The sequence below is a fragment of the Taudactylus pleione genome, unplaced genomic scaffold (assembly GCF_031769625.1).
Source record: "Taudactylus pleione unplaced genomic scaffold, aTauple2 ptg000414l, whole genome shotgun sequence".
Taxonomy (NCBI): Eukaryota; Metazoa; Chordata; class Amphibia; order Anura; family Myobatrachidae; genus Taudactylus; species Taudactylus pleione.
In genome coordinates this window covers 283,914-428,092 of record NW_028284816.1, presented here as the reverse complement: position 1 = coordinate 428,092, position 144,179 = coordinate 283,914, and the positions used below count along the sequence as shown (strand labels likewise).

Below are 144,179 nucleotides of genomic sequence, written 5' to 3'. Positions count from 1 at the left end.
ATTCTTGTCCCTAAAAATTCCCTTTCTAGAACAAAGTGCACCTGACTGAGGCAGACGACATCCCATTAACCTAACTAATCCCATTAGCCTGACGCTCCATGTTTGAAAACTCCAAGCATGTGTCTCTTGTTCTATGGGTATATGGGGAGTGGTCCCGCAGATATGCTTGCCCCTAAACGCGCCACCTCCACCCCTTGAAGCTCATGTAAATACATTGTCCTGAAACACAAAATCTGCATTTACATGTGGGTGCCGGGCATTCTTACCAACTTCCCAGGATTCCCGGGATTGAGTTAGTCAATGAAAATATTATTTATTCCACAGTCACAGTCAAAGGGTTTGGTGTGGGGCTGGGCTGGGTGCCTGGGCGTTGTGCCAGCAGCAGGACTCAGAGTCCTCCTCCCTTCATTCAGAGCCAGTGCCAGAAGATCCTTTAAATCAGCCTGAGGGCTGCCTAATCCATGCAGCCACCGCTCACACTGGCTGCGTCCTCCTCCGCTTAGGAAGATGGCTGCAGGCGCGGCAAGGGGGTAGGGATGGCTATCGACCATCGATGATTCAAAATCATTGATGGTTTATGGCCGATGTCAAATGCTTTTGCCATTGATGGGGGAGAACCAGATGGTTTCCCTCCATCGATGTCTAAGCATAACCGAATGTTGTTGTTTTTTAACAAGGTGCCAGGATTCGGAGCATAGCTCCATCACAGCACCCGCAAAGCCCCTCCCCCAGGTTCTGATTGGTCCGCCGGCCAGTCAGTCACAAGACAGGGATGGCCATCAGTTGGTGAAACCACTGATGGGCATCTATTGAATAGTTTGTAGCCATCGATAGTAACACCACTGATGGCCATCCCTACAAGGGGGACGGGCGGCGAGGGGCTGCGCTGCGTGGCCTCTGACATCACGCGGCGCCGGACAGTGTCTGAGGCGAGTGCTCAGGTGCTCAGCGCTGCCCGACAGACAAAACACATGGCGCGCATGCTCGTCCAATCCCAGGATTCAAATACTAGTAATTTTAAGGCCAAATCCTGGGATCCCGCTGATCCTAGGATTGGCCACCCTAGTGTTCCGTGCTAGATTAAATCTGCTTTATTGGGATTAGATTGTTTCGTGGGTAGTGCAAAGCCTCTTCCTCACACATAATGGCTTTAGCGGAGGTGGTGGCGATCAGGCGTTAGACTATACTCCCAGTCGGATGCCTTTTGCACCAACCAGGCACAGTTTATATGGGAAAGCTCATTTACAGGCATGATCTACCAATGTCTTAATAATATTTAAAGTACAAATGTGATACATGAAATAAAGTTGTCATGTCCCTTTTCTTTCATATTATTATTTTATGAGAAAATACTTTGGACTACTTAAGGGGTTATCCTCCAAAAGTGATGGTAGATGGGACTTTTTAAGTGACTTCTTAATAAGTGGCTTTTTGGAGTGTGCACATTTCTATCCGGGACCACAGTACTGCACAAAGTCACGCCAAGCATCTACACTTACGCATCTAAAAGTGCACTAACTTTACGGTTATTAAAGTACCCTGTATGTATGGGATGTAGTTAATTTACCGGCAGCCAGGATGCCGGCCGTCAGAATCCCGACCCGGGACTAAAGATAGGCGTCAAGTGTTAGTTTTAGTGGCCCCGGGGGAGGTTAGGCACACCCGGGGGAGGTTAGGCACCCCTGGGAGGAGGTTAGGGTTAGGCACCTCCCAGGAAGAGTTAGCGATAGGCTATGGGGAGGGAGGTTAGGCTTAAGCACCCCCAGAGGGAGGTTAGAGTTAAGCACCCCCGGGGGGAGGTTGGGGTTAGGCACCCCCGGGGGGAGGTTAGGGTAAGGCACACCCCGGGGAGGGGGGAGTTTAGGGTGCGGGAAGGGGGGGTTAGTGTTAGGCACCCACGGGGGGGAGGTTAGGGTTAGGTACCCACGGGGGGGAGGTTAGGGTTAGGCACCCACGGGGGGGAGGTTAGGGTTAGGCACCCTCGGGAGGAGGTTAGGTACTTACCTCCCCTATCGACATCTTCAGCCTTCGGGCTTCCAGCATCGGGACTTAATACTCATTCCGTATGTATAGCTTACATTTACTGCAAAGTTTCAGTTTTAATTTGTTAGTGGAATACACGTTGTTAGAGTTGATGTCAGTAATTTCATGTAAGCCTTTCAGTGGTCTTACTGGCAGGAAGCACAGTGCACATTGAAAAATAAATTACCCTTTAAAGTGAAACGGTCAGTAGCATTTCATATGTATAGCTACTAGCTCTTTAGGTTAGTGGATTTTGGGGGCAATTCAAATCATCCTGATGGCCGCGATGCGCTGTTCCAGAACAGCACATCGCGCCCACATCACAAGTTTTCACTCACTCTCTCTATAGAGTTGGAAAACTTGCGATGTTCGGACGATGGCCGATAACTGCGCAGCCAAGCATCAGCAGCACGGAGCTAAATAACAGCTGACTTCCAGTGTTTGTACTTAGCACTATCTATAGCTGTCCAGCATTTTTCCTGTCCCATCCCTATGCTAGAAGCGGACATGTTTTTGATGAAAGGGAGATAAAACTCGATTAACAGGGATAAATCATGTATCCTACCCTTCAGGGGGACTTGTCCCATTGATCCTATTATTAATCTTCCTCTAAAATGGGTGAACTCATTTAAATATTTAGGAATATGGATCTCCAATATCGCTCAACAATATCTGCCACTGAATTTGTTGCCGCAAATTGAATATCTTAAGTCTCGTGTCCCAATTTGGAGTAAACGGCCACTAACTTTAACGGGAAGAGTAAATCTTGTTAAAATGGTTCTCCAACCTAAAGTCCTGTACACTCTCTATCATTCCCCAGTGTACATCCCTCAGAAATTTTTTAAACAGATTGATGGCCTTTTATCTTCACTAATCTGGGCCAACAAAAGAGTCAGGATCAAATTGGATACTTTAACTAGACCTCGTGATGTTGGAGGCTTGGCATTGCCCCTTTTGAAATTTTATTATTTCGCTGCACAATTAACACATATATGGGAGTGGATTAATGATCAAACGGATAATTCCTTGCCTGCCCTGGTCATGGCTCATTCCAAGACAGGTTTATCACCATTGCGGCTAATATTGAGTGACAATATACGTATAGATAATATGCCCATAATTAGGCAGATCATCACGATTTGGAGACTGGTCTCACGTCTATTACAAGCGGAGGGCATAGATCCAGATACTCCTCTTGCTCATGCTAATTGCTTTAGGGAGCTCTCTGCCCTTCAGGTCGGAGAAGCCTGGGGTCAGTGGGGTGTAGTGTCTATTGGACAGATAATTCAGGCAGAAACTCTAAAATCCTTCCATCAACTGCGGCTAGAGTCTAACATCCCCAACCATTTCTTCTATAGATACCTCCAGCTTAGACATGCTATCAATGCTCAGTTCTCTGATGTTCCTCTGTCTTTACAGGAGTCTCCCATTAAAACCTTATTGCAGTCTGCTAGTTCTAGTCGTTTAATATCTACGATATACTCTAATTTATTGAACAAGCATCATAAGTCTGATTTATTATCGTTGATACAGCAATGGGAAAATTATATTGAGGTAATAGAGGAAGATGAGTGGAGAGTTGCTCTTGCCAGACCTCGTATTGCCACCACGTCTGTTAGATATCAGCAGATACACTATTTCATAATACATAGAGTATATATGACACCCGTTTGTTTACTGAGAATAGGGGGTAGGACTGACTCAAAGTGTCCTAAATGTAATTGAGCCGAGGGGAACTTTTGGCATTTATTATGGTCATGTCCTTTTGGCAAGGGGTATCCCGTGTTATTGTCTCTACGAGTATTCCTCAGGATATTATTACCCCTAGGGCATGCATTCTGGCGGTGATAGATGCAGACCTAATCGACAAACATGCCATACGTTACACTACTAATCTCTGTACGCTTGCCAAAGTCTGCATAGCAAGGGATTGGATGGCGACCACTGGGCCAAATATGGAAACCTGGTTATCCTTGGTTGGAGCGGTTGCTGCACATGAAAAGTATGTATATACCGCTAGAGGCTCAGGGCCTGATTCAGAGCCGGACGCTTTTTTTGTGCGGCCTCCTGGCCGCTCGCATAGCTGTGGGTGACCACCCACAGCTATTGCGAGCGGCCAGGATGATGGTCCCGAGCGAGAGAATTTCTCTCTCGCTCCGGGGCTTGCGCACGCGCAGTGCGGCCGCTGCGCGTGCACAGAGCCCACCATCGACCCGCTTGCAAGCAGGTCTGAATCAGACCCTCAGTGCGGAAGTATTATGATACCTGGGAAAGATGGCTCGATTCTCCATATAGCTGTTCAAGGTTGTTGGCACCCAGCCCGCTCATTGTCTAGTCCCAAGTGTTTATATTTAATTAATAATAATAATTATATTTGAATATTGCTGTGCAAAATGTCTTTACCATGTATGTTTATGCCCAGATAAGGTATTTGTTGTTTGACATGTATGCGGTGGAAGATATACAGTATACATGATATTTGCATAGGAAGAAGTGAAACCACATACACAAATTTTTTGTTTTATGTATTATTATTTTTATTGTACTGTTTATATTGTTGTTTAATGTAAAATTATTGTATATTTAAAAACTCAATAAAAAATTATTGGATTAAAAAAAAAAGGAAGTTAAAACTCCACACTTCATTATGTAAATACAGTTTTCTTTTTATTGTAATCCAAAAGTTCAACAAACCATCCAGTACGCCAGGAATGACATAGTCCAGCCTAATTTTACTTCTGACAATGATATCTCCAACCTATAGTAACCCAATACGCACTAAAACTGGCCACACACAGCCCAGTCCTATTGTTTGGCATGAAGATGTCACTTTTGGGGTAATGATCTTCTCTGCTTTGTGCCCTTTCTAGGCATGAACCTTACATAGACGAGGAACTGGCTCAGATCTGTAGGAAGAGGGTCAGGTAAGTGACCATACCTCCGTTCCCTACATCCCCTTACAGATAAGCGTGGAGTAATGATGGCAATACACTGTAATAATGGACAGGTGGCCCCATAGTGCAGTGTGTGGCCACTGGATTTGCTTAATAATATAATACTATAGAAATGGATCATTACTGGTCATGTTGGTAAATGTGGTCAGGAGATGACTGTTATGGGCCTGTATGTATCTTATAGGCCCCAATTATGTCTGCACTCTGCAGTGATGTCCAATTATGTCTTCGGTGCAATCACCGGTGTCCACCACTCGGTGTGTATATAGCAAGAATGCACTAAGATTTGGATATTTGTATCTAATCATGTACTTACAAATGAAGGGACATGCATTCAAATAATGTACATTTTGGATTGAACCATCATGCATTGAGACCTACCCCATTCCTCGGCAACCTACAGTGTAGCTCTACTGGACTCTACCAATGAAGTTCTGCAGAGAGGGGAGGGCAAATAACATTATCATCCTCATGCCAGGGTGCAGAGGAAGAGCTTTCACAAGACATAAATATGCAGTTAAATCGAATTTCAATTGTTGCTTCTACTTGCGTTTTATTGGATCGAGTAGTGGGAGATTCCTGATCCTAATAAAGACACAGCGGCTATGCTAAAATATGCTAGTGCCGCAGGAGGTGTCTTTAACTAAAAGACGTCCACTGCCGGCTTCTGTGATCTGCTGCAGCATCTGAAGATGCAGATTCGGATCAACTGTGTGACGGTGACCATCATACATCTGAGTAACCCTCCGGATACTCAGGATCTCCGGCAAGGTCAGGCTGCCGGGGCCAGTGAAGCTGCACCCAAGGACGCAACCACTGACTTCGACATGCCCCAGATAACGGGACCGACACACCACTGTTTTCTGTAGCACTTCCCGGCACTGCCACCAAATGCCAGCAGCATGTTAGTCAAGCGGAGGCTTTTGGGGCACAGCGACCGACGTCGCAGGACCTGATCGAGACTCACACAGCACATGCGCAGATCAAAAACCATCAGAGATGTACGTAAATATCGTCCGACTGGCAGTATAAAAATATTACGCAAATATCTGCATAACGTCCACCTCTGTATCAGGCCCACAATGCTGTGTCTGCAGGGTACTGTGCTGAGAATCAGAAATAGAATATGGGGCTTAGAGATTTGCATGCTAGTTATTATTGAATGGAAGCATCACCAAACAGTATTGATTATGGCCCTCATTCAGAGCCACTCGCTAGCGGCAGTACGCTCGTTCCGAGCGATGTTCGCACATCTGCGCATGCGTACGGTTTTTAGTACGCATGCGCGAACCAGTCAGTGCGGCCGAAAATCATTTGTACGCAATATAGCGAGTGCCTGCTATTTTGAGTGACAGAATGAGGCGTATGTGGGTGGTAACAGGGGAAGGTGCTTGAAAATGGGGAGTGGAGATCCGATCGCAGGCGTGCTTAAAGGTCAAAACGGGCGTTTTAAGGGTGTGCATAATTAATACAGCAGCGTCATTGACCACGTCACTTGGTTTTTTTTAACTCAGAACTGCTCGCAAAATAGCGGTTGAAAAAACCAACCACAAGAATAGCGAGCTGTTCATATCCTGTTCGATGTACTCGATTAATCTAATAAATAGCGGACATGACGTATGGTGCGAGCGGCCAGGGGGCGTTTTTATCAAATAAACGAGCGTATGTTTTGCTCGCTCGTTCAGACTTAGAGGTGTGAACAGACTGCAATGTGCGAACGGATCATTTGCATAGCCGCCCCTTGTTTTTGAACGAACGAACGCAAATAGCGAACGGCTCTGAATGAGGGCCTATGTGTCTTGTGACAAACATGACTTGCTGCTTGTAGTGTTCTTTTTTTATCAGTGGGTAGTACCTACTATTTACCATAAGAGGGCACTGTTGCTTTGTATTTCAACTGTTTTATTGTAACCCTTCCTAACATGATGCCTCTCTTGTTCTGATAGTTGGAAAAGGGAAATTTACAGTTTGATACTGTAGAGGACTACATCAAAGGTTTTACTTAATAACGGTACACTGACCTTATATTCCCATGGTTCCTCGTAACCATACACTTTATTAAGTGATTAAAGTCTGCGGCTTTGATACAAAAGACAGTCACGGAAACATGACAATAACTGGTTAAAAAGATCTTTAATGGGTATTTTTTGGCAATAATGATCTGTTCTGAAAGGTAAGGCAGAGATAGCCAGTGTAACATATCCCATTTCATTTTTCCTGGCTTACTTTCACTTGTCACAGTTATTGTAAGAAGCTAAAGATTACTCTTTAGGTGTGTTTTATATGTGCATACATTTCTTCTGGTCTCGTCTGATCCAGTAATCTGCCCATGTCTTATACATGATTCAGGGAAGCAAAGAAAAACACTTCTATGTACGAATTTAGTGTAACTTCTTCCTCTGCGTATATTAATATATATCTTTCACATACTTATAGCAGTACTACAGCGCTGACCATTATTGCTATAATCTGTCTTCCAGCGGTTGATACAGTACAGAGGTCCTGGCCTCTTGTCTCCCCTATCACTGAGTATAAGGTGCTTATGGTCTTGCATTATAATATGACCTATACTGTAATGTGCTATCACAAACAGCTATAAATGGCTTAGATACTAGAACCCCAGAACTGAGCTGTGAGAATGGCATCTGGGGGGCGGGTTGCAGTGCAGTTATAATTATACCGATTGCCAGTAAGCTGCACTAGTAAGGGGGCAGAATAAAAACTAATACCTGCGGGTCCCCTATAAAGTGTAATGGTGTTTACCTGCACCAATCTGAATACTGTCTCGTGATACAATCAGCTGTCTGTGCCCTCTCTGTCCACACAGCCAGGCAGTAACGTGTATATGGCTCCATGTGACAGGTATCTGTGTTCTCTACAGGAAGTCCACACCGCAGGAGCTGCTTATGTGTGAATTTGATGATTGCGGAAAGATCTTTTCTAAAAGGCAGTATCTGAACGTGAGTACGATTGGGCCAGACCAAGTGTTTGTCAGAAACATGGGCGCTGTGCGATAAAGTGCGCAGAGTAACCATTTCTAGTGCCAAATGTTTTGGAAATCAGTGATACTAAGAGGAGAATTCAATTGTTCTGCCGGCAGCTTTTTTTTTTTCCACGCCCGATAGAGCAATTCAATTGTTGCTCTGTCAGGGCACGATAGCCGCCGGCATTTCTGCACGCACCCAGGAAGGCGGCAGCAGATATATTGACCGATCAATTGATCGGTCAGTGTGTACCCAGTATTACTGACCCTGCACAGCTTACTGTCCTCCTCAGCCACCTTACTTTCTAGGTATCTAAAGGCCTTTAATAAAGAGATTAGATTTAGTTAGTAGATGTAAATGAATCCCTGACATGATGTTGCGCTAATGATATCAAAATATAAAAATATATATACCCTTATCATGGCAGAAATAATCAAGGCGCCTTTCTTAAATTCATTGATCATTGTTTATATATTAAAATGTATCAGCAAAAGTACCAATAAAGTAAAGCAGAGGTTCCCAATCGCGGTCCTCAAGGCTCCCCAACAGTTCAGGTGTTAGAGATATCCATGGCTGAGCACAGGTGGTTACATCAAATTGACCGAGGTACTAATTAAGTCACCCGTGGTCAACCATGGATCTCTCTATAACCTGAACTGTTGGGAGCCTTGAGGACTGTGATTGGGAACCTCTGGAGTACAGTATATACTAAGCATGTATCATGATAATTAAGGCAAATATTCAGCCCACATAAAATGTATTAAAAACCCCCAATATATAGAGAAATAATGCCAGTTTATGAAGCCTTCACTAATACTGCGGTGAACTAGTTTGCACCAGTTATCACTGAGTACACAAGATGCTTCGGGGGTTAATTGAGTGGTATCCCGGCTTTTCATTCACACCTCCTCAGTGTATAATATATAGTATTGAGTCTCACCGTAGGTGAGTAGAAGCTGGAGAACCGTGTAGCTCTTGCCTCATGGTGATATCTGAGCTCACACCACCTTACACCATGCCCACCAGGGGATCCGTGTGGCTCCTTTCACCAAGCCATCCGTGAGCTCACAGCACCTTACACCATGCCCACCAGATGGCTGCTTTCACCAAGCCATCCGTGAGCTCACACCACCTTACACCATGCCCACCAGGGGATCCGTGTGGCTCCTTTCCCCAAGCCATCCGTGAGCTCACACCACCTTACACCATGCCCACCAGGGGCTCCGTGTGGCTCCTTTCACCAAGCCATCCGTGAGCTCACAGCGTTACTCTCCAAATGCAGCCACACTGCTCTCATCCGGCAACTCCAGTGTTCATACGGGTGGTCACCGATGTTACAGGTCGCACTCAGCATCCACCGCAGTGTAAATATCCGGCATGTAGCACAATAGCAGGTACAGGTGATGGGCGGTGACTGGGAGGTGGTAGTGCCAGCAGAAATGGTCCGTTCATGGGCATGTGAATGCAACGGCTACGTTCCCAGATGCACAGCCGCAGGCATAGGAGTAGGAGACACTGTACCTGCCATAGGGTCGCCCTTCTGCATAAACTCGCAGATGGCGACCACCAATAGAGGCTGCTGCCAGCGCTTCTGTGTGCGACTCAGAATGAGGACCCTCTGTGTGCAAGAAAAGTACAACACTGTGATCTGGAGCTAAGTCCTGTTGTTATTTTCCCTTTCAGTATCACCAGAAGTATCAGCATATGAACCAGCGCATGTTCCGCTGCTCCGTCCCTGATTGCGGGAAGTCATTCAACTTTAAGAAGCATCTTAAGGAGCACGAGAAGAGACACAGTGGTAACATGATGCACACTTACCATTGCTGCAATTCCACCATCCCTGCTAAGGGACTGATTCCAGTAACTTTGCTCCTCACACTCAGGCCTAAGCACCGTAATAATCTTCCCTCTCTGTTCTCTGCTGCCCCAACGCTGCATGGGGGCTCTAAGCTGCCAGCCGATCAGCCCAGTTGTTTTCCCAGGTCCCTGGTCCTGTACGTCTCTGTGATCCCCTCCATCGCGTGCATGAGGGTCAGACCAGCCATGGGGAAGTGGAAGAACAGAGACCGGTTCCTTGTACAGGATATAGAGTGATTTGCTGTGTTATATAGAGAGAAATAAAAGCTATGCCTAGTATGTGCATTCCCATGTGTAAGGTGCATTTAGATACAAAGCCTTTTGAAGTCACTGTAATTTGTCTTCTCTTATCAGATAGAAGGGACTTCATCTGTGAGTACTGCGCGCGGGCGTTCCGCAGCAGCAGTAACCTCATCATACACCGCCGTATTCACACAGGGGAGAAGCCGCTGCAGTGAGTGTTTGGCGTCCTTACCCACTGTACATTTACTGCACGCTCTTTACTCATCTCTCTATGATATTTTTCTCCAGTTTCTGCCCCCCACCCCCTCCTCCTCTGTTATCCTTATAATTACAGATTAGGAATAACTATAATTTATATATACTAGTAAAGTCCGCCTCCCGCTCTCTTACCTGTTTCTGACGCAGTCAGAGGTCCTCCACCTGGCGAGGTGGTCTGTCCTGACCCTTTCCTGCAGTGAGAGCTGTGCATCGCATTATTATATACTAGTTTTAACCTCAGTCTCCACCCCCGCTCAGCCCCGCCCCTCTCCAACTGATCCTGCCCCCCTCTCTGCTGACCTTGCACCCTCGTTTGAAATACTACGAGTAAGGGGGTGCAGGGCTGAGGTCAGAGGTGAGTAATTTAATAGAGACCAGTGCCTCTTGGTAGAGGGGTATTTGGCAGGGGGAACGTATGGAGAGACACTTATGGACCATCTCTCTTCCCTCATTTTCATGGCCAATGGTGGCATTGACCAAAGCTACCCAACTCAATAAACAGGGAGCCTCAGGCCGCACCCTTCCTGTACCAGGCCCCACCCTTCCTGTACCAGGCCCCACTCTGACTGTACCAGGCACTACCACAGTCGGGAAATTAAGATATATTTATATATGGATCTGTTTAGAGCTTTTCTCCGGACCAAATTCCCCTTATTCCCAAGGTTTGGGAGAGGTGAACACATTACCCCGTAGCACCCCTACATATCCTCTTGTCCCTCTCTTTTACTATCCAATTTCTTTTTATTTGTCCGATGAAATTATGTCAACCATGACAAAAACATATTAGAGTGCTTATGTCTCCTTCCTTTCCTGTAGGTGCGAGTTCTGTGGATTCACCTGCAGGCAGAAGGCCTCGCTCAACTGGCACATGAAGAAACACAATGCCGACTCCCACTACATGTTCCCCTGTGATATCTGCGGCCAGAGGTTTGAGAAGAGAGACAACCTTGCTGCCCACAGGAGTCGCAAGCACCAAGTCACCCAGGCGACAGTGACGGCAGACACGGTGGTCTGTATCGCTTCCTCCCCTGACAATGTGCATGACACTGATCCCAGCTGTAATGCTGAATGCTCAGACAGTCAGGAGATGGCACAGACCTCTCAGCAAAGTGTAAAAGAGACTCTCTACACCGAGTACATAGACTTGACAGAGAGCATGCAAGGAACACCCTTACAGCCAGCTGAGGCTGCAGGGAACACCGAGATCTCACTAGTGATTGTCCTGTAATGTATGTACATTACAGGACAGCCTACTCCCCGGCAATATTCGGGCCCAAATGTAATTGGTTGGTCCAGGCATGATTTCGGCAATATAGCCACTAGATTTAAAGCAGCAATTAGGCTTAAGAGAGCGAGTAGGAGCTCGGCCAATCCATTGTGGCTGAAAAACGGTTCCTTATCCAAATATGATATAAAGACCTGTGCTTGTAGGTCAGCTGTTTAATGAACTGCCATTAGATTGAGCCAATAAAAAATGTGACATAAGTTTTAAAGTCTTCATCAGTATGCAGATTCTTACTTATCTATATAATAATTGCTAAGGTCTGTCCCATCTGTAGTGCATTGGAGGGGGGGAGAGAGTCGGGATATAGTGGGACAAGACAAGCGGGCAACATAAGCCAGGTCACTTTATTAGTTCATAATATTCTCCTAACCGATGCCAAACGTGCTCCTGCCCTTATTAAGACAATGCAAAAGGTAAAAAGGAGTTGGGTAAGGGATGCCGGAGCTTTCAATCCCGGCGGTCAGACTCTCGACAGCTTTAGGATATCGAAACCTGTCGGTAAGTATCCTAACCCTCCCTCCCCGCACCCTAAACCTAACCACCCCCTAGTGCCTAACCCTCCCCCTATCCCCAATAATTAAGTCGGTATTCCAGCGCTGGTATCCCGAATGTCTGTATTATAACTAAATCCTGGTAAAAAATATAGCAAGCTAGATAATTGCTCCGTCCAACAGTTTTGTTCCACCTTCCCGGAGTAACCCTTTTACACTAATGGAATGCTCTTCACTAAGACGTCTGGTGTTCTGCAGAACATTTGCCAAGTTCTAACTGGGACCATAAATGTAATCAGTCCCTATGCATTCTTACAGAAATTCTTTTGATTGAAAGCTCCCAATGTAGGTCTGCACTAGCAGTGGGGTCCTCTGTTCCTTCTCAGCAGCTGTAGAATAACATTAGACAAAGTTATACCCCTTTCACACCAAACTTTAACCCCGGTTATTGCAGGGGCAACTCGGGTCCAGGTTTGGTGTGAAAGGATCAACCTGGGTTGTGTTAACTGGGAATCCTAATCTGGTAGCTACCAGGATAGAACACGGCAAAGATCCAGGTAACAGTGCGGTGTGAACGGTGCGAACCGGGTTATCCGAACCGGATCATGGTAAAAAGATATGATTGGAGCCTCTGGTATGCTCAGAACTGATGTCATCACCCAGCATTCCACACATCACACGTTATGGCTAACTGATTGGATGCAGAAGCAAGGGAGCTGCTATTAATAAGGGGAGAGGAGGAGATCTGGAAACATGTCACCACCTACTTTTATGACCTCATCTTTGTGAGCCTGAAAAACGTCCATTTGTAATGACCTAAAACAAGGTTTGCAGGGCTGACACTGTTTCAGTGTGAATGGGGTCTCAGAGCCGGCCCTAGCCAAATTAGTACCCTAACAGAAGGGGCATGGTTTCACTGTGCTGTGGCCCCTTTCCCCAGCACAGATCACAGCACAGCACCCTTCTCCCAGCACAGACCACAGCACAGATCACAGCACAGCACCCTTCTCCCAGCACAGACCACAGCACAGCACCCTTCTCCCAGCACAGATCACAGCACAGCACCCTTCTCCCAGCACAGATCACAGCACAGCACCCTTCTCCCAGCACAGATCACAGCACAGCACCCTTCTCCCAGCACAGATCACAGCACAGCACCCTTCTCCCAGCACAGATCACAGCACAGCACCCTTCTCCCAGCACAGACCACAGCACAGCACCCTTCTCCCAGCACAGATCACAGCACAGCACCCTTCTCCCAGCACAGACCACAGCACAGCACCCTTCTCCCAGCACAGACCACAGCACAGCACCCTTCTCCCAGCACAGATCACAGCACAGCACCCTTCTCCCAGCACAGACCACAGCACAGCACCCTTCTCCCAGCACAGACCACAGCACAGATCACAGCACAGCACCCTTCTCCCAGCACAGACCACAGCACAGATCACAGCACAGCACCCTTCTCCCAGCACAGATCACAGCACCCTTGTCCCAGCACAGATCACAGCACAGCTCCGAGCACAGATCACAGCACCCTTCACCCCTCTCCCAGCACAGCACCTGCGTTAACCACTAGCCATCATCCAGGTGCCCCGTCCCCGCAAACCGCCACTGGCTGTTCTGCTGCTGCCCGCTCACTGCTTGCTGCTGCCAGGCCCGATCGGAGCTGTCAGCTGAGCTCCGATCATGGACGCTGCACAGTGACAGTAGCAGCTGCCATAGTCTCTGCCCAGCCAGCAGCAGGTGCCCCCGCCGTACCTGCCTCAAACCTCTGCCAGCCGTAGGTGGGCTTGGGTGCCCTAGGCATTTGCTTAGTTTGTCTATGCCTAGGGTTGGCTTTGTGAGGTCTACCCGGTAATAACCCGGGTCCAAGGTGCGGTGTGAAAGGGGTTTGACCTGCTTGTGACATGGGTTGGAACTAGAGATGAGCGGTTCGGTTTTGGCATGGATCTTTCCGCCAAGTTCGGATCTCAGAACAAGGCAAAACGTCATCTTTCACATGTGTCTGTTCAGAGCTGTCCATGAAAGATGACGTTTTGCCTCGTTCATCCAAACTTGAGGTCAAGATCCGAGCCAAAACCGAACCGCTCATCTCTAGTTGGAACCATGTTCAAATACCCGGGTCGGACGTGGCATTTTGATGTGAAAGGGGCATTAGTCTCACTGAAACAATAAGTGAAGAGTTAGGTAGACCTGTAAACTAACAACCTTAGACAAAACGCAGATCAGCCACCGGAGAATAGACTACTGAGTAATCCACAGGGCAAAGCACAGGTTTGTGCCCAAACAAAATTCTTTTAAGATGTAACTCAGTGGTGGCAATTCCGCCCTAGCAACAGATATACATCTGCACAGCTGGGGTTTGGAAGAAATAAAGCTTGTGCACATATGAGGGTCTATTGGCTTCATACTAAATAAACATAGAGCGATCTTACAGACTTCTACTTTATACTGTGCTCATTCCTCTTCCGTCATCGCATTTAGCTGTATATATACAACTTTCATTTAAATACCACTAAACCGCTTTAGGCCATGTAATACAATGTTCACTTTCAACATATGCACCAAACTTGTAAACAACCGCTAAGAGTCCTGATGGCAGACTATAGACGGACACCACACTGGGACAGCAGAGTGACCTGTACACCCGACCGCAATCCTGTGACATAAACACACACAGGAAGAAAGGGATACCCAGAAACAGCTGGTAGGGATAATGTGTTTGTTTCCTCTGAGGAAGAAAGTGTACAGCCCGGACCTGCCAGAGCAGAAGCCTCTGCTTATAAGTCTCCATTCTCATTGGGCTTAGGATGTTTCTGAACTTTAATTTTCATTTTTTACTTTTAAAACTGCATTCAATTGAGATAATGAAACATTTACAGACCAACAGGCAAGTGTACATCACTACACAATAAGGGTTACATTGACGTGGATTGCAGTTTCTTCATTTTTTACTATTTGACCACAATGGGGCAGATGTGGAATCAGTGTATCTTGCGTGAAATTGACATTTGCATGTTACCGTGCACACGCCCATGCAGATTTGCCTGATATATCCACATACACCTGTATAAGTGTGACCGGGGTGTGTTCTAACTTAGGCCAAGTACATAACTGTGGGCAGATGCACATGTGTCTGAGATGAGAAGGCCGTATTATCTGTCCACCTGACAGATGCAGATGCAGATAGCGGATCAACATTTTAGTGCCATGGGTCTCGTCAACACTTCCACAATTCCTCCACAACACTCAATTGCACTTTTATAGAACTACTCCCACCCACCATCCCAGTTCTCACTGGCATTTGTAGAACCCTCCCTAACTAGGGATGTGCAGGCTCGGATTAGTTCGGATTTTCCCGCCAAAAATCGGGTTTCAAAAGGGGCAAAATGTCATCTTTCATGGACAAACATCATCATTCCTGGACAAAAGTCCATGAAGGATGACGTTTTGCCTCTTTCTGAGACCCGATTTTTGGCGGGAAAAATCTGAACTAATCCGAGCCTGCACATCCCTATTCCTAACGTTCTCTCCGGCCTCAGCCCGAATTGTACTGTGGAGCTTAAAAACCTTTTCGGAGACAAATGCACTTAGTGCAAGTAACGGGGAGCCATTTCACCCCCTTGACCCTATACCCTGGGTTGTCGCACCGTCCTTAGGACTGCCCTGAATGACAATAGGCCCCATTGCTGCCGCATCCACTGTAATGGCTAAAGTTTAAACAATTGGCAGTAAACCATCAATGGTTGAGCCATTGATGTCTGGCTGGAGCCCATGCACAGATCCACAACATCAGGTTGGTGCTGATGATGTTCCGCAATTTTGGGCTACCGCCGCCTTTGAGCCACCATCGATGGCCATCCTTAGGAAGCAGAGAAATGCGAGCTGTAGAAGTGAGTGGGTGGTTACGAGGCAGAGCAGGTCCTTTAATGGGATATAAGGATTTGTGCTCAAATACATGACATTTTATTTCTGTCACTGGCTTCATTACTGCTTTCCCCCTTGTTGAGAGACTTAGGGTATTGATTCAGGCGTAGTGTCGATGTTTGCGCAATTTAGCGCTTATTTGCTACTGCACATGTGTGAAATGTCCTGAAAGCCCCAACGTCGCATTCGTCACCCTGAGTGTATGGCTCGAACGAAACAGAGGGCATTAGAGCTGGCGGCACAGGACCATGGCGCTTCTGTCTGTAACTGGGAGGTGGCCTGAAGTGAACACAATAAAAGTCTGTCTGATGGGCGTGTTACAGGAGTGTCACGTGCGTGTCTGTGAACACGGGCTGTGTTCTCAAATGCAGATCTACAACCACAGAGGCCATGTTTAGAGGATATTCAGAAGGAGACACTGCGCCAACCATAGGCTGTCGTAAGTGATGATTATAAAAGTGATGGTGGAACGTTTACAACCTCCGGCAGTGTTGCCCTGTCCATGAGCTTTGAAAGTGGGCATCTCAGCGCTTGCACAGTCCGTCGTATGCTAGTGCACAAGGAGTTGGCTGAAACTAGCATCTGCATATTACCGCTGCTGCGACTGCAGAAAATAGCAGCCGCGCATGCATTACCGTCTACCTCTAAATCAGTGATTCCCAACCTCGGTCCTCAAGGCACACTAACAGTCCTGGTTTTAGTGACATCCATGATTGTGAACAGATGGTTAAATAAAAATAACTGAGGCACTAATTAAGTCACTTGTGCTCAAGTATGGCTATCCCTAAAAGCTGGACTGTTAGTGTGCCTTGAGGACCGTGGTTGGGAACCCCTGTTCTAGAGGAGGAGATGCTGTAAATAGAAAGGTGGGTGTCTCAATACATTTTTCCGATGCTGTGTCATTTGCATAATTTAGCATAGCAGCTGCGTACAGATTCGCCATTAGCCTAAAACTCTGAGTCACTGTACACTTCATTTACGGTAGCGAAAATGTTTGTGTGGTAAAATACCAAAATGAATAGAAAAGGGATGATGACTAAAATAAAAAAATATATACAAGGATGTCTATTTGTCAGGAAAGCACAGCAAAGTTGAATTAACACAGCTTGTCATTATGTGGAAGCTTAGCTCAGATTCCTTGCTTTTCCTTCAGGTTGCAGGAGCTCATTGTGACCAATCAAAACATTGTTAATGCTACGATGATCGTAATTATTGCGCCCATGAAGACATGCTCCCTTTCCATATAATAAATACTCACCTTTCCTTCCAACATATTGAGTATTTATCCTTCACAAACATCCGTCCAACCTTAATTTTACATGACGACAGGTCACTATATGAGGGATGTCCACTCTGTGTTCTCCTGCTAGTAACCTCTCACAAGCAGGGCCCTCATGTACTCCTTTCCTTACCTGCCATCTCCTCCACATGGTATCCTTTCTGTCATCATTGGCTCAGAACCTGCCCGCTGCGTCTACCTGAATGGCCGGGAGGCTCCCAAAAATCTTGTGGTGCCCCTTCGTATCGAATCACATCATAGGGCTGCGATGATGTCATGCTCTCAGACCCACCCACATCTGCCGATTCCCATCCCCCGCAGTGCCGACCTGGCTGCCTCCTCCCGGAGGAAGCAGACAAAAGGTCGGCAGGTATGTATATATATATTAGGTAGACATATATATTTTTACTACTATGGCCCTCATTCAGAGCCGTACACTCTGAGCAGAGCGCACGCTCTGAATGAGGGCCGGCCTCCATGAAAATGGAGCGTCCTTCTGGACGCTCGTATAGCTGTGGGTCACCACCCACAGGCTATACGAGCGTGCATTTTGATGGCCGCGATGGTCGAGACCATCGCGACCATCGAAATTGCGAGCCGGAGCCTGCGGTTGAGGTTTTCAACCGCAAGCTCCGGAGTGATTTTGGCTCTATCAGAGCCAAAATCACTCCCACTGACATCACTAGTGATGTCAGTGGGCCGGCTTTTGACGGGAGGCGTTCCCGTGGGAACGCCCCCGTCAGGGAGGCACGCCCCCGGCACGCCTACCAACATTGACAGCACGCCCCCATTGATCGGACACAACGAGCGAAGGACTTTCCTTCGCTCGTCGCGTCTGGCGCATGCGCACGACGGAGCTCCCTCCGTCGTGCGCATGCTCAGACCAGAACATCGACCCACTTGCGAGCGGACAGCCGCTCGCGAGTGGGTCTGAATCAGGCCCTATGTCAGTATAGTACCTCTGCATGTACTTTCTGACCTGCACTTTTTCTTGGATGGTGCTGTTGGCCCATTATAGCGCCCTCTAGGCTACAATATAGCTATCCCTTTAATTCGGTATGTATATGAATTACACAGATTCTGGGGCTGGCTGACTTCAAGTCTCCAGGTCACCTGGTTTTGATCAGCCACAGAACCTGCGTAATTCATATGTGTCTCGCATTAAAGGCATTCTATGGCAAGCCTACCTATGAACAAAAGATAATAACTCAGCATAGGGCATCATACTACAGACTGTACCCATGGCTAGTATTCAGCTAGTGTCTGTGTGGTCAGTGTGTGCGACGTGTGTCACTGTGTGTGTGTGGGGTGAAATGTTATCTTGTTTGGATACAAAACAGACTTGTCCTCCTCAATCTTTTGCTAGACAGCTCTCCTGCTGGGATGGTAATTTCTTTCACACATCCTAAAAACACCAACTTCCTCCTTTCTGCTACATTTAATCCTATCCAACAAGCATGAACCTAACCATCTTGCAGCCTGTTGTGACAACTACAGTAAGATGACACCTTTCTCATTCTTTGATTAAAAGCCACAGATTTTTTTTGTGGGTTATCAAACAAAGGAGATGACTGTTGTCCCTTTAATCATGAATAATGATTTAGAGCAGTGATTCCCAACCTCGGTCCTCAAGGCACACTGACAGTCCTGGTTTTAGTGATATCCATGCCTAAGTTCAGATGGTTAAATCAAAACTCAATGGGTTGGTCTGGGTTCCCAAACTTACATTAAAATGAACTGCTCAGTCAGCCGCCAATCTCTGCTTTTGGTAAGACAGCCTTTGTGGCAGCTGCTGAGCACTTTGCCCACAGTACTGTAATGGCGTGGTCCAATCAGGAGTTACCCAGTGATTGATGAAACCCGGTTCTGTGATATCATTTGACTGATGTAAATTTTTGAGCCAGCGACACAAAAATGGAGCTGGTGTGCTTTGTATTCAGTACCTCTGAGGAAATCATTACAGCACATTGCCCCGTAGTCTATCTATAGCACCACTGGAGTCCTAAGTCTCATTTAGAATTTAGAAGTCCAGATATTAGGTGCAATTTGGCACCTAGACAAGTCCTGGTTTACTAACTCTAAATGGCAGAGTAAAAATAAAGCTTTTCAGTATTTGTGAGCTACTGTACATACAAGAGCATGTAATATGTTCTTTACATGTAAAACAAACAATGCATATGATGTGCCCTCATTGGATCAGGACTTGGCTTCTGTAGTTGCAAATTTGCACCCTTTAACTGGATTCAATCTTAGGTGTATATTTACTAAAGTGCGGGTTTAAAGAAGTAACCAATAGCAACCAATCAGATTCTAGCTATTATCATTTAGAAGGTGCTAGACAAATTATAAATAGAATCTGATTGGTTGCTATGGGCAACATCTCCACTTCTATAAACTCGCACCTTAGTAAATATACCCCTTAGGGACTTATTGACTAAAGATGAATGAGACCGTTACACACACGGAAACAGTAGTTTCTGTATATTTTATATCTCATGTAACAGGCACATTTACTAGTGCTCTGATGTAGGCGCTCTCTATTTATTAAGCTCTGAAAACTGAAAGTATTACACATTGTAGATTATTAAGTGATGTAAGAGCCTGACATTTTTGTTTAGCAGCTAACCAGGTGTACATAACAAACACAAGAGGGACAGAGGGAGAATGTGAAGAGGGGCTGTCACTAAAGCTGGCTAGACACCTTTTGATGGTACGACCCTGCGGTACGATGTAACAATACATCGAGTAGCCGTACACACTACCAGGGGTGTATCTAGGGATCCGAGCGTCCCTGGCAAAGTAATGGACTGGCGCCCCTTCCCCCCCATAATTTCTGACCAATTACACTATGTATTTATAACGTCTGCACAGCCAGCCCTCCTTCTGTCTCCCCAGCCAGCTCCCCTTCTGTCTCCCCAGCCAGCTCCCCTTCTGTATCCCCAGCCAGCTCCCCTTCTGTGTCCCCAGCCATCCCTCTTCTGTATCCCCAGCCACCCTCCTTCTGTCTCCCCAGCCAGCTCCCCTTCTGTCTCCCCAGCCAGCCCTCCTTCTGTATCCCCAGCCACCCTCCTTCTGTCTCCCCAGCCAGCTCCCCTTCTGTCTCCCCAGCCAACCCTCCTTCTGTATCCCCAGCCACCCTCCTTCTGTCTCCCCAGCCAGCTCCCCTTCTGTCTCCCCAGCCATCCCTCTTCTGTTTTGGCATTGATGGCAGAGTTCTGATCGTGACTCAACAACATTTTTTTTTCCCCTGTTGCACATCGCTTAGCTTACACTCACATCGGGCCTCCATAGCCTCACCCTACCCTGATTGGCCCACCGCAGTCACAGGTACACACGTGTGTCACCCACCAATGGTTCAAAGAATTAATGGTTTTCTGCCATTGATGGAAGATACTGATTGCTGCTTCAATGGAGACCATCAAAAGAAAGCTCTTTGATGTCCATCCGTACTGCATGCTCCTCCTAGGTTGCTTAGACAGGAAGTGCAATGCATATTGGTACTGTAGCTGCTCAATCACTTTAGAAATAACACTCAGGTGCATGAAAGAAACAACAAAAGGTATCCCCCAGCACATTGAATGATATCAGCAATAATATTTGAAAAACTACATGGTGGTAGATAATTCAGAGATCTTAGTTGCATATACTTGCAAAAATATGGCTAAGCCTCCAGGCCACGTCATGGTTTCTCTAATTACTGGAGGTTCCTGCTTGTACACACCTCCTCTGAGCACAGTGTTGCTGTCAGGTTACTTGATGTCTCCTCAAGTCGCTCAGACAGTAATTTGAGGAGTCACATTAGCTAAAAACTTCCTGCCTCTTCAGCACCCCTACTGGCACAGGGGTTCTCTGCTGTGTATGTACCCCCATTGTAGCTGGCTACGAACACAGTGAACATTGGAGGCTAAATTGGAAGAGATCCAACCACTTGCACTCTATCTGAGCAACCGGATCTCTTCTGGTATCAGTTTGGCTTGTTATTGTAGTGCACATTATAGCTACTTCACCAGGGGAAGGAAGCAGGAGCCGTGGCGGAAGGGGCTTCTTCCTCATATACCAGATAGAATAAATGTCACTGCTTTTCCTTCTTAAGTCTAAAAGCCAAGGTTACTCATCTTAATGACCTTGTCACACAATACAGAATATGTTGTGCCTCTTCCCTCTGACAGTGTGTGTGGGCACAGAGGCTTCTTTGCTATTAGTATTAACCCCTTTGCTGGTGAGGCCTTCTCACCCCCTGTGCTGAGCCCAATTTTTCTCTTTTGCGCCAACAACATTACAATATCCACATAAGTCATTTTTAGGCAATATCCACACAGATTATACCTTGTTTGTTTTGTCTTTTTGTTTTAGAATTTTCAGGAGAAAAAAAAAAACATCGGTCTTTTTGTTACTTCTAACATGTTGAAAATATGTATCAAAAATAGTTTTTTTTTGTTTACTGAAAGTTTAAGAAACTGAACAATGCACCGTTCCCCTAATCTAAGGAAAATATAATTTTTTGCAGTGCAGGTTTATAGTATCTGGTGATCATAAGACTCCCCTCTTTCAAATGTGGGTGCCTGCACATGTAACTATGGACATAGGCCCTCATTCAGAGCCGTTCGTTAGCATCAGTACGCTCGTTGCGTTCCGATGTTGTTAAACCACGCATGTGCCGGTGTTACACTGCGCATGTGCGTACGGCATATTGCAAGCTTTTTTTCTCTCGCTCATCAAATAGCGAACAGGAAGTGACATGTGAAATGTGATTGACAGAAAAGGCCGTTTTTGGGCGTTGATGGGGGTGGAGATGGAAAAACGCAGGCGTGGCGAGGCGTTTTTGTAGCGTACATAAAGTTTCAGATGCGTACGGCAAATGTGTCCGTACCAAGTCATACGTCACTGGCTGATCCTCTTTCCGTTCAACTTGCTCGCACAGCTTGGGGTGTGGATTACTCGACCACAATGGCGATGGCCTTGTCCTCTGGTCCGGGCCTCCTCGATGTTTCATCGATTTATCACGGCTTGTCAGAAAAACAATCAACTTTGAATGTGTTTTGAAAAGAGTTTTTTGGGTTAGCACAAAACCGTACGCAGGTGAAAATCTCAGCTGCTAATTTCAGGAGTACACAATCAATTAGCATACATTTGTTTGAATGTTTTTATTTTTGGAATTTGGTTTTGTGCTATTGTAACAATAATGTCATCATGTTTGTGTGTATTTTACCATTTTGCTTAGGAAAGGAGATTTGGCATCCTTTTCTTCATTTTACAGTGTTCCTTAAAGAACCCTTTTTTTAAAAACACATTTTTTTTTTTATTTGGAGGACGCTTTTGGCTTGTGGGCCAGGATTAACTCTCAAACAATTTTTAAATAATGTCACAATACAATGGAGAACATTTGTAAATTTTTTATTTTCTGAGACAATTTTTTCAAGTTTTGGGGTGCATTTTGCAAATACACTTTTTGGGCAGTGTTAGGCAATAATAACGTAAATAAATCTGTAAAACATATTACCAGTGTTGGCCAACTTAAACAAACACATTAAAAACAATTCACAAGAAAGGAGAGGGAAGTTTTGGCCCAAAAGGAATATGGGGCAAGCACAGAAGGAGTGTGGGAAAAGTAGCCAGTGCTGTCATCGTTTTTTTCCACGTTTGGCTGGGGTAGGGTGGGTGCCAGACCGGGTCCGGGATGTCCTCTGGCTGGCCTGTCCAGAGGCAGATGTTGGGGCCTCTGGACTAGGCACAGGGCTAGGCACATTTGGAGGAATGACTGTTGTTGTGCTAGAGGTGGAGGATCCTGATGTTCCGGCAGGAAAGGAGGTCGGCTCCACCATGTGCTGGCGAACGAGCTGCTCCAGGGCATTGGCTATTCTGATGTTGGCCCTGGTATTTTTAGCCAGGGCCTGACCAATGGTCACGTTGGCCGCAGCATTTTGCTCCAGGGCCTCAGCCACCCGTAGCAGACTGGCGTCCATCCTCTGCAGAATCTCCGTATGGTAATCCGATTTAAAATTGAGTTCTGTGAGGAGTGCCACTGCCTGCGAGGGGGATTGCCCTGGACTGGCTTCTGCAGGGTCCTCAGCCGGATGTACTGGTTCCTCCCCTGCAGAGCCAGCAGAAATTCTGCGGCCAAGGCTCCCCTCTGGAGCAGACTCATCCGCCTGTGTCTCTGTGAGAGAAAAGAGGAACATTACAATCTACATATTGTCACAATAACATTTCAGAGTTGGTTACATCACAACATTTACCTGGGACAACATGAGGAGCCGCAAAGTCTGGCATGTCCGTATCCATGTTGGACACGCCAAACACCTCCACATCCTGCACACACCCCTGTGCCAGCTCTTCCAAATCATTCAACTCCAATGACACAGGGGTGGAACCCCCACCTGTCCCCCTTGCATGCCTAGCCCTGTCAGCCATTTTTTGCTTCAGGCGATATTTGAAGTCTTGCCATCTCTGGGTGAAAAAGTAGGCATTATTCCTGCATTATTTTTCCCTGTTTTTATTTTCTAATTTAAGTTTTTACTTACCGGCGTTTGCGTTTGACATCCCGGGCTAGACGGACATAATCACCCACCCTATTGACAGCACTGGCTATCTCCTCCCACATTCTCCACTTCTGGCTTACACCCATATTCCTGTCTGCCTGTGGCAGGATGTCCACACACTTCTGAACCAAAACCTCCATCTCCTTTCTTGTGAATTGTGGCTGCCTTTTCTTTTTGCCAGCTTTGGCCGGAATACTGGGCCTAGCAGCCTCTTCCATGTCATCCTCAACACCTATTTACATTAAATTAATTTGAATTTAAATATCAATCTTTCACTATATTCTGTTTCAAAATCAGCCTTGATTAGAAATGTGAGAAATACTTACCAGCCACCTCTTGGCCATTGTTTGGCTGGTCTGTAGCCATTTTTCAAGCAAGAACTACACCAGACCGTTTGTTTTTTCCCGTGACGTATTTATACATGCGTCCTTATTATTCGGCCGCATCATTGATTGTGCGTTCCTATGATCCGTCCTTAATTTGAGCGGGAAAAGAAACACTATTTATGGCTTTTGGCGACTCGAGTCGAGGTGGCGGTTGTTGTTTGTTGGAGGTTACGTTGTTCGGAGTGGTTTGTTGGAGGGAGTTGTGTTTGGCGGATTTTTGGATTGTGTTAGAGGCGTTTTTTTTTTTATAACTTTCCGTTCGCATTTTTTGGTGTGGTTTTTTTTAGTTGTGGTGTTTTTTCTGTGTACGTTTTTTCCCGTCATCCTTTTGTAAAATATGGTTCTCCTTTTTTTTTGGTTTGGCCAAAATTTTTTTTATTTTTTTTGTTTTATTTTTGTAGGTTTATTTTGGCTGTGCCCCAACAACGTTTTTGTTCTGTGACTTCTTTATCGTGTATTGGTAAGTTTTGATTTTAACTTGTTTGTTAAATGTTCATGTCTTGTTCTTCGCATATTTTGGGGTCTTTACGTTTTTTTTCCGGGTTTTTGGGGATGTGAAAAATGCTAACCATTTAGCGCACTTTTGTAGGCTTGATTCCCCTTGTAAAAATGCGAACCATTTAGCGCACTTTTGTAGGCTTGATTCCCCTTGTAAAAATGTGAACCATTTAGCGCACTTTTGTAGGCTTGATTCCCCTTGTAAAAATGTAAACCATTTAGCGTTCAAATTCTGGTTTTTTTTGTTTGTGCCAAATTGTGGAAGTCCTCTCAATGTCGGTTTCCTATTTTTCGAAATGTATGTTTACCCCCTTTATTTTTGTGCATTTTCAAAAAACAAGATTACAAAATGGCCACCACAAAATCTTAACTTTTTATGGTCTTTCGAAATGTAGGTTTTTGAAATCATGACAATACCCCGGCATGTAAGCATCTTTGGATTGTATCGTAAAGATAAGTATTTTTTTTTTTTGGGGGGGGGGCAACATACCTTAACTACAATTCTTACCATTTCAGGTTGATGTTGGTCGTATTATTGTGGCCATGCTGCCGGAAGCCGACCAACCTCAATCTCGTCCCAATCGTAGGCATCGTAGGCGTGCTCGGCCCCAGATATATAGAACACGTGTCACCCTTTTTGGAATGCCCGATGATGAGGTGTTAAGGCGCTACCGTCTTCCGCCCTAAATCATCATAGACACTCTCTCATTAATAGAGAGTGATCTTGAGCGGCAAATTGACAGCCCTACAGCAATACCACCACTTACGCAATTTATGGCAGTGTTACATTTCTGTGCCTCAGGATCCTTTCAAACCATGGTGGGAATAGTTGCGGAAATCTCCCAATCCTCCTTTTCCCGGATCCTGAGGGCAGTGATGGAGGCCCTTTTCAAGCTTCTCCATCATTTTATTCAAATGCCTTTGGATATGGGTTCCCTTAGTGTGGCGAAGGCCAATTTTTACCAAATTGCTGGCTTCCCACACATCATAGGGGTTGTGGATGGTACTCACATACCACTTCAGCCTCCAGCACAGCTGGAGGCCATTTTTTCGGAACAGAAAACACTATCACTCACTGAATGTAATGGTGGTATGTGATGCCTCCCTCCAGATCCTGTCCCTGAATGCAAAATTACCCGGGAGCGCACATGACTCATTCGTCATCCGTCAATCAGGGATTTGGCATAAATTAAACAACCTACAAGCTGGTGATGCGTGGCTTCTGGGTAAGTGTAGACCTTTTTAAGAAAGCAATGCAAAGCTTGATACACAGTGATCCTGATTTTGTAATTTCTTGTTCACAGGAGACAGTGGCTACCCTTGCACGCCCTGGCTGCTCACTCCTTATTTGGCGCCAACACCAGGGCCACAAAGTGAGTATAATTCCACACTTACAGCCACCAGGCAAGTGGTGGAGCGCTGTATCGGCCTTTTAAAAGGCCGATTCAGATGCCTCCACCGCTCTGGTGGCGAGCTCATGTATTTGCCGGATATGGTTTCGAAAATTGTGGTCCTGTGTGGGATATTTCACAACATCGCCATAAGGAGTGGTGTCCCAATGCAGCCAGAGGATGCCTTGCCTGAGGATGGCCCCCCCGAGGTTGGTCGGAGGTCTGTATGTGGGGGGGCCATACGTGATGATGTTGTGGCCCGTTTTTTCAGGTAATTATTGTCCAAAATGAAGTGAGATGACACAATGTAGACATGTAATAAGGTAATTAACAATTTTATTTTTTGTTTTGTTTGTGTGTTTTATTCCATAATATTTATCGTGAAAACCATCACTACTACCTGTTCTTAAAAAATTACTTCATGTGGACACATTGGATTTAACTTCTGGACCAAAATTGTCGTCAACTCATTTGTGGAATCATGTTGGCATGCTACTTCGTCAAACAGTTCTTGATTGTTTTGTTTTTGTATATTTTTGGTGTAGGCTGTTTTTTGACGAGTGTTTTCACTGTGTGTATTGTTTGTCCTTAATCACTTTGTGTTTCTAATTTTTTACTTAATAAATTTTTGTTACGTTATAACAAGCATTTCCATTCGAAATTACATGCAAGTGTAACGTGGTTCCCAAATTGGAAACTTGATTAAGGGCTAATCCATTTATGATTTAAATTGTGCAATATTTTACCATGCTTAGTGGCTCAAATCAAACACCCCAAGGTATTATGGTGAATCAGTATGTTTTGGATTCTCGGCCTAAACAGGTTTCATTTAATATTTACCTTACCCCCCCCAAAAATAAAAATATTTATAACAAACAAAAAATAAACCTATTGGTATTGTTAGGTGTTGAATGTGCCAGCTGACCGAATTCAGCTTTCTCGAATCCAAGTTACATTACTTTTAAAAACTTGCTGCAATAGTCGACTTAGGTAATATAATATTTACAGAGAAGGAATGAGACTTCAAACAAAACTTTTTTTTTTATTATTTGAAAAAGTGACAAAATTTTGGTAAAGGAAAAAAATTAATGCCGCAGGATCCCTGCCATGTGATCGTGGACCACCAGCATGCCTATCACATGGCCCCTCAGCCTCTCCACACACGCTGCTACCTCCGTCAGCCACCTCTGCTCCTCTGTGGGTTTAAAAATTGAGGTTCTTAATCAAAAAAAACATAATTTTGTTTGAGAAACAACTGCCAAAGGAAGTGCAACTTTCAAACCAAAAAAAAATTGGACAAACATTACAATTCAAAGCCAACATTCTTTGCCCAAGTAAATTCGAAATAAACACAACAAAAACAAGAAATTGTAAAAAAAAGAGAAAAACTACTTTGGTGGGTACCGTAAACAAGAGATACAAGTATGAGTGTTTGGACATGTGTGATATGTGTAAGGGCCAAACATCATAGACATTTATAAAACCAGATATATCTAACAAACATTTAAAAAAAATGTAAAAATAAAAATGCACAGGCAAAGGAGAACATCCCCCCCAAAATTTTGTAAAAACAAGGTAAAAGGGAAACATACCGTTGACAATGCCGCCGGGACCTGAAGCATCACCATCGTCCTCCTCGGAGGTGGGCCAATGCAGGTCTGTAGGAGGAGGGATTTCTGAAGGGGGGGAGGGGGGGGAAAAGAGAGGGGTGGTTGGAGGGGAGGGTGATGAAAAGAGAGAGGGGGGTTGAGGGGAGGGGGAATTTTGAGGGATGGGAAGTATACTAGAGGGAGGGGCGTCCAGGTCTGGCCATGCTGGGTTGGAGGGTGAATTAGGGGTAGGGTGGGGAGAGGAGGATTGGCTGGGAGTTGGGGATAGGGGACGTGGCCGACGGCGTCGCTGCCGATGTCGGCGTATTCTGCGCTCTGCCCCTAAATGATGGATAACAATTTAAGGTTGGATTAATTTTTAAACTTGAAAACATCCTCAATAAATATTTAGAGACGAAAAAAAAAAAAAAACCATGCACACGCAGATATGTATTAAATAAACAAACAGGGCAAGAAGGAAAACATGCACACGCAGATATGTATTAAATAAACAAACAGGGCAAGAAGAAAAACATGCACACGCAGATATGTATTAAATAAACAAACAGGGCAAGAAGGAAAACATGCACACGCACATATGTAGTAAATAAACAAACAGGGCAAGAAGGAAAACATGCACACGCAGATATGTAGTAAATAAACAAACAGGGCAAGAAGAAAAACATGTACACGCAAACAGGGCCACAAAATAAAAAATGAAAGCGAAAAAAAAAACTTACTTTCAGCTATCCGCTGTCTGAAACATGCCAGCAAGCGTGGCGTGCGTTGTTGAAGATCCGACCACCTGCGCTCCAGCTGGCCAATCTGTCGGCGTGAGCCGAAGGAGCGCAGGCGGCGGCGAACCTCCGCATAGGCGGATTGCTTCTCTCTGTTGGTGATGGGGGGAGGCTGGCTGGTTATCCGCCGGTCCATTACCTCCGTCAGGACTAGCAGCTCCCGCCTGGTGAACGCAGAGGCTCTCATGATGGCAATGGTGGAATTCGGAACAAACAGTTTTAATAAAGCCAAGAAAATAACTTTGATTGGCTAATGTATTTGGAAAATTAACAGGAACCATTCTATTGGTTAGTGTATGAGTCATGTGTTCGACAGGCTTAAAAATCTAATGTGAGTTATGATTGGCTTAATGCAGTGACATGCGTTAGCTAATTTAAATCAAAAAATGAAACAAGTAAAATATGCGTCAGACAAAACACGGAAAACAATATGAAAAATTACACAAACATGTATTTTGGATAAAGGAAACCATTGTTTAATCCGTACGTATTCTGCGTGAAAAAACAAACACGGACAAGAGTAAAAGTTTATTGCAAATGGAAAAAAAAAAAAATGTGAAGAGCAATTAAGCTAATTGATCTGTTGATTGGCATGATACGATTAAAGGATGTATGCAGAATGAACGAGCAGGTAATCGAAATCTGACAGGCCCACTTCCGGTTTGGACTGGTGCGAGCGTTCCCTGCATGCAAAATTGGAGATGTACGGTCGCAATTTGGCTCGCTCGTTAGCTAGAGGAGGGGTTGGTAGACTATGGGGTGGAAGATTAGCTGCGTACGAAATTACGAGCGAGCGCTTGAATTTGCATTTTTCGGCTCGTACGCCGTACGTGCGTCCGGCCACTTGCGTCCGGGTCTGAATCAGGGCCATAGTGCCCTCCAATTCATATATATTTAAAACATATGTAATACGGTAATATTGTCTGGGAGGCCACAACATTTGAAATTGGGGACTCCTCTCTTTCAAAGGTTGGTGCCCCTTACTTATTAGAAGTCAGGGTGGGGACTGTAATATTTTTCTTTCAAATAAGGTCCCATCTCTCTAGGGGTCATTATGGGGGAGATATAGGGACTTAATAAATCCCACCCCACCATTCTCCACTTTAAGTGAGTCTAAGATGGACTGCACAAGCGTTAAGGTACATTACCGTCATCACTCGCAGCAACTGTTTACCAGCAATGTGATTGACAGTCAGGGAGCATTTGAGGGAGGTAAAGGGGAGTGGCAGCAAAAATGCGGACATGTCGCAACCGTTGTTGGGGCATGTTGTAGCCTGCATCTGCGATCCCGTTTGCAATAAAAATATTCTGTACACGCGGCTATTCTGCGTGACCATAGGGTCACTAAGAAGGCCAATTATCGAAGGATACTCAACCGATGCTGATTCTTTGTACACAGACACTTGGATTTGCAAAGGCGTACAGAGGTCAGATATTAATTGTTGGTGCACCATACCGTCGCAGTCGATATGCGCACTCTGATTTACGTATATCCTGGTGAGAGTTTTTAGAAATGGAGATGTTGCCCATAGCAACCAATCAGATTCTACTTAACATTTAACTAGCACCTTCTAGAAGATAATAGCTAGAATCTGATTGGTTGCTATGGGCAACATCTCCAATTCTAAACACTCTCACATTAGTAAATTTACCCCTAATTTACTGCTTCCTAGGGGAAAGAAGACTTCCTCAGAGGGAACACTCTTCTTGCGGTGTTCCTCTTTAGCTGCTAGAGTGCCTGCAAATCTATTCCCTCAGTTAAATTTACATAGAGACTAAGGTATATTTACTAAAGTGTGGATTTTTAGAAGTGGAAATGTTGCCCATAGCAACCAATGTAAGTTAATGGGACCCATGCACACACATTTTCTAACAATTGTTCAACTCAGTTTTAGTACTGCCGCAATATTCAACAACACTGACACTAAATACAATGTGAAGTCTGTGGGAGCTATTATTAAGGGCACTGCATGTCACACAGCATGGAGGCTTAGAAAATAAACATTTAATGCACCGTTGAAAGTGAGTCTAATAATACACCTTAGCGTATTGTGCCCATAGTGGTGGAAGACCACAGCCTCTGCCCTGGGGAGGAGATCATTAGCGACTGCCGGGATTGGAGGATTAAATCTGGTCATATGGGGACTGATGTGCGGGTGTTTGCAGGAATGCTATGGAGTACTGTATAGACAGTGAAGATGCTCATGGCCACCCAGGCTCGGCGACAGGGGGGGACTACGGGGACACCCGTATCGGGCCCTGAGGACCGGACAGGCACTGGCACAAACGGGGCCGCGGACGGCGGTCTCTGTTCCAGCCGGCAGGCCACAGCCGCCAGGACCCATAGCAGCAGCCCAGCCCCTAGTCCCTTGTAGCCTGGCCCGGGCAGCGCTGGGCTCTTCCGGGTGGCTCACTGCGGCCCAGGCCAGGCCTGACCTTTAGGTGAGTAACGCGGCGGTGAGACGTCATAGGTCATGTCGCCGCATGTCAGGCAGGCAGCGGACATGATTATATTACCCCTCTATGCCCACTCGGATGGTAGGGAATGACGTTGGCTGATGACGTCAGGGTCAATCTCCGGAAGGGGAGCTAGCTGCTTCCAGCGCCGCTGCGGAGATAGAAGTGAAAGTGGATAGATCCCCAGCATCGTGAGCCTGAGGAATAGGTACTGGGGGCATAGGAAGCTGATAGAGGCTGGAGGCAGCGGAAGGTGATGGGAGCTGGGGATAGAGAAAGATGAAGAGGCATAGGAAGGTGATGGGGCTGGGGGCAGAAGTTGACATGGGCTTGGGGTAGAGGAAGGTGAGATGGGCTGGGGGCAGAGGAAGTTGAAGGGGGCTTGGGACAGAGGAGGTGATGGGAGCTGGGGATAGAGGAAGATGAAGGGGCAGTGGAAGGTGATGGGGGCAGAAGGTGACGGGCTGGGGGCAAAGGAAGGTGATGGGGCAGAAGGTGACGTTCTTGGGGCAGAGGAAGGTGATGGGGCTGGGAATGGAGGAAGATGAAGGGGCAGTGGAAGGTGATAGGGGCAGAAGGTGACGTGCTGGGGCAGAGGAAGGTGATGGGGATGGAGAAAGGTGAAGGGATAGAGGAAGTTTATGGGGGCAGAGAAAGGTGATAGGAGCTGGGGGCAGAGAAAGGTGATGCGGGCTAGGGACGGAGGCAGGTGAAGGGGCAGAGCAAGGTGATGGGGCTGAGACAATAGGTGATAAGGGCTGGGGATGGAGGAAGGTGATGGTGCTTCTGGGCTGAAGATGGTGATGAGAGGCTGAATTTGAGGAAGGTTATGAATACAGTGGATGGCTGGCTACAGACACCATTCCTCCTGAGACATCCACAGCACTGTCATCAAGAAGACCTTGCAAGAGACGGAGGACAAGAACTACAGCCTGTCAGTGACAGAGAGGCAGTATGGTAAGTCATAGTGTATTTTTACTTTATTTAAAGGCTGGCCTATCTTTCAGTTAACATTCTCATGCTTCACATATCACACATGCAGGGGAGGGATGTTTGGGATCGGGGGTCGTGGTGAGAATGTGGGGCCCCCAGAGACATCAACGTACTGGGTCCCGATATTTCTGTTGCCGGTTCTGTGGCCATCCCATGAGGTCCAGGAATGGTGAGTATCCATCCTTGCTGATGGAGTTAGTGATGGAAACATAGAGATAGCGTTAATCTTTTTTTTTGGAGTTGAATAAGTCAGAATTGTATGCATTTTTATGTCAAACTGCCTCTGAAAAACAGAAGCAACTACAGCATATACGCTTGGTTTATGCCCAAAGATGGGATTTAGTAGTAAATGCTAAAGTCACATTACCTAATCTCTGTACAATATAGTACTGTAAAGATGTGTTAGGAGAGCGTTATTTAGAAAAATAGCAATTAGCATGTAAGAAAACAATTTAAATACTAATACAGCTATAAAAGTACAAATTTATTTAATTAAATATAAACATCTGTTTGATCAATAACTCAACTTTAATGCTGGCCATACACTAGTACGACCAGCATAAGATAAGATTCATCTTATGATTTCCCTTGAACTCCCCGGCAGCTCCTTGGCAGTCCCGGCCACACGATGGACACACGATGTACATACGATCTCACGATACGATCCATCTGCAGTTTAGGAGGGAAGATCATTGAAAGAACACTCACTTCTTCAAAATGTCACTGAAATGACGTCGGTCGGACACACGATGCATCGCATGCACATATACACAGCACGATCTGCATACGATTACGATAGATAATATGGGCTGCATATCTCATCATACGATACATTTTAAGAGTGGCGGGAGCGCACATCGGATCGTATTCTACCTAAAAAATACACGATTTCCACATGATTCATGGTACGACGCGTTGAAAATTGGGCAATCGGCCCAAAATCGCACTAGTGTATGGCCAGCATAACAGTCACACTAAAGCTGGGTGCACACTAGGCCAACAGGTCAGCCATTTAGCTGCCACGCCGACCTAGCTGAAGATTGGTAATTGCACATACAATTACCAATCGTCCGTCACAAATGGGTGGCATTTAAGTTTGCCCGCCCAGTTGAGCTGTCACTCACCGCCAGGTCCCTGCAGCATGTGTACAGGCGATAGGCAGGTCGTCTGTACACATCAGCAGATGCACTATATATATATATATATATATATATATATATATGGCCTATTCAATATATCTATCAGTGTGTATCCTACTTAATGCTTTATATACTGTCAGAGGTGTCCAGACACAATGTACCATCAACCGCGGCTACTGATCGTCATCATCATGTCTGTATTTTGCACCAGGGAATGATCATCCTCAAGAGAAACACCTCCTGACAGACGGTATGCAGTCGGGATGCCGACGGTCTACATGTCGACCGTCGGCATCCCGACTGTCTAATCCCGGCAAGGGTCATTTTAACGCCGGGAGCCCGAAGCCCGGCATCCCAATCGAAAGTAAGTCGGGTGCGGACAGTTGCGGGGGGGGGGGGGGGGGGGGGTTAGGTTAGGGGCTCCCGGGAGGGTTAGGGTTAGGCTAGGGGAAGGGGGGTCAGGCACCCTCGGGAGGAGGTTAGGGGTGGGCATCCCCCGGGAGACTTAGGTTTAAGCTGCGGGGACGGGGAGTTCGGTTTAGGCACTTACAGGGGGAGTTAGGGTTAGGCACTTGTGGGGAGGTTAGGGTTAGGCACCCCTAAGGGAGGGTTAGAGTTTGGGGGGGTTAGGTTAGTTAGTACTTACCTTAGCTGCTGTCGGGATCTTCACTGGTGCCGGTCTTCCAGCGTCGGGATTTGAACCCTGACCGATCCCTGACAGACGCATATGTCCAGGTCAGTCTCCACTGCAATGACATAAACACGCAGCGCCCTTTCTGTACTGTGTCTATGCTTGCATGCCCCAACAATCTATCGTTCCTCGTAGCTTTCCAGAGCTTGACCCTGTTAGCTGCTCTGTCCCTATGGGGAGCAAATCACCGGAGCCATCACCGGAGCCCGATCGTCTGATCCCTCCCCGGCAGCCTTCATGCTTCTCCCCTTTCTGCTATCACAGTTTTCTTGTGCGCATACACAGCTTAATGGCAGTGTCCTAGCCGGCAGTAAAGTGATAGTGATAGCTGCTGTCACTTTGCTGCTAACCTCTTGGCTATGACAGAACCAGAGCCACTGTCCCAACAAGAGGTTTTTGATAAATACCCCAGAATAGTAAATTCTTATTGCTGCAATGTGCAGACATAATAAATTATATTTTTCGGGACAGCACTGCCACCAATAATAAATAAGACCCACCATATGCACGTCTGTGGCTGACAGAGGCCTTGGTCCAGAACAATATATATGAGTCTTCAGAGCACATAACTCAGTTAATGCCAAATCATCATTTGGAAAGGCTCTGTACATATTGTTATAGTACCAATGCATACCTCCCAACTGTCCCGCATCCAGCTGGACAGTCCCGTTTCTCTGGGACTGTCCCACTCGCGGGCCGCAGTGTCCCGTGGTGGGGGGAGCACAAACCGCGGAGCAGCAGGTGTGCAGGAGAACAGATGCCGTGTCATGTGTACGGACTGCCTGGGGGCTGCCCAGCATCTTGGAGAGTGCTGGGCACGCCCCCAAAGTGATGAAAATGGGGGAAGCCGTGGGGCCACGCCCCGTTTTCCATATGCCCCACCCTTTTTGCATAAGCCACACCCCTTTTTGGAGGCGCACGCGACCTGACCCTCCTTCAGATGTTTAAATGTTGGGAGGTATGCCAATGCACTGTTGAAAAGCTCATGACACAATTTATTGAAAAAGAAAACAGATTGAGGCCTCTGCCGCCAACCAGCAGCATTATGGTAATACAGTGCCCTGATAGCAACATTAAGAAAGAATGGACCACAAACCTTTTACACCTCTCCACATTACATCACCCTGTGACAACCGCGTTTAGTAGCCTGGGAAGGTATGGGATCTATTATTTGGAATTCCTGAATCTTAGGGTTTTCAACATAATTTGGAGTTGGTGTATTCAAATTGTCTAAAAGTGAAAAATTTAGGTGTTTTCCAAAGCAACCAATCAGTTCTAGCTATTATAGTCCAGTTGTGCTGAATTAATGGTTCTCAACCCCAGTCCCCAAGTACCACCAACACAACAGGCCATGTTTTGTGGGGGTCATTATTCATGCACAGGTGAGGTATTCTAATTTGCTGGGTCAGTAATTATTCCACCCGCTTCCACAGACAGAAATCCTTAAAACATGACCTGTTGGGAAAACTTGAGGGTCACTGTTGAGCTCACTGGGCTAGATAAGTGATAGCTATAATACAATTGACTACCATGGGCAACACCTCCACCATCCCGTTTTAGAAGTTTAAGTACACCTAACCCCAACCGGTTTTCCATAACCTGGTGAACCTTGCCTAAAATATATGTTCGATTTAAAGAAAACCACTCTATTTCCTTACAGTGCCCATAGCTGTGGTAGGCTGTTGTGGAACTACACATCCCTGCATGCCATGTCACGTTTTAGAATGCCCTGACAGCAAAACTGTAGCAAGGCATGCTGGGATGTGTAGTTCCTCAGCAGCTGGAGTGCCACACATTGCCCACCACTGGCTCATAGCATACCCTCCTCACCAGATAGTTTATCAGTGCTCCTCACAGTGAATGCATGAGCACATAACATTATTACCGAATATAAGCAAACAGCTGTAGTATACGGTAGCTGAAACCAAGTAAGCACACTGGAACGTCCGGCATTCGATTTTCGGGACAATTTTCTCATTAGCCCAGAACAAACGATATTGAACGCGCACAATGTGTAATCTTGCCAACGACTTAACGATATATCATATCGTTTAATCGCTTTTGATTTATACAAATGTATACGTCAGGACGTCCAGTTGGCCGTACACACTAGACGATGTGCACCATATTGCTAACATTATCGCTCGATTGTCAGTGCAGCAGGGACGGCAAAAGACCGTTGTTAGTGACCAGCGGGAGCACACAATCATTCATACACACTGAGCGCTATAGACAATTTATCGTTACAAAACGGCAAATAGTTCCGATATCGCTCCAGTGTGTACCCAGCTTAACTTAAGCTACGTACACCCTTGAAAGATCAGACGATCTTACAACAGCCTGATACGATACACCTATATATCATGTAATCCACATCGTACACAGGCCCTGATTCAGAGACGCTCGTAAGCGGCCGCTCGTTCGTTCTGACCGATGTTCGCACATCTGCACATGCGTACGGATTTTAATACGCATGCGCGAACCAGTCAGTGCGGCCGAAAATCGTTTGTTCGCTTTTAGCGAATGCCTGCTATTTTGAGTGACAGAAGGAGGCGTATGTGGGTGGTAACAGGGGAAGGTGCTTGAAAACGGGGGAGTGGAATTAGAACGCAGGCGTGCTTAAAGGTCAAAACAGGCGTTTTAAGGGAGTGCATAATTAATACAGCAGCGTCATTGACCACGTCACTTGTTTTTTTTTTACTCCGAACTGCTTGCAAAATAGCGGTTGAAAAAACCAGCCACAAGAATAGCGAGCAGTTCATACGCTGTTCGATGTACTCGATTAATCTATTAAATAGCGGACATGACGTATGGTGCGAGCGGCAAGGGGACGTATTTTTCAAGATTAAAACCGCACGTTTTGCTCACTCGTTCAGACTTAGAGGCGTGAACAGACCGCAATGAGCGAACGGTTCATTTGAATAGCCACCCCTTGTTTCAGAACGAACGACCGTAAATAGCGAGCGGCTCTGAATGAGGGCCACAGTGCATGATCCGGCATATGATGACACAATATCGTGTGCGGAGAATGCTACAGCAGGCCTGGCCACGCTGTGGCTCTCCAGCTGTTGTGAAGCTACAAGTCCCAACTTACACTCCCACCGATCAGCTGGTATAGCATGCTGGGACTTGTAGTTTCACAACAGCTAGAGAAACACAGGTTGGCTATACAATACATCACATAGTCCCATCTGATATACAAGGGAAGATGTGACCAGACAAATTTGCCAAATAATTAACAGTGTGTACACACTACACGATGGTCATACAGAGTGGTCTCAGGCAGGGTACACACCTAAACGACCGGCAATCGTGCCGATGTTCACGGTGATTTGCCTTCACCCTGGACATCGCATGATTGCCGGTACACACTTGAAAGATTTAATGAAAGACGGAACCATCACTGTTCCGTCCTTCATTAACTTGTACAGGCTCACATGTGATATCGTATGATTGACTGTGCAGCACAGCCAATCGCACGATATCGCTTGCGACCGCGGGTACGTGCAAATTGGGCATACACACAGCACGATATGCCCAATTTGTCGTTCCAATTTGGCTAAATCGGCCAAATCGGGCCGATATCGTACAGGTGTGTATGCACCCATAGGTACCATGATTGCACAACAAATTGTCTAGTAGTGTGTACTCAGCTTTATTCCAGTCTGATGAATGGTAATTGGTTGGTTGTTGATTACACCATATTACTAGCAGCCTGTTTGGTTGCAGAGTGCTAGATCCTTAGCATTATAATGTATCAGATGTTTTACAAAAACAAATATGCAGGTTTTGCAAGTGACATTACTATTGCTGGGCATCCACTGCCAGATAAAATGTCTGTCAGACCGACAGACATTTTATCTGGCTGGCTGCCAGCCGCAGATGTCCGCGGCATACACTGTGAGAGAAATCTCACAGTGTATAGCCCGACATCCGCGCTCCGCCCCGGGGGAGGAGACATTTCCCTGTTCCTTCCGTAGGAAGGAACACAGGAAATGTCTGTCTGTCGGCCGCGCTGGGCATACACTGCCCGATGCGGCCGACAGTTTCCCGGGTAAATATCGCATCGGATGGGCATGCTGGACAATCCAGCATGCCCGACCGAGCAATATTTAACCCTTGGTCGCCCGCATACACGCTGCAATTATCGCGGCGATCCGCCGATATCGGGCGGATCGTCCCGATAATTGCAGAGTGTATGGCCAGCATATGAAAGCGCTCTTCTGTGTTCTTATCCCTGCCATAACAAAACTGAACTTAAGCCGGGTACACACTAGAGGATTTCTGGGATGATCATGGCCATTTTTAGTGTGTATGCACTATGCGCGCTCCCGCGCGGCAGATTGAACAACCCAGCTGCCAACGCCAGAAAGGTGAATGGTGCAGGTGAACGATGTATCAGGCGGTCACACCGATTGTCTAGTGTGTACCGACCGTCGGATATATTGTGCTGTCACATCTGCCATCGCTGGGTACACATATTGTCTAGTCACGCAGGGGTGGGCAATAAGCGGCCCTCCAGCTGTTGTTGAACTACAAATCCCAGCATGTCTTGCACCAGTTTTAGCATGGCCAAATAGTAAAACAACAGCAGGGCATGCTGGGATGTGTAGTTCTACAACAGCAGGGGGACCGATTATTGCCCACCTTTAGTAGTGTGTACCCAGCCTAAGAACCATCACTTTGCATCTTTCATGGAAAACTAGACAGTTGCAATCATTTTGCAAAACACTTGCACTAGATAAACTAAATAAACCAAGTCCCTACCGTATACAATGGAGATACAGTATATCATTGGTCTTGTACGTTCCTTGTACTTTTTTTTTTACCTGGGGCTGATTCAGATTTGGGAGCAAAGCAAAACAAGCAAGCAACTTTGTACCTGGAACAAACCATATTGCAATGCAAGTACATTTTATTTTATTTTATTGCAGGCAGGGTAAATACTGGCTGATTTCCTATGTAGCCCACAAATGCTGGACAACGATATATGTACACTGCAATTTAGATTTCAATTGGGACACTCCCCTCTCACCTCTAAATCTCTCTGCACATTGTAAACCCCCGTTCCCCCCCCTCCATCCCATGCAGTGCAACATTGTTTTGCCAAGGTGCAAATTTACTTGTTTGGGTTTTATTTGCTTTTTGCCCCCAACTCAGAAGCAGCCTCATTATACTTGCCAGCTGGTTACATATATGAAACGTTAGTTAGGTATATAAAGACTTGCATTAATGGGAAAACAAAGGCAAAAAACATATACAGTACTGTATATGCTACATCCAGCACTATGCACCCCCTTACCTCTGCCTGCTATTACTCAATCTCATTTTATTACTGTTTTGTTCCCAATTGTAGAGCACGATGCTGTATAAATAAATGTTTAGAAATTATAATAAATAGATTGGATCAAAGCTGCAGTAATATCTGATTAGTTACTAATGGGTTGCATCACATTTGTGTTGTAATATCTTTTTAAATAAGCCATTGTTTATCTGGGTTACAGTCTAAAACCTTTTATTGTCATGTGAAGTTTTTTTTATATAGTTTTTTTTTTTTACATTTCAATTAAATCCTATAGCTTTACATGTTTTTTTTTTTTTTTTTTTAATATAACATAAAAAAATACAAAAACAGCATCCTCCCAAAAAACCCACAGTATATTAAGTGCTCTAGTCTTTGGGGAACATCTGAATCCAGGAATCCAACAAAGTTCTCTCTTCTGTGATAGGATTGTATAAAAGTCAACTGTCTTAATGTACAATGCAGGAACTGCTTATGAAGTCTATAAAAAACACCGGCACAAACGTTGATTTAACGGATATATGATAGTTCTATATTCGTCTTGTTTCTCACACCTAGTCCTTAATACCGGTCATCTCCTCCTCTTCTGTGGAGACTTTCACAGGCTTACCCCCTTCAGCAGAAGAACTGCCACCCCCTGCTTTCTGCTCCTTGTCCTCCTCTTGTTTATCATTACCTTGGAAGATACTTCCACATCCCAGCAATCTCCGGCAGTGTCCTCTGAATCTGGGATCCAAAAACGCATACAGGACAGGGTTCAGGCAGCTGTTGGCATATCCTAAACAGGTAACATAGGGGTGCAGGTTGTTGAGGAACACGTGCAAAGCACAGCTCAGAGGCAAAACCTCTGCATTCATCAGCACATAGATGCTCTTCACTAAATGAAAAGGAGCCCAGCATGCCCCAAAGGTGACCACCAGCCCAACCATAATGGCTAATAAACGCCGCTTTCGACTGGCAACCAGGGGCAGGCGGAAGTGGCCTGAGACTCTGCGGCCGATGCCCACGTAGCAGAAGAGGATGACACAAAATGGAGCTACAAAGGCCAACAGGGTGGATGAGAATCCCAGTCCAGCTTCCCACGAGTTAGTTTGACCACTGCTGTCCACAGTTGAGTAGTCCATGTAGCACAAGGTACGGTTGTCCCAAAGCTCATCCGTCTGTCCTGTGTTCCTGAAGATGAGGGCAGGAAGAGCAAGGAGTCCAGCACTCGCCCAAGTCACTATAGTTGCCAGTGGGCTGGAGAGTGGCGAGCGTGGGTGACCTGGCCCTGGGGAGAGCACTATTACTATGTACCGATCCAAACTCAGCCCAGTCAGGCAGAAAGCACTGGCATACATATTGAGCAGTACCAGGTAGCCACTGAGTTTGCAGGCTACTTTGCCAAAGGGCCAGTGGTAGCCCAGGGAAGCATAGACTGCCCACAGTGGCAGGGTCACCACAAAAGCCAGGTCAGCAAGTGCCAACTGCAGTATAAAGGAGTCCGCGGCCCGTGGCCTGTCCTTGCGCCGGCGACTAGCCCACAGCACTAGCCCATTGCCGGTGATGCCAAGGAAGAAAATAAGGAGATATGCAGTTGGAATCAGCCCAACGGATGGTTCCCATTCATCGTATTCACAGTCCGGCATCCCCAGAAAGATGGTCAAGTTGTCAGTCTCCTCTTCCATCTCCATAATGTCCGTCTCTGCTTTCTGTATGTCTCTGGTTTTTACTCCCTATCTGATTATACACTCTCCTTTATAGCTCTACCCACCCAGGACACCCCCACCCTCCTAGCAGGCTAGGTGTGTGGAGGGGACTTTTAACCCTTCCCTTCTCCAAGCCTTTTGCCTGTTTGTGCTGATCTCCAAGCTATATGGTAACTCAATTATCACACCCCCCTTATTATGTCCTGCAGGAGAGAGGGTGGTGAGGGGGAGACAGATGGGACTTCAGCAGACATCCTGTGTTTGAATCTCACAGGGTCACAGTTATCTGTGTACAATGACCTTCCCCTTTATAAACAGGATAAAATAACAGAATGACCTGTAGATCTTCTGCTTTGGCCATCCTGTATATTCCTTGAGTCTAGCAACTAAAGAAAACAGGGACACGCTAAGCTTCTGGGAATATGCACAATACACATACAAACATGCCCAATACAACACTGTAGGGACACAGGACATCAGGGTTTAACGGATGTTGTTCCAGAAGCCACATCTGCAATTGCCAATTATATAAAAAAAAATATATGATATATTTATGTAATATTTTCTTCTCTTTGTAATTGTATTAGCTACTTTCTATAGAGGGTTACAATTATTCCAGTGTCCCAGTTACACCATCTTATGAACATTAATCATATTAAATAACTCATCACTTTTATATATTTGGTTTGTTTCCAACAATAATACCAGATTTTTCTTACTTTATATTTCTCTTTTGCACTGCAAAGGTAGTTTTACTGTCTTACTATCTCTTGGGCACATTTTTGACTGTGAATAGCAGATAAATGAGTTTAATAAATAAATGACTTTGCAAAGCTGCAGAACCCTCCAAACCCTATTGTTTTATTATTACTTTTTTATTGTCTCACACTGACCAATCACTGAACTCTATGCAGCGGCCTGAGGAACAGGATAACTGCAAGAGTACCACGGGAGGGGGGATGCTGGGAGTCTGCAGTGATGTATCACGTTCCATGCACATGCAAGTAACTGGGCTTTTTGGTGGTACGATATATAAAAATACCCCCTCTGCCTGTCTATCACCCCTAAAATTGTGTGCATTGAAATTTAGTTCTCACCACATTCATGGCAGGAATGTTCCTGATCCGAATGCTTCAGAATTTGGTGAGCCCAAAAGAGTAGGCCAGCCCCCACCCCATATCCACTCACCCAGCATTGTGAGTGATCCGGGGGCTTGATGATGCTATTTGCTTAGCCCACCCACTGATCAATTCCTATTGCCACACCCAACCTCACCTTTCCTCCTGCACCTGCCATTGGTATGCCCGGAGGCCATATTTTTTTTTTATCATATATGGCAACTGTGATTATGGAATGTTGATTTGGACAGCATGGTACCACAGTTGTTCCAAATCAATAGCTATCTGTGTGGAGTTTGTATGTTCTCCATGTGTTTGCATGGGTTTCTTTTGGTTCCTCCCACAGACTAAAAACCATGGCTATAGTTAGGAGTGGGCAAGTGGCACTCTCGCTGCCCCATGACACCTGCATTTGGCTTGCAGGGGTGTCTGGAATGGCACCCTGCAAGACAAATGGAGCAGCACCCTTTCAGGCAGCAGCGCTGTTGCGGAGCGGCTCAGATCATCCTTTGAACACTTAAGACATACATGCCTACTCTCCCGGAAGTCGCGGGAGGCACATGATTTTTCGGGGGAACCCCCCGCACCCCTGGTAGAGAACGCACTTTTCCTGCATTCCTACCCCTCTCAACCATCCTGATTTTAGCGGGACAGTCACGTTTTTTTCGGGCACTGCCCCGCTGTTCCACCCATGAGCCGAATTGTTGGGCACCTCCACCGCCGCAGCTGGTCGGCGGTGCCGACCCCGGAGAATAGGAATGGATGCCGCGTGCCTCCATTGCTGGCCCTGTGTGTGTGGCGTACATCAGTTATGTGCGGTGAAGTGAGGCAGAGCCTTTCCTGTCATACTTCGGTATACTCCATAGTTTTGATTATAAAAATTTAAAGAAAAATGTAAAGAAAATTTCCAGGACTATATATACTGCTGCACCTTTGTATAATGCCCACATGAACCCTCGGGTTGATATGTGTATCTGTAAATCTGTATCTGTAAAACTGGTTCTGATACTAGCCCAGCCATTTACCTCACCGCACGTCACTGGTGTACATGTGATAGGGAACATAGGGCCTGATTCAGAGCTGAACGCTCTGACCAGAGCGCTCGCTCCGAATCAGGGCCGTCCCAGCTAATTTTGGAGCGGCCTCCTGGCCGCTCGCATAGCTGTGGGTGACCACCCACAGCTTATGCGAGTGGCCAAAAAGATGGTCGCGATGGTCCATCGCGACCATCGGGCTTGCGACGAGACCCTGCAGTAGGGTCTCGCTGCCGCAAGCCCAGGAGTGATTTTGGCTCTATCAGAGCCAAAATCACTCCCACTGACATCATTACTGATGTCAGTGGGGCCGGACTCAGACGGTAGGCGTTCCCATGGGAACGCCTCCGTCTGGCAGCCACGCCCCCCCCCCCGGCACGCCCACCAAAGGGGGCGTGCTGTCAATCAACATCGACAGCACGCCCCCTTTGGTGCGAGACCCGGAGCGACGGAGAGCCCGTCGCTATCCGGGTCTCGCGCATGCGCACGACGGAGCTCCCTTTGCTCGCGAGCGGGTCTGGATGACCCCCATAGATTGTAAGTTCTACTGGGACAGGGACTGACTGACTGAACGAAAGTTCACAATGCGTTTGCTCGCTGCGCGTAGACAGCACAGCAGAGTGAGTTACAGGGGAAGCTGTTTGTAGGTGGTGTTAATAGTGATAATGTAATAGCGCACCTGAAAATATGTAGCCGCTTCTATGCTTTCTATTAAAAATAGGAAGAGTATATGTATAGTATGAGAAGCGCTTATGAAACAAAAATGGTATGTATCTGTATGATGTCTTGTGGAAGTTTTTAATGAGTGGGAAATGCCTGCAGATCCACTTTGAAACAGTCAAAATAAAAAAAAAAAATATTAAAAGTAAAATTAAAATAAAAATGCAAGATGAAAATAAATCAAAATAAATAATAGAAAATAATATATAATGAATCAAAAGAACACAAATAAATCAAATTAATATATATAAATGAAACTGATAAACAAAAGGAAATTAAATAAATCAGTGCAATCAATGTTTATACTCTTTTTTGGGGATGATGGGTGCCCGCTGCTGAAGTGCAATGCATGCGGGTGACTGTCCCTAGCTTACCCTGAGACGTGGAGTTTAGCCTGGGTTGTCCTCCAATGCCGGTAAAGACTTCGGCGCTCGGTGCTGTGTGGACACTTGCACTGTGTCTTAAGTGCGGGGATGGTAGCTTGCTCCGGCTTGCTCCCGTTTTGAATGCGGGGATAGCGGCTTGGTCCTGGCCTGCTCCGGTCTCTGTTTTGCCTCCGGCATGCTTTCTGGCTGATAGCTCTATTCAAGAAAGGGCCGTCGGCTTGTCAGTAGTAAGGGCTCCAACGCGTTTCATCCACGTGACGGACTTTGTCAAGGAAGCCTGTAGGTGGAAACGGGTTGGCCATTAAAAACGGGGGAGTGGAGGTGCAAACGCAGGCGTGCCTGGGCATCTCAACGGTGTTTTAGCGGTGTGCAGTATTAAAAGACAGCATCATAGTACACGTCATCTGGCTTGTTTTTACCCTGAAGTGCTCGCAGTGCTTGCGGCAACCTTAAGCGCTACAATCGCATCCGATGTTACCCGATGTACCGATGGTTGCATACACTTTCGGGACATGACGTGCACAAGTGGGCATCTTAAAACAGGCTGGTGGATGTCTGCATACACTATGTGATCGCTCTGTAAGAAATGCTGGGCGTGCTAATGCATTGCTGTGCGATAGCACTGCCTGCGCAATTTGCATACACATCGTGCGAGCGATCGCATCTAGCGAGCGGCTCTGAATCAGCTCCTATATATTAATAAATAATTACTGCCAGGCAAAACATAAAGCCACGCTTCATGGAAAGTAGTATCAATCATGGTTTCACTCTACTACAGTCTTTCTCAAGCAAGAATACAATACACAAGTTGAGCAGAAGAGGCGATACATGTGTTGTTTAGAATACTGCGAGGAGCACACACGTGCCGTAACAGGAAGAAGGAAAAAACCTGAAATATCCTCCCACACACATACAAAGTTGTATCATATCCCCTGAAACAGTGTACTGTCATATCCTCATACACACTGCACAGCTTCCTACTGTCCCTCTAGGGAACACGGTTGCACTGTATTATCTATACACTGTATAGCCTCCTTAGGCTCTGATATCTGTATTTATATGAGGGGTCCATACACGGTGCGATTTCCAAACGTTCCAATCTCGTATACGATTTCCCTTGGGGTTCTTCCCTTGAAATTATTTACGATTTGTGCCAACAAAATGGAACGATTGTACAAACGAGCATACGATTAGATGTGTCGTAAAGCGATTGCAAATCCTTTACGATAAATCATATGCAGCAAAAAATCTCATGATGCATCTGCTGGAATCTTTTTGTCAAGGGAAGAGATTTATCAAGACGTCGTACATCCTACATCGGATCTTTCAACAAGCAAAACAACATACGATGTGTGTCACATCGTACATGATTGGTCGAAATCTGACGGAAGGTTCATCCGATCTACAATGCCGATTCACAATGCCGCATCGTCATCATAATCGTCTTGAAAACGCAATTTTTTACACGATTGGTCATTACAAATGATCAAAATCGTCCATATTGTGTAAAAAAATCACACCATGTATGGGCCCCTTAAGTCCTCCACTGGCTCCTGAATCCGTTACTGGCCAGTTTTTTTATATATTTTTTTTTATCTTAGTTGGTTATGGCTGCCCTAAAAAAAACATTTGCAAAAAAACTCGAAACAAAACATATTTTATATAAAAATCTATTCATATATGTCACATCTATAAATAGATACGTTACACTGACTATTTATCAGTTCAACAAAAGTGGGAAGTAATTTGTGGTGTATATACTGAAAACAAAACACTTCATCATGTTTTGTACTAATTGCTCTATTGTTTCAAAGTGTGACAGGAGGTAAAAATAAAAATCTGCTAAGTATACATTGCTGTAAACCAGGGCTGTCGGCTTATTTATTAAGTAAAACCAAACAAAAGGAATCTGAGGTGGACTTTGACATAAATATGTAATAGTGCACCAAGCAACAGGAATCGGAGATGGACTTTGACAGAAATATGTAATTGTGCACCAAGCAACTGCGTGATTTGCTTAATAAACAGATCCTGTTCTTAATTTAATATAAAGACTACATTCACTATGACCTGTATGATTTATATTTACAATGGCTTCAAACGAAGGCCAGTTTCGGGATGTGGTTAAAATACAGGCGGAGGGGAATTCGGCGGTCAGAATGTTGGCATCCCATAGGTACGTAGCGAGGTTAGTGGGCGGGTCAGGGCCGGCTCTACCATTAGGCAACTTTAGGCGGCTTCCTTGTGCGTAGGTATCTGGGGGGCTCAATAGAGTCTGTCTATCATAATATTAAGGATGTCTCTGAGAGAAATATTCATGTTGTACTAAATGCAGATGATGGCTGTGGAACTTTTAAGATGCCACCTCCTCACTTTCAGCTGAGGGGCTGGAACGTGGGTCTTGGGGGCAATGGGGGAGGGCGGGGTCGGTTCAGTAGGCTGATGTTTTGCCTAGGGTGCCCAGATTCCTTGCACCGGCCGTGGGGAGGGTTAGGGTTAAGCACTAAGGGGGGAGGGTTAGATTTAGCATGTGCCATTTTTTCAGGTCCGAACATTTGCACACGGCCCTCTCATGTGTTCAGACGTCCTTCTACAGGTCATCTGTACAAATATGCTGCTACAATGTGGAGCAATGATACTGAGATGCACATTATGCCGATATTAATGCAAATGGTTGCGCATGTGTCTAAGTCGCTAAAAAGTCGCTCTGGGCATGTGTTCTGCGGTGTGCGTACGTACAGAGTCGCAGTTGTGTTTGGGACGCACAATCTCTGGAATGTGTCAGAAATGTATTGGGCGTTCCCGGGCAGTGACTGGGAGGTGTCTATGCAGACGCACAGAGATGTACCGTCTTATGGGCGTGTTATGGGAGTGTTGCGGGTGTATTCCGGAACTGGTTGCAATTTTAGGCGCTGCTACAATCTATCTGTACACATGGCTGCTGCTATTTATCTCTATACAAGATTGCTACTGCTTTCCATTCATCTGTACATGTGGATGCTGTAACAATATATCTGGAAACGTGGCTGGTGATGCTACATTACATTACATCTTAACAAACCTGGCTGCTGTAACAATACATCTGTACACCTAGTTGCTGCTACAATACATCTGTACACGGAATGGGATTGTTTTACTGGCCGCCGGTTCAAATCCCAACAGGGAAAGCCCGGCAGAACAGAATGCCGACAGCGCAGGTAAGTCAGTCTAGCCCTCCCCTCTCCCCCCCACATCCAACCCTAACCCACCTTTAGGGGTGCCTTACCCTAACCTCCCCCCTTAATGCCTAACCGTAACCTCCCCCCTTAGTGCCTAACCCTAACCTCCCCCCTTAGAGCCTAACCCTAACCCCCCCTCGTTTCTTGCCTAAACCTTACTACCCTTCCCCCTCCCTAAACCTAACCCACCCGAGGGGGTGCCTAACCATAACCACCCCCCCTAGTGCCTAACCCCCCCCTTCCCCTAGCCTATCCCTAACCTTCCTGGGGGGGTGCCTAACCCTGCCCTAAACCTAACCCTCCCTTCGCCCCCTCACGGCTAAGTAGAACGGGCGAGCTGGACTTACCTCGATCGGGCCCGCATTGTTCTACTTTCTGGCGTCGGATTATGACAGGCGTCGGTCTCTCGACGCCTTTCATTAAGATATCTGTTATCTGTACACATGGCTGCAGCTACACTACATCTGTACACGAAACTGCATACACGTGGCTGCTTTTAACTTACACCTGTGCCATAGGTGGAAAAACATAATGAGAAGATTTAAGCAGTGTATTAGACTTGTTGAATGGAGGCTGTAACTATGACGGATTCCTTAAAATACCTCTGTATTCATTATTTAAGGTTCAATCATTGTCACTTTATAGATAGATAGATAGATAGATAGATAGATAGATAGATAGATAGATAGATAGATAGATAGATACCAGTACCCTGCATGGCAATCTCTCAGCCAGACAGGCCCGATCACTGACCTGCACATGTATGACATCTCCGTGCATTGTTCCTTTCTGATGTTCCATGAAAACGGACAGACCGAGAAGATTTACAGCTGCAGAGCCACACAGTGCCCATTCTTAACACTGAAAGTACACTGTATCACCACTGCTATAGTGGGAGGCAATAGTGCTACCATCCGCCTGGTACACTACAATGCCCAGCAGCACCCTAAGGCCCTGATTCAGAGCCGGACGCTCTGACCAGAGCTCTCGCTCTGAATCAGGGCCCACCTCCATTAATATGGAGCGTCCTCCTGGACGCTCGTATAGCTGTGGGTCACCACCCACAGCATATACGAGCGTGCAGGATGATGGTCGCGATGGTCTTGACCATCGCGACCATCGCCACAGCGAGCAACAGCCTGCGGTTGAGGTTTTCAACCGCAAGGCCAGGGGTGATTTTGGCTCTATCAGAGCCAAAATCACTCCCACTGACATCACTAGTGATGTCAGTGGGGCCGGCTTCAGACGGTAGGCGTTCCCTTGGGAACGCCTCCGTCTGGCAGGCACGCCCACCAAAGGGGGCGTGCTGTCAGTCACCATCGACAGCACGCCCCCTTTGAGGAGACTCTCCGGGCGAAGGAAAGTACTTCGCTCGGCGCGTCTCGCACATGCACACGACGGAGCTCCCTAGGTCGGGCACATGCGCAGTGCAGACCATCGACCCACTTGCGAGCGGACAGCCGCTCGCGAGTGGGTCTGAATGAGGGCCTAAGTTCCAGGCTGCTCTTACATATATATCTGCATGCCGTTGTTACACCCTTGACATCCCTGTGTCTTATGCTACTTGTTGTTCTACCTGATTCAATTAATCTAAGTACTGATTGAGCTGTACCACGTGTGCACTAACCACCGCTAGCACCAACAACTGGGTTACATATTCAACACCACATGTACCTTGTCCAAGTATGTCATATCCTGGCATAGCAATCTGTCTGGTGGACTACTGTAGCCAGCAGGTCCACTCGCACTTCACACTCCGCTGAGAAGTCACAGGTTTAGCACCCAGATCTCCAGTATTGTCTTAATTATATTCTCCGCCAATATGTTATGGGGTCAGAGTGTTGCCACAGATCTAATAAAATAGATAGATAGACAGGAGACCAGGGGGTATATTAAATAAAGGTCGATTTTAATTGATTTTGATCGATTGAACATCAATAAACATCAATGTTGTTTTTCTGGGGCTAAATCACACATTTACTAACAGAATTTTTTTAATATGTTTTTTAGGTGTTAGTAAATGTGTGATTTAGTCCCAGAAACACAACATCGATGTTGATCGATTTTAAATCGATCAAAATCGACCTTTAGTAAATATACCCCCTAGAATGCCCTAGATGTTGTAGTAAGACCATGAAATAGTGTCCCTGCTGTCTGTACATTGGCATGGACCAGACAGTGTCGGATGTTTGTTGCTTTGTACATGTGTTTTATTATTGTGTCAGGTCATTCTGTGTGGCAATGCGACAGACGCTCTCCAGATGTGTCCCTGGTGCCAGATTCCAGCTGTCTCTTCTATCTCACTCTATAGGAGGTTCTGACAAGAGCTGTCTCTTTTATCTACACCTCTGCAGAGCCTTCTGATAAGAGCAATTTCTTTTATCTGAATGTTTGTATTTCAATGTCTCTGAACTGCTGACAACTCCCAGCCTGTCTGAGTCCAGTACCAGTGCTCTGTAGTAATAGGGGATACACCGAAATAATGCAACACTAGGAAACAATATGTTTATATGGACTTGCCATATCATCTCTTTAATTCAGGACACGTGAATTATTCAGATTATGTGGCTGTCTGACTTCAAGGGGTAAATTTACTAAAGTGAGAGATTTTAGAAGTGAGTTTTAAAATTGATGTTGCCCATAGCAACCAATCAGATTCTAGCTATTATCTTCTAGAAGTTGCTAGTTAAATAGAATCTGACTGGTTGCTATGGGCAACATCACTTTTAAAACTCACATTTATTATCAGTTATTTATATAGCGCACACATATTCCGCAGCGCTTTACAGAGAATATTTGGCCATTCACATCAGTCCCTGCCGCAGTGGAGCTTACAATCTATATTCCTTACCACATGTACACACACTAGGGTTAATTTATGTTTGGAACCAATTAACCTACCACTGTATTTTTGGCGTGTGGGAGGTAACCAGAGCAGCTGGAGAAAACCCACACAAGCACAGGGAGAATATATAAACTCCACACAGGTAGGGCCATGGTGGGAATTGAACCCATGACCTCAGTGCTGTGAGGTAGTAATGCTAACCATTACACCATCTGTGCTGCCCAAGTCCCCATTTCACCTGGTGGTGGGGTGGGGGGGGAGGGGGGAGGGGGAGGGAGGAGAGAGAGAGAGAGAGAGAGAGAGAGAGAGAGAGAGAGAGAGAGAGAGAGAGAGAGAGAGAGAGAGAGAGAGAGAGAGAGAGAGAGAGAGAGAGAGAGAGAGAGAGAGAGAGAGAGAGAGAGAGAGAGAGAGAGAGAGAGAGAGAGAGAGAGAGAGAGAGAGAGAGAGAGAGAGAGAGAGAGAGAGAGAGAGAGAGAGAGAGAGAGAGAGAATATGATGGCGGCACTCTGAGACTGTGTAACTGGTATATCAAACGTGTGTTTTGAAGACGGGGACTAGGAACCTCATTCAGAGTCTCTCGCAAGCGCTGTGCGCTCGCAAGTGGCCCGATAGTTTGCGAACGCGCATGCTTTGTTCTGCGCGTGCGCAAACTACTCTGTGCTAATAACTGGGGGAGTGGAGGTGCGAAAGAAGAAGTGCCTGAATGTTTCAATGCCGTTTTTAAGGCGTGTATAATTAATAGGCAGCGTCATAGTACACGTCACATGCTTGTTTTTACACTGAAGTCCTCGCAGTGCTTGCGGCAGGGTAAGGCAACCACAAGCGCTGCGATCGCTACCGATGGTGCTCTATGTACCAATGTTTTAATACACTTCCTGGAGATGACGTGCGCAAGTGGGCGTCTCTACATAGGCTAATGGGTGTCTGCATACACAGAGCGATTGCTCACACAGCCAAAGTGGGTGTGCTTATGCCTTGGCGAGCGATCGCTTCCCATGGCATCACTTTGAAAAATTTGCATACGCTGGATGCGAGCGAGCGGGAGCTTGCGAGAGACTCTGAATGACGTCCTAGATCCCCAAAACTTTACAAAATAAACACTGTTTGATGTACCAGTTATATATAACATGATGCGTTACAAAGCGGGTGTTTGCAATATTATGATATTTATTTGTTATATAAAATAACCTTGATCACCTTTTATGATATGTAAAGCGGCAGACCATGTATAATACTACTATAAAATGCTCGCTATAGAATACACTTCTGCTAACAGGACTTCATAAGTGTTGACAAAATCCTCAATAATTCTCTAAATTAACAGCGCTCTGCTGATATTCACAGTAGATATAGTTATGTAGGGGCACAGTGAGCGCAATGCCAGTTTGCGTTCCATATCTCGCGTGGAATTGCTGTGTGCATGCCCAGAACAGTGGGCACAGCATATGTGCCCATGCAGATTTGTATTGTTCTGCCATTTACGGCTTCTGTCGCCTGGTTAGGATAGATGGGGGTACTGTAACGTAGGCAGAGTACAGCAAAGGTATGTGCACACATGCAGACCGGGCAAAGATGCTTATATGCCTTAGGAGGACGTATTATTTGCAGATGGTCAGGGTCCGGGGCAAATAGCAGTTGATCATGATGACTTTCCTGACACTAGAGAAACACAGGCAACTGGCTGTTTGTGAATGCTAGACTGGCACTGAATGGTGATTTATTTAGTACCTTGGGCACATACCATGCTTCTGTGTTTTTATGCTTTAGCAAATCTTTTTTCTTTTTCTATTCACAATGGGATTTTATCCTGCTGTATTTTATAGTGGTTTTAGCAGTTTTTTTTCTTTTAAACTATTTCTATATTGAAGCATCAAATCATTATTCAAATGTGTAGTGCGAACATGTAATGAAACTAACAGAATGTAGTAATAATAATAATTTATTAATATAGAGCTTTTTCTCCAATAGGACTCAAGAGTGTAGATACATACCAGAAGGAATAACATATTTAAACCGGAAAGTAGTTAATAGACCGGAAGACGCAATGCTGCCGTTCTAAATCACAACACTTCCTGCCCGACGCGGGACTTAAGATAGGCGTCAAAATGCTGACGACCTATCTTAATCCCGACGCCGGAAGACCAACCCCCACTGTCTCGATCGTCGTCTTCCAGGGGGTTAGATTAAGGGACCCCGGGGGGGACTTAGGGTTAGGCACCCCCGGGGAAGGTTAGGGTTAGGCTAGGGGAAGGGGGGTTAGGCGTCACTAGGGGAAGGTTAGGGATAGGCACCCCCCAGGAAGGTTAGGTTTAGGGTGCAGGGAGGGGGTTTAGGTTTATGCACCCCTGGGGGGTGGTTAGGGTTAGGCACTAGGGGGGGAGGTTAGGGTTAGGCACCCTTAAAGGAGGGTTAGGGTGGGAGAGGGGAGGGTCAGGATACTTACCACCAGCCGTCGGGATCTCCTACTGTTGGCTTACCAGCCGCCGGTATTTAAATCCTGTTCAATTTCAACCACCAAAAAGGTATAAGATGCAAAACGAAAAGATAAAGACCTGAATCCAAAACAAGACAAGATAGAGAGGGAGGAAAGAGGAGCCACTGAAACGTTATATAATTGGGAGTGGAGTGGTTGGAAGATGGATTCCCCCAATACTTTGGTCAAGTTTCCAAAGTATCTCCCGAAGCGGGGAGGGGATGGTGTCAAGGAAGCTCTCCCATGTCTCCAAAAAATGCTGAGTGAATCTCTCTTCGATCCTGGAGGCACTCTTTTTCCTTTCCAGGTATTGAAAGATAAATATGATTTACCAAATTCCCATTTTTTTCATATATTTGCAAGTAAGGCGCTATATAGCCTCTTTACTCCTTATGTTCGTCTTGTAAATGAGGATGATGTTTTGTTGTGCTTGCTGTAATTGGTTATCTCTGTTCCGTATAAGACAAACTACCTTTACTGGGACCTGCTTACTGTTGACCGGTCCAAACTCTGAGTACCATTATGTACTAGGTGGTCTAGTGATTTCCCCGAAATATTTACTTTGGTGGATTCATTAACCCAGATGGAGCTTCCGTTAAAATACCTTCCTTCTGTCACCCTCCAAGAAGTACATGTCCGCACTATACATAGGGCTTATATAGAGCAGGGGCAGCGTATGCACATGGTAGCGGAGGAGACGGGTCAGAGCCCTAAATGGGCAGCACAGACGGTGTAATAGTCAGCATTACTGCCTCACAGCACTGAGGTCGTTGGTTCAATACCCACTACGGCCCTAACTGTGTGGAGTTTGTATATTCTCCCTGTGCTTGCGTGGGTTTCCTCCGGGTGCTCCGGTTTCCTCCCACACTCCAAAAATATACTGGTAGGTTAATTGGCTCCTAACAAAAATTACCCCTAGAGTGTATGTGTGCACATGTGATAGGGATTATAGATTGTAAGCTCCACTGGGGCAGGGACTGATGTGAATGGCCGAATATTCTCTGTAAAAGCGCTGCGGAATATGTGTGCGCTATATAAATAACTGGTAATAATAATAATAAATGTCATGCACAGAAGGCACTTTTCTATCATCATTTCTACGGAGATTTTGGAACATTGGGCCTGATTCATTATGAATCACTATTACGATCGCAGCTGCGATTACGCACGCAGACCCGCTGCGAAAATATGCTAATGTTTGCAATCGCTATGCTGTCGCAGCATAACATAAGGACGCCCACTTCTCCTTACTCCATACTTGCCGACAATCAGCTCCAGCCTTCCGGGAGGGAGCTGATTGTCGGCTAATAGCAGGGGGCGGGGGCGGCCATTGGGGGCGGAGCCGGGGGTGGGTGCGGCCATTTGGTGGCACACTGGGGGCGGGGACGCACGATCGCGTCATCGTGACTCCGCCCCCTCTTCACAATGCTGTTATTTTCAGCATTGTGAAGCAGGGGGCGGGGCCACGATGACGCGATTCTGCGCGAATTGCGTCACCAGGCCCCCCGCTGCGGGGGTTTCCGTTTTTTTCAGGGGGGAGGTCGGGAGTGTCGCAAGCTTCCGGGAGGCTTGACTGCCTTTCCGGGGGGCCGGGAGCGGCACCCGAAAATCGGGAGGCTCCCGGCCAAATCGGAAGGGTAGGCAAGCATGCCTTAATCACATCCGAAATCCTTAGCGACTGCTAAACCATCGGTAACATCGAGTACCATCGCAGCCTCATGCACACTTGCACAAGGTCTGACCTTACTCAGAAATTGCTAATCTCATTGGACTCAGTGACAGCCCAAGCTGTGTATGGCTTCACAGTGGATAATTTATGCATGCCCCTGTATTGGCGATCAAACGCACTGGCACGCCTGCGTTTCGCCAACCTCCCCCTGTCACCAGCCCCAAACGTTCACTTCCTGTCAATCACTCTGCGATGGGTCTGCGTGGGCACTGCGATCACAGTACAATCGCAGTGATGCTTTCGTGCACGTCACTGCGATGCATGCTCAGAACGCAACAGTCGGCAGTCTGCATGCGTAATAGCAGTTACGATCCGTAATAAATCAGGCCCAAAGTTCTTAATTACATTAATGCTACCTTTCATCTCCATCTACATTTAGATCTGTTGGCACTACTTTGGGCAGACTTTAGAAACTGGCAATTTTTAGCCTCCTCCAAACATTTGATTCCAAACCTAACAGTTACTATAGCCAAGTGATTTTACTAAATTGGACATCCCAGATAATATCCTCTACTAGAGGCAGTTAAACTGCAACTAATAAAAACTTTATCTTTGGAGAGACAATGGGCCTGATTCAGAGCCGCTCGTAAGCGGCAGTACGCTTGTTCCGAGCGATGTTCGCCCATCTGCGCATGCGTACGGTTTTTAATACGCATGCGCGAACCAGTCAGTGCGGCTGAAAATCGTTTGTTCGCTATATAGCAAATGCCTGCTAATATGAGTGACAGAATGAGGCGTATGTGGGTGGTAACGGGAAGGTGCTTGAAAACGGGGAGTGGAGATCAGAACGCAGGCGTGCTTAAAGGTCAAAACGGGCGTTTTATGGGTGTGCATAATTAATACAGCAGCGTCATTGACCACGTCACTTGGTTGTTTTATAGTCAGAACTGCTCACAAAATATAGTGGTAGGAAAAACCAACCACAAGAATAGCGAGCAGTTCATACGCTGTTCGATGTTCTCGATTAATCTAATAAATAGCGGACATGACGTATGATGCGAGCGGCCAGGTGGCGTATTTTTCAAATAAACGTCCGCATGTTTTGTTCGCTCGTTCAGACATGGAGGCGTCAACAGACCGCAAGGAGCGAACGGTTCATTTGAATAGCCACCCCCTTTTTCTGTACGAGCGAGCGCTAATAGCGTCCGGCTCTGAATCAGGCCCAATGTACTCTCCCGGATGTAGGAAAGTGGGTTCTTACATTCCATAAAACATGGGCTCATTTTATTGAATCCTTGGACTCCTCTACTCAGCAACATGTTCTCAGTTTATTCGAAAATACAGATTGGTATCTCTATTGTAATCTCTCTTAATCTCCCCTCTTCCCTAGATTGTAAACTCCTAGGAGCAGGGTCCTCCTCCCCACTGTCTCACAGCCTTCTTCTCTAGCACTTCTATGACAGCCTTCACCTTCAGAGCTGTACTGTGTATGGAGAATTGTGTTGCTAACTGTTACTTATGTTCTGTTTATATTTTGGTTACTGTATTGTAATGTAATGTTCTGTGTACCCTTTACTGTATGTACGGCGCTGCGGACCACTTGTGGCGCCCTATAAATAATATGTAATAATAATAATAATAATACCTATTATTGTGCATAGCAATTGCTTTTGTATGTTACTGTAAACATTGTGATCTGCAAATATATCTGCAAACTGTGCAGAACATATGTTCTGCATACAGACGGCCCGATTCATCATGACTGACGTCACAACTAGTCAGGCATTTACATGCGCCCGCCCAGTTGAGCTGTCAATCATTGCTGGCCCGTGCAGCAAGTGTATGGGCCCGTACATGCAGCATAATGTCCCAATATAGCTGCAGATATATTGGGCATCGGCTCTGCACTACAGCCAATGTGATATGTCTGTGTAGTGTGGGCTTAATTCAGCAGGGAATCTGTGCGTGCGCAGGACCCATTCTGCAAGTGTGCACAATGGGTCCTGCGTAGTTGCACGCAGACCCTTCTATGTCTCCGCCCCGTTTTTTCCGGGAGTGGCAAGCCCAGGGACTGCATCGACTGATGCAGTGTCCTGGGATCGCAAGCCAGCCAGCCTGATGGTCGCAATGGTGGTACCAGCCTACGACCTCTGTCGCAGTGCTGGGATCGCAAATGCAGCAGGGGGGGTCATACAGGGGGTGTCATACAGGGGGGGTCATATACCTTCTGCTGTATTTGCATAATAGCAAGGACGTAATTGCAAAGCTGCCTCCTTTTGTTCCTTCTTTTCTGTTTCTTATATTTTCCAGTGTCCAAATCCACAGTATTTTCTTTCTCCCCCCCCACTCCATATCCCTTTTTTCCTGTTGTTTATCCTCCCTTGTCATGTACATTGTATGTTTATCATTTATTTGTATAGGATTTATAATATTCTTATTGCTCTCCTCATTTTCTTGTGCACCTGTATTGAGTGACATTTGTGTGTCAGTGATGTACTCCCCTTTTTTACGAGTTGTAGCTCACAATATTTGCCTGCAAGGGTCAAATTCTGGTTTACATAGAACACTTGCTATTATTTCATTGGTCAGTATGTTTATATTCTTATTGCGTACTCCTGCTGTTCTCTATTTGTATTTTTATTATTTGTTCTGACAATTTTATAAAATACAGGTTGAGTCTCTCATATCCAAATATTCCGAAATACGGAATAATTTTGGCATGACTGAGATAATGAAACCTTAGATTTTTATTGGTTCAATGTACACAGACTTTGTCTAAGGCACAAATTGTTAAAATATTGTATACAATTACCTTCAGGCTGTGGGTATAAGCTGTATATGACACATAAATGAATTTCATTTCTGTACACAAACTTTGTTTGAGCCACAAAATTCTTGAAAATATTGTATAAAGTTACCTGCAGGCTGTGTGTATAAGGTGTATATAATACATACATGCATTCTGTGTGTATATTTGGGTCCTATTCCCAAGATATCTCATTATGATATGCAAATATTCCAAACTACGGAATATTCCGTTATCCAAAATACCCCTGGTCCCAAACATTTTGGATATGGGAGACTCAACCTGTATATGTAAAAAATAAAATAAAAGAGAAACACTGATCTTGCTTCCACTTTCTCCTCTTCCCTGTCCTTCTTTTTTATGGATGCTATCACTACTATCACATTTGCAATAATTTTTTTAACTAACTTAAAAATGCATAAAATAAATTGATGTTTGTAAATACTGAACCATGTAAAAATTTACTGACACAGTTCCACAATCCGGGCCGGCTAGCCCAGCATACGGCCCCGTGCTCTGACTGTACGTAGTATAAATATTCACGTCTATTTGCTTTGTCTGACTATTACTGGCTTTATGTTATTGCCACTACTTTTGCTGCAGTATAAATGCTGTGCTTATTTGAGTGTCTGATAATGGGCCTGATTCAGACCCACTCGCGAGCGGCTGTCCGCTCGCAAGTGGGTCGATGTTATGGACTGAGCATGCGCACGACGGAGGGAGCTCCGTCGTGTGCATGCGCCAGACGCGACGAGCGAAGGAAAGTCCTTCGCTCGTTGTGTCCGATCAAAGGGGGCAGTGCTGTCAATGTTGATTGACAGCACGCCCCCTTTGGTGGGCGTGCCGGGGGCGTGCCTCCCTGACGGGGGCGTTCCCTCGGGAACGCCTCCCGTCAGAAGCCGGCCCACTGACATCACTAGTGATGTCAGTGGGAGTGATTTTGGCTCTGATAGAGCCAAAATCACTCCGGAGCTTGCGGTTGAAAACCTCAACCGCAGGCTCCGGCTCGCAAATTCGATGGTCGCGATGGTCGAGACCATCGCGACCATCACAATGCACGCTCGTATAGCCTGTGGGTGGTGACCCACAGCTATACGAGCGTCCAGGAGGACGCTCCATGAAAATGGAGCCCGGCCCTCATTCAGAGCGTGCGCTCTGCTCAGACCGTACGGCTCTGAATGAGGGCCCATGTGTATTATCTACCTGTCTGTAGACAGAAAAGCTTTTGATGATCTTTCTTGCGGAATGCTTAACAGCTGCTAATTACACTGCCAATGAGCCATTTGTCCTAATTATGCAGTGAAAGGCTTACATATTAATGACTTTGCTAATGGAGGAGATCTAAGCTGGTAAAGGAAAGTAGAGACCACCTATCAACAAACTCACAGGAACAGTTCCAGCAGTGATGTTATTGATGGGCGAGTTATTGCCATACTTACATGCTTATCTCTTTATTTATCCTTTTTCTCACGTCTATATAGGAGTTGTGAAACTGTGCGCAAATCGAGATTTGCAGCAAATAGGCCATTTCGGTGGGTGTCACACACTGCGTCTGCGATCCTGTACGCAAGTAGTATTAGCAATAAAGCACATTTCCATTTCATCCATTGATGAGGAAGATGACGGATGTGTGAATTGATTTGATCTTAATAAAAACCTTCATGTTGTCTTTGCATCTTGGAGTAATTTGCTTTGACCTGGCTAATCGATTCTATTAGTTATTAATAACCACTATCTGGACATGTACTGTATTGTATATGAATTGGGTATTGTATTTTTAGGATTTACTATTAGAACGAGAGCCGTAACTAAACTTTTTGGTGCCCTGTGCCAGAAAGAGCATTGGCGCACCCCTCATTTTTCAAAGGGACATAATGCACTAAAAAAAGGGGAATGGCCTCATGGGGAAGGGCCAGGGAAGAGATAGGAGAGGCCAGGAGATGCTGGGGATGAAATAAGAGGAATCTACAAGTGAGAATGATATTAAACAGAAATTTGACAGGCCCAAACAGTGCCCCCTGACCTGTGGTGCCCTGTGCGATGGCACCGGCCACACTACCCTAGCTACAGCTCTGACTAGAACTGTGAAGCCACATATCCGCGCATAAACAAGGTGCATATACTACTGCTGTCTCGGGTTCCGGTTAGAAGATTGACCATGAAAAGGTCAACAGTCATTTGGTCGACATGGAAGAAGGTCAGCATGACAAAAGGTCAACAGGTTCAAAAGGTTGACAAGGAAATGGTCAACATTTTTTTTTAGGATTAGGCACTTACCGGAGGGTTAGGCTGCAGAAGGGACGGTTAGGTTTACGAACTTACGGGACAATTAGGTTTAGGCACCAAGGGGAGAGTATTAGGGTGAAGATTAAGGCTAGAAAATTAAAAATGTCGACCATTTCTGTGTCAGCTATTTCCATGTCGATCTTTCAACCTGACGACCATCTGTACTAACTGTTTGTCATGTCGACCTTCTGGTGTCGACAAAATGATTGTCGACCTTTTCACACACACGCTGTCATCAGGAGTAAAGGAGCCACATATGTTACCCTTGCTGAGCCGGCCACATATGGCCTACACGGCCAGTTCTGCCAGCTAAGCAAAATGCACATTTTACGCGACAAGCTTTGAGAAACTGCCTACTGACTCACAGTCATTGGTCACAGTCATGAGAAATTATTCTTGGTCTTTCATATGTTTGACTTAAAGAATCATTAACTGGTACCTAGCTGGGCAATCTAGAGTGTAGGCTCTAAGTAGCTCATTTGCATCTTATGCAAATAACCCAGGTAATATGTTACACCGCATTTATGCTCTGGCCAAACTAAATTAGCACCCTGTTATTTATTCTGGCTGTAGTGTGAATGCTGCTTATTTGGATAAGCAAAACAGTATTACCTTCCTACCTAATTGATTATGGCCTAGATGCCCAAACCTGCAAAAAAAAAAAACAACTCACAAAAAAAAAATATAGGTAATTTACTACGCAGCATCAGAGACAGTTTTAATTGCATTAAAAATTCCACTTAATATCACAATGTAGGATTAGCGGTGTTAAGAAAAAAATAGGTAATAAACAGTATGGAGCATAAAGAGTGAGGGGGTCATTCAGAGTCGGTCACAAGCGCTGAGCGCTCGCAACCGACTCGATGTTGCCACACTGGGCATGCGCACCACGGTGCCGGCTCCGTCGTGCGCATGCGCGAGACCCGGCTAGCGATGGACGCTCCGTCGTTAGGGGTCTCGCAGCAGACGGGCGAGCTGTCAATGGTGAGTGACAGCTCACCCCGGTAGAGAGGCGGGCAGGGTGCGTGCCTGCCCAACGGAGGTGTTCCTGCCGGAACGCTTGCCGTTTGGGGGCGGCCCCACTGACATCATTGCTGGGGCTTACGAGTGCCCAGACTCAACCTTAGGGTTTGGTCGTAAGCCGCGATGGTCTTGACCATCGCGACCATCACCCATGTCGGTCGCTAGAGCTGTAGGTGTTAGCCCACAGCTTAGCGATCGACAAGGAGGCGATTGTTCAGGATGCAAGCGGCCGCCCTTATTCAGAGCGACCGCTTGCAACTAACGACCGCCTCTGAATGAGGCCCTTAGTCCTTAATGATAATTAAGTGATTTGTTTCTTTTTTCTCATGAGGGTTAAACATTTTTGCTATGAGTCCCACTAATTTCCAGGAATACACCTAAATGGATATTAGCGGCTGTCTAAAATGTAGATAAATAAGATTGCTGGCAAATAAAATATCGGAGTAAATGGTTTTTAGTCTGACAGATCATAAGTATCCTGTGATAATACATTTTGAAAGGACTCTTGTTCCAAAACTACCCTGCCCATAAATATGTATGAGATAATTTTGATCGTCCCCAGTAGCCTCCAGTTGCTGCGGAATAAATCAACCAAGGTGACACATTTTCTTAAGGGTCTGGAGGCCTGATTCAGACCCGCTCACGAGCGCTTAGCGCTCGCAAGCGGGTCGATGTTGGCCAAGTGCGCATGCGCACGAGGGCTCCATCGTGCGCATGCGCGAAACCCGCATATCGACGGGTCTCGCTATGGGTCTCGCTACAAAGGGGGCATGCTGTCGATGTTGAGTGACAGCACGCCCCCTTTGGTGGGTGTGCCGGGGGCGTTGCTGGGAACGCCTACCGTCTGGGGCCAGCCCAACTGACATCACAAATGATGTCAGTGGGAGTGCTTTTGGCTCTGATAGAGCCAAAAGCACTCCAGGGCTTGCGGCAACGAGATCCTACCACAAGGGTCTCGTCGCAAGCCCATCTTTTTGGCCATTCGCTATAGCTGTGGGTGGTCACCCACAGCTATGCGAGCGGCCAGGAGGCCGCTCTAAAAAAAGAGAGGGAGGGCACTGATTCAGAGCGAGCGCTCTGAAAGAGCGTCCGGCTCTGAATCAGGCCCTGGGGCCCCATATGGCACTGTGCCTTGGCCACGGGGAGTATTGTGCGTCTCCAAGGCCCATAGCGAAGTCTTGGGTTGGTCCTGGCAGTGCCATTCCAACCTCCATGGCCCACGCTCTGTTCTTAGAACATAGCGGGCGCCTCCTCTGTACTGGAGTGGTGTTGAGCATCAATGGCTCCCGCGAGATAGACATACACACAGCTACTGACAAACTTCCACGGGTATTAGGTTTTGAAGATTTATCACTGGAAATTGACTGATCATACTGTCCATTCATTATTGTATTTATTAACAGTCATCAATATAGCGCACATATATTACGCAGCTCTTTATAGAAAATTTGTAGCTATTCCTATCAGTCCCTGCTGCAGTGGGGCTTACAGTCTATATTCCCTATCATATTGAAACAGACAGTGCAGGGTTAATTTTTCTCATGACATTTCATAGATAACAGTCAATGTTTATTAGCATTAGCAAATAAGACAGACTGGCTGTCAAAATTGCAGCATGTGTTGGGCAGGTTGAGAGCTGCTAGGTCCCTAATTACACCATTAAATAGTGTGTTTTCCCTATAAATGCAGTGATGGGTGAACACTGGTAATAAATCTTTGTCACTCCTAGATAGTAGCTGACCTCAGATATACTGTATGGCCTTGCAGAAAGTCTCTGACCACTTATTTAATTGTTTATAAGTAATAAAAAGTGGTTGGGCATCTCCCCTTATAGTAAAAGAGCTGAGTTCTTGGTCAGAGGTTTATCTCCTGGCATTGTCTTGGGGCCAGTAAGGTCACACTCCAGTGGTCCTGGGGTAGGATGAAGCCTGACTGATACAATCTATGAGTCAGTCCTGTATCCTGAGAGGCCAGCAAAACAAATAAACAGCCAGTGATGTGTGTGTATGTGTGTGTGTGTATATATATATATATATATATTTATTTATTTTTTAATTATAATTATTATTATTTTTTAAGTACAGTGGTCACATCCCAAAGGCATCACAGATGGTTCAGTGTAATTAATTTAACTGGTAGGTACGATGAAAATATATAATGCAAAACCACGAAGATATAATGGGCACAGAATTTCAGGCAATTTTTTATTTTTTAAATTGAGTATTTTTTATTGGAATTTACATAATACCAACACCCAATAAAAAAACAATAACATAAAACAATACAGATAAATCGACATAACAATTAAGTAGACACATAATAATGTTTATGTATTTATTTATTAACAGTTTCTTATATAGCGCAGCATATTCCATTGCGCTTTACAATTGGAAACATTTATAGAACAAAACAGGGTAATAACAGACAGACATAGAGGTAAGAGGGCCCTGCTTGCAAGCTTACAATCTATAGAGAAATAGGAAATATGTGATACATATTTGGACAATACAGATATACCCCAAAAGAATTTCAGGCAATTAAGCACCGTGTACATCAGACTTAACGTTTCCATTATATGCAGCCCAATGTGCAACATGTCTATCTGATCTATCTCTACTTCCATGTGCCCAATTTCATAGGCTAATTATGTCCATCGACTACCATACACAGGTACCAAGCACAGAAAATAAAACTTGTAAATATTTGAAAAACAAACATACATATTCATTAACTAAACGGACTCTTTAGGGAAGAAATCCACCCCCCATGGAACTACAAGACCCAGCATGCCCTGTTGTTGATACGTTGCCAAATATGTGACAAATTAATGATATTAGCTACTCTAGCAAGTCGTCATCGCTAATGCTAAGCTGCTGTCACTTCCACACCATCTGCTGCTGTATAGATGGTGCAAGCCCGGTAGGTAACAGTGAAGGCCCTTGCCAGAAGTCAACATGGCCGCCCCGTGCCGGTGACGTTGCAGCGTGGAGGGATAATAAATCACAGGATTGACGTCATCGCCCCGGCACAGGAAGAGGAGGAGTGTAATAACGCAGTGGGGCCGCTACTGAAGGTGACATTATGTAAACATATAAGTTTGGGGGGTAATGGTGCAGGGTTTGCATAGTGGGAGTAGCAGGCACGTTGCCATGGTGATGGGTGCTGCCCTGGCAGCAGAGCTAATGGGTCAGGGACAGGGTGCCAGTGTCTGCAGGTCACATAAAGCGATGCATGTGTATACCATAGCTGCCTATGCAATGCCCCAGCTGAATATGCAGTGTGGTGCATAGGTGCCAGGCTTTGCACCCTGTATATATGCAATGATATCTACATACGTGTGTTACTATGTGCATCTGTAAGTCCCCCAATCTGTTTCCCCTCCCTACCACATTGTCCACTTGCTGCCTGACAGCACTGAGGTCTTGTGTTTGGTTGCCACCAGGGCGCTATATTTGTGGAGCTTTTATGTTCTCTTCATGTTTGCGTTTGCTTCCACCCACAATCCAAAAACATACCGGTAGGTTAATTATGTTCTTGAATAAAAACCCTACTGCACAGTTGCTGACTTTATGGCTGTCAGATCAGCGCAGCAGGGGGCGTTGTTGGTGGCATAGAGGGTCGGTACAGGGGCGTGAAAGCGAGATTGCTTCGTTGCACCCCCGCTATACAATGCTGAGATTATTGACATTGTAAAGCAGGGGACGGAGCGACGATGACTTGATTCAGCGTAAAACGCTTAATCGGCCCCCTCTGGACCACCCACTTTCACCAGGGAAGTGCGGGGAGGTGACACAAGTCTCTTGCGAGCAGACGGGAGCGCCTCCAGATTTTTGGGAGCCTCCCGGCCGTTCCAGGGCAGTGGGCACGCATGCCCTACTGTGTATGTGAATTCATGTGATACTGAGTATAGATCGTAAGCTCCACTGTGGCAGGGACTAACATTAAATGAAGAGGCGGGTGTATGAAGAAGTTACGGTACGTTTTAGAAGAAACTGAGATATTTACAGTTAAAGGTACATTTTACAGGAATTGGACATAGCACTTTTATCCATAAAATAGATCAGTAAATAGACTACCAGTAATTTTCCTGAAAATTGTTACACAACACCTTCATTCACTCGCCTCTTCAAATATTCTCTGTAAAGCTCTGCATAATATGTGTGCGCTACATAAATATCTGGGTTCAAGTTCAGAACATGGGGTACACTGGCTTTCCATGCCGCCTACTTGCTCCCTGAATGAGACTGGCTGACTGACTGGATGTTCTGCGCAGTTTTTTCCACTGAGCCATAGCCGAATCAGACAGTCCCCAACGCCGGAGAGGAGTCTGGAGACTGACAACATGGGTCACATGAGTCGGAAGCTGCGGAGGGGGCCACTGCTGCCTTTGGTGCTTTGCCAGGCGGAAGGGGTACTGTCAGAGATGATGGGCAGCCATTGGAGGTGCCTCCAGTGATGCCAGACAGGAGCCAGTGAAGAGGAGCATGGGTCACAGTAGCCAGAAGTTGCGGAGCAGAACTGCCAGTAGTTCTGTGCCGGCTAGAGGGTGTACTGGCAGAGAGGACGGTCATCCGGCGGGTTGCTGTCAGTGAAGCTGGACCAGCGGGGTTACTGCTAGAGAGGACAGCCAGCCAGCGGGGGTGCTGCCAGTGAAGCCATACAGGCGCTGGAGCAAGTGAAGTCAGTGTACCCCATGTTCTGAACTGGAACCAAATCTCTGTTAATGAATAATACTGGGTACATCTACAGTATCTAGACAACAGTGATTGGATACAGACAGCACATAGATCAATGAGATCAGTACTTTGTAGGACCACCCCGTGCAGTGATTACTGCAGACACCCTTCTTGGCAGTCTGTCCACAAGTTCCTGGACAACAGCGGGCGGTATGTTTTACCATTCCGCCTAAAGTACAGTGACCAACTGTGACACTGAAGGAGGTCGTGTCGGCCTAGAATGCACTAATCACTCCAATTCGTCCCAGAGGTTCTCAGTGTGGTTAAGATCTGGACTCTGAGCTGGCCAGTCCATCCGGGTTACCGAATTTTCTGTATACCAGTCCAGCGTCGCCCTGGAAACATGACAGGTGGTAAAAACATTTGTTGTTTCCTTAGAACAGAAAGTGCATGGGCCTCCCTACCAAGTGTTTTTGTCGAAACCGCCATTTAGAACTCCTGTGCAATGGTATGCATTACGCTTGCGCGGGGGGTGTCCAATCACTTTTGTCTACATAGTGTATATAAATATATATTCCTCCATTGCTCTTCAAGTTCTCAGTACTTTTTTTTTTTTTTAATTCACAATGATTGATTTTCTGTGTTTTAGTCTTTGACGGTAACTGTATATTAATTCGGGTTTTACAAGGTTTCATGAGTTTGTATGGTAAAGTTTCCCATGGCTTATATGCAAGAAAAAGTTGCTGTTCTGTAGAACTCTTCTCCTAGCATTGCGGCTTGCGTGCGATGGCACGGATATTCCTGTATATGAGTAGGGCTGAATGCGGAAGGTCTTGGTCTGTACCGGACAACCTGATTCATATTTGCTAGCGTTGAGAATTCTGCTGTTATCCCCCATTTGAAGGGGCATTTTCTTATTGTTAATAATCTAGTTTTGCAAGGTAAATCACCACGTGTTTGTCATCTCCCTCACTTCTGCATGTTCCTCCAAGTCTATTATGCTGTGTAAGGCAGCTGTGATAAATTGGTTCTTGTATATATTTCATACCTTTTCTCTCACCATGATATATGTCTCTTCTAGGCCATCTCCAGCCAAGATGATGCTGTCTGTCCGACACATCTTTCGATTGTCCCTTCCCTCTCCTGCTCCAGCTGTCACCTTTGTCAGGTTTAACTCTACAGCACCTGAACAGGTAAGTGAAAGCGTTGTTACTGGGGTTTTATCCTATCATTATTAGGGGTCACTCGTTCCAGTCTGTGACTCAGTTGCGTGTTGTTGTTCTATTCCTATGTCCTCTGTGCTGTGTGTTATACTCTGATTTATCTGTTACTTCTTTCCCATTCATAGTACAAGGAGAGCTCTTGGATCAGTATTAAACAGATGCAGCCAGTATTATTCCTCTCGGGCTTACCCAGATAGCTACCTAGCGTTCCGGTTAGGCTTTTAGGGGGGCGCTGCACCCTGCCCTATTTTAAAGTGGCAAAATGCGCCCTTCCCTTCTAGCGACGCACTGCTAAAACAGCCTATCCTGTGCCTTCACCCGCAGGCCACAGTGTCCCGCAGGTAAGAAAAGTTGTGGTGACCAATCACCGGCAGGTGAATAAATGCCATGTGCACAGCATCTATTCACAGTGAGGAGCGAGCTTGGGGGAACTCTTGGGGGTGTGTCTCCATGACACGCCCCTCCCGGCCAGCCACTCCCCCTTTTCTGCACACGCATAGTTACCTCCTAAAATCATTTGCTTCACTCCCAGCTGGAATTACATTCTGATGACTCAAGATAAAATAATTCTCTTTCCTGTCAGTGTTGGCTGCATCACACAGGATCTCCCATATGTAAGTGGGAGTCTCTCCACCAACAAGCCAAACACTATTGCATATAGAAAATGCTACAGTGTATATAAACAGACATTAAAGAGCAATTCTTAACACAATATTTCAAAAGCTGGCTTCCATTATTCATTATACAATTTATATAAATATACCGGGCATATAAAGAAAATGTATATCCATTATAGATACACAGATGGACACTGTGGGCAGCATAGTTTCACAGTGGTTGGCATTGCTGCTTCATATGGGACCATGGGCTCCATTTCAACCAGGGCCAGTGTTTGCATCGGTTTCTCCATAGTACTCTGGGTTCCTCCCACGGTCCAAAAACATAAAACATAAAAACATAATTGTTGGTTCAAATTAACCTGTGTGTGGTCATGTGGTAGCTCCAATGGAGTTTTAGGCCACTTAAACCACAGCCTCTATTTGTTCATTAATGTTACAGAGTGACACGTAGACAATTACATAAAGGAAATTACATCAACCTATTGCTATAAAAATGTATGCTAAACAAAACACAAGTATATCCATGTTTCTCAATATATTTAATGTTTTACCTTGATTTTCCTGAGTAGACATTGATTTGGCCACAAGGGGCAGTATATGTAATGAAAGCCTAGGAATTGTGCTCTCAGCCAGGCCCAGTCTATGCTGCTTTGTGCAGCTTTAGTGGGCATGACCATTCCTTCCACAACTTGTTTCTGGAAATGGCCTATCTTGTAGCATTCAGCAGGGAAGCCCAGTATTGTCTATGTTCCTATTCATGAAATGTGAATTCCATGCAAGAAAAACTGCAGCGAATACCAACTAGCACAACTGCAGGGCTCCCACACCACTCAAGCGGTTGAGACGGTTTCACCCCTGACCTTTCCTATCTCATATGCCCACCTGTCTCTCTGCCACCTCCTCATTAATGTCTCAACACTCCAAGGTTGAGGTTATCTCTCCTGCATCCACACTCTGCCAGTCCCTTCACTGGCTCCTAAAATCCTGTTCAAGCTCATACTTTAACCTCCACAAGCCCTCAACTAATCTTTCTCCTCATCTCCTTATACACCCCTCTACCTCCCCCCTCTCCGTTCTGAAACTGACTATGCCCAACTGCCAACTCCCACCTTAAGACTCTCTTGTGCTGCTTTGCCCCTAGGGATTGATCTCCTCCAGCCCTCTGCTCCTTAAAAGCATCTCTTCAGAACAGCCTGCCCTCTGCATTGTACCTCTCCATTAGATTGTAAGCTCTTGTGATCAGGCCCGGTTACCTCTTGTCCTTTCCCATCTGTGCATCCTTGTGTTTTCTTCTTATATATTTTATGTTTGGCCAGTATTTCTTTGTTGGGTACCTTAGGTAGCTACGTCACACATATAATGTGTTATTGTCCGCTATATAACGCTGCGTAATATTGTGCTACCCTATAAAGCAACTTTATGCTGAAAAATGTATCTGAAAGGACTAGCGATCTCTCACTTCTAGCTCTCTTCCTAGGCTCCAAAGAAGACAAAGTTTGGGCCCTTAAATGATGAGGATCGAATTTTCACTAATCTATATGGCCGCCATGATTGGAGGTGAGCCAACATTGCCCTACATGCTTTATGTCCTTCTGCCCTTATCATGTACCTTTATCGCTGAACGATCGCCACCAATCCCCATCTCTCCCTGTGCAGGCTGAAGGGGTCTATGAACCGTGGTGACTGGTACAAGACCAAGGAAATTCTGCTGAAAGGAGTGGACTGGATACTGGGGGAGATAAAAGCATCCGGCCTGCGTGGAAGAGGGGGTGCTGGCTTTCCCACAGGACTCAAATGGAGCTTTATGAACAAACCATCTGATGGACGGTAATGTTCTGTAAGGACGTTCCAACAAATTTGTTTTGGTCTGAGCTCCTAAAGGTGTAATCCCACATAGATGTTTTAAAAAGGAGTTTTGGACCCTCAACATGAAGCCTATTTGTCTAGGATATGCGGCGTATCCTTTGCAATATTGGTTGGTGTGGGGGATGATATGGTTTGCTGCAAATAGAAAATAAATAACGCCCTCTACTGGCACATTTGATTTCTGCCTGTTACCAAGAGCATGTAACCTGTATCCGTTACCAAGCTCCCCTGGTGGCCACTTAAGAGCATAGGAACATAAGGTCTTGGTTAATGCATTGAGGCTCTCTGCTCCCTCCTTCATACGTCATGCGACTGTGGTCGCCATGGTTATAGCATAGTACTTGGCAAACTGGTGAATCATTACTAGCAGCGTGAATCATTACCTGAAAAACACCCCCGTGCATCATCTAGATAGTGTCCAATAATCAATATTACAAGGATAATGTGCGCAAGTTCTTTGTCTCTAAAAGGTCCTTGTGCAGCAGTCAGATCTCACTTTGTCTAATCTTTTGCTCTGTCCTCTGGCTAGATGCCTCCCTCACATGATATGAGGTATCAATATATAGAACTTTCCTTCTGCTCAATCTCTCAGGCCTAAGTATCTGGTGGTGAATGCAGATGAAGGGGAGCCAGGGACCTGTAAGGACCGCGAGATCATGAGACATGATCCCCACAAGTTGGTGGAGGGGTGCCTGGTGGCCGGTCGCAGCATGGGTGCACGAGCTGCTTACATCTACATCCGAGGGGAGTTCTACAATGAGGCATCCAACCTACAGGTACTCCCCGGGTCAGGTGGGGGCAGGAGGTTTATAAAGATTAGGGACTTGGCTCTTGACCCATGATGCTGTTGTTGGAACAGGTAGCCATCAAAGAGGCATATGCCGCAGGGCTCATTGGACGCAACGCCTGTGGCTCGGGATTTGATTTTGATGTGTTCGTGGTGAGAGGAGCTGGAGCATATATCTGCGGGGAGGAGACGGCTTTAATAGAAAGTATTGAAGGAAAGCAAGGGAAGCCCCGCCTCAAGCCTCCGTTCCCCGCTGACGTTGGTATGAATCGTTTTCTTTACCTTTCACATATTTCTCGATAGTATATATGTCTTTACCTAACAGGGCACAGGAGCGTCTGGTGACCGTGCTACTGAGCACACTGCTAGTACGTGCACTGCTATGTGATGGCCTGGCTGTATCATTGCTTTTATGTAATCATGGTGAATAAAAGCGATCTGTAATTGAAATCCTGTAGCTTCAGGAAGAAACGCACATTGATCACAATGTTGTTCCCTGTGTTATCTTGTGCCACTATGTAGGGGATAAAGTACCATCTTCTGTAGATTATGAGGTTAGTTCAAGTCACTGATGAGGGATTATATGCTAAGTGGCTTTACAAGCAACCCTTAAATACCCTCGATCAACTACTCCTTTTATGACATTCAAGTATGGCCCTGATGTCGCTGCCTCCATCTACAGCAAAGCACTCACTTCATCCCTAAACAATGGAGAACCAGACTCTGCAATCTAATCCTCACACAATCCACAACCTGCACAAAGTGCCACCCCACTGCTGAGTGTCGCTAGGGGAAGTCTCACTACACAGCAGACTAACTCTACTATAATGTCACCCTTACAACGCTGCCCGTTCACTTGTCAAACAAATGCACTTCACTTACCTAATATCCACCCAGCCTAATCCATCCTGCCACCTCCAGCTAGCATCTCTGCCCACGCCCATCCCCATTCCTCCTTCAGAGCTCCAGATTTTGCCACATATTTAAAAGACGGAATCGACACCATGCAACAAGGTATTTCCTTATGGCCAAATACCTGACACTCCACCAATCTTCAATTCACCCTCAGTCCATTCTTTCTAGTAACCAAAGTCTATCTCTCTGCATTCATCTCATCCTGCCCCTGACCCCAGTCCCTCCCACCTTCTCTATCCCCTCCCCCCCCACAGAATGCCATCTTGTCCTTCTCCACTCGTACGTTTCCATTTTCATTTAAACTTGTGCTCATCTCACCAATCCTAAATAAACTATTGCACAACCCAGCTACTGCCCTATTTCTTGCCTTTCCTTTGCTTTCAAACTGATTGAATGACTCAGTAACCCGGCTTCCGCTCATTCTGCTAAGACTACACCCACTAGACTAATAAATTACACTTATCTACTTCTACTAAAGTCTGAGGGTAACTACTCCTTACTCAAAATATGCCCTTTCTTACCCAAGATACTATCAGAACTATTATCCACTCTCTCATCATCTCCGGCCTTGGTTATTGCAACCTCCTACTAGGTGCAAGTCCCCTCACTTATCTATCCTGTTTCAGTACATCATAAATGCCATAGCAAGTCTTCCCCTCTCCCCTCTCCTCATAATTGTAGATCCTTACACTGGCTCCGTGTCCTCCAGAATCCAATTTAAATGACTCCCCCTCCTCATCTACAAAGCCCACAGTAACCCCACCCTTTCATACATATCAAATACCTTCTTCCACCTCCTAGATCTTCTGACCTATACCTCCCCTCATCTCTTATGGTGCTATCTGACATCTGATGTGTTTGCAGTCAGTTTTGGACGATTTCAGTCATTTTAATGCAGTCAAAAATCGTTCGTAGTTCAAATAGTTTGCAAAATCGTTCAAACCGTTGGTCAAATCGTTTATCTGACACATCTGACCATGTGTATGCTCCATAACTCCCTCCTCCAAGACCTCTCCCATGCCGCTATACACTTATGGAATTATGCTGTCTACTTACTAAGCCTTAGATGGAGATACAGTACCAACCAACCAGCTCCTGTCATTTTTCAAACATAGCCTGTGATATGGCAGTTAGGAGTTGATTGGTTGGTACATAGACCCCTTAATGCGTGTGTATCTTTCCTTAAGTGTAATTAATCAGTGCTTGCTTATCCTACATAGAGGAGGATCATACTTGTAGGAAATGTCTAACAGTCTTGACCTCTCCTGCAGGAGTATTTGGCTGCCCAACAACAGTTGCTAATGTAGAGACGGTCGCTGTGGCTCCCACCATTTGCCGGCGCGGAGGTTCCTGGTTTGCCGGCTTCGGCCGCGAAAGAAATTCTGGAACCAAACTGTTCAACATTTCCGGACATGTCAACAACCCGTGCACTGTGGAGGAAGAGATGTCCATCCCACTCAAGGAGCTGATAGAAAGACATGCGGGTAAATGGGGGTGGAAGGTTTAATAAGCGAGGGGGGTATGTTATATAGCGGAGTTGCCTAGATACATGGTAAATGATCAGGCTAAGCTTAATCTGCTTTACATGTATGGATTTTCTTTATGGAGCCATGCGGTATAATGAGACCTTTTTATTGTTAAGTAGAGTCAAACTGAAGTATAATGAGACAAAAACAAATCACTGAGTTTAAAACAACCGTTAAACGATGTAAGGAGTTATTAAAATGTGACTTTTTACAGTGTTTTGTAGAGCTCTATGTGCATAATGTATCAAGAGTACTCCCATGTCCCACATTGTTCCAATATTACTGGGCTGCTAATTTTAGCCTATAGCTATATTATTGTATATCGGCCAAATGTACGGCACTCATAGTGTTCATTCTAGCACCCTGCACCTGTCACACAACCCGTACAGTCCCTTTTTCCTGCCTGGGGTGTCGCTTTCTGCTCTGGTGCTTCTAGCACACTCGGCTGATGCATCAAACTGCTGAGATACACACCAGAGTGTGCTAGAAGCACCAGAGCAGAGAGCGACACCCCAGACAGGAAAGAGGAACTGCATGGGTTGTGGCAGGTGCAGGGTGCTAGAATGAACACTACACTCATAGTGACACCGGAAAATACAAATAAATAAAAAGCTATTTGTGCAGGATAATTGGTTGATCCGTTATACCAAGGGCATAGTAGGAACAAGTGTCACTTATAGAGATGAGAAATGTATGTGCAACCCTGTGATCTGTAATGACCACGTCTGTCTCTTGTTCCTGTAGGAGGTGTTACTGGTGGCTGGGATAACCTACTGGCTGTAATTCCTGGCGGCTCCTCCACCCCTCTCATCCCACGTTCTGTGTGTGACACGGTCCTCATGGACTTTGATGCTCTTGTCCAGGCACAGACTGGTCTTGGTACCGCTGCGGTCATTGTAATGGATAAATCGGTAAGTGCTACTGTTCCGTGTGATCCCTGTCTCTGGTAGTTCATTCCTGTGACTAAGCACATCCATATCTGGTATAACTGTAACGTTTTTCGGGCTTCTCTGATTCCTGCCGTGCTCTCTATTGCAGACAGACCTTGTTCGGGCCATTGCTCGCCTCATAGAGTTCTATAAACATGAAAGCTGTGGTCAGTGCACGCCCTGCAGAGAAGGTAAGGTGTTGTATTTGCCTTTGTTTTAGTTTCAGCAACAGAGGGTGCTGATCTCTGCTTTGAGCAATGCACAGGGACATGTGAAGAGGGTAGTAAGTGTGCAGCCCACTCAGTCATTCGGCTCCATATTGGTCACCTGACCTTATCAGGAAGAAAATCCTGCTTGTGTGACCAATCATGAAAACCTGATTGGCCCTCGGCCGTATGCTTTGATTATTGGATGTGAGTACTTTGTCTGAGGAAGCCGGATGTTAGGCAGTGTCAGACAATAGAGCCCCCAACGTTAGGTCCTGCTGCATGGAACACTGATTTCCTTTCTAGAGTCCCTGATCCCCATTCATGAAATATCTGGAGGGATGAGGATGTTCCAGTGAACTGAGCGTTGCTGCAGCTGACATTGTAAACAAAACTGAATATAGCGTTATATCTTTGCCCACCTCATTTCCCTGCTTGTAACCTACCACCAGGGGTCGACTGGATGAATAAGGTCATGTGGCGAATGTGCAAAGGGAACGCCCGCGAGGCAGAGATCGACATGTTGTGGGAGATCAGCAAGCAAATCGAGGGCCATACCATCTGTGCATTGGGAGATGGTGCCGCGTGGCCTGTACAGGTAAATGCGTACTGCGACAATCTCTAACGGTGCATACACATGGTCAGATTTTTCTTCAGATCTGAGCGCTAACGATTTAAAAAATCGTTCATATCTGAAGGAAAATCTGACATGTTTGAACAATGTTCCCGATGGTCAGATAACGATATCTGACATCTGATGTGTTTGCAGTCAGTTTTGGACGATTTCAGTCATTTTAATGTAGTCAAAAATCATTTGTAGTTCAAATCGTTTGGAAAATTGTTCAAATCGTTGGTCAAATTGTTCATCTGACACATCTGACCGTGTGTATGCTCCATTACCAGTGCATGGAAACAATACTTTACCCGCTAATTGTACCATCTTTATGTAATAAAGTTTATGTTGCACTTGGTTATGTCCATGTCTATTTACTGTAGTTTTGTAATACTTATATTCCAAGACAACCTATTTCATTTTATTGTATGGAATATAAATAGATTTTCATCCATTACACTGCTCAGCTGCTATTGTGTTCTATATGCCCCATTTTGTTCAAGCCTCAATAAAAGACAATGGACCTCAAAGGCGGTCGCTAGAAGCGTTCGCTCTCTCTGAATGAGGCGGGCGCTTCTGGTTATTTGGTGCAGCCTTCTGGTCGCAAGCTAAACTGTGGGTTACCACCCACAGCTTAGCTTGCGACCAGGGTGATGGTCGCGGTGGTGGTCACCATCGCGACCATCGGGGCTTGTAACCAGACCCTAAGGTTGGGTCTGGGCACTCGCAAGCCCCAGGGAGCTTTCTGCTCTGATGGAGCAGGAAGCTCCCCACTGACATCACTGATAATGTCAGTGCGGCCGCCCACAAAACGGTAGGCGTTCCTAAAGGAACGCCTCCGTTTTGGAAACCACCCCCCTGGCACACCTACAAAAAGGGTCGAGTTGTCGATCAACATAGACAGCCGCCCCTTTTGTAGCGAGCTCTGGAGCGAGACAGTTTCTCTCTTGCTCCGGGGCTTGCGCACGCGCAGTGCGGCCGCTGCGCGTGCGCAGGGCCACCCATCGACCCGGTTGCGAGCACATCGGTGCTTGCGACCGGGTCTGAATGACCCCCAATATGCTCTAAACCTCATATTATAAGATCTATACCCTATTCTTACCAATCCGAATGGGGAGGATGTCCGGTGTAACTGTTCGTATTCTTCTTGCAGGGTCTAATCCGTCATTTCCGTCCTGAGTTGGAGGAACGAATGAAACAGTTTCACGCAGCAAAGAGGCAGCAGGCCAGCATCTGAGAGCCCCAGGAGAACTAAGATGAATGGAATTTATTTTATTTAACAGAGCAAAGCAGTGCGTGAGGACCATGTTATGTGTGTGCTAATAAACCTCTCGTTCCTAAGCGGACTTCAGTTGTTCAGAAGTTTTTGTGATCATTAAGAAACCGCTTTTGTCGTTGAACTCCACGGAAGGAAAGTCTCATCTGTGTTCTTTGGGGGGGGTACATAGAGGTGTTGAGGTGCCCGGCCAGTGAAGTGGGTGTGCTATCTCGTGCGAGATCCACCTAAGACACTGCTGTACGAGTTGGGGAACAGCAGGGAAAGGGCAGAGTCTGTCATCATGGCTGTGAGTCCCCACACCTTGTGTCCTGGTAGCCGGAAGACTGGTAGGGTGTAGGCGTATCGTCCATGCTGGCGGAAGCACGTGTACCCACGAGCAGAGCTGGTACATGCCAGGGATAGCGGAAGCGTAAGTAGAGACTCCACCTGAGGAAACACATGACATTGATATAGGATGGTGACTGCAAGAATTTAGGAGACAAAAAACATCAACCTGGAAATGTAAAGTATTGGTACCGATCTGTAATAAACCAATGCTTTACACTCAGTATTACAAGGAGACACTTTAGGGGTCATTCAATTCTCTGTGGAACGGTAGTGAAGGCACTCCATAGTGTATCTTCCATCATACCCTATAGAGGTGCGCAGAAATATTACTGACTATTGCTCATCGTAATAAGCGGTGATGTAAGCTCAGTAGTGAGCTTCGGCTGGCGCCGGGAGGGGGAGAGAAGGAGCGGGCGCCCGCAAATGGAAGGTGCAGCACCCCTTGCATCCTCCGTAGTTACGCCACTGGAGGTGGAGCGCCGACCAACGGTGCTCTTTCTCCATGCAGCTCCTCCTCAGCAGTGACTGGATGACAATGGAGCCAGGTGCCCCCTTCAGGGCTGGTGCCCGTCGGCAAATGACTCCATTGTCTCCGGGAGTTCCGCCACTGGAATAGAGTCCGCTCTCTCTCTCTCCATTCATAAACCCCAGGAACCCTTTTCCAGCTTTGTCAAAAAATCCACAAAGCTGTTCACAACACAGACATTTTCCTGGGGTTTTTAGAACACACAGGTTAGGAATCTAGGAGAAATATAGCGACCCTCCAGCATTATACCAGTGACCTTGTCACAATACCATATCCTAGGCAGCACAGACGGTGTAATGGTTAGCATTACCGCTTCACAGCACTGAGGTCGTGGGTTCGATTCCCACCACGGCCCTAACTGTGCGGAGTTTGTATATTCTCCCTGTGCTTGCGTGGGTTTCCTCCGGGTACTCCGGTTTCCTCCCACACTCCAAAAAATATACTGGTAGGTTAATTGGCTCCCAACACAAATTAACCCTAGTGTGAGTGTGTGCGCATGTGGTAGGGAACTTAGATTGTAAGCTCCACTGGGGCAGGGACTGATGTGAATGGCCAAATATTCTCTGTAAAGCGCTGTGGAATATGTGTGCGCTATATAAATAACTGGTAATAATAATAATAATCCTACGTGATTCATTAAAATATATAAATTATTTGCCCCCATCTAGCTGATGGCCTGCGCTGCTCTACAGATGTGTTTTCATTTCACAGATGAAGTGATTCACGTAAATATTTTTTTCCTGCAAAGTCGCTGATGCTTCATGTAAAAAGCTAGAGATATTCCCTATAGCTGGCATGAGCGCCCGTCTGAAACACTGTGTAAAGGGCCCCATACATCAGCAATTGATTGTGGCAATTCTGCAATTTGCAATCGATTGTGTATAAAAATCTGCAATGTAGGGGGCTCGCAGATCGCAACCAGACAGTGATTGGAATTGGTAAATCAGATTGTCCAACATGTTGGATGTCACAGATGGATTGGAGCTCTAGATTGCTAGTGTATGGACATGATCAGCAGATTTGCAGACCGTTACTAGTAAAATGATGGGACTTTCAAGATTGGCAGATCTGTGTTTGCTGCAATGGATCTGCAAATCACTGTAAGAGATCTATAATGTATGGGCGCAGATTGCTAGATTGGGAAATCCTAAAATCGGGCAATAAATCTTCAAATTGTTCAATTGTGGTTTTCAGATTGCTGATGTATGGGGGCATTAACGCTACATCTCCGCCTATAGCCGTTACTAACCTCTTCCGGATTGGGGTTTGCTGCCAAGTCCTCCAGACATCCTATATTTGATAAAACGGGAACTATTACCATCCCTGTCTGCAGGAATAGAAGGAGAGAGATTAGGTGGTGGCACCGCAGTAACGTGCCTTTACTCATTGGTTGTAATGTTAATTCACATCACTCATTTAGTGCTTTACCAATAGCTGGGACAATGGACTACAATTCATTATCAAAGTGACACTTTACACAGCAACATGCCAAGTACAGTAGGTAACAGGGTAACATACAGCAGCTGCACAGCGAGAATTAGGTGTGTACGGATATAAGTTTTAGATATATTTGTATTTTTAACATTTTTAATTTGTTACATTCTGATTTTTTTTTTTTTCTTACCCAATCCGTGATGGGCTTCATGTGGCCCCAGACGGCGTTACGAGAGATTGCCACCCCGAGTTCTTCCCGTGCTTCCCGTAAGGCAGTGTCTATGACATCTCCATCTGATGCATCACACTTCCCTCCTGGGAAACTGCACAATATATTATATAGACATATGAACTTGTAGTATGGACACCTTGGACAGATCCCTGCTAATGGTGGGGTAACTGGTTCATTCATGAAATGATGGCATCACCCGTATCATTGATCTTGGAAAAAAACTCTGTGTAGCAAGACGGCAGACATTAAACTACTCGGAATGAAAAGATTTTCATTGCTTAGTAAAGTACATGGACTCCAACACAGGAAGAACATACAAAATCCACATAGATGATGCCCAGGCCCAAGTGTTGTGAGACAGCAATGCTATCCACTGTGCCACTTTAACCAGCTCATCGATACATTGTAGTTTATATGTTCATCACATGTTCATGTGTTTCCTCCTTTTTTTTCCCCATGGTCCAAAATCAAGACTGGTAGGTTACTGGGCATCTGATTTAGCTGACGCTAATGTCTGTGTGACTGTGGTAGGGAAATTAAAATGAAAGCTATACTGTGGCAGGGAGGGATGTGTATGAGCAAGATTGTACAGCGCTGCAGAATATGTTGTCACTATACAGAAAATAATATTCATTACAAGTTACTGTCTTCAGTTACATCTAAGCACTAAGCTAGTATTAGGGTTAGGCTGTGGGATGGGAGAGTTATGGTTAGGCTGCTGGAGGAGTGGGTTCGGGTTAGGCTGTGGAAGGGGTGGGTTTTGGGTAAGGGTTAAGATTTGGGTTAAAATATTTGCCCGTCGGTATGTTGACCGTTGGCATCCCGTACCCAACACCATCATAATGTTGCCTCTTTATAGGAATATAAATAATATGACTTATTTAGAGTATATTATTTTACTACAGATACTGTAATTATGTTTTATTTGTATACTTTGCATGTGTGTTCCTCTCTTTTGATACATATGTTGCAGTACTAGCTTTCAAATATTTTATTTTTGTTATAAAAGTTACATTTTTATTAAAGTAATTTAGCAACTCTCATTCTATATACAGAATCCAGCTTAAAAAAAAACAAACAAAAAACAATAGTTGAACACTGCTTAGCTATAATATTATTTTATCAAGTACACTTTTACTGCGCTCATTCTGATGTCATAGCTCATAGCGGCAACAAATTGTCCTGCCCATCACCTACCTGACATCGCCCTTATGTCTCCCTTTCAGCTTGGAGGAGCGTAAGGTGTACAGAAAGGAGGGGGCACCTCTGATGGTGCATAAGGTCACCAGGACGCCAGCTGACGCCCGCTGGGGGAGAGGGCTTCTGCTCAGGATCTCACGACAACGTTTCTCGGTCTCAGGGGATAGGGCTTTGCTAGGAATGTGCTGGAGGTTCTTGGTGCAGAGGCCACGGGAGAGAAGGGACGGACGTAGGAACATTGGATCCTACTGGATGAAATCACAAACAGCATATGGTTAAATCACCGTAATGCTTTGGTGTTTGGGGAATAGCTGGCAGCAGCCAATTTCTACTGTGTATATATTCAGATAATAATACAGTTGTCTCAATTTAAAAAAAAAAAAAAAATGATTCCACAGGCTGCTGCTGCACATTATCTGTATTCAGCTGGTTGCCTGACTGTGCGGACTGTTGACCAGAAGTATGAATATTGTCTATTATCAGTGGCGTAACTAGGGTATTTGTAGCCCAGGGCAAATGTCAAAATGGAGCCCACAACCCCCCCCCCATGCGTGTGCTGCAAAAATGGGCGTGGTCACAATGGGGCATGTCAACATGACACACCCCATTCTTGTCACTGAAAACATTTTTTTTCCATATGCACCTTGATACAGTGCCCCTTATACAGTCCCCCCTATGCAGTGCCCCTAGTAGTGGTGGTCCCCCTTCTGCAGGCCCCAGTAGTGGTCCCCTTTGTGCAGACCCCCATTAGTCCCCTTATACAGTGCCCCCAGTAGTGGTACCCCTTATACAGGCCCCCAGTAGTGATCCCCCATATGCAGTGCCCCCTGTAGTGGTTCCCCTTATACAGTGCCCCCAGTAGTGATCCCCCATATGCAGGCCCCCAGTAGTGATCCCCCATATGCAGTGCCCCTTATACAGTGTCCCCAGGAGTGATCCCCCTTATGCAGGCCCCAGTAGTGATCCCCTTATACAGTAACCCCAGTAGTGGTCCCTCTTATGCAGGCCCCCATTAGTATCCCTTATACAGTGCCCCCAGTAGTGATCCCCCATATGCAGTGCCCCTTATACAGTGTCCCCAGGAGTGATCCCCCATATGCAGTGCCCCCAGTATTGATCCCACATATGCAGTGCCCCTTACACTGTGCCCCTCTAGTGGTCCCCAGTATGTAGCCCCCATTATTTCCCCTTATACAGTGCCCCCAGTAGTGATCCCCATATGCAGTGCCCCCAAGAGTTATCCCCCTTATGCAGGCCCCCAGTAGTGCCCCTTATACAGTGCCCCCATTAGTTATCCCCCCTATGCAGTGCCCCCTGTAGTGGTTCTCCCTTTTCAGTGCCCCCTGTAGTGGTCCCTCCTGTGCAGTTCCCGCAGTAGTGGTACCCCCTATACAGTGCCCCCAGTAGGAGTCCCCCTTGATGCAGTGCCCCCAGTAGTAGGTACCCCCGATGCAGTGCCCCCCCCCCCATAGTAGTTCCCCCTATGATTATATCCAGATGACAGAGCATCTCACTACAGCTGCCTGCTGTGTACATTACCACATAAGTAACAAAGAGGTAAACTCTGGTAAGGGGACAAAAGTACATGTATATGACATATTTCATTTCCAGCAGGTGTTAGTAAGTGGGACCTAACATTGCAAACATCGTTACTAATTTTTCGGACAACAAACATGTCCTTTATACTGAAACTGAGGGACACTTCCAGGACACGTCTATTTAATTACAGAAACTTCCAAGGAATCTGCCTACTCACTGTAAAGAAAAGTGAAGCAACACAATGGTTATCCAACTAAGTAAGTAAACCTGTCATCATGGGGATTCGTACCAGACCTGACCTTCAAGCATACAGCTCTAATACAGAGAGACCCTGGCAATATAGCGGGACGTGGCTCAGCAAAGACTGAAGTGTCCTTCAATGGAAAGTCAACAAAGCAACACCGGTAATGCCATGAACACACAATAGCTGCCGCGGCCTCCCCGCTTTTCACAAAGTCATCCAAAATAGTAATTATTTAACTTCCAGTATCAAAAATGGCGGCGGCTACACTACTACAAATGCATAGAACTTCCGGGAACAACCAAGATGGCCGAAAATATAACTACACCTGCGCAGATTAGACGAAGTTGTTGTCGCTAGATGGAGCTATTGACACGTAGATAAGTAAAATAGTTTATCAATCCACAATGTATTTATTATTATTAGTATTGTTATTACTGCATAGGAGTCACCTGGTCATATTTTCTTTTCTTTTTTTGTAAACCTGCTCTCTTTACAGGGCTCGATCCTATTAGCCACGATTATCTTACTGGTGGGAGTCATTGCGGCAATGGCTGCACTTTGCGGCAGCCCAGATTTGCCCAATTTTGCTCGCTGCACCACAGGACAGCGAGCAAAGTTTATCGAGTTCAGAGTCGAGTCGGGGTGCGAAGGGTACAACGTGCCAGTCCGTTGCAGGCATTTTAATGCCGTTGCAACGGCACATCGCACCCTTCGCACGGAATAGGATTGACCCCACAGAGGTGAAATGTGCCAATTTAGGTGGGGTTAGCAGTTTGCGTCATTGCGTCTCATTGGCCAAGGTGTGGTGATGTCAATGATACACATTGACGTTGTGTTTTGCATTACCCAAAGTCAGTGGGGGAGGGGGGTTACTGATAATATAATAGAGGCTTCCACCACTGCCAGTTGGTGTGTTTGGCATCAATACACAGCCATGGTTGGCCCATGATGACATGGTTTGCATACACATCTTTAGCCATCTGGGAGAATTTACAGACTTTCTGGGACTCCCTGGTGTGCAAGAGACTTGGAAATGCATGGGAATAATGCATTCTTCTAAAGCGTCCCAATTGTGGCGGGGCAGTACCTATTTGAGGGGGCTATCCCACTGTCTTGCAATGGGAAAATTGTGCCAAAATTGCAGGGAGTTGGCAGGGCCGAAACTAGGATATCTGCCACCCAGTGCAAGGCAGCAATTTTGCGCTCCCTCCCTTCCCGAACCTGGATTTTGTCCTTGCTCCTCCATAAGGCAGTACACTAGTCAAACGTCCCTTGTATAGTGACTTACATTATTCCACACACCATAATGCCCATGCATTGTAATGCCTATTACCAAAGTGCCACTTACATATTTGCCCGACACCATTTTATGCCCCACAGTAAGGCTTCTAATTACTTTAAAATTACCTGCTCATTGCCAGGGGCCAAGCCACCGTGAGTCAGCCCTTTTTCACCCCCTGCATTCCGGCACCCGGTGCACGTGCACCTCTAGCCCCCTCCTAGTTGCGGCCCTGGAGTTGGGTGGTAGTCCCATGCTGGCTGTATCGAGAACTGGTGCCTCCACTGCATGCAGCAATAAAATGGGTTTTCTGTAGCCGATGAGGCAGCCTAAGCACGTTCAGCAGGGGAATGGCCACGGGCACTACAAGGCATGCGGTCACATCCTTATATCCCGATCACTGCAGTTGGTCGGTGGGATAATGTAAATGTAAGGATATAATTAGTAGAACTGCCCCTTTCATTGGAGAAGAGGTTGGGATCTGGAAAGCTTGTCTACTCTCCCAAAGTCTCTTTAGAGCTCCCCAAAATTCATGAGTCTCCTGGAAATTCCAGCAGAATAGACAAGTATGTTTTTTTTAGCCTTGCCATAATTTGAGCGTGGTTTGGTCAGTCTTGGGTGTGGCTATTGGTGGAACATTATTTGTGTCCCATTTTTTTGTATTGAAGAAATTAAAGGAGTTATGGTAAAGAGTCACCTTAGCTGCAGTTATGTGATAGTTGAACATGTGGACTAGATTTCAGAAATACCGCACTACAGTAGTTGGCTGTCACAAGCAAACAAACTGTAGTAGGCTTACAGATGTGCTGCAGAATCTGCTAATACCCCGGGCAATGCTAGCTGTATAGCCCGAATAACTGTTCAGGTCATACATACTGTCAATATTTGAATGATGTCCTAAGGGAGATTCTGGAAGGGGTGGTCTTGGTTATTGATGTGAGGGAGCATGGTGCTGTCAATTATGTTATTTAGAGCCCAGCCACCCGCCGTATGTAGCTGTGTTAATTCGGAATCAATATGATGTACGGTTCAAATCCCGACAGCGGCAGCCCGGCAGGGGTGAAAATCCTGATCGTCAAAAGGTAAGTACTAACTAACCTCATTCTACCCCCTAACCCTCCCCCCAAGTGCCTAACCCTAATCCCCCCCTCAAGTGCCTAAACCTAACCCCCCCTTGCCCGCAGCCTAAACCTAAGTCCGCCGGGGGGGGGTGCCTAACCCTAACCTCCCCCCCTGGGGTGCCTAACCCTAACCCCCCCTTCCCCTAGCCTAAACCTAACCTCCCAGGGGGGTTCCTAAGTTCCCCCCCGGGAGCCCATAACCTAACCCAACCCCCGCCCCCGTGGCAGTCCGCGCCCGGCTTGCCTTCGATCGGTAAGCCGGGTGTCGGGCTCCCAACGTAGGTCTAATGTCAGGTGTCGGGATTTCGAATCCTGTCATTAGTGCCTTGCCGGAATTAGACAGTCGGGAAGCCGGCGATCAGGATTACGTCCGTCGGCTTCCGAAATGCTTCCCGTAAATTCAAATCTGCCAAACAATCTTCTACATTTATTATCATCATTTTATTATTTTTATTAAATCTTTTATTCATATTATGCAGCACCAGAGGTGCTACCAATCTAAATTTTCTACCACAGGCACAAAAACACAATGAGGATAATTTTAGAGGAAAGCCAATTAACCTACTAGTGTTTTTTTGGATTGTGGCTTGAGACACGGGATGCAGTCAGGATGTCGACGGTCAGAATCCCGGCAACCGAATCCCAACAGCAGTCTGAATCCCGGCACCAGTCCAGAATCCAGACTGCTGCCATCCCAACGGTGAGTATTAGGGTTAGGCACTAGGGGGAGGGTTAGGGAGCGGGAGGGGTAGGTTAGGGGGAGAATTAGGGTTACTTACCAAATTCTGTTGGGATCCTGACTGTTGGGATGCTGCTGTCGGTATTCTGACTGCCGGGATCCCGAACCCAACCCAGAGACACAAATTATTATGGGATGATGCCACATAGTTAGAACCGTTCAGAATCACGTCATCATGCGGTGACGCCCCTGGCCCCACCCCCAAAATGGCATCATAGCCAGGCCACGCCCCCCACGGTATGCAGGCATTCAGCTCCCTCCTGGAAGGAGGGAGCTGAATGTTAGCAAGTATGGTACACACTAGACGATATATTGGACGATTTGTCGCTTTGAGACGAATTGGAACAACATATCGTCCACATCGTCTAGTGTGTACGCACTTAAGTGCGCTCCCGTGCATCGTTCCTAGCATCTTTTCTGTACTGCACAGCAGATGAGAAGATACCTTTAATGATTTTGTGTGAGCAGTGGTGTCTGCAGTCTCTGACAGAACTGAATTTAACATGCCAATTTCTCAGACAAATGATGTTGGTTACAGATATCTATAGCTATTACTATCACAGGGGGTTTATACTCAGTTTTTTGTCATTTTTATAGCTTATTATGTATTACCAGTTATTTATATAGAACACACATTTTCTGCAGTGCTATGCAGATAATATTTGGGCAATTCCTGCACCAGTGGAGCTTACAATCTATGGCCCTGATTCAGAGCCGCTCGTAAGCGGCCGCTCGTTCGTTCTGACCGATGTTCGCACATCTGCGCATGCGTACAGTCAGTGCGGCCGAAAATCGTTTGTTCGCTATATAGCGAATGCCTGCTATTTTGAGTGACAGAAGGAGGCGTATGTGGGTGGTAACAGGGGAAGGTGCTTGAAAACGGGGGTGTGGAATTCGAACACAGGCGTGCTTAAAGGTCAAAACGGGCGTCACTTGTTTTTTTTTACTCAGAACTGCTCGCAAAATAGCGGTTGAAAAAACCAGCCACAAGAATAGCGAGCAGTTCATACGATGTTCGATGTACTCGATTAATCTAATAAATAGCGGACATGACGTATGGTGCGAGCGGCAAGGGGGCGTATTTTTCAAAATTACAACCGCAAGTTTTGCTCGCTCGTTCAGACTTAGAGGCGTGAACAGACCGCAATTAGCAAACGGTTAATTTGAATAGCCCCCCCTTGTTTTAGAACGAACGACCGCAAATAGCGTGCGGCTCTGAATGAGGGCCTATATTTCTTACCACATATACACACACAAACACTAGCAGGGGGGTAACTAGGTATTTAAAGGCCCTATAGCAAAAGTTTGTAAGGGCCCCTATGTACCACCATGGTGAAAAATGTATAGAATACATGTAACTTTGACCAAGAAGATGGGTCCCCTCAGCAGCTGCACTAGGTTTAATTTGTTTTGTTAGAAGCCAACAAACCTACCAGTATATTTTTGGATTGTGTGAGGAAACCCATGCAAACACAGGGAGAATATACAAACTCTACACAGGGCTATGGTGGGAATTGAACCAATGACCTCAGTGCTGTGAGGCAGTAACACTAACCATTACACTATCCGTGCATTATTTTTGGTGTTCACTGAATTATTATTTCTTTAACAAGATGGTTCTAAATCTAGACACCCATGGTAAATTTACAGCAGGATAATTGATTATATAAGCATTTTGATATTCGATAACTTTAAAAGTGTATCCGGTACACAGCATTTTACTTATATTAGTATGTAACAAAACATAGGACCTGATTGAGATGTGGACACGAATGCCATGGCAGCTGCGATCTCTCACAAATTTGAAATTGCGGAAATATGCTAATGTGCCACTCGCCATCCAGTGGTTAGCGACGCTGACTGATAGCATCTTACATTCGCCGCTCACTAACAAATCCGGATACATCGGAAACATTGAATGCAGATCAGGCGCCCATTAACCTCCTGAGTAAGTCTAAGCTGCTGCAGACATAGTGGTTCTCCAGACACACAGAGGGCTCTCCTGCTGTGAGCAAGGACGCAACAGCTAATATATGGACGCACAGAAAACAGTGTATTAAAGTTCCGAAACACCTGCGTTTCTCTAACTACTCCTCCCCCCCCGTTACCTTCGCGAAACACTGACTACCTGTCACTCACCTTGAAAGTGAATCCTTCGTACGAGCGTAACCGCAATTCAATCGCTGCGTGTGGGCAGTGCGGCTTTCACGCATGCGCAATGGCCAACAATCACTCATTCTGCCTAAATATCGGCATTTTGCCCAAATGTGAATCAGGCCCAATGATTGCGTAAAATGGTCACATGCAGCAGTTTCTGGTATTGTGTTGTTATGCACCAATGTTTGCGCAGATTCTCTGGTTTATATGAAAACATTCTAGAGGTAGAGCGGAGAACATTTGCAGGGGAGCAAACTCTGGCCCGTGTGGAATTGGCTGCGATTTGCTTGTCCCGGTGTGATTTTGGCGAGATACATGCTACTTTTAATGTAGCAGTTTTTCTTAAAAGCAAAAACAAATTGGTTTTGCTTTAAAGGGAATTACAGTGCATCCGGAAAGTATTCACAATGCTTTACTTTTTCCACATTTTGTTATGTTACAGCCTTATTCCACAATGGAATAAATTCATTTTTGTCCTAAAAATTCTACACACAATACCCCATAATGACAACATGTAAAAAGTTTTTTTGCGATTTTTGCAAATTTAATAAAAAAAAAAATCACATGTACATCAGGCTTGCCGACTTTCTGGTTGCCTCTCCCGGGAGAGGCAGCAAGCTCGGCACAGCTGGGGGCGTGGCAAAGTTTTTAGGGCGGGCCAGGGCGTGACCTCGCAATCGCATTGTCGCAGCCCCGCTCTGGCAACATAATACCTGTAATTTCGGCACTGTGTTGCCGGGGGTGGGGTCACAATGACGCGATTTAGTGCAAATCGCATCATCAACCCCCCCCCCACTCCCCCGCTGCAGGTAAATATTTTTTCTAATACATCCGGTGGTGGGAGGGGGGCTTTATTAACGGGGCATGTGCCTACTTTTCCGGGAGGTCGGGAGCAGCACCCGATTTTCAGGAGGCTCCCGCCCAAACCGGAAAGTAGGCATGTATGATGTACATATGTATTCACGGCCTTTGCCATGGAGCTCAAAATTGAGCTTAGGTGCATCCTGTTCCCACTGATCATCCTTGAGATGTTCCTACAGCTTAATTTAGTCCTCCTGTGGTAAATTCAGTTGATTGGACATGATTTTGAAAGGCATACACCCAGTGCTTAAAGTGGTACTAGAGAAGTGGGGGAACTCACCCTCCTCCTAAAAAAATGACACTGCGTGCCGAATGTGTGTGGCGAAAAGGGGCGTGGCTCTCAAAAGAAATGGGCGTGATCACAAAATAAATGGGCGTGGTTACGCAATTGTATTCCCAATTCAAATTACACCACTTGGTAGCACAATCTTGATAAACCCGATTCACATTACACCACATAGTAGTGGCCCTTATTCATGTATGACACACAGCAGTGCCCTTTTTACACAATGCCCACATTTGTGCCCCTTATACACAATGCCCACAGTAGTAGTGCCCCTTATACAATGCCCACAGCAGTAGTGCTCCTTATGCAAATGCAATGCCCATTGTAGTGGTGCCCCGAATGCAGTGCCCCCAGTAGTGGTACCCATTATGCAGTGCCCACAGTAGTGGTGCCCCTTATGCAGTGCCTCCAGTGGTGGTAGTGCCCCTTTTGCAGTGGTCCCAGTAGTGGTAGTGCCCCTTATGCAGTGCCCCCAATAGTGGTAGTGCCCTTTATGCAGTGCCCATAGTGATAGTGCCCCCAATAGTGGTCCCCCTTACACAGTGCCCTCAGTAGTGGTGCCACTTATGCAGTGCCCCTTGTAGTGGTGCTCCTTATGCAGTGCCACTTATTCAGTGCCTCCAGTAGTGGTGCCCTTTAAGCAGAGCCCACAGTAGTGGTAGTGCCCCTTGTTCAGTGCCCCCAGGAGTGGTGCTCCTTATGCAGTGCCCCCAGGAGTGGTGCCCCTTATAGTAATGAAACCAATAGTAATGCCCTCTGTAGTAATGCCCCCAGTAGTAGTGCCCCCTGTAATTGTGCTCCCTGAGTAATGCCCCCAGTAGTAGTGCCCCCTAAGTAATGCCCCCTGTAGCTATGCCCCCCAGTAATGCCCCTAGTAGTAGTGACCACTAAGTAATGCACTCTGTAGTAGTGCCCCCTGTAGTTGTTCCCCCTGAGAAAAGCCCCCTGTAGATGTGCCACCTCAGTAATGCCCCCCAGCTCCGTATTGTGAAGCCGATACCAAAAAAATAAAACTTAATACTTACCTTAAGTCCCGCTCCCGCTTCCACTTCTGTCGCCTAGTCCGGCGGGCTGCTCCTCTGAACTACAGGAGAGACGTCATGACGTCTCTCCTATAGTGCACTGTACTCAGCGGGAGCCAGAAGCCGGTGCTCATGAGTGAGCTCCAGCCTCCGGCTGCTGCTGGCGCTGCGGGGAGGGAGCCGGGTGCCCGCTGGTAACAAAATCTCAGCGGGCGCCCGGCAAATGCAGCCTCCCTGCGGTGCCGGGGTTAGGTTGGTCGGAGGAGACGGAACTTGTTGCGTCTCCAAAAATAAGTGACAGAACGCAGTTCTGCCCCGTTCTGGCCCACTTTAACCCCTGCATACACCTGTCTATATAAGGTCCCACACTTGACAGTGCATGTCAGAGCACAAACCAAGCATGAAGTCCACGGAATTGTCTGTAGACCTCCGAGACAGGATTGTCTCGAGGCACAAATCTGGGGAAGGGTACAGAAAAATATCTGCTGCTTGAAGGTCCCTATGAGCACAGTGGCCTCCATCATCCGTAAGTGGAAGAAGTTCGGAACCACCAGGACACTTCCTAGAGTTGGCCGGCTGTCTAAACTGAGTGATCGGGGGAGAAGGGCCCTAGTCAGGGAGGTGACCAAGAACCCGATGGTCACTCTGTCAGAGCTACAGCATTCCTATGTGGAGAGAGGAGAACCTTCCAGAAGGACAACCATCTCTGCAGCAATCCACCAATCAGGTTTGTATATTAGAGTGGCCAGGCGGAAGCCACTCCTTAGTAAAAAGCACATGGCAGCCCACCTGGAGTTTGCCAAAATGCACCTGAAGGACTCTCTGGTCTGATGAGACAAATATTGAACTCTTTGGCGTGAATGCCAGGCATTATGTTTGGAGCTAACCAGGCACCGCTCATCACCAGGCCAATACCATCCCTACAGTGAAGTATGGTGGTGGCAGCATCATGCTGTGGGGATGTTTTTCAGCGGCAGGACCTGGAAGACAAGTCAGGATAGAGGGAAAGATGAATGCAGCAATGTACAGAGACATCCTGGATGAAAACCTGCTCCAGAGCGCTCTCAGACTGGGGCGACGGTTCGTCTTTCAGCAGGACAACGACCCTAAGCACACATCCAAGATATCAAAGGAGTGGCTTCAGGACAACTCTGTGAATGTCCTTGAGTGGCCCAGCCAGAGCCCAGACTTGAATCCAATTGAACAGCTCTGGAGAGATTTAAAAATGGCTGTGCACCGACGCTTCCCATCCAACCTGATGGAGCTTGAGAGGTGCTGCAAAGAGGAATGGGAGAAACTGCCCAAAGGTAGGAGTGCCAAGCTTGTGGCATCATATTCAAAAAGACTTGAGGCTGTAATTGCTGCCAAAGGTGCATCAACAAAGTATTGAGCAAAGGCTGTAAATACTAATGTACATGTGATTTCTTATTTTTTTTTAATTAAATTTGCAAAAATCGAAAAAAAACTTTTTACACGTTGTCATTATGGGGCATTGTGTGTAGAATTTTGAGGACAAAAATTAATGTATTCCATTTTGGAATAAGGCTGTAACATAACAAAATGTGGGAAAAGTGAAGCGTTGTGAATACTTTCCGGATGCACTGTACGTCTTTCAATCTAGTGGCTGAAATCACATCAGGACCAGCAAATTGAGTGGTATTACATACAGACCTGGATGTACTTGGAGTGTTAAATTGGAGATGGGTGGAGCCAGTGTCTGACTGGGGCACAAATAGCCCACTGGGGGAATGCAGTGATAGGGGCCCATACTTGGGAGTATTGCCATCATACTTGCCTTCCTTCCCGATTCGGCTAGGAGCCTCCTGAAAATTGTGTGCCACTCCTGGCCCTCCGTAAAGGCAGACAAGCCTCCTGGCCCCCGGTGACCCGTCAAGCTCCCCCCACGATTACAATATAAACCCCAACAGCAGGGGGGCAGTGAAACTGAATTCACTGTGGCCCTGCCCCCAACTTCACAATGTCGTTAATCTTGGCATCGTGAAGAGAGTGTGTGGTCACGATGAAGCCAACGCGCTGTCACGCCCCATGCTCCACCCACAATGATGCATCATTGCCGCGCCACGCCCAGTTTTGCGTGGAAGCCCGACAGCTTCCTCCCGGAAGGAGGGAGCTAAAAGTAAGCAAGTATGGTGGCCATCCTTCAGAGTGGGTGAGGCCAGCCTCCACAAAGGCTTGGCTAACCATTCGAGAATGCATGGCCTGGGCCCCTTTAAAAATATATATATATATAGTAAATATTGCTAGTGCATGCAAGATAGTGCACCAGATTAATAACAGCAATGTATTGTAGAAAATACAGCATAGTCCTGTGCAATATAATGTAACGTATGTATAGTGTATCATTCAAGTGCACAGTCTGGAACATGATCCCTAAAGGAGGAGGCGATGTGCCTTCGGGGGTTTGCCCTGTACCCCTTTGGGCCAGGCTGACCCTGGGTGGAGCAGATGTTCTGTGACGTAATACAGGCTTCCAGCAGGGATGCTCCTGCATCTGTGTGCTCTCTCTGACTTCTCCAACTCTCCCTTCCCCCTCCCTGACCACCATCTGCTTTCCTTCACTCTCTCAACTCCTCCACTCCTCCCCTCACCCAAAGCCACCATCACCAGACGCAATCTTGTGATCTTGAGACTCTTGACCTCTTGACCCTGCTGTCCTGTCCTCATCACTTGATACTCTGCTCTCTCCTCTATCAACCATGGCCTGCCCTAATCAGGCAGCCTCCTTCTACAACATCACCCTCACTTCTGCACTTGACTCTGTTGCCCCCACCTCCTCTGTCCCCCTCTGTCAGTCCAAACCCCAACCCTGGCACTCCAAACTGACCCGATTTCTCCAAAAGTGCTCGCGCACAGCCGAGCGCCTCTGGAGAAAATCTCGCTCTCTGGCAGACTTCCTTTATTTCAAGTTTGTCCTCTCTTCATACAGCTGAGCCCTCTCCCTCGCCAAGCAATCTTTCTTTCAGTCGCTCATCACCTCTCAGTACTCCAATCCCCGCCGCCTTTTTGGTACTTTCAACACTCTCCTTCATCCCCCCCCTCCACCCCTCCCATCCTCCCTTACTGCATTTGACTTTGCCTCCTTCTTCTCTTCCAAAATTGAGGCAATTCATCACAGTATTTCCTTCAATCTCTTTGCCGCAACCCCACCTCCCCCGCCATCCGTACCTCGCGGCCATCCCACCTTGTGCTCCTTCAGCCCCACCATGGGCGATGAGGTACACTCCCTCATCTTGTCCTCTCCCCCTTCCACCTGCCCCCTTGACCCCCTCCCTTCTCGCCTTCTATGCTCCCTCTCCTCTACTGCCTGCTCCCACCTTGCTCACCTTTTCAACTTATCTCTCTCCACCGGCATCTTTCCCTCATCGTTCAAACATGCTCTTGTCACACCTATTCTTAAAAAACCCAACCTCGACCCGTCCTCACCCGCCAATTACCGCCCCATTTCTCTTCTCCCTTTTGCCTCCAAACTACTTGAGCGGCTTGTCTACAGCCGCATCACCAGCTACCTCTGACAACTCCATCCTTGATCCTCTTCAATCTGGCTTTCGCCCACTTCACTCCACTGAAACTGCCCTGGCCAAAGTCACCAATGACCTGCTTGCAGCCAAATCCAGGGGCCACTTCTCTCTGCTCATCCTCCTGGACCTCTCTGCAGCCTTCGACACCGTGGATCATACTCTCCTCCTCCGCACCCTTCAGACCTTTGGCATCTGTAACACCATCCATGCCTGGTTCACCTCTTACCTCACTAACCGCTCCTTCTCAGTGTCTGCCTCTGGCTCCACCTCCCCCCCTTCCACCCTTTCCATTGGTGTCTCGCAGGGTTATGTCCTGGGCCCACTGCTCTTCTCCCTGTACACCTCTACACTAGGAGAACTCATCAGCTCCTTCGGCCTCCAATACTACCTCTATGCCGATGACACGCAACTATTCCTCTCCTCTCCTGAGCTCTCCCCTTCTGTCCTCTCTCAGGTATCCAGCTGCCTCTCTGTCATCTCTTCCTGGATGTCCAAGCGCTCTCTGAAGCTCAACATGGACAAAACCGAACTCATCAACTCCATCCAATCTCGCTATCACTGTTGACAACACCATCATCTCCCCTGTACCCCAACTTCGCTGTTTGGGTGTCACCCTTGACTCCACTCTCTCCATCACACCCCACATTCAATCTCTGGCACAATCCTGTCGGTTCCAGCTACGCAACATCGCTCGCATTAGGCCATTCCTCTCCCAGAATGCTACCAAAGTGATTATTCATTCATTAATCATTTCTCGGCTTGACTACTGCAACCTTCTCCTTACTGGCCTCCTACGTTGCCATCTTGTCCCCCTCCAGTCTGTTCTCAATGCTGCAGCTAGACTTATCTTCCTCTCCCGCCGTTCCACTTCTGCTGCTCCCCTCTGCCAAAACCATCACTGGCTCCCATTCCCCTACAGCAGTGGCAAACGCAGGATTTCTAGAGGGGGGTTTCCAAATGCTTGATTTTAGAGTGAGTGTGGCCATTCCATGAAGAGGGCAGACTTAGTGCTCAACCAGTTTAAATATGCGTCATACAAAGTGTATTGTGTATCATAATTCCAGCATATACAAGACCAGCGATCACAATAAGCCATTAGATGCGGCAGTAGGGCCATCCTTCCTGAGCTGAATGTTTTTATTTTAGTTGTGTGCACCATTCCAGACTATTGGAGCAAGTCCGGGAATCTGGAGGAGCAGCAGAAGAACCTAGCACTGCCCTGGACATATATGTACATATTCGGCTCTATAGCAGTGCATCCCTAATAGTGCATGTTTTCCAGATCTCCTAGTTGGCGCACAGGTCATTTATTACTGTCTGATACATGTTAAAAGATCCATAGGTGGTGCTAATTATTTCATTTGTGATACTGAGAAGAACATGCAACACTAGCCAAATTCTATTATATTACTATTTCTACTGTTGTCATGTGTGTGCTGGGGAGGGGGGTTTCCAGGAGGACGGAACCCCCCCCTGCGTTTGCCTATGTACAGAATCCTCTTCAAACTCCTCACCTTCACATACAAGGCCCTCTCTAACTCTACTGCTCCCTACATCTCCAACCTCATCTCCTTACACACTCCCTCCCGCTCACTCCGGTCTGCCAATGACTGCTACCTCTCCTCCACCCTGGTTACTTCATCTCATGCTCGTGTCCAAGATTTTGCCCGTGCAGCCCCCCTCAACTGGAATTAGCTTCCTCGCTCGATCAGGCTCTCCCCGACCCTGCAGAGCTTCAAACGTGCACTGAAAACCCACCTGTTTATCAAAGCATACCCTTCCACCACATAACCATGTTACCAGGTCTCTGTCCCTCCCGCCTCAGCCATCTCTACCTTGCTTACTTCCTGCACTCAGGTCCCTCTCTACACACTCATGCCTCATGTCATCTGTCTGTCTCCCCTCTCCCCTAGATTGTAAGCTCCTAGGAGCAGGGTCCTCCTCCCCACTGTCTCACAGCCTTCTTCTCTAGCACTTCTATGACAGTCTTCAGGCTTGGACTGGGGTGCCGGGGATTCGGGGATATCCCCGGTGGGCCCCGCTGTTTCATAGCCACGCCCTCTTTTGCGAGAGGGCGGGGCCTAGCGCAGGTCATTGGCAGGGTTTATTATAGCAGGCTCTGCAAGGCTGTTATGTTAACTGACCCAGCTGCTGATCGCTCCCCCCCTGCACTGGGCTGTCTCACATCCTCTGTGGCCGGCCATCCCGTGCGGCTCACAAGGAGTTTTTTTATAGTCTTGACTGTAGAAACTCGGCTGGTGTTAGTTGCTGCCCCTCCCCCAGGACCAGCCACCAATAAGGTATGTTTGTCTCTCCTAGACACGCCCCCCCTTCCCCTCTCTCTCCACGTATTCTTCCTGCAAGAGCGGCTGCGGTGTCATCCTTCTCCCTGCACAGAGTTACCTGCACTCTGACAGTCACTACTGTTGGTGTGAGGTTGGCTGGGGACTGCTGTATACTATGCAGCATGGATTGTTTCCTGTCTCCAGTAAATGGCTGCAGGTAATATAGATGGACATTAAAAAAGTTAGTAAGTGTAACCACCCAGTACACATACCTACAGGTGTCCCTTTTCTCTGCATTGGAATGCCTGGAAGCCTTATCTCTGGAATGTAACAGACCCCTCTTGTCTTGTAACCCTCTCCCTGCCAGCATCCTATTCTATGTACTACCGTATGTATACATAATTTACACTGTATATGTATGTATGTGTACACAATGTATATGTAATGTATTTATGTATGTATGTATTCTATGTATATGTATACATGTGTATACTATGTATATGTAATGTATGTGTGTAAACATGCATGTATGTGTATACCAGGTCTATGTATGTATAGGTATTCTATGTATAGGTATTTGTGTATGCATAGATAAATGTATTCTATGTATAGGATTGTTTATGTACACTATGTATGTGTACACTATGTATGTGTGTGTATATATATATATATATATATATATATATACACACACACACACAGCATATATATATACTTACATACAGTGTGTGTGTATATGTAAACTATTATTATTGTTAGTCTAATAATAGAGGTACCAGTAATTACTAGTATGAGGGGCGGATTGGGACAGCAGGTAAGTTCCCGTAAGGCCAGTCCCATAGTCCCCTCGGCTGGACCGGCACACACTGTCACTGACTGCGGCCAGGCAGGCCCGGCTCGGTTTGGCTCACACTGTTGGCTGGAGCTGCACTTCCAGTACTTGCATTCCACTATGGAACACAAACTGGAAGCAGTCATATGCTCCAGATAGCTAGCACTTCCTGGTGCCGCTAGCCCGGGAGCAGCTGCTGCGTAATGTGGCTCTGACTAAGGGTGATAGGCTAACTAGCCTACCCCGGGACTGTACAGGACAGCACCTGGAAGCAGGGTAGCCAATAGGGAAAAGTTCAATATGTGAGCCTAACAGGGGTATTCAATATGGAGCGAAAACTCCGTTTTTGCGATGTTTTCGCACCGATGACGTAATTTTCGCAGGTTTTGGTTTTACACCGTATTCAATTTCAAAGACTTTTCGCAGGTTCGAAAAGTCTTTGAAAAAAACCGGGGATAACTTTTCACCACTGAATAGGTGGTGAAAAAAAGTGCAGAATTGGGGTTTAGGGGTGCAGGCTTAAAAAAAATAGCCTGCACCCCTGGGAATGACATTTTAAAAATAACTGTCAAAAAAAAGTTAAAAAAAAAAAATAGGGACACCCCAAAAAATTAATAAAAAAATTGGGGTGAAAAAAAAAAATTTGAAAAAATTGTTTAAAACTAGGGAAATAGGTTCAGGGCTATTCTGCAAGTATGCGGCAGGTGTATTCTAGAATAGATTATTAGCGGCAGGTGCATATTTGCAGAATTTAAAAAAAAAGACTTTAGGGACTTAAAAATATGCTAATACCCATTTTCATGTACCCCAAATTTTATGGGACCACTTAAAAAAACGAAAAAAATAACCTAAGTGCCCTTCTGCATCACTTCTTCAATGTCGGGAAAAAAACACCTGCCGCAGCTATTAAAAACCCCGACTTTCATTTGCAGGCTAAAACGGGGGTACCCATAGTGATCCCCCGTGTTTATACAGTTTTAGGGGGGTCCTATAATTTATTCCAGGTAAATTTCGTTTTTTTTCGCCGATCCTACTTCGCCGGGTCCTGTTTTCGTAGTTTTCATATTGAATACGGGGATAAAGCGGGGGCGCGCCCGATACTTTATCCCAGGAAAATCTCCGATATGCAACGTAAACTTCGACAGCGAGGTTTACGTTCCATATTGAATACCCCTGATAATCTCCTCTCCCCGCCTCCTTCCCTCTCTCTTCAGCTCTGCGTGGCTGCTCTGTCTCCCTTGCCTGCTGCATCTGTAGCAGTGTGTGAGGACCTCTCTCCCCGCACCTTTCCTGTCCCCAGTATTAATATTATTCCCCACAGTGTCCACACCAATGCGTTTTGTTTTTTTCCTGCCAGCGTCTAATGTTAGTTTTTTTTCCTATGTGGGACAATGTGTTTTATTTTTTTAACCTGTTCGGGGCCATTGTGTTTTATTTTCTTCTTATTGAGGCCGATGTGTTTGGTTTTTTTCCTGTGGAGACTAAAGTGTTTTCTTTTTATGTGATTTTTAATCAGTGCATGCGTCCCGATGGTTCTCATACAAAGTTGCAGTACAAATTCGGACAGATGCACCCAGAAGTGTATTAGAAATGTGTTGGGTCTTCCTAGGCAGTTGGCTAATCAGATGCAGATGTCACGTAGTATGGGCGAGTTATTGGAGTGACAAGGGTGAGTTATTGGAGTGACAAGGGCGAGTTATTGGAGTGACGCAGGCGCGTTATGGGAGTGACGCGGGTGCGTTATGGGAGAGACATCGGCGTGATATTGGAGTGAAACGGGCGTGCTATTGAAAGTGGTTGCGTAGAGATGCTGAATTGCTCACACTGAAGTCCATACTCAGATGGATGATCTGTACTTACCATAGGGTGAAAGTTTCAATGGTGCGACTGATGGTGGCGTCTAAACATGCACGATTGCAGCGTCTGTAGACACTGTAATTGGGCCTCTCAGTCCTTACATATTCGGATGCATGGATGTTCACCAGGGAAGGGCAGACATAACTACAGCAAAATGCGCAAGGAAGGCGCAACTGGGTCCGACAGAATCACAGAATCAGGCCCTATCAGGAGGGATCCTGCCGGCCTGCGTCCATAAACTTCCTAAGTAGGTTTTCTATCCCAATCTGCCCCTGGCTACTATAATAAAAGGGTCACCGATTATTGATATTTTTATAAAGGGGGCAGGGATTATTGGTATTATTTAATGGGGATGACCACACCACTCCAATTGATGGCCACACCTACAAAAGGTTGGTCACGCCCCTTCGGCGGGCCCCTGCCATTGCATTCCCCTGTGGGCCTTTTATGCCCCAGTCCGACACTGACAGTCTTCACCTTCAGAGCTGTACTGTGTATGGAGAATTGTGTTGCTAATTGTTACTTGTGTTCTGTTTATATTTTGGTTACTGTATTGTAATGTAATGTTCTGTGTACCCTTTACTGTATGTACGGCGCTGCGGACCACTTGTGGCGCCCTATAAATAAAATGTAATAATAATAATAATAATCTGTGCACAATTTGCAAAAATTAGATTTAGTCTTTTTAGTGGATCAAAACAGCAACATTTGTACACATCCTAGAAGGTGGCAATAATTGGCTCCACCTAGGTATATTTTATAGTGGATACGTGTACATCATACTTGGCAACTCTATTTTCTCCGATCCAGGAGAAGTCTGGGGGCTTGATTCATTACCGATCACAACTGCGATTATGCACGCAATCGGCCGATTGTTTAGTTCTGCACGTGCGTATGCATCGCAGCGCGTGTGCGCAAACCGGCTACTGCGATCAGTACTGCGATCGCAGTAACTACGCAGACCCATTGCAGAGTGATTGACAGGAAGTACCGTTTGTGGGAAGTAAAGGGGGGGCAGTCAGGCAAAATGCAGGCATGCCAGGGGCGTGCATAAATTAGACACTGCGATGCCGTACGCAGCTTGAGCACTCATAGTGTGCGATGAAGTTAGCAATTTCTGAGTAAGGTCAGAGCTTGTGCAAGTGTGAGTGTGAGGCTGCGATGGTACTCTATTGTACCGATGGTTTTACAGTCTTGCTAAACATTACGGATGTGTGTAAGATAAAGTGGGCGTCCTTATGTTGTGCTGCAGCGGCATAGCGATCGCCATGGATTAGCATACTATCACAGTGAGACTACATGTGTAATCGCTATTGCAATCGCAGTTGCAATTGGTAGTGAATCAGGCCCTGGACCCGCTATTCCGATAAATTGGGAGTCTCCCACACCTTTCGGGAAAGTAGGTAAGTATGGCGTACGTCCGCACATTAACCAATATATATGAAATCTGTAAATGATGTGACATTTAAAATCAAGGTAGCCCCAGTGTACCTTAGTGCCAGAAGTTATATAGAACATGAGTCTTCTATTAATGTCAGAGGGTTTAATACCCCTGAGAAAAGAACTAGAGCCCTTAGCTCTTTGAATGCTGATATTACTTTGATATAGGAAACTCACTTTCCTCAGTCAGCCTTCCCCCCTTGTCTCTGCAGCGCTTATTTTCCCACGGCCTATTTCTGTAATAATCCCCAGACTAAGGGGTCTATTTACTAAGCAGTGTTAGGAGACAGAGTGAAATGAGATCAGGTACCAGCCAATCAGCTACCAACTGTCATTTTTCAAACACAGCCTGTGAGATGGCAGTTAGGAGCTGATTGGCTGGCACCTTATCACTTTTCACTCTGTCTCCTAACACTGCTTAGTAAATAGACCCCTAAATCTAAAAGGTGTGGTGATTCTTTTTACTACATGACTGCCTCTCACCAATTTTAGTGTACATAGGTTGGAGGAGGGGAGGTGGCTATTAGGTAAGTGTACTATTTTTAACGGTTCATGGTTGTCAATGTTCCACACGGGGTGCCGGCACCCGGGATCCCGGCGGTCAGAATCCTGATGCCGGCATCTCAACAGGGTTAGGACACGGACACCTATCGATAGGTATCCTAACCCTCCCTCTCTCCCTACCCTAACCCTCCCCCTCGGTGCCTGAACCTAATCATCTCCCTAGTGCCTGTACCTAACCTCCCTGCACCCTAACCGTACCCCCTTAGTGCATAACCCTGCCCCTAGTGCCTAACCCACCCCCTAACCCCGCTACTTACCTTTGGGATTCCGGCGGTCGGGATGCCGGCTCCGGGATTCTGACAGGTGTCAAGATTTTGGCGCTGACATTCTGAGCACTGGAATCCCCGCGTTTGGGATATTGACAGCATCCCGTTCCACATCCCCACCATTGGCATTGGTGGTTTAATGATTCTTTTCTACACGACTCCTACAGCAGATCCCAGTTAACAGAAGCCATCAATTGTTATATTGAGCATAACTCTACACCTGGCCCTTGCAAAGTGGCTGTCTGGGAGGCACACAAATGCGTATTCAAGGGAAATGTATCCAACTAGTAGTCTTTCTTAAACAAAAAAACAGTGCTTTGGACAAATTGAGGCCCTCTTGCGAAAAATTCAGACCTTAGAGACCTCCCACAAGGCATCACTCTTCCCCCACCACCGTCACGGAACTGGCTGATTCTCGCTTTGATCACAATAGACTGCTCCTTGGCTAAATTGAACTATCTTTCCGTAAACACCTCCATCATGATACTGCAGCTATTGCCTCCTCTTTCTGCTATTACTATACCGCGCTCTATGGGCCTGATTCAGCAAGGAATGCAGTTGCTAATACACACGCAATCTGCCGATTGTTGCATACTGCGCAAGCGTATGCATCGCAGCGCGAGTGCGCAAACTAGCTATTGCGATTGGGACTATGGCCCTCATTCAGACCCACTCGCGAGCGGCTGTCCGCTCGCAAGTGGGTCGATGGTCCGCACTGCGCATGCGCACAACGGAGGGAGCTCCGTCGTGCGCATGCGCGAGACCTGACGAGCGAAGGACTTTCCTTCGCTCGGAGTGTCTCATCAAAGGGGGCGTGCTGTCGATGTTGACTGACAGCACGCCCCCTTTGGTGGGCGTGTCAGGGGCGTGCCTGCCAGACGGAGGCGTTCCCAAGGGAACGCCTACCGTCTGAAGCCGGCCCCACTGACATCACTAGTGATGTCAGTGGGAGTGATTTTGGCTCTGATAGAGCCTAAATCACTCCTGGCCTTGCGGTTGAAAAACTCAACCGCAGGCTTTTGCTCGCAGTTTCGATGGTCGCGATGGTCAAGACCATCGCGACCATCATCCTGCACGCTCGTATATGCTGTGGGTGGTGACCCTCAGCTATACGAGCGTCCAGGAGGACGCTCCATATTAATGGAGGTGGGCCCTGATTCAGAGTGAGCACTCTGGTCAGAGCGTCCGGCTACGCAGACCCATCGCAGACCCATGTAATTGACAGGAAGTGCTGTTTGTGGGTGGTGACAGGGGGGTTGTCAGCCGAACGCAGGCGTGCCACTGTTTGAACGCCGTTGCAGGCGTGTATAAATTAGCCACTGCCATGCCCTACGCAGCCTGAGGACACAAAGCATGCGTTGAAGTTAGCAATTTCTGAGCATTTGAATTTGCCCGCCCAGTTGAGTCATCGGCGGTCCCTGCAGCATATGTCTGGGTGGTCAGCTGACCGCCCGTACATGCAGCCAGATGCACCAATATATAGTATCTGCAGCAGTGGCGTTTCTAGAGAGGAGGGGGCCCGTGTGCAGTCTCTGACACAAGCCCCCTCCTCTCGGCAGCCGGCAGCACGCTGAGATGTTCGCGGCCAGCGCCGGAGTTATAGACTCTGGGCACTAGAGTGTGCCCAGAGTCTATAGTGTATGCACAGGTCACCAGGAAAATGGCTGCGGAGGCCATTTTCCCTTTACTGCGCATGTGCAAACGACGGGAAAATGGCCGCCGCGGCCATTTTCCAGTCATTTTACAGCACCGGACCCCTGCACCGACGTGAGACTCCGGAGAGGTAATATAATGGGTGCAGGGTGTGCGGCGCGGGGCCCCCCTGGACCCAGGGGAAAGTGTTCCCCGCACACCCTGCACCCATTATAGATACGCCCCTGATCTGCAGATATATCAGCCATCTGCTGATTTGCAGAGTGGATGTGATATGTCTGTGAACGACGTTGACAGACATATATGGGGGTATACAACTATACATCCACCGACTCGCGATATATCGGCTGTTCGTCTGAAGGGCCGATATATCGCCCAGTGTGTACACGGCTGTTGTAACTAACTTTTACACTCAGTTTCTTTGTTTTGGTCTGTAAATATAGGTGAGATATAGAAAGAAAAAAAAAATGTGAAGTTTTTGAATTCACTTCCTTATATGTGCAGACAGGCTCAGTTCTGTCACAGACACAAACCCCAGAGTGTTGCTGAAATAATTTTATAGAGTACTATAGAAAAGCAGAATGGCATGTGCTTTGCTGGCTACACAGGGGTGTGTGCCTTCTTTCCCTCATTATTCCGGTCAGGCGTCTGTTTGGGGTAATGCGCCACTTTTCCCAGGATCCACTTCAAGAAGTACTTAGTGCTGCTGTAGACGCCAGGACTCTGTGATTGGGCACAGCCGCGACCCCAGCTTGTCACACCGATCACCTGATATTTAGAAGTAGCTGTATCCAGGCACATGAGGGGTCCCCCGCTGTCGCCCTGTAAGGGTTTGTTGAAAAAAAAATAATTTATTAACAGGTGCTGGATACTTCATAATGGAAACATTTGGGTTGTCATTTCTACGTAGAGTGAATTACATATTCAAAAACATGTTATTATTGTAAGAATAAAATAATGATGCATCCACAATTATTTACAACTTGTTTTTGGTCTCAGTGCACTTTAGAACGTCCGTCCCCAGTGCATTTAACATTTTTTTTATTTTAATTAATTGTTTCTTTGACATTTCTGTGATTTTACTACTATTCACTTTTTTGCAATATCCACAAATAATAAATGATCTATTATTATGTAGTTTATTTTAAGCTGGGTACACACTAGGTCGACGATTTGGCTGTTCGCCCGACCTGCCGACCTATCTGACAATTGGTAAGTGTATTATTATTATCTGTGTTGGATCTTACCTAGGGGCTGTGATGCTGCAGCCCCCCCAGTAAAATCCTCCACTGTTCAGTGATCCAGTGCAGTCTGTGACTGCACTGGCTTCACTGTGACTGGAGTTGGCTTCCTATTGGAAGCGCCACCTGCCAGTCACGATGAAGACAGGCAGTCAGAGGGAGGTGCCGAGGTGCCGAGCCCCTGCAGCAAGCCCAGGCCCGGGTAATTTGTACCCGCTCCACCCCCCCTCGGCGCCCCTGTTGGTGCCCCCCCCCTCCCTCTTACATCACATCAGCCCAGCACACACTGCTGTGTGTTGTACTGCACTGGGAGACTGATCGCACCCCCACTGGCTATGCGCTGGGTTGAGGGACCCACAGCGCCTTTTTTTTTCTAAGGGGACGTGACCACGCCCCGTGACTAGGCTACTCCCCCTTCACCCCAGCCCCGCGCTGCTGTTGGTGCGCCTGTGCAGGACAAGGACATGGATAATATACACTGCTACATTAGTGACCATAACACCCACATAAGCAGTAGAGCATAAGCAACCAAGTGTTAGGTGCCCTATAAGAACTAGATGAACGTAGAGTAGGAAGAAGCACAAGACGTATACACACTTATCAATTCAATTCGTCTGCCCGAAGTGTTGGGCTTGACAGCTCAAGTGGGCGGTTGAGCTGTCAATCACCGCCGGGTCCCACAGCATGTGTACGGATGATCGACAGGTCGTCCATACACACCAGCAGATGGGCAATATATCTTTCAGATAAGCAGATCGAATATGTCTGTGAACGACGTCATTCACAAACATATCCACTGTACACACCCAGCGATGCACTATAGGTATATCACCCATTCAATGGAAGGGGCGACAGGGGCATATTTATGGGTGCAGGGTGTGCGGTGAACACGGGCCCCTGGGTCCACGGGGGGACCCACACCACACACCCTGCATGCATATTATACTTACCACTCTGGAGTCCCAGACGCGGCCATTTTCCCTGTGTTTTGCGCATGCGCAGTATGGTAAACACAGGAAAAATGGTTGCCCGGCCATTTTCCCTGTAGACTCTGGGCATACTTTAGTGCCCAGAGTCTATCGGTGCAGCACTGCCGCCGGACTGAGAGGAGGGGGCCTTGGACAGAGACTGCACACAGGCCCCCTCCTCTCTTGAAACGCCCCTGAAGAGCGATATATCTATCAGTGTGTACCCAGCTTGAGTAGACTGTAAATTGTTATTACTTGTTTAAACACCAGATAATGGGCCTGATTCATTGGAGGACAGCTCTGGGAGACTTGCACACTCTGGGTGAGCCATCCATTTATGGGAAGCAAGTATGGTATAGATGTGGAAAATGGGGACTGGCTAATTTTCAGCATTCCTGGACATGGAGATGGACCAGCTATGTAACTTGTATTTAACAACTGCAGTCCTCAGGGACCCCAAACAGTGCATGTTTTATAGATATATTCTTTACTGGCTGATACATTTTAAAAGATTCACAGGTGAGCTAATTATATCTCTTGTTATAGTGAGGAGATCTGTAAATCATGCACTGTTAGGGGTTCCCGAAGACTGGAGTTGGGAAACACTGTTGTAGACTGAAATTGCACTGCACTGTTCTGCCAAATGAGGCAGGATCACCCTACACTTTGCCCTCACGCCTCAACTCTCCCTGTGCAAACTTCTGTGTACAGTACTTCTGCCAATGCCCCCAATTTGCTCCACAAACCTATTCACCTCAATGGGAATATGAGGTCTTTATGTAAAAAGGATGGCAAAAAGCAGCATAAAAACATGGCGTTATGTTCCAGAGAGACGCTTCGCTTCTCTAATTTTTTAAATAGATTTTGGGGCCCATTTATTAATGATCGCATCATTGCGAGCATAGCGCCGGCATGTATGAAAAAGCCCCGCAGGGTCAGGGGCGCCAAAAAGGAGCCCGTCCCTGCGATGTGCTGGGAGTGAAGTGACCGCATCAGCGGTTTCTTCGCTCCTGTGCCGAGAGTATACAGACCACACATGCGCGGCGGCCATTGCCGGGGGTGGGTTTATATGGAACCCTTTCCAGGCTAGTATTGCAATATGTAGGCCATAGGCTACAGAGGTTCCACCGATATATTGTCCATAGGCTGCGGGGACCAAGTTCTGTATTCTGGAACATGGTAAATCTGACAGTATTGCATCCCTCATTGAAACCTATGTTATTTGAATAAAGAAAAGGGGGAGAACTAAATAAACGGCTTTATCCAGCAAAAAAAGGAACCGGCAGCACCAGGACTTACAGCACTGCCCGGAATGCAGGTACGGTGCCTTAGCTCATAAATTCTGCGATAGGTACCATTATGGTACTGTGCTGGGATGTAGTCTGGAAGCCGACGGTCTAAATGCCGACCGCCGGCTTCCAGACTACTCAATCCCGGCGAGGGTTGAATGACAGGCGTCTAAAACTAGACGCCTGTCATTTTACCGACACCCGGCATCCCGATCGAAGTGATGTCGGGTGCCGCAGCGGACAGCCGCGGGGGGGGGGGGGTTTAGGTTTAGAGCTCCCGGGGGGACTTAGCGTTAGGCACCCCCCGGGAGGTTAGGGTTAGGCTAGGGGGAGGGAGGGTTAGGTTTAGGCACTTAGAGGGGGGTTAGGGTTAGGCACGGGGGGGGTTAGGATAGGTTAGTTGATACTTACCTTTAGGACGATCGGGATTTCCTCCTTTGTCGGGCAGCCGCTGTCGGGAATTTAATGCAGCCGGCGGTAATACATATCACACCCACTGTGCTTTATAAGATTAATTATGTGGCTAAACTATGAGAAAATGTACATATAGATAAGGTCGGATTGGTCAGCAGGGGAAATCTCCGGTGGGCTCCACTGCCTGAGGTCCTCGCCTCCACTTCTAATGTCAGGTCTCGGATAGTGCACTGACTTGAATTATACATTGTTACTCTATTACAAGGTCAGTTACCTGGCAGAGCAGGAACATGGATGTACAGACCATGCACTGTAGTATCCATGTTGTCTGCAGGCTATACCCCCTATAATGGATGGCCAAACCTCTGTGGAGGCTGGCCACAACCTTTAAGCATGGACCCTACCACCGCATTTTCCCGGTGAGCCCTTCATGCCCCTGTCCAACACTGCATATAGAATATATGCATGTTAAGGAACTGAAATACTTCTGTGTTGTTGTGAAGCGGTTATCTTTTGCCAATGGGCAATTTATACAGCATAGCAGCTTCACCAGATCCAGACCAGATCCCAACAAAGTAAGTATCTAATCTATCCCTAACCTCCCCCCCCTAACTCTAACCCTCTTTTAAGGATGCCTAACCCTAACAGTGCCTAGACCTAACCTCCCCCCCCGGGGGTGCCTAACCTCCCCTTTCCCTAGCCTAACCCTAACCCTCCCGGGGTAGGATTCCTAAACCTAAGTCCCCCCCAGAAGCCCCTAACTTAACCCTCCCCCCCCCTTGGCGGCTGTCCGCTGCCGCCGCCCGGCTTGCCTTCATTCGGTATGCTGGGCGTTGGTGTGGCAGCGTAGGGCTAATGATAGGCGTCAGGATTTCGACGCCTGTCATTAATACCTTGCCGGCAGGGGCGCCGAGGGGGGGGGAGCGGGTACAATTTACCCGGGCCCAGGCTTCCAGAGGGGCCCGGGTGCGGAGCAACCCCCCCTCCCTCCTTACTATCTCCCAGCAGCCCAGCAAACCTGCTGGGATGCAGTGGGAGATTGCTGTGGCTGCTGCTTAGCAGCCGCGAGCAATCTCCTATGCCTGAGGGGGGGAGTGATCACACTGATCGCGCCCCCCTGGCTTTGCGCCGGACTGAGGGGCTCACAGCGCCCCCTCCCCGACGTGCGGCGCTGCAAATTTATTTTTTTTCTTTGAGGGGGGCGTGGCCACGCCTCACGCGATTAGGCCACGCCCCCTCTTTACCGGGGCCCGGCGGCGGTCTCAACGGCCATGCTTGCCGGGATATGACAGTCGGGAAGCCGGCGGTCGGCATTTCGACCGTCGGCTTCCTGACTGCATACCCCCAATGCACATCAGCACAGGGCCAGTGCAATCACACAGAATACTAAACTAAAACATAAAAAGAGACGTATGGGAGGATCCCTCGTGCATTGGTATATCTATAATGGATGCAGGGCCCTTGGGTCCAGGGGGGCATACCCGGCGTATATACAGTCAGGTGCATAAATATTGGGACATTGACAGAAATTTTATATTTTGGCCTCTATTCACCACCACAATGGCTTTGAAATCAAACAAACAAGATGTGCTTTAACTGCAGACTTTCAGAATTAATTTGAGGGTAATTACATCCAAATCAGGTGAACAGTGTAGGAATTACAACGGTTTCTATATGTGCCTCCCACTTTTTAAGGGGCCAAAAGTAATGGGACAAACTAAACAATCTTAAATCAAACTTTCACTTTATAAAACTTTGTTGCAAATCCTTTTCAAGCAATTACAGCCTGAAGTCTGGAACGCATAGACATATCACCAGACGCTGGGTTTCATCCCTGGTGATGCTCTGCCAGGCCTCTACTGCAAATGTCTTCAGTTCCTGCTTGTTCTTGGGGCATTTTCCCTTCAGTTTTGTCTTCATCAAGTGAAATGCATGCTCAATCGGATTCAGGTCAGGGGACTGACTTGGCCATTGCATAACATTCCACTTTTTAGCCTTAAAAAACTCTTTGGTTGCTTTTGCAGTATGCTTCGGGTCATTGTCCATCTGCACTGTGAAGCGCCGTCCAATGAGTTCTGAAGCATTTGACTGAATATGAGCATATAATATTGCCCGAAACACTTCAGAATTAATTCTGCTTTTGTTAGCAGTCACATCATCAATAAATACAAGGAAACCAGTTCCATTGGTAGCCATACTTGCCCACGCCATGACACTACCACCACTATGCTTCACTGATGAGGTGGCATGTTTTGGATCATGAGCAGTTCCTTTCCTTCCCCATACTCTTCTCTTCCCATCACTCTGGTACAAGTTGATCTTTGTCTCATCTGTCCATAGGATGTTGTTCCAGAACTGTAATGGCTTTTTTAGATGTTGTTTGGCAAACTCTAATCTGGTCTTCCTGTTTTTGTGGCTCACCAATGGTTTACATCTTTTGGTGAACCCTCTATATTCACTCTTGTGAAGTCTTCTCTTGATTGTTGACTTTGACACATATACACCTACCTCCTGGAGAGTGTTCTTGATTTGGCCAACTGTTGTGAAGGGGTTTTTCTTCACCAGGGAAATAATTCTTCTGTCATCCACCACAGTTGTTTTCCGTGGTCTTCCGGGTCTTCTGGTGTTGCTGAGCTCTCCGGTGCGTTCTTTCTTTTAAAGAATGTTCCAAACAGCTGATTTGGCCACACCTATTGTTTTTGCTATCTCTCTGATGGGCTTGTTTTGATTTTTCAGCCTAATGATGGCTTGCTTCACTGATAGTGACAGCTCTTTGGATCTCATATTGAGAGTCGACAGCAACTGATTCCAAATGCAAATGTCACACCTAGAATCAACTCCAGACCTTTTACCTGCTTAATTGATAATGAAATAACGAGGGAATAGCCCACACCTGTCCATGAAATAGCTTTTGAGTTGATAGTCATATTACTTTTGGCCCCTTAAAAAGTGGGAGGCACATATAGAAACCGTTGTAATTCCTACACCGTTCACCTGATTTGGATGTAATTACCCTCAAACTAAGTCTGAAAGTCTGCAGTTAAAGCACATCTTGTTTGTTTAATTTCAAAGCCATTGTGGTGGTGAATAGAGGCCAAAATATGAAAATTCTGTAAATGTCCCAATATTTATGCACCTGACTGTATAATTATACTTATCACTCCGGAATCTCACTTCGACCGGTGTTGCAGAGCAGCATAAATTACTGGCGCAGCAGCCATTTTCCCGGAGATTTGTGACTGCGCAGTAGAGAAGTCACCGGTAACATGGCTGGGGCACAAATGCGCAGTAGACTCTAGCACAAAGCTGGAATCTACTGCGCTGCCAGAGAGGAGGGGGCCAGCACGGAGGCTGCACACGGGCCCTAACATCTCTTGAAGCGCCTGGGCCCTCATGGCTTTAGAGGGAAGGGGCCCATCAAAACAGTAGAGAGGATATTTACACACAAGAGAAGATATTCCAATTCTCCAGATTGCAGGTATTTTGTAGCCTTGGGAGGAATTAGCAGCATGTGCAGTTTTTTTACATTAGAACATTCAATATTTCCATATACACTTGATCAAACTTCATTATTGTTGTTTATTTTGCATCCTACCTGACAGCTGTCAATTCCACCTTCCTCGTACCCTGCGCAAAGATTGTATTTCCAGACACTCCCATTGTACCATTTAGAGCTGTTACACTTTTGTAGACCAATCAGATTCACTTTAGCTTCTTGCAGAATATCTGCTGTCTCTACACCTGTGGAGATGGTGAGAGCATCACTGTACACTGGAGCTGGCTACAGACACAACATGTTATAGAATGAATGATTGTCTTCATGTAAGATCAGACATATCTCAATTTCGGCACACACATTTCCGTAAAGGTGGGTACACATTAGACGATATGTCGCCAGATTCAGTGGATCGGGCGCACATATTGTCCACATCGGCATATGTGTGCCCACTATGGATGACTTTGCGTGCTCCGGCAGGTCGTCCATCGGGGTCGTTCCGTCGGCCCTACATGCATGTACGGCCGTCGGAACGACCTTGCTGCCGACACCATGCAGGTGAATGGAGCCGTTGCTCGACATATCAGGCAGTCAGACAATGTACCGGATGCCCGATATGTCAGCCTGTCGGGCGTCGCATTGCTGTCTACACACATCGGTAAGTGGGCCTGATGCAGAGATCTATGCTAATGCCATCGCAGCTGCAATCCCGTACGCAGCTGCTGTGTGAGAATATGCAAATGTCGCAGATGCAGAGGAATGTACTGAGACCGCCACCTGCGGCTTCTGTGTACACAGACGCAGCATCGGTTGCAGATCCTTCCATATTCGGACTGTATGGTCCCGCTGAATGGCCACATGTACAGAGATGCCGGAGCCACTTTCACTGCGTACGGGATTGCCGGTGCAGGCTGTGACACCCCCCAAAAAGAGTTGTGACACGCCTGTGGTCTTTGTCACCATTCCTTGTTACCTCCCCCAAACGCTCCCTGACAATCAATAACATGGCAAGTAAATAGTTGCTGTGAACATATGGGCCCAATGGAAAAAACTAATGACGTGTAACCCACAGGCCACAGCGGTTAATGACGTGTAACCCACAGGCCACAGCAGTTAATGACGTGTAGCCCACAGGCTACAGCGGTTAATAAGTTTGGTAAATCCACCAACCTAAGAGCCCCCATAAAAACCTATGTAGGCTGCTTCTGCTGCTGGAAATATAGGGACCGCAGCTATCTAAGTAGGGATGGCCATCAGCGTGTCTTCCATCGATGGTTACTATTGATGGCAATGGTGGAACAAATCATCAATGGTAGGTAACTATTCTGTGTAGTGCCACTAATGGTTTTACCATACATGTTTTCGAGCATGCGCAGAGCAGAGGCTGGCGCTGCAGTTTCAGTGTCAAGGAGGTGGGCTATCCCATTCCCGGAACAAAACACTATAACCCTCATTCAGAGCCGCTCGCAAAAAGCGAGCGCTCGCTCTGAATGAGGGCGGACGCTTTTGTTTTAAAAGCTGGCCTCCTGGCCACGCGCTAAGCTGTGGGTAAGCACCCACAGCTTTAGCGAGTGACCATCGCGACCATCGGGGCTTGCGACGAGACCCTTGCGGTAGGGTCTCGTCTACTGCAAGCCCCAGGTAGCTTCCTACCTTCAGGAACGCCTCTGTTTGTCCGGCCACCCCCCCACCCTGCCTACAAAACGGGGCAAGCTGTTGATTAACATCGACAGCCGCCCCGTTTTTAGTGAGCCCCGGAGCGAGTGAATTTGTCACTCGCTCCGGGGCTTGCGCACGCGCACTTTGAGCACTGCGCGTGCACAGGCCCTAACCATCCACCTGCTTGCGAGCACATGGCGCTTGCAAGCGGGTCTGAATGAGGGCCTATGTGTAAGAGCCAGGGGCTGCGCAGGACTGTTGGCTGACAGACTAGCAGCTATTTGCAGCAGCAGCAGCAGCCCTCTGTAAATGGCAAAAAAACCACACTCGGCCCACAGCTACCACCGATAAAGGGAAGCAATCTGGTTCTCATTCTAGTAAAAGTATTCAACATCGACCATAGACAATCGATGGTTTAGAATCATCAATGGACAATGGCCTTCCCTACATCTTAGTACTGTGTAAAATGACATGGTGGGAGACAGTAGTCTCCCGCTTAGCATAAACCTGCTGTTCCAGAATTCTACACCACTACCTGCAAGCAGCCATCTGATGAGCTGTACAGAACCCCTCAAGCTACGCACCATTACCAGTGTGTATGTAACAGTGAGTACATCTGTACCTGCTATCTATTAATAAATTAACTTCACTGGTTAAGTAACTGGGCTGTTCATAGTTTGAATCATCCACCGGTGGTGCCTACATAACTGTGCAGTATCAACACCCGCACACGCATCATTTCCAACAATATCACGTAAATATTATTTGATAAATAGGCCCCAAACTTAGGCCCATACTGTATACCATTAATTCTACTAACCTTTCCCAAGGAGCAGAATATAATATTAGTTACTCACTGTTCTCCTTCATGACTCCCCAGCCACTTATATAACATGGATGCAAAGAGGTGATGTTCATTGTCGCCTTCGGCAAGCAGGCCGGCTGTGCAAAGTCATCAAATTTCACAGGTAAGTTCAGCTCAATCACTGCAATGTCATTGGCCTCAGTGCGTGGATCGTATTTCTCATGCTGCATGTACGACTTGATAGATCGTAGCTGGACCTCATTAGATAACTCCGACAATTGGAAACCACCCACAACAATTCTCCACTTGTTCACATACCTTGTAAATTCAAAACAGACAACAACATAGTAACCACTGGTTCAATTAGTTTTCACAATCTGATTAGCTGCTTTGGGACAGCCTCTCCACTTGTCCTGTCTCTCTTTCTCTTTCTCTCTCTCTCTCTCTCTCTCTCTCTCTCTCTCTAATACTGAATGGCAATACCATTCAGTATCAGGGGTAAATTTACTAAGATTCGTGTTGGTCCCGATTTGTCCCATTTTTCAACTCGGATAGGATTTATCAAAAACGGCCTTTCTTTTTCACTTGAAAAATCGGGAATTTACCATGGTCCCGGTTTTGACAGGATCGTTTTGATTGATGGTGTATTTGATCGATTCTATCCGTTTTGAAGCCCCGATTTCACCTCCCGAATTTCTCTCCCGAACAAGCAGCCTGCACATATCAGTGAAATATTGTTTAATTTTTTTTTAAATTTAAGGGTCAATTTAAAAAAAAAAAAATAAATGACGTAGGGTCCCCCACCAAAAGCAAAACAAGCCCCGCGCTTGTCAGCCAGTCCTGGTTCCTAAAATTACGGGGAACAAAATGAGTAGCGTTCCACCATAATTTAAGAACAAGCACCAGGCTGCAGGGCCAATCCTGGTTTTAAATATAGGGGGGGGGGGAATTGCGTAGGGGTCCCCTATATTTAAAACCAGCACCGGACCCAAATCGACCGGGGTATAATGCCACAGCCGGAGACCCTATTACCGGGTCTCCAGGGCCAAAGCATTCTCACCCCAAGCCGGTCAGGCCAAGCCAGGGATCTCAGGGGAGGTGGGGACCCCATCAAAAGGGGTCCCCCTTTCCCGAACCCCAGGCTTGGTCTGAAGCCCGGGGCTCTTCCCCGCACCCCTGGAGCGGTAGGTACGGGGTTAATAAAGTGTAAAATAGTATTAAACTATTGTATTTTACAGTGGAACTACAGGTGCCAGCATGCCTGCCCTTTGGCATTTGTGGAACTACAAGTGCCAGCAGGCGGCCAGCACCCGTACCCCCACTGTAAATTAAATAGTTAAATAAAGACAGAACACACACACCATATTTAATAAAAGTTTATTACAGACATACCTCAATCACACATACTTACCTTCTACCAGATGTTTCTGTCCCCTTGTCCCTGTAGATTCCAATGGGGGTACCTGCAACAAAGATCTTATTCTCACCTGATCCTCGCACTGGTCTCCGTAGGATCCCGGGGGGTGTTGGTAAAACAATAACACGTTTACCCGAAACCAAACGGACTAGTATTGATATGTGTCTTGTCACACATACCAATACTACGCGAATGCCAGCTGCAGGGACGTCACAGGGTTTCCCACGTCCCGCCAGCCAATCAGAGTCCGCTTCACATCTAGCGGCTTCTCATTGGCTGGGGTACACGTTGCAATCTACGGGGACAAGGGGACAGAAACATCTACAAATAGAAGTTAAGTATGTGTGATTGAGGTATGTCTGTAATAAACTTTTATTAAATACGGTGTGTGTGTACTGTCTTTGTTTAGCTATTTATTTTGCAGTGGGGGTACGGGTGCTGGCTGCCTGTTGGCACTTGTAGTTCCACAAGTGCCAAAGGGCAGGCATGCTGGCACCTGTAGTTCAACTGTAAAGTACAATGGTTAATACTAATTTACACTTTATTACCCCTGTACCCACCGCTTCAGGATGAGAATGCTTTGGCTCTGGTAATAGGGTCTCCGGGCTGTGACATTACACCCCGGTGGTTTTGGGTCCGGTGCTAGTTTTAAATATAGGGGGACCCCTACGCAATTGTTTCCCCCCTATATTTAAAATCAGGACTGGCCCTGCAGCCTGGTGCTGGTTCTCAAATTACGGTGGAACCCTACTCATTTTGTTCCCCGTAATTTTAGGAACCAGGACTGGCTGACAAGTTCGGGGCTGGTTATGCTTTTGGTGGAGGACCCTACATTTATTTTTTTTTTAAATGAACCCTTACAACACACTTTCCATTCATAAACATATACAGTACAAATCACACTGATTTGTGTATGTTAGATTGCAACTCGCAGCTCAGGAGGTGGTGCATTTAAAACTTCTATTGAGTCCCCGAGTTGAGTGTAAAACGACCGAATTTAGCAAAACGAAAAATGGTAAATTCCCGATTTAGGCAGAAATGAGTGAAAAGTACTTCTGATTTGAGCCGATGGTGATATAATTTCTATTGCAAAAAAACGGCTGAATTTGCGGCATAAAACCACCCGATTTCAACCCGAAAAGATGAACAAATCACCTGCCTTTAATTATAGTAAATTCCCAAAAAAGTGATATTATCACCCGAAAATGCAAATCGGGACCAACAGGAATCTTAGTAAATTTACCCCACAGAGAGAGAAAGAGATAGGGGTGCGTTATACGAAAGGTCGATAATGAAAAGGTTTACAATAATTTGGTCGACACAGAAGGTCGACATGCATAAAGCTTGACATGGCAGGATGTCGACAGTATAGAATGTCATAAGGAATAAAAAGTCGACACTGTCAAAATGTCAACACAGAAATGGTCGATTCATTTTTTTTTTATATATATTTTCTAACCCTAATCTTCATCCTAACCCTAAAGCTAACCCTCCCATTGGTGCCTAAACCTAACCATCCCTTCCAGCCTAACCCTAAACCACTTAAAAAACATGTGTCGACATTTCTGACAATGTCCTTGTCGACCGGTTGAACCTGTCGACCTTTTGTACCTGACAACCTTCTGTACTGTTGACCTTTTGTCATGTTGACCTTTTTTCATGTCTACCTTCTGGTGTCGACCAAGTGATTGTCGACCTTTCCATAGTCGACTTTCAAACGGAGCCCTAGCATACTCATTCTTGCGCAGGAAATATTATATAAAGACATCCTTTGTTCTGTCATGAAATCTTTACAGAATTAGACAAAAGTTGGACCAACAATCAGAATAGTGTGCTATAATTGTCAGCCCCCAAGTCTGTAAATCTATCAGTGTAAATATTTTGTCAATAATAATGTATGACATCCATAACCCATATTAGTTGGCGGAAGGTATTTACAATGGTGAGCTGGCTCATAGTGCTCTCTAATGGTTTATCCTAATTTCGCTTATGTGAGATAATACAGAAGTAATACAGAACCAAATTATAATCCTGGTCTATTAAGCCACAGAAGAAAGATTGCTTTCTGGGCAAGCTTGCTGCAGTTTCCATTGTCACCGGGCCTGATCCTGAGATTTACGCTAATGCAATCACAACTGCGATCTCTTACACATTGCAGGGGCGTATTTATAATAGGTGCAGGGTGTGCGGTGCACACGGGCCCCTGGGTCCTGGGGGTCCGCACCGCAAAACCTGCACCCATATTTTACTTACCTCTCCGGAGTCTCACGTTGGCACTGATGTCAGCGCTGTAAAAACATTAGGAAAATGCCCGCCGCGGCCATTTTCCAGTCGTTTTGCACATGCACAGTAGAGGGAAAATGGCCGCCGTGGCCATTTTCCCGGTGACCTTCTCATGCGCTATAGACTCTGGGCACACTCTAGTGCCCAGTGTGCTGCCGGCCGCCGGACTAAGAGGAGGGGGCCCGTGACAGAGACTGCACACGGGCCCCCTCCTCTCTAGAAACGCCCCTGATGCATTGCAATAGTGAAACTATGCTAATGTCCTCCAAAGCTTACCCGATCATAGGAACACAAACTGCCGCCTTCTCATATCCTTCCTGCGAAGTGCATCAGCGTAAACATCGGGAACATCGATGCAGATCGGGCAGCCACACAGCTTCTGAGTGAAGTCTGACCTGTATCAAACACAGCGTCTCTACTGACACGCTGAGAGCTCTCAAGCTGCGATTTATTTATGCACGGCCTAGAAACGGCGTTTGAACGGTCAGACACGCCTGCGTTTCACCCCGCGTTACCTCCCCCAAATGCTGACTATCACTCGCTGTGTGAGTAAATCCTCTATGCAAGCTAACTGGCTAAAAATCGCTCAATCAGTGTAAATATCAGAATTGCGTAAATCTCGGAATCAGGCCCTCCATTTTGTCTGTAGTAGGTAAGCAATCTCAAAAGAGAAGACATGAGAGTGATAGGAGTGAATAGACCTTGATGGCCAGTGTTCAGAAGGCAAGTTCACCGAAATAAAACTCCATGAGGTGAAACCACCGTAGGCCCTAATGGGCTGCTTTGTCAAAGTGCAAAAATCCTATTGCTGGCGTAAACAGAAGTTTATAGGGACTCTTCTGTCCATATGGGGAATATATATTATTGGTCATGGCCACATATGGTGGCGATACAAAACTATTTGGGGGGGCTATTGCTGGGACAATGGGCCTGATTCAGCATAGATCGCAACTGCTAAAGCGTATGCAGACGGACGATTGTTGCGTACTGCGCATTACAGCGTGCACAAAGGTATCATTGCGATCACGGAGACCACCATGGAGAGCCATCACATAGTGATTGACAGGCAGAGAGCATTTGGGGGTGGTCGGAGAAATGCTTTGCTCGCCACAGGTTACTATTCCCGCTCTATGTCCACGTGGATAGCAACTGATGACAGGGGCCTGTAGCTTAAGGGGATCTAACCGCAACAAAGCATTGGGAAGCCTACTTAACAAGTATAGTGGCGTTACATGTACCAAGGCAATATTTGTTTTGGTCTTCCTTTTACACTGCACATGCACACATCAGCAAAGATTGGCTCGGCAAAGCAGTACGTTCATCTTTACAGTTCTTGGCTAGTCTTGCAAATCAATAGTAATTAGCAGTACATTTATTTTTTTTTTTAATCATCCTTATCACCGTGATTGGGGCTCTGTTGATGAATTAGGCCAACAAGACTAATATTTCAATTATAACCACATAATTTGTCATTATTATTATTATTATTATTATATACCCTTCCTTACCTCTTCATGGCTTTGAAGCAGTGAGCTGCTGTTAATACCCACATCTCATTCAGAAGCGTTCCTCCACATGAGTGACGATGGCTAGTTCGAGTAGGGACCTGAATGCTCACCAACCATGGCCATGCACCTGGCTGCGCATCCACTCCCCCAACAATCCGCATGCTGCCATAGGTTTCCACCAGGGGGCGCATACCGCAGCCTAGGAGAAGGGAGAGAATATACAGATAGTAGGCCATGGTACTAAAATCACACCCCCGGCTGTCCTGTGGCTTGCGGCCACGAGACCCTACCGTAAGGGTCTCGTCGCAAGCCCGATGGTCGCGATGGTCAAGACCATCGCGACCATCACCTGGCCGCTCGCTATAGCTGTGGGTGGCCACCCACAGCTATGCGAGCGGCCAGGAGGCCGCACAAAGAAAACGAAAAAACGCCCTGATTCAGAGCGAGCGCTCTTTCAGAGCGTCTGGCTCTGAATCAGGCCCAGAGTGTACAACCTGGGGTTTACTTCATCAACATCCGCCTCCCCTTTGTACTTATGCAAATGTTTCTATCTTGTTTGTTATTGCTTAATCAAATGCAAATCTGTGCACCCATTATGCAATTCTATTGTTATATGTGCTTACATCAAGAATATAAACTATTGATAATAATGCTAAGGATTTCTCTTTCTACCGGGACTCACTTTTCGCATTGTATCCATGGATCATCGGAGTAAGGAGTGTGCTGATAATTGGGATAGCCAGCAGGACATAGCTGGTCATCTTCTGTTCATCACCAACCAACTCTACTGACAATGCTGTTGTATGGAAGTGTCACAGGCCTCTGTGACATGCTGTCAGAACTCATCAATGACATCACAGAGAGAGCTGCAGTGATGTCATCCACACATCACATGGTGTCTGCTGGGCATATTATTGTCTGTACATTTATGTACCTCTTTATTATTATAGTAAATGTGCATGTCAGAAGTTCATGTCTGTTTAAAGTTTGTGAGCCAGGGGAGAGAAGTTATAGTAATATTGTATCATATAGTAATATGACATAGATCTTCCATATTTTACTAAATATAAATAAACTGTAAATATCTTCAAGTTACTTTTTGTGCTCTAATTTTTTGTATATTGATATGTATAACAATATGACAGGTAATTCCCAGTCTACACCAAACAGAAACGTAGAATTTGACGGTATATGGGCTACACAGTGGCCATTGGCCATTCACATCAGTCCCTGCCCCAGCAGAGCTTACACTCTATGTTCCCTATCACATGCTCACACACATACATATACACTAGGGTTAATTAGTGTTGGGAGCCAATTAACCTACCAGTATATTTTTGGCGTGCGGGAGGAAACCGGAGTACCCGGAGAAAACCCACGCAAGCACAGGGAGAATATACAAACTCCGCACAGATAGGGCCGTGGTGGGAATCGAACCCATGAACTCAGTGCTGTGAAGCGGTAATGCTAACCATTACACCATCTGTGCTAGCATTGCTTCCTCACAGCACTGAGGTGAGGAGTTTCATTTACCGACCAAGGCCCTATCTGTGTGACGTTTGTATGTTTTCCTGTGTTCGTGTGGCTTTCAGCTCCACTGGGACAAGGACAAATGTTAATGATTAAACATTCTCTTTAAAGTGCTGTACAATATCTGTGCTACATAAATAACACATCCTATCTAGTCTATCCAATTTTAATGCTAACATGTTAGCAGCTGCGATAGCACTATTATGGCAATGCAGCTGCAGGTGTCATGCCTCCTGCATGCATCATTGATTCAACCTGCGACCAAGGACGCATCATAAAATCATCTGCATGATCCTCAGCCGGCTGTGACCATGGGGTCACTACAGCCGGCGATCGCAGATGGTCAAAAGTGGGCAGGAAATCTCCATCACCCAATGAAGATCCTGGCCTCTTCCCTCCCCCCCCAAGCGCCGACACGCCTCCGTTTGGGGAAACGGTGGTCGTCGACATCCCCTCCCCGCACTGACAGTCTGCTGCTGGACTGCATGCGGTGTTGCAGACCCGTACATACGGGGCCTGCGCAGACCACTTACAATCTTACTTATATTTTACCAGGAGCGTTGAGAGCCGGACCAGGCCTGGGGCATGGGGACGTGGCCTAATCGCGCGAGGGGAGGGGGCGCTATGCAGCTCAACCTGACGATGCAACTGACGACCCCATGCAGCGGGATGCAGCAGGGGCCGACATATTGGGGCGAACATACCCCCCGATATGCCCGCCCGTCAGCAGGGGGTCATCAGTCGCATCGCTGGATACACACATCGTTTAGTTTTTTGGGTGTTTTTTTTTATAAAGGATGGATATGTTCATTTAATTTGGATACTAATTTGCATAGTTTGGGATAATTAAAAAATGAAAACGTTATTATTTATATTTGTTACTTTGCTCTCTATACTATTTTTTTTTTTAAATATAGGCCTCTTCCAAATAAGAGCAACATAGTTTTGGTGTCTGCAAAAAAAAAAAGTTTACTGTTTTTTTTTTTGTCCCCCTCCAATTAATTTTGCAGAGATATTCTAATTATGACTACTGGGCTCTGGTTTATAGGGGGTTAATGTAGTGACATTTCAGGTTGTCCTGGTCATATGATTGCATTGTCTGAGATCACACATGTGGGGTCAGAGTCACTGTAAGGTCAGGCCATGGTATGACTGTGCGGATTAGGGGGGGACGGGGCGGGACTTTCTCATCACCTGTAATACTGTGCAGATGAAATGTACATGTGAACCTTGATCCAGTCAGCATTCCTGGGACTAATAGGTAATGAGTGTGTAATTCACTGCACCCATTAACCTATCCTGCAATGAGTGTCTAACAGACACAAACTGAGGCCGAAAGCAGACAGTTTATAAAGTGAGCATGAAAAAGAGAGAGCTCACTAGAGTTATAGCCTAGTAACTGCTAAAATGTAAGTGGATTGCAGCAATAGACTTTAACTCAGACCAGGCCTGTGCATTATTCCATCAGCAATTGCAGATCCTTGGATGACTAGCTCATTCATACACTAATGTATCTTTCTGTCTGTTTTCCTAGTATGCCCAGTGCTGTCTCTGTCAGTCCCCTCCGCCTTGTGGCTGTGACTGGGGGCACGCATGGCAATGAGATGTCGGGGGTCTTTCTTGTAAAACACTGGCTCAGGGACTCCTGTGAGCTGGCGAAGGACACGTTCGCTGCTGTACCACTTTTGGCCAATCCCAAAGCTACTGAAAAATGTGTGCGCTTCTATGAAAGGGACCTGAACCGCTGTTTCACCATGGACATCTTATCGTAAGTAATGTGTCATCTGCCTAATAACTGTATTTACAGGAACAGACACTGAGGGGCCCGCTCAGTTATTGGTGACAGGCTGCCGAACATCCCATGATATTCAGCTGCAGGGGCTGGCTGGCAAATTTTAGCCTGGGGGGCATGTACAAAGCACTAGCCCCGGAGTAGCAGCTTATTCTTAAAGTAACCCCGTTGAGAGTATCTATTATTCAACCATCAAGGTGGTTCTCCCTGGTCTGGTAACACCATCCCCAGATGTGTTACCAGAATAGAAAAAGAAAAGCAGGGCCGGTGCAAGGTTACTAGGCGCCCTAGGAAAGTTACTCAAAACTGACCTTGCTCTCCCCTTCGTTGTGAGAGGGGTTCCAGGGGTACTGCACTCAGGGGCGTTTTAAGAGAGGAAGGGGCCCATGTGCAAACTAGGTGCAGGCCCGCGGGCCCCCTCCTCTCTCGTGCGGTGCTGCGGCGGCCGGCGGGTGCAGTAGATTCTGGCTTAGTGCCAGAATCCACTGCGCATGCGCGGTTCTCTGGGAAAATGGCGCCTGCACAGTTTTCCCAGGGACAGCAGTACTGCGCATGTGCGAGACACTGGGAAAATGGCTGTTAATGTAACACGATTTTCAAATTGAATAGCAAAAAGTTGCAGCCAATTGAATTTGCCCAAAATTATTATTTATGCATGCCTAACAATTAAACAGTGTAACATGATAACTAAAGGTCAATTAAACCCAGGGCCTATTTATCAAATTCTATTTGTGGCAAATATTTAGGCTCTCCCAAATGTACTGTATAAAGGAGGGACCACAGCAGATATCTCCATTTCTGCTGTGGACCGTCCATTACCGTCAGCAGCCGCAGGCTGCAAAGCTGTTCGATTTACTAAGCATTCTGGAGTTTGGCCCCCGGCCGCAAACGCCATCGCGATCATTTCACTTCTTACACATCAATATGAGAGAACGGGAACTTAATACAAATATACAGAGAAATACACAGCATCAAGGTGCCTTCTATAACAATGAACAAAGGGGGTCATTCAGACCCGTTCGCGAGCAAAGGACGCTCGCAAACGGGTCGATGTTGCCCGACTGCGCATGCGCATGACGGAGGGAGCTGATAGAGACAAAATCACTCCTGGGCTTGCGGAAGCGAGACCCTACCGCAGGGTCTCGTCGCAAGCCCGATGGTCACGATAGTCTTTGACCATCACGACCATCATCATGGACTCGCTATAGCTGTGGGTGGTCACCCACAGCTATACGAGCGTCCAGGAGGACGCTCCATTTTCATGGAGGAGGGCCCTGAATCAGAGCGAGCGCTCTTGTCAGAGCGTCCGGCTCTGAATCAGGCCCAATGTGTGAATGAGGCGACTTTGAAGAACTTTTGAACAGTATAGATTTCACAGGAACAAAGGAATTCTCAAGGAATTCAAAAGTCCTTGAGTGCCGCCACTCAGCTGTCTAATATATATAATACTGGTATAACTTACCTATGAAGTGAGCAGTCATCATAAACATCATATCGGTTGATTAAAATGAGTTCAGAATTTCCAGCACAGAGGTGGTACTTCTACTGCCTTAGAACTTGTTAACCATGCTTCCACCCATGCAAAGGCGTGGGTCAGCTGACACTGGCGGCAGATAGCAAATCATACTGCCATCGCCAGCACAACAGTGCTTTAATGCAGAGGTTCTCAAACTCCGCCATTACAGTTCAGGTTTTAAGGATATCCATGCTTGAGTCCAGATGGTTAAATTTAATTGACTGAAGTATTAATTGAGGGCCTGATTCAGAGATGAACGCTAATGCGTTCGCAGCTGCGCTTTCATAAGGAACGCAGCTACGAAAATATGCTAATGGTTAAAAAGATCACCCGTGCATAGGGACGCCCAGTGCTGCATTCTTACCTGCGTATGCCGTCGTACGCACGCCTGCACTCCACCGTCCACCCCCGTCAACACCCCCAAACGCTTACTTCCTGTCAATCACTCTGTGCACCGCACACCCTGCACCCATTATAAATACGTCCCTACATAAATCCCCTTGGGCTGACCAGAAATGTTATAAATGGCAAAGTTTTTACTTGCTACTTTTTGGTACCACTGAATAATAAAGAAGAATCAAATTATACATAAATGCCAGTGTACTCCTATGTACAGATGATCACGCTTACCTTAGGTCACATGCTTGCATACAGAAATCAGGTCTGGTTTATTCTTACTGTTTTCTGCAGGCATGTTGTGGTGGGGGAGAAAGGTGTCTGCCTGTAGAGTGCTGGAAACGTATTAAGCCGTGTGGTGCTTAGGCTTATTGACTGGGGACTGCGGTGGTCGCAGCTTGTGTCTGTACAATGTTGCACTCCTGCGTCAGTCACTAATATAGGGCTGCCGTAGGCAGCACTGTTAGTAGTGACAGGCTGCTACATTAAGCCCTGCTAACTAAGCAGCCCAATTGAAGCCAGCAGCTGACCAAAAATCAGCAAAGAGGACTAGCCAGGGAGACACATCCCTCCCCCCCCCCATCACCATGCCCGCTGCCAGGGCATGGAACCGGAAGTGCAGTTCCATGCCCTGACCGCGCTGTTATTTTGTCTCATCTGTAGTATTTGGCCACCAATAGTATAAATTTCTACGCTCACTTCGCTCACCACAGGTTGCTGTTGCCTCTGGATAGTAACTGATGACATCAGGGTCCTGTAGCTGAAGGGGATCTAGCCGCAACCTACATTTATAGGGTCAGAAATACTTGGCACCTTTTGTAGGGACAGGCACACATTTCTAGGGACAGACACACTTGGCACACATTTATAGAGACAGGCACACTTGGCACAAATATATATATACAAACGCATTTGGCATACACATATATAGGGATACATAGGCAAACGCAGGGGGGTTTCCATCTGCCTGGAAACCCCCCTCCACAGCCAGCACCATGACCACAATAGAAAGAGTAATATAATAGAATGTTACTAGCGCTGCATGTTCTTCTCAGTATCACAAATGAAATGATTAGCACCACCTGTGGATTTTTTAAAATGTGTCAGCCAGTAATAAATATACCTGTGCACCAACTAGGACACAGGGAAAACATGCACTGTTAGTAATGCACTGCTATAGTCCACCAATAGGGTTAAATATTAATACTGTATAATAATACACTATCCAGTACATAAGGAGACCAATATATATGTCCAGGGCAGTGCTAGGTTATTCTGCTGCTCCCCCAGACTCCCGGACTTGCTCTAATGCTCAGGAATGGTGCCACATCTGAAAGAAAAACATTCTGCTCAGACAGGATGGACCTACTGCCGCATATAATGGCTTGGTGTGATCACTGATCCTGTATATGCTGGAATTATGCAGCACAATATACTTTGTATGTAACATATTAAAGCTGGATAAGTGATAATTATGCCCTCTTCATGGACTGGCCACACTAGCTCTAAAATCAAGCATTTGGAAACCCCCCTCTAGAAATTCTGCGTTTGCCACTGGGATAGGTACACTTGGCACACATTTATAGGAACAGACACACTTGGCACAAATTGTTAGGGACAGATGCACTTGGCGCACAGTCATAGGGATAGACACACTAGACATACATTTATAGGGACAGACACATTGGGCATACATTTATAGGGACAGAGGCAATTGGCACACATTTATAGGGACAGACATACTGGGCACTCTTGTAGGGACAGACATACTTGGCACATATTTATAGGGACAGACATACTTGGCACTCTTGTAGGGACAGACATACTTGGCACATATTTATAGGGACAGACATACTTGGCACTCTTGTAGGGACAGATATACTTGGCACATATTTATAGGGACACAAACATACTTGGCACTCTTGTAGGGACAGATATACTTGGCACATATTTATAGGGACAAACATACTTGGCACTCTTGTAGGGACAGGCATACTTTGCACATATTTATAGGGACAGACATACTTGGAACATATTTATAAGGACAAACACACTTGGCACTCTTGTAGGGACAGACATACTTGGCACATATTTATAGGGACAGACATACTTGGCACTCTTGTAGGGACAGACATACTTGGCACATATTTATAGGGACAGACATACTTGGCACTCTTGTAGGGACAGACATACTTGGCACATATTTATAGGGACAGACATACTTGGCACTCTTTTGTAAGGACAGATATACTTGGCACATATTTATAGGGACAGATACATTCGGTGCACATTTATAGGGACACAAACATACTTGGCACTCTTGTAGGGACAGACATACTTGGCACATATTTATAGGGACAGACATACTTGGCACTCTTTTGTAAGGACAGATATACTTGGCACCTATTTATAGGGACAGATACATTCGGTGCACATTTATAGGGAGACAGACATACTTGGCACTCTTGTAGGGACAGATATACGTGGCACATATTTATAGGGACACAAACATACTTGGCACTCTTGTAGGGACAGATATACTTGGCACATATTTATAGGGACAAACATACTTGGCACATATTTATAGGGACAGACATACTTGGAACATATTTATAAGGACAAACACACTTGGCACTCTTGTAGGGACAGACATACTTGGCACATATTTATAGGGACAGACATACTTGGCACTCTTGTAGGGACAGACATACTTGGCACATATTTATAGGGACAGACATACTTGGCACTCTTGTAGGGACAGACATACTTGGCACATATTTATAGGGACAGACATACTTGGCACTCTTTTGTAAGGACAGATATACTTGGCACATATTTATAGGGACAGATACATTCGGTGCACATTTATAGGGACACAAACATACTTGGCACTCTTGCAGGGACAGACATACTTGGCACATATTTATAGGGACAAACATACTTGGCACTCTTGCAGGGACAGACATACTTGGCACATATTTATAGGGACAAACATACTTGGCACTCTTGCAGGGACAGACATACTTGGCACATATTTATAGGGACAAACATACTTGGCACTCTTGTAGGGACAGACATACTTGGCACATATTTATAGGGACAAACATACTTGGCACTCTTGTAGGGACAGACATACTTGGTACATATTTATAGGGACAAACATACTTGGCACTCTTGTAGGGGCAGGCATACTTGGCACACATTTATAGGGATAAATATACTTGGCACTCTTGTAGGGACAGACATACTTGGCACATATTTATAGGGACAAACACACTTGGCACACATTTATAGGGACAGACATACTTGGCACACATTTATAGGGACAGACATACTTGGCACTCTTGTAGGGACAGACATACTTGGCACATATTTATAGGGACAGACATACTTGGCACACTCTTGTTGGGACAGATATACTTGGCACATATTTATAGGGACAGACATACTTGGCACATATTTATAGGGACAAACATACTTGGCACACATTTATAGGGACAGACATACTTGGCACTCTTGTAGGGACAGACATACTTGGCACATATTTATAGGGACAGACATACTTGCCACACTCTTGTAGGGACATATATACTTGGCACATATTTATAGGGACAGACATACTTGGCACACATTTATAGGGACAGACATACTTGGCACATATTTATAGGGACAGACATACTTGGCACACATTTATAGGGACAGACATACTTGGCACTCTTGTAGGGACAGACATACTTGGCACATATTTATAGGGACAGACATACTTGGCACACTCTTGTAGGGACAGATATACTTGGCAAATATTTATAGGGACAGACACACTTGGCACACATTTATAGGGACAAACATACTTGGCACTTTTGTAGGGACAGACATACTTGGCACATATTTATAGGGACAGACATACTTGGCACTCTTGTAGGGACAGACATACTTGGCACATATTTATAGGGACAGACATACTTGGCACATATTTATAGGGACAGACATACTTGGCACATATTTATAGGGACAAACATACTTGGCAATCTTGTAGGGACAGACATACCTGGCACATATTTATAGGAACAGACATACTTGGCACACATTTATAGGGACAGACATACTTGGCACATATTTATAGGGACAGACATACTTGGCACATATTTATAGGGACAGACATACTTGGCACATATTTATAGGGACAAACATACTTGGCACTCTTGTACGGACAGACATACCTGGCACATATTTATAGGAACAGACATACTTGGCACACATTTATAGGGACAGACATACTTGGCACTCTTGTAGGGACAGACATACTTGGCACATATTTATAGGGACAGACATACTTGGCACACATTTATAGGGACAGACATACTTGGCACATATTTATAGGGACAGACATACTTGGCACATATTTATAGGGACAGACATACTTGGCACTCTTGTAGGGACAGACATACCTGGCACATATTTATAGGATATGTGGAAAAGGGCCCTAGACTGCACACCCTGAATATACAGTCAGGTCCATAAATATTGGGACATTGACAGAATTTTGCTGCTTTTTGTCAGCAGTCACATCATCAATAATTACAAGGGAACCAGTTCCATTGGCAGCCATACATGCCCACGCCATGACACGACCATAACCATGCTTCACTGATGAGGTGGTATGTTTTGGATCATGAGCAGTTCCTTTCCTTCTCTTCTCTTTCCATCACTCTGGTACAAGTTGATCTTTGTCTCATCTGTCAATAGGATGTTGTTCCAGAACTGTAATGGCTTTTTTAGATGTTGTTTGGCAAACTCTAATCTGGTCTTCCTGTTTTTGAGGCTCGCCAATGGTTTACATCTTGTGGTGAACCCTCTATATTCACTCTTGTGAAGTCTTCTCTTGATTGTTGACACATATACACCTATCTCCTGGAGAGTGTTCTTGATTTGGCCAACTGTTGTGAAGGGGTTTTTCTTCACCAGGGAAATAATTCTTCTGTCATCCACCACAGTTGTTTTCCGTGGTGTTCCCGGTCTTTTGGTGTTGCTGAGCTCTCCGGTGCGTTCTTTCTTTTTAAGAATGTTCCAAACAGTTGATTTGGCCACACCTAATGTTTTTGCTATCTCTCTGATGGGTTTTGTTTTGATTTTTCAGCCTAATGATGGCTTGCTTCGCTGATAGTGACAGCTCTCTGGATCTCGTATTGAGAGTTGACAGCAACTGATTCCAAATGCACATGTCCCACCTAGAATCAATTCCAGACCTTTTATCTGCTTAATTGATAATGAAATAACGAGGGAATAGCCCACACCTGTCCATGAAATAGCTTTTGAGTTGATAGTCCCATTACATTTGGCCCCTTAAAAAGTGGGAGGCACATATAGAAACTGTTGTAATTCCTACACCGTTCACCCGATTTGGATTTAATTACCCTCAAATTAAATCTGAAAGTCTGCAGTTAAAGCACATCTTGTTTGTTTAATTTCAAAACCATTGTGGTGGTGAATAGAGTACAAAATCTGAAAATTCTGTCAATGTCCCAATATTTATGGACCTGACTGTATATTCAGGGTGTGCAGTCTAGGGCCCTTTTCCACATATCCTATAAATATGTGCCAGGTATGTCTGTCCCTATAAATATGTGCCAGGTATGTCTGTCCCTATAAATATGTGCCAAGTATGTCTGTCCCTATAAATATGTGCCAAGTATGTCTGTCCCTACAAGAGTGCCAAGTATGTTTGTCCCTATAAATATGTGCCAAGTATGTCTGTCCCTATAAATATGTGCCAAGTATGTTTGTCCCTATAAATGTGTGCCAAGTATGTTTGTCCCTATAAATGTGTGCCAAGTATGTCTGTCCCTATAAATATGTGCCAAGTATGTTTGTCCCTATAAACATGTGCCAAGTATGTCTGTCCCTACAAGAGTGCCAAGTATGTCTGTCTCTATAAATGTGTGCCAAGTATGTCTGTCTCTATAAATATGTCATTTCAAAACCATTGTGGTGGTGAATAGAGGCCAAAATCTTAAAATTCTGTCAATGTCTCAATATTTATGGACCTGACTGTATATATAATGGGTGGTGCTGTCTGTGGAGATTATTGTAGCAAACACAAAAAGAAGAATTACAAATGCACAACTCCAACATTACTAATTATATATAATATTATACATTTTGCAATATAATTTTGCAATAAATAGGAGGTTTTGGCATAATCATGGCCATGGTTATGGGTCTACCCACCGCGCCCAGGTAACCTCTGAGGGTAGGTCCCTAACATACTGGGGTTGAAATCCAGAGCACAGAACACCCCCAAACAGGCCCAGCTGAGCCACCCCAGGGTATCACTCTAATGAGGAAAGAGTAAAAAGGTGTTAGATAGATAAAAGCAGCTACTGCATATAGTAAGGTGAAAAATGAAGATGTGAAAATAATACGTATATACAAATACAAAAATACAACTCGACCAACGTATTAGTGTGAGCGTTTTACTGCTAAACTCTCACATTTTCTAAACTCTCACCCCATTCCATTTGGCCCACGATATCAGAGATCTTTATTGGACCTTACAACTGTGGACTCAATAACAGTCCCATTCTTATATGGGGCTCCATTTATTAACGAGTTCAACTTGTATATTTCTTTATGGTTTACTGCGATATTTTTCAATTTTTATTGTGTATTTATTAAAACCTATGCCCGGTGCGAGCGCTAATGAAGAAAGTCCTTCTTAGCGCTTTTTTTTTCATATGTAGATAACGCAGACAAATTTTTTTTTTCAAAACAATTGTCCTGCTCACGCGCAACAGAGGGTTATAATCCAGCGCATGCGCAGTGTTAGAGACAGAACGCCGAGGAGCTAGTGTCAGGGAGCCAATTTGGAGGAAGGACGCGGATCTCCTGCTCGGACAGCATAGGATAGTGTAAGCTGTGTGGGGCCTAACTGCAAGCCGGTCACTGCTGCTCTGAGCCGGCTCGAGTCAGAGCTGCTGTGCGGCCAATCACGGGGCCAGCGCTGGTAGGAGTGTTTTGATGGGTCCGGCTTATGCCTGCACCAGGGGAGGGGGAGTTGTACGGCTATCCTGGTGAGGATACAATAGGTTAATCATGGCCTCGCCCCAGCTGCAAAATGCTGCGAGACCATCGACCATCTGAGTAACCCTGAGATTGGCCCTCGCAGCTCAGTAGATGAGGGCAGGAAGTCTGCGTCGGAAGACTCAGATCCTGGCGTCAGCACACCCAGAAAACGGGGAGACATGCCCTCGTTTTACAGAAAGGAGGACGGTTCCACCACCAAACGGCCGCAGCCTGAGCTCAGGGGGCACTGCGTGCGCCCATGCAGTACCCGTTCTGTACATGCGCAAAGCATGTCCTGCACACGCGCAGGCGCACCAACATTGGAGATGTGAGAAAACCATTGAATGGGGTCCTTAGCACACACTGACAGGAATATAAAACACTGGGACAAAGGCTCGCATAGTTACAGACATACCTGTCACAGATTGTAAGGGTTAATTATTTCTCTTTCACTATGAATTGACAACATGCATGGACCGGGTCTGGGTATAGAATAACTAGTGCCTACAATCATATACTTACATAGTTACTAATTGTTCCAGTGGTAAAAGTCCTAGTCAAAAAATGAGCCTAACCGTTATCGGTCTATCGGCAAATGTAATGTATGGCCTGTTCAACAATATGTTACATAGTGAAATAATCACTGATTTTATTAACTCTCAAACATTATTTTGTGTTTTCTATGGAGGATTGTAAAAGCTGACTTAGGTGAATACGCCTCCTGGGTGTTTGGTCTTCTTAAATAAATTGGATGTTTATGTTTGATAGACATTGCAAAGTGGGAAGAGCATTTATATATGGAGGCACTGAAAGTTTAAGGGCCGAATTCAATTCACTGTGGGAACCATCTGAACAGCTTCCTCCGTATTGCGGGATATGACTCACAAGTGGTAACCGATCAGTTGACAATAAAAAGGTGGTCATCCAGAAGGTCGACACTCTGAATGTCGACAGTAAAAAGGTTGACATGGTCATTAGGTCAACCATCGTTGTGTAGAAATATATTTTGGTCGACATGGTTAAATAGCCGACAGTGTTAAATGGTCAACATTTAATATGCAAACACTAAAGTGAGTGTCATCATTTTAATATTGACATGTTAAACAGCAAATTAATACACTGTTGCAGTTAACATATATTTTTCAATGTAAGAATACGTACCTTCATATGTAAGTACTCAGGTTTTTCTTTGGTATGTGATTTCAGCATAAACTATGGGGTAAGTCATTCCTCTCTTTTATATTGTGATTCCATTTTAAATAACCATTTCCCAGACTGCAAGGCACCAAATATTTACAAATAATGATTTTTTATAGGAAATGAGGATAAAGGTGTGACTGTTTTCAAATTGAATGCACACCGCAGCCCATGGACCTCCTGAATCTAAATGGATATCACCCAATCCATATACATAGAAAAACACAAAATAACGATAAAGGAGATACACCAATAGGCGCAGAAATCAAGATCTGTACTGTACTTATAATTGAAAGCCAAGATACAAAACGTCCCTTAGATTGGGGGTATATCCTCATATGCGTCCTTCGTTCCTCCTTCGAAATTGAACACATCCCTCTCAGGAGCATATATATATTGGAAAAAGAGACATAGATAGCATCGATGTTATGTAATCTTTATGTGAAGTGTTGAGATGAGGTGAGTATCAAACTTAAAGTAGTGGGTGCAGTAGGTGAAGCGTACCCTACTCACAAGAGGAACACTATATGAATCTTATAAAGGTTTCTCTTTAGACAGGGAAATCCTTCACCCCACGTGTATACCAAAGTAAGAGGTACTGCGTACCGTTCACTCACTCAAAGGTAAATGATAGAAATCATACAAAGGTTTCTTTACTCCTAAAAATTATTGCGTACCAAACTCACAGTTTTCAATGATTAATCTTTCACATCAAGTTTTCTTTTAGTCCTTTTATTTCTTGTACACCATCACCACTCATATATATAATCTCAGGGAAAAAAAGCTTTGATAGTCCACTTAGGTTCCAAAAAGATTTATTCATAGATAATAGAGAATCTCAAAAATATGAAGACTCCAAATATGACATAACATAAAAAAACATGATTAAAAAGAAAACAAACGTAGATAAAAGAATGTAGATAAAAAATATAGTCCTAAGAGGCAGTCAAAAAATCATTAGCGTGACGTTCACTGAATAGAAATCTGGTTTTTATAAATCAGAACAGCAAAGATGTAAATCTAAATTGACATACCTCTGGATCAGAAATAAAAATGGCACACTTCTTTGGGTCGACGCATTTCTGCTCTCTTGGGAGCCTTTATCAAGACACCCACTACTTTAAGTTTGATACTCACCTCATCTCAAGACTTCACATAAAGATTACATAACATTGATGCTGTCTATGTCTCTTTTTCCAATATTTATACGCTTCTGAGAGAGACGTCTACAATTCCGAAGGAGGAACAAAAGACGCATATGAAGATATACCCCCAATCTAAGGGACGTTTTGTATCTTGGCTTTCTATTATAAGTACAGTACAGATCTTGATTTATGCGCCTATTGGTGTATCTCCTTTATCGTTATTTTGTGTTTTTATAGGAAATGAGTACATTACCGGTACACACATCATTTCTTTATTAAACAATCATTGCATGTCCTCTAGTTTAAGGTTGCCATTTCTGTTCTGTATTTGCTGTCAAACTCAGATCTAAAGCCGCAAACCCACGTATATTTTTTTTTATTTTTCTTTAAATAGCAAATAACAGCATGCATGTGATCATTACATATACAGATAATTATCTCCTTTTCTATACCTCTCTGGAGGTTAAACATATATGGCTGCCACAGTTTTGCAACTTCCAGCTTGTCATGTGAGGAGTAAGAAGAAGGGGAAAGGATGTCACAATGCACAGAGCAGACAGAAAACACATTGAGGTCTATGAGGCAGTACAGCTACCTGCTGGTACTGGCTGGGGGCAGTAAGAGTTGACATATTACTTCATCAACCAGGTCTCTAGGGATATGAGCATCGGCAACCCAGATAGATGTCTCACGTAAGATGATGATAGGGCTTTTCTTTAATATGAGGCCCGTCTGTCACAGAGTGACTTGTAGCATCCTTTGTGCTTTGATCCTCATAATTGTAATTCCAGGAGGATGGCTGCTGCCTAGGTAGACCTATGGAAAGCATGCTTGTAATGCATGACTTCCTCTTCAAGGAAGCTGGTTGAGGACAAATCTGTCTCCTCTGTGGACTGATACATAGTGCTGGACGATTCTTTCTGTTCATTCTGCCTCTTGCTCTCAGACTTCAGTTTTCATAGCAACATAAGGATGTGAGAGGAAAAACCAGCATCTCTCCGCCTTTCTCTGGTCTGTGTCTGTTGCTACAGCCGGTACATCTCCCCCTCACCCCTTCTCCCTTCCCCCATCCAGGGGGAAATTCAAAAGTTTATCCTCCATGCAAGAAGCAGTATGGTGCAGACCCAGGACTTATCTACAAGGGAGGGGGGAGAAGCTGGTGCACTAGATGGAAACCGTGCACAATTATATAACAGCTCCAGAACAATGTACTAGCATGACATTTGTCAGTCCAGGTTGTTACATTTACTATCATGTTGCATTTTGTTTTGGGGAAAAGAAGTGAGGGAGGAAGCCCCTGTCTACTTACGTTGCAGACACATGATGATTAAAGAAGACTGATATGTCGGACCATCATTACTCCACACTTTAGTGGTGCTGGATAATGGTATAGGGGTTATGATTTTTTTGAAAGCCTCATAAACATAATAACCAAGAAACCCCTTCTCTAGCTCCCCAGAGTTACAAGATGAGCCGTATGAAGTGAAAAGAGCCAGAGAGATCAACCGTGTATTTGGCCTTAGAGGCAGCACAGATGCATTTGATATGATACTGGATTTGCACAACACCACGTCTAACATGGGGGTCTGCCTGATTGTCAGCGAGGTCCACAGGCACCTGGAGATGCATGTTTGCCACCACATACAGGTAAGCCAGACACTTAGGGGTAAATTTACTAAAGTGCAGGTTTTTAGAAGCGGAGATGTTGCCCATAGCAACCAATCACATTCTAGCTATTATCTTCTAGAAGGTGCTAGATAAATGTTAAGTAGAATCTGATTGGTTGCTATGGGCAACATCTCCACTTCTAAAAACTAAATCACTTTAGTAAATATACCCCACAACCTCTCAGTCTTTCAGCATGAGATGGCAGAGGAGGGAGAATGTCAAAGTGAATTTAGAGCTCAGAGGGTTGTTCCAAAGCCTCTACGCTTACTACTTAATCTGCCATGTGACTGTGGTCGCTATTACATTTTCATGGCTCTGCAGAATTAAAAATAATTAATAGCAGCCCGAGGAAACAAACCAAGGAAAAATGTTTCTTAACAAGATTCTTCTTTATAGCCTTCCTCAGTGCCACAGGTTAAAAAACAAAACCACACCTAAATTCTGAAGTAAAGGTCCTGATTCATAGGCCCACGCAAACAGGACCTTATTCAATGTTGTACGGTATTGCATAGCCGCAGGGAAGTGGCTGTGTAATACCGTACAACTAATATGCTAATTAATGCAGCAGGGTGCGTCTGGTGTAAATACACACCTCCTGACTGCATTGCAGATCCGAGTGCTGCATCCTAAGACACAGCATCAGATCTTTTGTGAGACCATCGGCAATCTGAGTAATCCTCAGGTTACTCAGATTGCCCGTCTAACTGCCGTAGCTCCCAGCACTCCCGGCCACACCCACTCCCCGACCCCAAATGGTTGCAGCGTGTCAATCAGGCTGCGGCTTCGGGGAACTGCAAGCAGTCTCGCAGAGGGACACCTGCACACGTGCAGTACAGATCCTGCGCCTGCGCAGGTCTTTCCCAATCTGTGTTGTACGCATACACTGAATCAGGCCCACAGCACGCAATGCACAAAAAAAGTACATGCCCAAAAAAGTCAGAAATCCCAGACGGCGCATGCGTTACCCTGAGTGTACGCACCAAGGCCCTGTTGCACACGGCTAAGTATGAGAGAGGGAGCGGCAAAGTGATGGTCTTTCCTTGGCGGTGACAGTAAGGTGGCCTGAAGTGAATGCAAAACATACTCTGTCAAGTGGGCGTTTTATAGGCGTGTCAGTGAAAATGACTGCGCTCGCAGATGCACACCCTCTTCCACAGAAGCCATGTTCTGACGGAGAAACTGCACCTGATATAGGGCGTGTCCAGATCACCAGTGGGGTTACAGCGCGCAGAGACGCAGAAAGAGCTTGCACATAAAGGCGCACACTAGTACACAAGAGGGAGGCTGAAACTAGCATTTGCATATTGTCATTCCCACAACTTCGCCATCAGATGTAAGAGCGGACGCAGCAGCATTCTCCTCTGTATCAGACCCAGTGTCATTTCCTATACGACACCATTACCAGCAAGTATATTATTTTTAAGAACATGCAGTAAACTAAATGGTCATGTAAACTGTACAATTTTTTGTTCGTTTTTTTTTTAGGTTATTTTAAATAATTTATTTTGAAATAATTTTTCCCCTTTTGAAAAGAAGTACCTTTGGTGTGGGCAGGGCACTACGTTTACTTTCATTCATGTCATCCTTATCTTTAGAAGCAGCTCCCGGATTATAACCCACGTATATATGTGTATGCTGAGCCAGGAGCAGAACTGTATGATATATGCTCTGTTTCCAAATATGGCATTTGTGAGTACAAACACCAGTATATGTATGTACAGAATATTATTTTTCATAAAGTTATGTATTATGCTTATGGGTTTTCCACAATATCATGCTCCCATGATATATTAAATAAAATATAAATATGATCCCTGAATATCTGGAAAAATCTATCCAAAGTTATTTATGTTCTCTCTCCTATGGACTGGACGACTCGGTTGGACATGGCTCTTCAGTCCCCAGATAATTCTAGAGGAGCTATTTCCTTATTCTATAAAATATTGAAAACCCCTTATTACAGCGGTTATTATGAAACTGGTATAACTCACTGGCAGAAATACTTTCCAGACCTCAGCGAAGCATCAATGCTAAAGGCACATCTATATTCTAATAGAGTTCTCACGGCCATCAGCCATCACATAACAAGAAATGTTCTTCAAATTGTTTTATAGGGGTTATATGTCACCTTCTCGCTGCCATCTAATTGGGCTTACTTCTTCTTCAACTTTCCCAAAATGCACTAGTTCTGAAGCCTCACTCTATCATTGTTTATAGGACTGTATTTTTATTAAAAAATTCTGGTATCAAATAAAACAACTGGCGATTTCAGAACTGATACATTTTTTGCCACTGACTCCTGAATGGGCTATTTTTGGAATCTTAACAACAGATTCAAAAGTTTCACAAGGATGCCGAAAATGATTCTTGATACTCTCTGCCGTGGCGAGAAAATGTATACTCCAGCAATGGATACATTCTTCCCCTCCGTCCATACAAATGTTTAAGTACAAACTTTTTCACACCTTAAAATGGATTGGATGGAAACATCATGGGAAGTAGTCAGGAAGCCGACGGTCTAAATCCCGACCGCCGGCTTCCCGACTTTCTAATCCCAGCAAGGTACTAATGACAGGCGGCGAAATCCTGACGCCTGTCATTAAACCTACGCCGGGAGCCCGACACCCGGCTTACCAATCGAAGGTAAGCCAGGCGCGGACAGCCACGGGGGGGAGGATGAGATTAGGGGCTCCCCAGGGGGGACTTAGGGTTAGCCACCCTCTCGGGAGGTTAGGTTTAGGCTAAGGGAAGGGGGGTTAGGGTTAGGCACCCCACAGGGGGAGGTTAGGGTTAGGTACACCACCGGGAGACTTAGGGACCCCTAAAGGAGGGTTAGGGGGTAGAATAGGGTTAGTTAATATTTACCTTTTGACGTTCAGGATCTTCAACCCTGTCGGGCTTCCGCTGTCGAGATTTGAACCGCCGGCCATGCCCAACATCATTACACAAAGAACACCATGTAGAAAGATTTTTTGAAATTTGGGAATCCTTTATTGACACTTTGAATATATCAATTAAACAACAAATTCATGGTTGTTTTCGAACAACCTTATGGTATAAAACTAGAATATACCATCGGATCCTCCGGTTCAACTTATATAAAGTATTTAATTATATATAGGGGAAGTAGGGCTGCAGGTGATTTTTCCTCTTCCTTTCTTTCCTTTTCTGTTTCTATTCTTCCTTCTTCTTTCTTCTCTTTTTCTTCTTTTTATTGAAAATATTGTTTAATAATAATTAAAATGAGAATACACTAAATTATATTCATTTTTTATACAAGAACAATATCTATGTCTACAAAGAGAACTTTTTGTAATTATTATATTAAAATTCAACTATTTTATACGATATGATTATATTTTTTTGCTAACAACTACATTGTTGTATTCAAATCTAAACTGTTTTAGCATGTATAACTAAAATGTTTGAAAACCCAAATAAAAACATTTTTAAAAAAAGAAAAAAAAAATAGTGACACTCACAGGCTCTCACACATAAAGGGGCATATTCAATTGCCCACAAGATTTTCAAAAGCAGAGTTTTCCTACAGGCGCAAGGTTTTTGATATTCAATTGGGAGAAAGTCCCCTTAAAGTGATCACAGGAAGCAACACCCAGTGATCATTTGTGTGTTTGTCACATAATCCCCAGGCAGTGATGCTATTAAGGGATCGTCACACATTTTGGTAGTAGACGGCTCAGAGCAATGATGGTGGCTGTCAGTCTGGAATAGATGGATTGAATAGAGGTGGCCTCACCTAAGCCAATCCTGACATCTCGCTCAAGCTCTGGGCAACAGGATCACTGTCCAGTAACGTTCACTCACCTGGTTGGCCAAATTTTGAGAACCGCATCAATGATTGATTTGAGAATATGAGTAACACAAATATATGGGGATCTCCATTAAGATCTGAAAATTTGATGTTCCAAAAAAAAAAAAAAAAAGGTTTTAATGAAAATTTTAGACATGGAATACGGGATACAGAAAAAATAAAGGGTGGGATGAATAAAAACAAATTGGAGACACAGCAAGTTGAAAAACTGTAGAACAGTCACCCTATATGTAGGTTATAACAAGAAAGAGACGTATATATGGCAGACAGTATGTGGGACCAAACAGCGAGGGCGGCATCAAACAGCTCAATGTAGGGATGGAGATTCATTCTGATGGAAGGTTGCAGAGAGCCACCAGCAGCAGGAGGCCGCAGAGGCGCACCTCTAACAGTTCAATATTCATGCTGCCAGAAAAAAATTGTTCATTGGGGAGGATGCCTAGTGGAATAGGGCAGGGCATCCCCAAGGTTTCCATCTCCTAGTGAAGTGGGCAGGATGGAGAAAGAATACCGGGAATCGCGGCTCTGTAGAGAGGGAGGGCAGGGGAGCAAATATGACGTGATTTGCGTAATTTATGCCCTGCACCCTCCCCGCAGATCCGGGGCATTTTGCAGCAATGGGGGCGGGCGGGCCTAGTGATGGGAAGAGCCCGTCCCCAGAGTGGTCATCTGCACCTTCTCTACAGGCTCCTACCGGAGAGGAGAAATGAAAAGTCAGTAAGTACAGTATGTAGTTATATGTTTTATGATGTAGGTCATGCTATTTAGCATCTGTCTCTGCAGGTTTTGAGCTGGGTCCTCAGGCGCAGGGGGTTGTCCGAGCTGACACGCTGCAGAATATGAGGACACTTGTCCAAGTAACGCTGGACTTCATCAACCAATTGAATAAAGGTACAAATCAGAAAGACTCTGTTAGAGAATATTTCATTACATATAATCTGAACAGGAAAAATAAAATGTAAAAAAAAAAAAAAATAACTGACTAAATCCTTGTCCCTGACTCAATAGTCCAGTTATGGCAATAGTATAGCAGCCAGGATGCTTTGCTTGTCGAAGCTAAAAGCTATTTAAAGGGATCTCTCTCCATCTCTCTCCCCTCCCTCCCCCCCAACCAGTCGAACTCCAGGGCTTCCATGTTTTGGGACCTTTGCTAGGACTTCCATTGCTTGATCATAGCAAGAAAACAAAAACTTACTGCACTTTACAATTAAGTTATAAGTAAGAAAAAAAAACAGAAGAGACATTTAGTAAGCTATAAAAGTACATACAAAAATATTAGCCTCCTTTTAAATACATTAATCTCAGCCATTTTACCAAGCAGTTACTCCCCTAGTGCTTGACATCACTCTCCGTAGCAGAGAGACATCACTCTCCGTAGCAGAGAGACATCACTCTCCGTAGCAGAGAGACATCACTCTCCGTAGCAGAGAGACATCACTCTCCGTAGCAGAGAGACATCACTCTCCGTAGCAGAGAGACATCACTCTCCGTAGCAGAGAGACATCACTCTCCGTAGCAGAGAGACATCACTCTCCGTAGCAGAGAGACATCACTCTCCGTAGCAGAGAGACATCACTCTCCGTAGCAGAGAGACATCACTCTCCGTAGCAGAGAGACATCACTCTCCGTAGCAGAGAGACATCACTCTCCGTAGCAGGGAGACATCACTCTCCGTAGCAGGGAGACATCACTCTCCGTAGCAGGGAGACATCACTCTCAGTAGCAGAGAGACATCACTCTCAGTAGCAGAGAAACATCCCTCCCAGTAGCAGAGAAACATCCCTCCCAGTAGCAGAGAAACATCCCTCCCAGTAGCAGAGAAACATCCCTCCCAGTAGCAGAGAAACATCCCTCCCAGTAGCAGAGAAACATCCCTCCCAGTAGCAGAGAAACATCCCTCCCAGTAGCAGAGAAACATCCCTCCCAGTAGCAGAGAGACATCCCTCTCAGTAGCAGAGAAACATCCCTCCCAGTAGCAGAGAAACATCCCTCCCAGTAGCAGAGAAACATCCCTCCCAGTAGCAGAGAAACATCCCTCCCAGTAGCAGAGAAACATTCCTCCCAGTAGCAGAGAGACATTCCTCCCAGTAGCAGAGAGACATCCCTCCCAGTAGCAGAGAAACATCCCTCCCAGTAGCAGAGAAACATCCCTCCCAGTAGCAGAGAAACATCCCTCCCAGTAGCAGAGAAACATTCCTCCCAGTAGCAGAGAGACATCACTCTCAGTAGCAGAGAAACATCCCTCCCAGTAGCAGAGAAACATCCCTCCCAGTAGCAGAGAAACATCCCTCCCAGTAGCAGAGAAACATCCCTCCCAGTAGCAGAGAGACATCACTCTCAGTAGCAGAGAAACATACCTCCCAGTAGCAGAGAAACATCCCTCCCAGTAGCAGAGAGACATCACTCTCAGTAGCAGAGAAACATTCCTCCCAGTAGCAGAGAGACATCACTCTCAGTAGCAGAGAAACATCACTCTCAGTAGCAGAGAAACATCCCTCCCAGTAGCAGAGAAACATCCCTCCCAGTAGCAGAGAAGCTGCTGAACAGCAATTGTACTGTAACTCACTTTTACTGCAATTTCTTTTTTCCTAAAGTCACAGAAACACTACAGCCAAAACATATCTAAAGACAATACACTACATCCCAAAACAATTATTGAAACCATGCCCTTACGTTTCCACACTACAGATATAAACAATCTGTTTTGTATTATATCCCATTTTCTGTGGCAGGGCAAGAAATGTAAAATAGCTAAAAACTACCAGAGCTAGCGGTGGGTTAGGGGTACCTGATCTCCATGCTTACTCCTTGTCTATCTTTTTTAGATATATAAGTGATTGGATTTTACAGAGGAGCGCCTACACTGGTCTAATGTTAGAGGAAGGGATTTTTAATACCTACCATTATTTCAGAACATATTCTTTTTTTTTTTTTTAAATCTCTTTATTTAGAAAAATGTAAAACAAACATATATATTGTATGCATTATGCAAAAGAGAAACAATCCACTTTCATTTTTGAATTATTAGAAACATATTTTTCTGTATTTAGTAGCTAAATATAGTAGCAATATAAAATGGAGGGGGGAGGTGGAAACATAATAGAAGGGGGGGGGCGGGAATGAGAAAGGCAATCACTGGTACAGAGATTATATTATACAGAGCGTTTACAAGTAACTAGGAGGCATTAGGCCTAAAACTTGTGGAAAAATGCAATAACTACAACTAATTGGTTCCACAATATATTATTAGTTCTACATTATCATTTATTCAACACAAACACTTTCAAACTAGATTTCTATACCCTGATCTTGCTGATTTTCTGGCTGATAAAACTTGGACTCAATTATTCAACAATTGGCAAGCAGACATACCAGAATTGTCAAGTATTGATGATCATTTTGGTAACTTTGTGCCTAGCTTGAAATTTCGGCAAAGCGCCTATTTACAAGAGGTTCACATTAGGGTGACACAGAGAGCTTATATATCCCCCTCCCAAAGAAGTCATGCAGAAAGATAAAAAATTTGGCATAAAGTTATTAACTATAGAAATACACTGTTTTCTCTTCATACCCAGCCTGACCCCCTAGCATGTCTCTGTTCTAATTTTAGAAACTGGAATGTTAGTGGCCCTCAATCAGGTTACTTACCGTTGCTTACTCTGATTGTTATGGCAGAAAAAACATTTAGGGGTCTATTTACTAAGCAGTGTTAGGAGACAGAGTGAAAAGTGATAAGGTGCCAGCCAATCAGCTCCCAACTGTCATTTTTCAAACACAGCCTGTGAGATGACAGTTGGGAGCTGATTGGCTGGCACCTTATCACTTTCTTATCACTTTTCACTCTGTCTCCTAACACTGCTTAGTATATAGACCCCTTATTTTGATACACTGGACTAAATGCTCATCTCCCTCTCTATTCAAAGTCCAGCAGAAACTTCTCCAAACCTTGTATTTGACAGACGAGCATCTTTTCCAGTTGTGGAGAATGGTATAGCGACATCTTATAATAAATGGAATTTTTTTTATAGATCAATTAGATCAATGTTCACAAGAAAGAATCTATTCTAAAAGTGTTCGAGACCACTGACTGGTTTCATTTTCGCAATCTCCAACTGCAGTCCTAATTGTCTATTCACGCAGAAATTTTTTACCTATGGTCAAACAATGTTATTTGTCTTGCAATAATCTTACTAGCATTGACTTTCTGGCCCCCTCCATCCTCCCCCTGTTTTCCCTACCCCCTTTTTTACTCCATAGCATTTATTATAGTATCAGTTTGAAATGTTGTTATTATATCTAGACACTTAATAGATATCTCATGATTACTTGAGCTACAGAGATGCTATAACTTTGTCTTTTCTGCTCAATTTGGTATATATTTAATGCCTTCTCCTTGGATGTTCAAGATTCTTGATGTTGTGTCAATCATACACTATTGTATACTCTGTAATACTTAATTGAAAATCTAATAAAATAGATTGTGAAGAAACCATAATGGCAGCCATTATGGTTTCTTCACAATCTATTTTATTAGATTTTCAATTAAGTATTACAGATTGTGAAGAAACCATAATGGCAGCCATTTTGTTGAAGCAAAAGTTCATCAAAACAAGCCATTTCTCCCACAAATGGGTCCTACAGCTTTTTAGGCAACATGTAGAAGTTTCCTGAGGGCATATTTACTAAAGTGCGGGTTTGTAGAAGTGGGGATGTTGCCCATAACATCCATTCAGATTATACTTTACATATCTAGTAGCTGCTAGAAGATAATAGCTATAATCTGATTGGTTGCTATGGGCAACAACTCCACTTCTAAAAACCCACACTTTAGTAAATATACCCTCTAGAAGCTGTTTGATCTTTCCAAACAACACAACCTGTGATTCCAGTGTGGGGAGGTTTCTGGATAACAAGAAGCCTCCCACATGGGCACCCTTAATGCAGTTCATTAGCATCTCAGACACCTTGTTAAATAGAAGAAAGTACCCAGTGCATAAGTACGGATAATGTATTGATAAAATGCAGCTAAAGTACTCTTAGGATGTGACATATCATACACATGTCCACGCATGCTGCAGTCTCATTGGCCAACTAGGTCTTTTTAGGTACTGACACAAAACAGCTACACATTACAATAATACTATGATTGAGGTCCACAGATATCAGTAGTGATTGGTGGAAAGTGTGGTTGCCTGCTGATTATAATGTGACTACAATCTCATACGATCCATTATTTGTACATGTTTAAAACGGATTCCTGTGTGGTTTTGTAGGGAGTTTATACTGTGACCCTTTACATGAATCATTTACGTTTTTATTATACTTGACTGTCAAAACCACAGGCAGTGTTAAAACAAATTCAGAGAAGGAATGCTAAAATGGTGTATGGATTACATAACAAGACTTGTCTGGAGTAAAGATTTTAACTTCTATAGTTTAGAGGAGAGCAGGAACAGAGGAGCAAATATAAACATGATATTATATAAAAGTAATGACGCGCTCATAAAAGAAACAAGATAAATTGTTTAATCGGCTGCTAAAGATCTGTGATAGGTGGATTTATTTTTTATATTGCATGGACTAATATCAATTAGCAATGATACAGTGCCACTGGCATTCTTTTATTTTTTTAAATAAGCTTTATTTAGTACAAGGTTGTACAATCACACAGTGAAAATTAAAGAATAAAAAGTAGTCTAAATACAATGATAACATATAGACATGTCAAAACAAACAGAAGTACAAACCTATATTGCAATGTTGAAAAGACAGACACACTTTTCCAAAGGGTAGTTACCAAGAGACAAAAGAATGAGTGGGATTATTGTGCAGATAGGACATAGAAGGGGGTCAGAGTAACAGTGGAGATGGGGGAATTGGGCTTGCGGGAGGTATGGGGTGCAAGGGCACAGCTCAAGACACAACAGTAATTGGATGATTTTATGTACTCAGGATTTTTTCAAATTGTTAAGGATAGTGGTCCTACATTCCATATGGTATACATAACATATGCTCTTTTGTACAACAGGAAAAGGGCGCACTTGGGATTTCCAATTTGCTGCAAACCAGAAGGTAGTTTGGCGATTGTAGACCCAGGTGGGGCTACAGGAAGTAAATGGCCTTAGGGAAGGGTGTGAGGTTGAACTGTAAGACTGACCACTTTAAAGCACTCGAATAGCCTGATAATTTGGGACCAGACCACCAGATACGTAGGGTGTACTTAGAGCTGCACACCCTCTCCAGCATTTTTCTAACCGCATTCTAAGGATTGGGCAACAACAGGAAAAAAAGAGCAGACTAGAAGTTCCTGCATGTTATCTTCTGCTGTCACTTTTCCCTTCTATGTTTCCCAGGAATGGAGATTCCGGCTTTTGAAGTGGATGTCTATCAGCGCATCGGACATGTAGACTTTCCTCGGTCACCTGATGGAGAAATATCCGCGTTTGTACATCCTTCCCTACAGGTAGGTATCAGCTTTGTAAAAGTGAGACGGACATTGTAATAATAAAGGGTGCACAAGATCCATTTGTATTTCCTGCTTTCATTATCCAGAATTCAAGTGAAAAGTGTTTATGGCAGGTTTCATAGTAAGTCAAGCTATGTAGCAACCATAAAATATTGTCTGGGGTCTGATGGACCTGTAGATGACCTGTGCACATCTGTTGGAGTGGAACATGGTTTAGAAAAGAGCCAAATCCACAAAAGTTAGAACACAAAATGTGACTACAGTCTATTTAGAATAGAGTGGTTCGGATTTGGCTTGGTTCTGCCAGCGAAGTTTGGCACAGATGTCCGTGGCAGAAGATCAGGGCCAAAAACGTACAGCTAATCTCTAATCTGTAACCTGATCATTGTGCTTATTGCTTAGGAAATGATCACTGTAGCAACATCTGACACCCGCACAATGTTTAAAGTCTCTTCCCTCTTCAGGATCAGGATTTTTCTCCTCTCCACCCCGGCGAACCTGCCTTTCTGAGCTTGGATGGTAAAACAATTCCTTACAGTGGAGAACAACCAATTTATCCTGTGTTCATTAATGAGGCAGCATACTACGAGAAGAAGATTGCATTTATAGTGGCCGAGAAGGTCCATGTATCTGTACCTGCTCTCCGCACCATCAGTGGCCAGGGGCCTCCATAAATCTACTTTAGGTGGAAATTAAATGACTGCAATGTAGATCCTCTAAACGTCTAAATGCATTTTACGGTGTAAAACTGCCCATATGCTTTAGTACTATAGCGCAGCCGATATGGACAAGGGGAGGATCAATGGCCTGATAATCAGAGCGCTTCCATTCGTATGTAAGATGTATTGAGGCAATCTATATTTACTGCCTGGAATTGGCTGAACGGCCAGGTGGATTGGACATGTTTGATTACCAAAACGAAGGATCCAGACTATTTTTAAGCCATTTATAGGCTGTGAACAATTATTGCACAGGGCCCTACAATGAACGATAATCGTTCAGAACTGTCTTTTCATTGGCCAGATCTGAACAATTGTCGTTCAGTGTATGGCCATCTTAAATCCAGCTAATATGCTAAAACAAAAATAATATTAATAAAAAAATATTTTAATAAAATTGTGTCAAATTGTGCTTAAATATATCATGAAAGATGTGCCGTGTATTAAACAAGTTCCAAATCTTGTATATATTTTTTATATAGGAACCGTATGAAAATAAATTTTCACATATTGTGATAGAATATAAGATGTTTTGCAAACCCTCATCTAAATAAAAGCTATAAGAATTTCAAAGTGGTTGTTGAGTTAAAATTATTTGAGAGAGAGAGATGAATGTTATTGAGGTGAATGTTATTGATGGCTTTTTGTACAACGCAACATTTATTCAGTTGATTATAGGGTATGACTTTTTTTTTTTGCTACAAAAGTAGAAATTTTCTGCCTAATCCACAAGAGGCAGGCAGTAACACAGATATATATATATATATATAACAAGAGATATGGTAAGAACTTACCTTTGTTATCTCTGTTTCTACGAAGTCCATAGGGTCCACAGGGTTGACCTTGGGGTATAGGTTGGGAACCAAATCCGGGCACCACGCAGTTAAAGCTTTTAGCTCCCAGGATGCACTTGGGTCCACTCTCCCTATAACCCCGCCCCCCAGCCAGAGGCACCTCAGATTGTAAGTAGCCAAAGGCCGGAGGAGGAGAGAAAAAGAGAGAGAAAACTGGAACACTCTAGAACCATACTCACAGAAAAGGAGACGGGAAGCCGGTGACCAGTAACACAGCCCATATGAAGCCAGGTGCGTCAGGGCGGGCGCCCTGTGGACCCTATGGACTTCGTAGAAACAGAGATAACAAAGGTAAGTTCTTACCATATCTCTTGTTTTCTACTTCAGGGTCCATAGGGGGTCCACAGGGTTGACCTTGGGGATGTCCCAAAGCAGTTCAACCAAGGGTGGGGACGCTCCTGTGCTGAGAGGAGAATCCGTCGCCAAAAAGGAAGCATCCTGAGAGGCAAAGGAAACCAATGCCTAGAACCTTAAAAAGGTATGGACAGAAGACCACGTGGACACCTAGTAAGGCAAAACAGCCGAGGC

At 45.7% G+C, this 144,179-nt stretch overlaps 6 protein-coding genes across 16 annotated transcripts in view; 3 read left to right on the top strand and 3 right to left on the bottom strand.

Annotated features, from left to right (window-relative positions):
* LOC148506251 (zinc finger protein 692-like) overlaps positions 1 to 11,803 on the top strand; it is a 21,226-nt gene extending 9,423 nt beyond the window's left edge. Inside the window, exons 8-12 of the mRNA XM_088447053.1 lie at positions 4,893 to 4,946; positions 7,858 to 7,936; positions 9,644 to 9,758; positions 10,172 to 10,271; positions 11,135 to 11,803. Coding sequence (XP_088303179.1) covers positions 4,893 to 4,946; positions 7,858 to 7,936; positions 9,644 to 9,758; positions 10,172 to 10,271; positions 11,135 to 11,546 — 760 coding nt within the window. The 3' untranslated portion in view covers positions 11,547 to 11,803. The remainder of the gene's footprint in view (positions 1 to 4,892; positions 4,947 to 7,857; positions 7,937 to 9,643; positions 9,759 to 10,171; positions 10,272 to 11,134) is intronic.
* A 27,793-nt stretch (positions 11,804 to 39,596) lies between these two features.
* Positions 39,597 to 40,758, bottom strand: LOC148506250 (apelin receptor-like). Its single transcript, XM_088447052.1, has one exon. The coding sequence runs from the start codon at positions 40,756 to 40,758 to the stop codon at positions 39,640 to 39,642; it is 1,119 nt and encodes a 372-aa protein (XP_088303178.1). The 3' UTR covers positions 39,597 to 39,639.
* A 22,587-nt stretch (positions 40,759 to 63,345) lies between these two features.
* NDUFV1 (NADH:ubiquinone oxidoreductase core subunit V1) lies at positions 63,346 to 75,058 on the top strand. 2 transcript variants are annotated; one of them, XM_088447068.1, is made up of 11 exons: positions 63,346 to 63,424; positions 66,109 to 66,220; positions 68,348 to 68,427; positions 68,527 to 68,697; positions 69,329 to 69,512; positions 69,596 to 69,785; positions 71,710 to 71,922; positions 72,709 to 72,875; positions 73,003 to 73,084; positions 73,552 to 73,697; positions 74,866 to 75,058. In XM_088447068.1, the coding sequence occupies exons 2-11, from the start codon at positions 66,125 to 66,127 to the stop codon at positions 74,947 to 74,949; spliced, it is 1,413 nt and encodes a 470-aa protein (XP_088303194.1). In that variant the 5' UTR covers positions 63,346 to 63,424; positions 66,109 to 66,124; the 3' UTR covers positions 74,950 to 75,058. The 2 variants fall into 2 exon arrangements, with proteins under 2 accessions (XP_088303194.1, XP_088303193.1); XM_088447067.1 differs by having other exon boundaries at positions 63,374 to 63,434.
* Positions 74,965 to 80,716, bottom strand: NUDT8 (nudix hydrolase 8). 7 transcript variants are annotated; one of them, XM_088447080.1, is made up of 5 exons: positions 80,549 to 80,716; positions 78,708 to 78,955; positions 77,469 to 77,601; positions 77,094 to 77,171; positions 74,965 to 75,417 (listed from the first exon to the last, which is right to left on the bottom strand). In XM_088447080.1, exons 2-5 carry the CDS (start codon positions 78,947 to 78,949, stop codon positions 75,196 to 75,198), a joined length of 675 nt encoding a protein of 224 aa, XP_088303206.1. In that variant the 5' UTR covers positions 78,950 to 78,955; positions 80,549 to 80,716; the 3' UTR covers positions 74,965 to 75,195. The 7 variants fall into 7 exon arrangements, with proteins under 7 accessions (XP_088303206.1, XP_088303200.1, XP_088303202.1 ...); XM_088447074.1 differs by having other exon boundaries at positions 78,708 to 78,958; positions 80,467 to 80,635; XM_088447076.1 differs by having other exon boundaries at positions 80,467 to 80,635.
* Positions 80,717 to 80,855: 139 nt separating this feature from the next.
* On the top strand, positions 80,856 to 143,370 carry ACY3 (aminoacylase 3). Of its 4 annotated transcripts, none has more exons than XM_088447073.1 (7): positions 80,856 to 80,874; positions 118,539 to 118,772; positions 131,564 to 131,759; positions 133,376 to 133,469; positions 136,396 to 136,503; positions 141,966 to 142,075; positions 142,543 to 143,370. In XM_088447073.1, the coding sequence occupies exons 2-7, from the start codon at positions 118,540 to 118,542 to the stop codon at positions 142,750 to 142,752; spliced, it is 951 nt and encodes a 316-aa protein (XP_088303199.1). In that variant the 5' UTR covers positions 80,856 to 80,874; position 118,539; the 3' UTR covers positions 142,753 to 143,370. The 4 variants fall into 4 exon arrangements, with proteins under 4 accessions (XP_088303199.1, XP_088303198.1, XP_088303197.1 ...); XM_088447072.1 differs by lacking the exon at positions 80,856 to 80,874 and adding an exon at positions 110,401 to 110,429; XM_088447071.1 differs by lacking the exon at positions 80,856 to 80,874 and adding an exon at positions 118,200 to 118,265.
* Positions 100,995 to 116,235, bottom strand: LOC148506247 (acrosin-like). Its single transcript, XM_088447049.1, has 5 exons — positions 116,157 to 116,235; positions 115,475 to 115,673; positions 110,319 to 110,584; positions 107,902 to 108,047; positions 100,995 to 101,216 (listed from the first exon to the last, which is right to left on the bottom strand). Exons 1-5 carry the CDS (start codon positions 116,233 to 116,235, stop codon positions 100,995 to 100,997), a joined length of 912 nt encoding a protein of 303 aa, XP_088303175.1.
* Positions 143,371 to 144,179: the final 809 nt, after the last annotated feature.

Excerpts from the sequence above, each read along its gene's own strand:
- LOC148506250 (XM_088447052.1), bottom strand. The coding sequence starts at position 40,758 with ATGGAGATGGAAGAGGAGACTGACAACTTGACCATCTTTCTGGGGATG.
- NDUFV1 (XM_088447067.1), top strand. Across the intron at positions 68,698-69,328 it reads AACAAACCATCTGATGGACG|GCCTAAGTATCTGGTGGTGA; the intron begins GTAATGTTCTGT and ends TCAATCTCTCAG. Across the intron at positions 73,698-74,865 it reads GTGCCGCGTGGCCTGTACAG|GGTCTAATCCGTCATTTCCG; the intron begins GTAAATGCGTAC and ends TTCTTCTTGCAG.
- NUDT8 (XM_088447080.1), bottom strand. The coding sequence starts at position 78,949 with ATGTTCCTACGTCCGTCCCTTCTCTCCCGTGGCCTCTGCACCAAGAAC. Across the intron at positions 77,602-78,707 it reads AGACATAAGGGCGATGTCAG|TTTCCCAGGAGGGAAGTGTG; the intron begins GTAGGTGATGGG and ends TATATTGTGCAG. Across the intron at positions 77,172-77,468 it reads TGAAGCCCATCACGGATTGG|ACAGGGATGGTAATAGTTCC; the intron begins GTAAGAAAAAAA and ends CTATTCCTGCAG.
- LOC148506247 (XM_088447049.1), bottom strand. The coding sequence starts at position 116,235 with ATGACCAGCTATGTCCTGCTGGCTATCCCAATTATCAGCACACTCCTT. Across the intron at positions 108,048-110,318 it reads GGGAGTCATGAAGGAGAACA|GTGTAGAGACAGCAGATATT; the intron begins GTGAGTAACTAA and ends CCATCTCCACAG. Across the intron at positions 101,217-107,901 it reads GTGGAATTGACAGCTGTCAG|GGCGACAGCGGGGGACCCCT; the intron begins GTAGGATGCAAA and ends AAACCCTTACAG.
- ACY3 (XM_088447073.1), top strand. The coding sequence starts at position 118,540 with ATGCCCAGTGCTGTCTCTGTCAGTCCCCTCCGCCTTGTGGCTGTGACT. Across the intron at positions 133,470-136,395 it reads TGTTTCCAAATATGGCATTT|GTTTTGAGCTGGGTCCTCAG; the intron begins GTGAGTACAAAC and ends CTGTCTCTGCAG. Across the intron at positions 142,076-142,542 it reads TTGTACATCCTTCCCTACAG|GATCAGGATTTTTCTCCTCT; the intron begins GTAGGTATCAGC and ends TTCCCTCTTCAG.